At 40.9% G+C, this 144179-nt stretch overlaps 2 protein-coding genes and 1 long non-coding RNA gene across 4 annotated transcripts; 2 read left to right on the forward strand and 1 right to left on the reverse strand.

The window, feature by feature from the left end:
- Positions 1–13800: 13800 nt before the first annotated feature.
- On the reverse strand, positions 13801–85749 carry LOC122668050 (sucrose nonfermenting 4-like protein). 2 transcript variants are annotated; one of them, XM_043864587.1, is made up of 14 exons: positions 85735–85749; positions 75756–75927; positions 74838–74925; positions 66380–66565; positions 41844–41978; positions 41691–41750; positions 41115–41204; positions 39326–39457; positions 31552–31684; positions 31305–31478; positions 29339–29402; positions 28975–29044; positions 14355–14472; positions 13801–14261 (listed from the first exon to the last, which is right to left on the reverse strand). In XM_043864587.1, the coding sequence occupies exons 2-14, from the start codon at positions 75878–75880 to the stop codon at positions 14170–14172; spliced, it is 1467 nt and encodes a 488-aa protein (XP_043720522.1). In that variant the 5' UTR covers positions 75881–75927; positions 85735–85749; the 3' UTR covers positions 13801–14169. The 2 variants fall into 2 exon arrangements, with proteins under 2 accessions (XP_043720522.1, XP_043720523.1); XM_043864588.1 differs by lacking the exon at positions 85735–85749 and having other exon boundaries at positions 41844–41951; positions 75756–76035.
- Positions 85750–100317: 14568 nt separating this feature from the next.
- LOC122668475 lies at positions 100318–102200 on the forward strand. Its single transcript, XM_043865035.1, has 2 exons — positions 100318–101368; positions 101476–102200. The coding sequence occupies exons 1-2, from the start codon at positions 100318–100320 to the stop codon at positions 102198–102200; spliced, it is 1776 nt and encodes a 591-aa protein (XP_043720970.1).
- An 11871-nt stretch (positions 102201–114071) lies between these two features.
- On the forward strand, positions 114072–134626 carry LOC122667398. Its single transcript, XR_006333793.1, has 3 exons — positions 114072–114083; positions 126625–126633; positions 134545–134626. It is a non-coding gene; the product is annotated as an uncharacterized LOC122667398 (long non-coding RNA).
- Positions 134627–144179: the final 9553 nt, after the last annotated feature.

Genomic DNA, 144179 nt, shown 5'->3' on the forward strand with positions numbered 1-144179 from the left:
GAGATGATTTGAAGCTTCAATTCTGAGAATAAAAAGTAGACGTCGATGAACAAAAAATGAGAGATTAGCGGCATTCGATTCATGACTTTAACTCCTTGGATTAATTTTGCATTTTCAATTTCACTAATAATCGATGTCAAGACCTGAGAGCACAAAATAAAAATGAAAGGAGATAGGGGGTGGTCCCCTTGTCGAATTCCCCTGATTGGAGAAAACGAGCCCTTCTCAGAACTATTAATGAGCAAAGTATATCGAACAAATGAAATACATTCCATTACAAGGTAAACCAATCGGTTACAAAAACCTAATTCAACAATGATTCTCTAATGAAAGCCCACCCCAATCTATCATATGTTTTTTTCATATCAAGTTTAAGGATAAGATTTTTTTTTTAAATCTTTCTTTTGATGCTTGATATAATGGAACAGCTCATGAGCTCTAAATATGTTAGCGAAGATTACTCGGTCCGACACAAAAGTTGATTGTGTAGGAGAGATGATATCTTGAAGAAAGCTTTTGAGTCTATCTACGATGATTTTGGATATGATCTTGACTGCCATATCACACAAATTGATGGGGGGAAAATTGATCCTCAAACTCTGGGTTTGAACTTTTAGAATAAGGTTTTCTTTAGCTCTTTGGAGAGAACAACTATAAAAAAGAAATAAGATGTGAAATTGAACAAGTCCTCTTCTGTGATCCCTCATAATCTTTGGAAAAAAATTCGTGGTAAACTATCCGACCCAGGTATTTTGGAGGTTTCATGTCCGAAAGCGCTCTCAAAACTTCCTCCATAAAGCAAAGAATCCATGTCTACTCCTTGAGATGAAAAGGCTTCACTGAAGTGGTTCTAAATTTATGTAAAAACCTTCCTTTCAAATTGAGTCCATTCATCCGAAGGTAATTTCAGCTTAAGGATACAGTTTTTCTACTTGTGTTGGATTGTAGAAGCATGAAAAAGGACAGAATTTTGATCCATATTTTTAATCCAGTCGACCCTAGATTTTTGGTGAGACATTGTCTACAACAAGATTGGCACGCCGTGAGATAATCATTTCGGCTTCATTAATAGGAATATACCATATTAAGATATGGAATTCTGATAGATTATTATTTTACTTAATTTCTTTGTCCTTAAGGACAAGGACACTTTCAAGGGAGAAGGAATGTTACGTATTAGCTAATTTAAATTAAATATTTTATTTATAATATGTTATGTACGAAATAGTTATAGGGAGTTAGTATGATGGTAATTAGTTGATGGAGTTAGACAATAGTGGGAGAGATATGAGTTCAGTTATTAAGAAGGGGGAGCTATTACAACTCCTTATTGTAACCCTTGAATAAATATGAAACGATAATGGAAGAGGACTTTTGAATCTAATTAAACTCTTTGAGTTAAGGTAGACTTTCTTCATAAGTCAAGATCTCAAGCTTAGTCTGTTAAGCGATATCCTTATTTTCTCTCTTTTTCAATTTTGTCTCCTTCTTACCGTGCACATAACAACGCCGGTATGTACACTAATATTTTATATTTATCTATTTTATTTGTAGATGAGCTGGACAATGGAAATAGACAAGAATAACTTCTCAGAAAAATAATAGAATCAAGAGTTTGTGTTATAGAGGACGTTGAACTTCTCCCATATTACCCTGATATTCCAACATCGAAAACTACCATAACCTATTGAACTACCCCCACGTACAAAAAAAAAAACTAAATAATAAATATGAGATATATCCTCCACGTATGTATAGCCCCGTACACATGTTATGATATGCCAAACGTGAACGTAACAAATTCCTCCCTCCTATGAAATAACCTTGTCCTCAAGGCCGAAGTCCGAAAATTGATGCACCATAGCTATGACATCTTCTTCTTCATATTTTTCATCAATCAAAAATAATTTTCTACAACGGTGGCCTAACACAAATCGTTCATTGCAATTATAGCACAATCCTTTCGCACATCTCTCTAACATTTCTGTTGAAGTGAACCGATGAACTGGTAGGGTGGAACCTTGATTGATGGGTTCCATGTCAGGAAGAATGCTGTTTCTCTCAAGTGAGTGGTCGCAAACCTCGTGCAGTCAAGCTTCCCCGCGATTTGCTATTGTTCAAACTGAAATGAAGTCACAATGCCTTCCAATTTCTTGACCTTTTCTTTCATCCCTGGTTCTAATACCAATTTTTATGTGCACAGTAGGGAGGAGATAAAATTAAAAGATAAGAAAATAGAGAAAAGATAAAATAAGGATATCACTTGACAGATCAAGCTTGAGGTTTCGGCTTATGAAGGAAGCCTACCTTAACTCAAAGAGTTTAATTGGATTCAAAGTCCCCTTCCATTATTGTTTCTTATCTATTTAATGATTACAATAAGGAGCTATAACAATTCTCACTTCTTAATAACCGAATCCATACTTCTTGCACTATCATTTAACTACATCAACTAATTACCATCCTACTAACTCCCTATAACTAACATATACATCACATATTACAAATAAAATAATTAGTTAATGCGTAATGCACCAAGGTTCTAGGTCTCGGTATCATATCGGTTGTATTGGCCAATACATATTTGTATCACCGGAAGCTGATACGAGTATTGATACAGATTGGTTATATTGGCCAAAAAATGAATTTTTTTTTTTTAATCTTAAAGTGGCCTGATACAATCGATCTATAGTGATATCAATTTTGACAGAAACCAATACAGTATCCGTTAGTGTTTTATAACCTTGGCTAACATGAACAACTCACCTGATGCCCAATTATCACTGAGGTATAATATAAAATAGATCTTCTATAGCAGTTTGGATTGGCAGGATTTTCATGACTTTTTCAATCCCCATTTACTTGTTCAAATCTATATATTTCATGGAGGCAGTTTCCCTTTACCCATGATGAAGGAGATATTCCTTCACCATGGGCATTAATTGGGGTGGGATGAAGTGAAGGTAGGGGCATTTTCAAACTTTCATCCTATAGGAACATGAGTATTAGTTTGTTAGACCATGAGTTTTCCTTCACCAACTGGAGGAAAACTGTTTCCATATTTCATGGTAAACGACTATAGTTGGAAATCAGATTTAAAGTCAGTGACTCAAGCGAGTTATTGGCAAGTTAAGGTGAGTCATGGTTTTTTTTATTCTTTAACTTTTTTCGTCTTTGGTAAATCTACCAAGGTCCATAGTCATAGTGATCCTCCTATTCAACTACTTCAACCATTTCTGAACACCCCATAACTATAATATCTTTAGGACATATGAGAGTTCAATCATTTAGGTATGATTCCTCGTCTATTTAACTTTCCAATACAAGAGTTTTAAAGAGAAAATTCCTTACTTCGGCCCTAAGCTGACCTAGGTCTAAATTCATGAGTTTGACAAATTCCAAAATATCAAATGATATATGATTCAAGAGTAGAATATTCAGAGGACTCTTCCAACCAAACAAGAAATCTATAATTGTTACCAAAGTTGTTTTTATTTTTGTTATTATTAATTTTTTTTAATTGAAAAAACTATTCTGCTTACTTTATCTTTACACATAAACATAAGAAATAGATCGTCAATTCAGCATTGATTAAAAAAGTCCCTTCTACTGCTAATTCTTTTTATGAAGCACATACAGGAGAATTAGTTTACAATATATAGTAAAATAGTTAAGCTCCATTTTTTCACCGAATCAATAGGCAATAAATGAACATCCACCAATCCTCCTTATTGGTATATGCCGGCAACTCTTATCTGTTGCTTCCATTTGTAAAGGCATTGTTTGTTTGATGGAGAAAAGAGTGGCGGGAAAGTAAGACTACTTCTCCATGAATAGTATATTCCATGGTTGTTTGGATGAGGTGGGAAGTATACAAGAACCAAGGAAATTCTTTATTTTTTTATACTGTTTATGGAAAACTTTGCAACGGCTCTATGGGCTTCTCTTTCCCCTGCTGCTTTGGCCCCTCCCTTGCCCTTTATCTTCTTTGAACACTTCATTGTCTTCTTCTTCTTCTTCTTATTTACGGAATCACCACCTTCTCCCTCACCCCCCACCCCGGCCACAGCCCCCTCTGTGAACAGTCACCATAAACTCGTAATATTATCAGCGTCCCTTGGTGCAAATAGCCTTATGGCTTTCAATATGGGCCCAATACATGTCGTGATCAGCAGCCACCCTAACACTGCAAAGGAAATTATCTTCCAATCAAGGAATTCACACGACTACTGATGTTCGAGAGAACCATTAGATTGTCACCCTACGGGGAATACTTAGGGACATCAGAGACTACTTGCAACGAATCACAAGTTCTCTCCCTAGAGAAGGAACTGGGGGTAGGGGTGTAGCGATGGGGGTTGCAGCAGTGGTGGATGGGGCGGAAGTGTTAGAACAGAAGTTGGCTTGAATCTTCAAGGTGCGTTATAGAGTCGCTTTCTTTAAGACGAAATTCATCCATACTTCCGTATGCAAATAGGTTGCAGATGAATTGTCTCCCAGGATACAATGAAGCCCAAACTTGTTGATTATCTTAGCTGCGGATTGCACAAACAAAGCCAAGATCGATGCCTGAAAGCCTTTTGAGAAATACAGAAAAGCCAATAAAACAGATTCCCTGCAAGATCATCTTTGAGAATGAGGGAGGCCCACGACACGCGTGCGTGCTTGGACGAAAGTCCTCACACATACACCGTAGCATTCGTCGTATTTATTAATTTAAATAATAACTATTGCTTTATTAGATATACCAAAGGAAACACCTTTACATTTTCGATTTGGGACTATTCCCAATGCCATTATGTTGCAAAAACCTCCAACAGAAAGAGGGGTTGCAAAGGCGGAGATGATTCGTAAACCAAAAATAAGACCACAATGTGTACCCTGCGAGCCTCAAAATCAGATCCGGCCTTTCTAACTACAATGGTCTGGATGTAATATATCAATGAAATAGACAAGAAGAATCAATGATTGAAGTTCGCATCTATTCACTCATAAGTTATACTAAAAGAGGAAAGCACAATTCTCTCTCTTCTTGGTCTGACACCATGCAGCTCCTCCATCCATCACCTCCCTCACCATTTTCTTTCATCTCTTGGATTGTTCTCTCTTCCTCGCCACTCTCTGGTCTTCTGCACTAGTGTTCTGGAGTCCTGCGCGCAATGATGGCTCACTGATGTTCTCACTGCTCTAACCAGGTATCTAACTTTAGGGGGAGGGGAGGGCCCTCTTTTTTTTTCCTTCTCCATTACTTTTCCTTTCTCTCTCCATGTCCTATACCTACAACACCACCCATCTACTGTTTCTTGTCTTTTAGATAGGAAACTATTTGGTTTTTTATCTTTCCTTTCCTTACTGACATGACATGGCCTTTGCTTTTCTTGGACCACAATCCTACCCTGTTGTATTTCTCTACTTGTTTTTGTGGTATGGGCAGTTCCACATCCCCATACCCCCACCACATCTCCTCCCCCCCTCTCTATTCCCATTAAGTACCTTCCCTCTTTGTCAACACGGGTACATGGTTCTCCTTACTTACCTCTTTTTTCCACCTTATCTCCTGCATCCTCTACACTTGTTATCACCTTTGCCTTACCATGGGACCTACCCATTTACTTTCCCTCTTCATCTTTACGTTTTCAAAATGTACTATTTTTGTACTTCTTTTTTCTTGTCTCGGGTTGTCTCTTTCCATCCAATTCCATTTTCTCCCCCCCCATCCATCTTTCTCTTTTTGGTTTTCTTTTGTACTTGGACGAGCAATACTCTCCTTGCATGGGCACCTTCATTTCTCTTGCATGCTTCGTTTGTAACCTTCTTGGGCACATCATCCACCTCCTCGTCGAAGAATAGATTGTTTGGAGGCTCGGCCATGGTACCTTCTTCTAAACCAGTTGCTCGTAAGCCCATCTCTACGTGCACCCTGTATGGGTATATTGTGGGTAGCTCGAAACCACCCGAAAATCTTGGTGATCACCTACTTTCTCTTTGGGACCATTGTCGAATCCGCAGAGTCCTTATGCTGGATGATGGCACCTTCAAAGTCTCCTTTCTTCAACAAATGGACTGTGAAAAAATACTTTTGGAATCCCCCTGGTGGTACAAGACCTTCCTCCTCCATGTCTACCCCGCAAATTCTTCCTTTCCAACAATACGGAAAGCTCCAAACTCCTTTCCTGTGTGGATTCAACTTCTCTCCTTACCACTGGACTGTTTCTCTAAGGAGCTCATTTCCTTGGCCATTTCAATCATTGGTGACCCACTGGTTATTGACTTGCATTGGGAGCATTTTTCCTTCCTCCTAACACTGCCCGTGTTAAAGTGAACTACCCCAAGAGACGCCCGATTACTCATTCCATCACCTTCTCTAACCCCTCTGGAGGCCCCTGCACCACCACCCTTCGCTATGAGACTTTCATCTATTGCTTCCGCTGCGGGCGCCTCACTCACAGTTTGCCCAATTGTCCCGGCAATGAAGCCGCATTTCGTTTTCCTAAAACTGAGGATGACATTAAAATGATGGAACTGTACCCGGACTGGCCCGATGCTAAAATTTTGGGAATCACCTCCCCACCCCTGAGATCGATTCCAGTGTCTTCTATCAGTCTCACTAGTACTGCCCCCTCTGTACCCCGTTAGCTCCTCCACCTCCTCCTCCAACCCCCACCCCTACTGATACGCAACCCTCCCCTCCCCTCCCCTTGGAACACCTCCAATGATGAACCCACCACTTTCCACCTGCCTATTCGCGAAACCAACTGTGACTAATGCCAAGGATCACCCATCTGTGGTTCATGCAAACTCAACACCTTCCCAACCCATTGTCCCCCTACCCACTGCACCAATCCCTATGATTCCCCCACTTAAGGAAGGAGAAATACCAGACTCACCTGATCTCCTAAATCTGGACTCCCTTTGGAATGGTTCTCTTTGCGAGGATATATATTCCATCCTTGACCCCCAACCCCATCTCCCCCCTACCTTTGACCCACCCACACTCTCCGACACCTGCCCACCCTGGGAACAAATTCCTATACCAATCCCTTGGCCCCACACCTATTTGGAAAATCCAACCCTACCCATCTACACACCCGACCCTACTCTTCTCCCTACAACATCACACCCATCACTGTCTCCTACCCCACCACCCATCTTTGCACCACCTACACCTACTCTGACCAATCCAGAACTATTTACCCCCTATCCCCCATCCTATAAATACCCACCACCCATGAACACACCCTACTACTTCCCACATCCAATGCACTTCCCTCCCTTCCACCTCTTTCACCCACACCCCCCACCGTACTCTCCTAACTCCGCGCCTCTGCCCCCACTCCCCTTCGTCACCACCCCCATAGTGCCTAACCAAACTCACTCTCCCACGCCCCTCCCTTCTTTGCGGTGCCGTCGGCCTAGATGCTAGTTACTCTTCCTTCCCCTTGTTGGTAAACTGCGCCGTTCCAAGAAGCGCCCTGGGTGGTGGGTTCCCTCTCTCTACGTGAGCTGTGGAATATGGCCGGGAACCTCCTACACTATGATCTGGAGAATGTTGGATCCTCCCATTCGGTACCACATAATACTCCTAGCCCCTCTGCCTCTCTGCGAAAAAAGAAATGGAAGCGGGCTGTAGCGTCTACTCTGCCGATTGGCGACCTGGTGGCTGACCACCCTGCCGAATTGGAAATCCTGCATAAACTCTCATCCAACCTCATCGAGTTATCCAAAACCCTGGGTACTCTCCCCCCCCCCCCACATGAACCACCAGGTTAGTGAACTGAGAACTGAAGTTGAGCACCACAATACTTTGCGCAAAAAGAGAATTATTACTATTGGTGAAGCCAGTGGACCGTCAAGCGCGCGTAGGGAACCAGACACTGTAGAGACTTCGATACTCCACTCTTGTAACCCTTTTAACTCTAGTGATTTCCTGGCGATTTATTTTATCATTTGTCTATGTATCTGTATCTCTACTATGTCTCTATCCCATAAATTTATTTTGTGTGTGAACCCCCCACCCCTGTAATAATGATTGTTCTGAGTTGGAATGTTCGTGGTCTTAGAGGTAAGACTTCACTAAGATCTTTGGGGCCACATCTGTTTAAGTACAGCCCCGACTTTATTTTTTTATGTGAAACTAAGCTTCTTGCTCCTGCATTATCATCACTCCCTAGATTTTGTAAATCCTACTCCTCACTTGCTTTTATTTCTGGTACTGGTAACAAAGGACTCGGGGGGGGGGGGACTCTGGCTTCTGGGCAAACCAAAAATTCTTGTACACAATATTGAGTGTTTTGATCAGTTTATCTGTGTTACCATTAATGATGTGGCGTGTTCGTCTCTCTGGTGCCTTGTCTCCTGTATGCCCCTCCCAACCCTGCGGACAGGGGGTGTTTCTGGAAAATTCTGCTTACACACCTCTCGACTTTACCTCACCCATTTATTATTATTGGTGATTTCAATGAAACTCTGGAACCAAAAGATAAATTTGGAGGCAAGGACTTTTTTACACCACGGCCTTCTGCTGATATCCTCTCCCACCTCATTGGTGACAGGGACCTTGAGGAAATCCACCCTGCTGGATCATGGTGTACATGGTCCAATAAAAGAAAGCCCCCCAATACCATCTTAGCCCACCTGGACCGCTACCTAGGGTCTAAAGAGTGGCTTTCCTTATGGCCTAAAGCTGAATTGAGGACCCTACATTCCTTGGGCTTCGACCGCAAGCCCCTCATCCTAAATTCCAACCTGACCACCACCTCATACCATAAACTCTTTCATTATCAGGCAGCCTGGACAAAACACCTAGACTTTGACCCTTTCTTTGAAAATGTTTGGGATTCTAGTCTCTATCACAATCTGTCTGCAAAGCTGGGAACCCTCTCTGTCTCTCTGGCTCGCTGGAATATTTCCACGTTCCAAAATATTTCAAATTTAAATTCCTCTCTCATTGCTTCCATTCACTCCATTGAGTCCTTGCCCCCGACCTCTGATACTGTCTCTCTCTTAACTATGACCGAGGCAAGACTTTCCGCCCTCCTGGAGGCGGAGGAAATTTTTTGGATGCAGAAATCTAGAGTTTCCTACATCAGAGAGGACGACAGGAATACCAAGTTTTTCCACTCTGTTGCCCGTGGGAATATCCGATATCCAAACACTCTGTTACTTCGTAGCACTGATGGGGATAAAATCTCTGATCCACCCTTAATTGCTACCGAATTCACTGAATACTTCAAGCAGATCTACTCTACTATGCATCCTCTAGATCCAGATTTTGTTACTAGTCTTTTCTCCCCCTGTCGCTCCACCTCCCATGCAGCCCAATTGATATCTTTGTCACTGGAGGATGAAATCCAAACTGCCATTTTCAGCTTGGGAGCATTTAAATCCCCTGGTATTGATGGATTCCCTGCTTTCTTCCACCAACATCATTGGGAATTGGTAAAGAGGGATGTGTGTAAATTGGTTCAAGATTTCTTCACAACCAAATACCTCCCCCCTGGAGTCAATCACACGCTTATAACTCTGATCCCAAAAAAGATAAATGCTTGCTACGTCGAGGAGTTTAGACCTATCAGCCTATGCAATGTGTCGTATAAGATCATCACTAAACTCCTGGCCCTGCGCCTGAAACCATTTCTTGACAATTTCATCTCCCCCGTCCAATCTGCCTTTGCGCCAGGAAGACAAATTAGTGATAACATTATCATTACCTATGAAATTTTTCACTACCTGAAGCGGAAAAAGAAAGGCAAGATTGGTTTTATTGCTCTAAACCTGGATATGTCCAACGCTTGTGATCGAATTGAATGGCACTTTATCAAAGCAATCTTTGGGTTCTTAGGTTTTCCACCTGAATGGGGAGACATGGTTACAACACTGTTAGCGTGCACCTTCTCCATCAAAATCCGGGGCAGTTGTTTCAACCAGTTTGAACCAACCAGAGGGCTACGCCAGGGCTGCCCACTTAGTCCTTATCTGTTCATTACTGCCATGGAGTGCTTTGCTAGACTCATCCAAACCTATAGAGACCTCCGGATGTTTCGGGGCATCAAAATTGCACGGGGCGCTCCAGAAATTACTAATCTTTCTTTGCAGATGATACATTATTGTTTTGCAGAGCCAGTCATGAGGACATCTCCACGCTCCAATCCATTATCTTCCTATTTAAAGACCTTTCAGGACAGCAAATTAACATGGCCAAAAGCAGCATCTACTTTAGCACCAACACCCCTTCACATCTGCGGGCTTCTATCAAAAAGTCCCTTGGTATACCTGAAATGGACCATACAGCCAAATATTTGGGAACCCCCCTTCTCCCCCCTATCTCTAAGATTAGGAGCCTCTCTGATGTTATTTCCAAGGTCCAAGGCAAACTGAATGGTTGGCATAGCCACCTCCTCTCACAAGCTGGAAGAATAACCTTGATCAAATCTGTGCTTAACTTTGTCCCCACCTACCTGATGTCCTGCTTTCCCTTCCCCCAGACTATCTGCACCAAGTTGGACTCAATTAATGCCCGCTTCTGGAGGGGCAAAAAACATGATTAAAAAAGGAATTTCCCTTATCTCTTGGGGAAGGGTTTGTGCACCTGTAACCTCGGGGGGACTGGGAACCCGTACTGCTGGTGTTCACAATAAAGCCCTGTTAATGAAGCTAGGATGGAATATGCTTAGGGGGCCCCAATCCCTAAGGACAAAGGTTCTCAAATCAAGGTATTTCCCTCACTCTTCCCCCCTTGATCCGCATTGGTCAAGCCGCAAAAAGCACTGTTCTTGGGTCTGGAGGGGTATTCGCTCAATTCTTACGGATCTGAGGAAAACAATTTGTTGGAAAATTGGGGATGGTAAACTTGCTTCAATCTGGAACTCACCATGGATCCCCACCTTGCCTCACTACATCCCCCCCCCCCCCCCTACCCATTCTCACAACACCCTCCATACACGCAAGTCAACGATCTGATGGTAGATCAATCGTGGAACATCCCCCTCATTTCCTCCATTTTCCCCCACCCAGTAGCAAAGGCCATTCGGCAGATTTAGCTACCCATACACCCACACTCGGACTTCCCCATCTCACCCCTGCATAAAATCGGACAATTCAATACCAAGCTGGTTGCATCTCATCTAACTCCAACAGGACGAGATACACAGGTGAAATGGAAAACAATTTGGAATCTGAAGACCCACCCCAAGTTCAAAGTATTCGCCTAGAAAGCACTACACAATGCCTTGCCGACCAAGTTTAAACTTCGAGGCTTTATTCAGACGGATACATTCTGCCCTCTTTGCCATTAGAAGGACGAAACAACTTGGCATATCTTGTTGTCTTGTGATGTCTCAACGAGAATCTGGGCTGCAGCGTCACTTGGACTACGCACTAAGTCCTTACAATTCCAGGACCTAAAAACGCTATTCAATACCATTTGCACAACTGCGGGGATAACAAAAGTGCAGAAAACTACAATTCTACAGGTCGCTTGCATCACTGATTATTTTATATGGCAGGCTAGGAACCACTTAATTTTCCAAAAGACAAGATTGGATCCTATGGGCATCATAAAGAGCATCCGGAGATGGGAAAAGGATTTGATAATTTTTAATGACTCATACCCGGAGGACATCAGCACTGAAGTACAATACACACCACCCACACTTGCCTACTATCTACATCTACCAACCACTGACAAATATATTATCATCACTGACGGCAGTTTTGACCCAACCACTGAAATTGGTGGATGGGGAGTAACAGTTTTTCATAACCATACTCTTATAATTGCAATTATGGATTTTGGTTGCACAGGTACAGCATTAGAAGCAGAAACCAAGGGACTCCAACAAGGCATCAAAAGTGCATTATCACTGGGAAGCAGAAGCATAGAAATCTGTACTGACTGTCTCGAACTGGTGCGGTGGATAGCAAATCAACAGGACTACCCATGGCCATGAACACTTTTTTCTCTGCTCTTTGACATCAAGGCAGATCTACTGAATTTTCAAAATGATGTAATAATTAAAAAAGATCAACACGAGATCTATATTGCTCATCAGTTAGCTCAAGCAGCGTGTAGGTTCTGTTATAACGGAATTGTAACAGATGATATAAATCTTAACATTTAAATAAATTTTCCTTATTTACCATCAAAAAAAAAAAAAAAGAACCAATGATTGAAATCTCTAAAACTTCAGTTTCAGTATCCGGCAGAGCAAATTCAATTTCATATACTGTGAGATCCTGCTTAAGAGTTTCTCCTGCACAGTTTGGCATTTTCATGCTCTGCATTTTCATGCTCTGCATTTTCATCGTCCAAATCAGACCGAAGCTTCTCGATTCTCCTTTTGAGACCAGCTATTCTAATTTCTTTAACGCTTGAAGTATTAAATGGCTGTGGACAATTTTATAGGCTGAAAAAGAAGTTTAGAGAAGGAACAACTAACAAAAGAACATCTCCTTGAGTTTTTCAGAGTTGAAATCATGAATTAGAACTTGGAGTGGCTTGAGTTTGAGAATCTCCTCCCTGCTATTACTGCATTTGAGCCTCTTTTTTACCCTGTTTTGGGATGTTACAGTAACTCCCCTCACATTTTACCATTCCGGTTGTTCACCCCACCATGTGAACCCATGCATCAAACTATCTTACCCCATACTCCCCTCTAAGAGATCAAAGGTCCATACCCCTTTCCCTTCAACTCATAATCAGGATTTAAGCATATTTAAACTGTTTTTGAAATCCTGCTGCTCCAACGACTATCTTTGGTATTCTTCTACTATAAACGATCCTTGCTGCTCCCATTGAAATCCAATTTGAAACTTGAATTTTGTTACCACCGGTGCTCCCTGTATGCCGCCAAATCAATAATGGTTGTCATCTCTCCCTTGCAGGGCCTCCAATATGACCCTCTTCCTCTGATCACTCTTCTTGTGAAATTTTTTTCTGTATAACTAAATCATTGCGTGCTATATCCTCTTCTGCAGTTATCCTCTTCTGCAGTTTACAGGTTCCCTTTCTCCCTAATCTCCATTGTAACGAACTAAAACGAGGTATATGGTGATCAACAATCTCTTTCTATCCATCAACTGATCTATCTCCATTTGGATCAGGCGATTTCATTCCTGCACCGTCTCCAACAATCTATGCAACCTAGTGCTTTCTTTCCTTTCCCCTCCCTGTTTTCTTGATTCCTCTTTCTTCTATTTCATGGTTGTTCCAATTCTTGTGATCTTTCTTTGAACTGACCTCTATTACACTTCAGTGTGAACCAAAGAACAGAAAGACATAACTCAGTGAGTTTCACATGACTTGGACAAAACCAATGATTCAATGGAAAATTAGGGCAACTTAGACCGAGTCATGAAATTTTTAAGCCTGGCCAATTCTTCATGAATCTAGTCAAGTTTCAAGATTTTTTGACTTGCTCGAGTCAACCTAGTTTTCCAACCGTGGATTTCACAGCAGGGTTCAAGAAGATTTCATGGTTTTCATGTTTCAGCTTAATAATCAGAGTTTTCACCACTTAAAATATCAAACACCAAGCCTCATGGTTAAGGCAGAAGCAATCTTTGGTCAAAGCATGACAGGCTGAGAGCAACCTGCCCCAAAAAATTAAAGGGTAAACAATCCCCATATGAATTCACTTTAGAGAATAATAATACAACTAAGACTGCCACTAGCATAGAAAATGAAATTACACTCAACTGACCACAAAATAGCCCCACGCAATTCTCAACCGTGTCTTCAAGTAGCAACTTCCACTTGGTAGGAAAGACACCATTTTTCTTTTTATCATTTTTTATGGGGGGGGGGTGGGGAGGGTGGTGGTGGTGATAATTTCTAGCTCTTGACAAATATGGGAGCTTATATCAGCAGCACAGTTTAGTAGATAATAATTAGAGTAGGGCAATGGATAACGACGAATAAGGGGCTAAAAATTTTCAAATCCTCACTTTACAGACCTTTTAGCTTTGTAGCCTAAGCAGACCAAGCTCAGAAACATGAGGCCCATCCAATCAAAGACCCATAGAATAAATGAGGTCATTCACCTAAACGAACAACAGGGAGGCAAGGGCCATAGGGGACTAAAGCAGGTGGAAAGCTTCATCAGAATTAGTATGGGTTCTCCAAAGCGACCACGCAAATCCTTTCATAAGAAATTTGGGATTGGCTTCCACCTAACCAAGCAAAAACCTGAACACGTCGCTTAACGAAATAATACCTTCCACGCGTTTGCTGCCAGCCTCCACAATGACAAGTCGCCTCACCCCTGAAAACACAAATGGTTGAAGAATTTTGCTAAGACATCCATATGGAGGCTAGCTAAAATTTTTGCTTATGGCAAACATGAGAGAGATTTTACCTGGATTTGCTAACCGCTCCATCACTTTATGTAGAGGGTCAGATCGCAGGCACATCTGGCATCTCTGTCCATTGAAGAAGCTGTAAGGCGAGCTAGCATCTTGTCCCAGTTGCAATGCCTTCAAATTAACAAGCAGAAGGTTTGAGTTGTCAGATGTGGAAAAAAGAAACTTGTCAGACATCAATATTCATGCATTTGGTATCATTCTTCATCATCTCAACCATACTTCAGCTCAGCCATTCACCAGAGGAACAGTATCATATCAGACAAAATGCACACTCAGCTAATATTAGACTTACAATGTTGATGCAAGCTTCCACTAAATGTTTTGTCATACACTTAGAATTATATAACGAAACTAAAATTGCCAAACGCTAATTCAAACTCAACAGTCCTCTTCAATACTTTATACCAAGGCAGGGGCCTAGTTAAATTGCCAAAAACCCCAGAGTAACAAAAACACCACAAGCTTATCCTATCAAAGGCATGACTACAAAAGATGAACAAATCTTTATCTATCTATCTATCTATATATATATTAACAATCTTTAAGTGGATGCATGTTGCTTTCTTTTATCTGATTTTCGAAAGTATGATTACGTTTGGTAAAGTATACCAAGTGTTCATGGGTTTGAGTCTGGAAACAGCCTCTCTGCGAAATCAGGGGTAAGGCCGTGTACCTTATGACCCTTTCCAGACCCCGCAGTGGCAGGAGCCTCGTGCACTGGGTACATCCTTATAATGAAGTTTGGTTAAGCTTTGACATTATGCTAGATTTAAAAAAGAATCAACAATAATCATATTAGAGCAACAAAGAATCAACAATAAGCTTCAGCTAATGAATAACCAAGTATACTTTGAATATGTACTTTTGCCTGCTGCTGAACCTAAAATTCCAAACAAGAAGCAGTTAGGGATAGCTAGGAGTGGCATCAATAACGGTTTAGCCTAATCAAATAACAGCCCAACTAATCTACACTATAATTCAAACCAAACCCAACACTCAGCAGGCCAAAAAGGTCAATGATGCAGTGAGTGCGCTCCATGGTCAAGAACGGGAGGGGCTTTAGTTCCACATTGGTCGGGTAGTGTATGGCTACTGGGTTTATGACCTTGGAAAGGCCTCTCCACCTTAAAGCTCGGGTTTTTGGGTTGGACGCCATTAAATGGAATCAGAGCGGCCGGGCCTTGGTGTAACAGTACAGGTTGCGTACATTATGACCCTTCCCAGATCCTACAGTGGTGGGAACCTCGTGCATTGGGTACGACCTTTTTTCAGAGCGGGTTGTCTTTGCACGGCTATGTGGGGGTCCATGGCCCAAAGCTAGGGGAGTTTATCCAATGAACGCGCTCCATGGCAAGGAATGGGAGGGGTTTTATTCCCACATTGGTCGGGTAGTGTACACCTACTAGGTTTATGACCTTGGAAGGGTCTCTCCATCCTGAAGCTCAGGCTTTTGGATTGGATGCTATTAGGCAGGAAATATACCCGAGTAACTAAGCTCAACCCATCCAATTGCCACCTGTAGCTAGCACACTATTGTTTTTCCGTGGCATTTATATATAATACATATTAACATTAAACAAAAATGGTTACAAAAAATAGCAAAATTCGTGTTGTACAAGCCCTACGCTACTGGCGACATTATCTTTTACCACAAGAATTTGTGTTGTTTTCCAATCACCGAGCTCTAGGATACCTGAGCAGTCAAAAGAAGCTAAACCCCAGACATGCAAAGTGGGTTGAGTTTCTCCAAGAGTACATCTTTGTCCCCATAACATAGGTCTTTTATTGAGAATACAACAGTGGATATTAAGTTGGAAGAATATGTTCCTCCTTCCCATAAGTGCAAAAAGTCGGGTTAATGTGCTACTCCATACGATGAGTGTTGAGGTTGTGGGATTTGAGTGAGTTAAGGAATAGTACTTCACTTCGAGATTTCTTGATCTGGGAATTGCATGCTGCTGGAGTTGTCGGTCATTTTGGCCGACACAAGACCATTGCCCTTGTTGAGGACTGATTTTACTGGCCAAGCTTGAAAAGCGATGTAGCTAGAGTTGTTAGCTAGTGTAGGACATGTCAGACTGCTAAGCAACAGAAACAGAACACTAGCCTATATACCCCTCCTCCAGTACCTCACACGCCATGATTCTGTCTTTGTGGTTGTACACCACTTCTCGAAGATGACGCACTTCATTTCGTGCTTCAAAACTTTTGATGCGTCTGTCATCGCAAAGCTCTTATTTCAGAAGAATGTCGAGTATCATGGGTTACCAAAGACCATACTGTCAGATATGGATGTCAAGTTTACTAGTCATTTCTGGAGGACTTTGTAGCGAATCTTGGGAACTAAACTTCGTTTTTCTTCAGCTTTCCACCCTCAGACTGAGATCATTAATAGGAGTTTAGGTAACTTGTTGCGTTGCCTCATAGGTGAGCATCTTATTAGTTGGGATCGTGTTTTTAGCCAAGCTAAGTTTGCGTATATCCTTTCCAAGAACCGAACCACCGGACTTTCCCCTTTTGAGGTCTGTTTAGGTTACTAGATTAAGATCCCCATAGATCTTGTCCCTACCATGTCTAGCTATAGGACCTCCCAGTCAACCAAGTCTTTTGTGCAACATATCCATAATTTGCTTGCAAAGATTAGACGCAGGATCATATTGAGCAATGACCAATATAAATCTAGGGCAGATGTACATCAATGACTACAAGAATTTCGAGAGAGTGATATGGTGATGGTTAGGATTAGATTGCAGCGCTTTATCAAAGGAAAATCAGGCAAGCTACATGCTCGTAGTGCAGGTCCATTCAAGAGTCTTAAGGGTAGATGCTAATGCATATGTACTTGAGTTGCCAGCTGATATGGGAATCAACAATATTTTCAATGTAGAGGATCTTGTTCCCTACCAATGGCCTGTCTCTTTCTATCCAGATGATCTTGATGGTTTTCCTTTTACCAATGCTGACCTACTTCCCAGACTACCCCACTTCCTGCTACTTCTTTACCCCTATACCCCAGTTTGATCATAGAGTTGAAGAAGTTGAGGATATTATTGATGAGGAAGTTGTTTCTACACGCACTGGCGGTTCCAAAGAGTTCTTGGTCAAGTGGCGTAGACGACCCGAGATTGACAGTACATGGATTACTATTGAGGAGCTACATCAGCTCAACCCAGACATGCTTGAGCACTATGCGAGTAGATCTCAACCATCCACTACTGCTCTGTGGATTGATGACGAGTTCTGCGGCAACCGTATTGCTAGAGCGCAGCCTATGGATCCCATTTGCAGCAGCTTTTAACATTAGCTAGTGATTCTGATTTATGTTTTCTATTTATTTACTATTTCTATTTCTGTTTCAGTTTATGAGTGTATGTGAGGAGTGGTGTTCTTTTCTTTTTTTTTATGATGTAATTGTCCCATTTTCCCTCCCCCCACCCCCCGTCTTTTATTTATTTATTTATTTATTTGTCTTAACTACCTCCTGTAACCACCCACCCCAGACCCCACGGTTTGGCTTGTGTCCCCTTTTTAGTGCCTCTTTGGCAAGGCTGTAACAGAAGAGATGAAGAATTAATGAAGAATGGAATTGCTTCCCCCCATGCGTGAGTCTCTCCCTCCCTCTTCTTCTGCTTGTCTCGATCTTCTTCTAAGTCCTGCTTCCTACTCCTCCTATTTCTGTTCTCTCTATCTCTCTTTCCCCCCCCCCCCCCCAACGAGTTCTGTCCCCTCCCCTTATGTTGCTGCCTTCTTTTTCTCCAACACCCCCTGTTAGAGTTTACGTAATGGGGGTATTTCTGTAACTGGTTTATTGTATTGTGCCTTAAGTTGTATTTTGTCTCCTTTTTTTCTTTTTAACCTTTTACCTCCCTAGGGAGGTGTATGTAGTTCCAGCAGTTGATTAATGAAGAATATAGGGAAGAGAAATCGATTCTATCTCCCATACGGTTGTGCTCATTTCTCTTCTCAGCCCTTACCCTCTTAGTTCTTTTCTTGAATCAATCCTAGCTCATTTCTAATTTGGTATCAGAGCTTGGTTTGAGAGTTGACCAAATTTGCATCTCCTTTTTACCACTCTTTGGAACCCTAGAAAAGTAGAGGTTCCAATCTATACCATGTAAGATAATACTCTTAGAGGATCTATTGGAGTTCTACCATCAACTACAAGACATAATGGAGCAAGATTTGGGGCTGTGAAGCTCAATTGAAGAACAAGAAGCCCTAGACAGTGTTACCGCCAGCCCCTCTTTCATGTGTGTGTTTCTCTCTCATCAAGCCACCATATGAAGGGTGAATAGGCTTGATAAAATCGCCCTGATGTTATGTTTCTTACCCATCAAGTCTTGATTGCTGAAAATAAAGTGCTATGGGAGCACAACTCATTTCCTCAGAGACTCACAGGTACCACCAGCTTCAGTGTTTCTCCTATGTTTCGTCTAAAACGCCTTGTGGTTTGTTAAATGGTTGCTGTTGATTGGAGAGTTGGATTTTGTGAGGCTTACTTGTTGCTATGGAAAGATGCTACATTGTCAAAGGTGCATTTGATTTGATTATCTTCAAGGAACTGCTGTTTGTTTGCTTGCTGGAATTTTTTGGGTAGAGTGTACTCCCCATTTGATTAAGGTTTCACTTCGATTCCCTAAGTGTGTGTGTGTGTATCATGTCTGGGTCTGAGGTCAGTGGACTTGTAGAAGCTTTGGCTAGTAGTATGGGTGGTACCAACCCCAGTATGACCTTTTTTGAGAATCCAATACCCAGATTTCCCTTGTGAAGTTGGATACTACCAACTATTTGGACTGGGCTCACTCTGTGAAGTTGTCTCCATGAAGTAAAGGGAAACTGGGGTACATTACTGGTTCTATTAAGGCCCTTGCGTTGACTGATCTCACACATATGAAATGGGAGACCGAGAGAACTCAACCGTTATGACTTAGTTAATTTTCTCCATGAAACCTGAGATTGGTAGAAGATTTGAGGAAAGAGATTGCCAAGGAAATTTGGGATAGTGTTTCTAAGACTTTTGACCGAGTGAGAGACTCAGCAAAAATCTATCAACTCCTTCAAAAGGTCACAATGAAGCAAGGTGACCAGAGTATTTCTGAATACTACAGCACTATCATTGCTCTCTGGGAGGAGTATGATCATTATAGGGACCTCCAGTTGTCCAACCCACAGGATGAGGCAAAGGTGTATATAGAACACTTGAGCATAGTCGTCACAACGTCTAGGTGACCCAAGGCGTTGGAGAGGGCCCCAATTCAAGGCAACACGAACTAGGCGACCCAGGCGTCCAAGGCGCCTGGACGCCTAGGCGACGCCTTCACAACTATGCATTTGAGAAGGAACGTGTTCTGATTTTACTTGGTGGGCTTAATCCAGAATTTGAGCCAATTCGACTGCATATTTTGGGGCGGTCACCTCTTTCATCTTTAGATGAAGTGTGTAGCTATTTACAGAGTGAGGAGACCAGAAGAGTCTCCATGGACACTGCACTATCCTTGGAGATCTGCCCTTGCCTCTAGTTCTCACAGAGATTGGCGAGGTCGGGGGAGAGGCCTAGGGCCACCCCGTGGACATCACAGAGAAAGGTTAAATGCGATCATTGTGGGAAATTGGGGCACACTAGAGAGAGATGTTGGGGTGCTTCATGGTCATCCCCCTGGTATGCCAAGTGGTTCCACCAGTATGCGTGGTGGCAAGAGAGGGGGAGCTCGAGCCCACACTGTGACAACTGACATTGAGTCTGTGGGACACCCATGTGGAATACAGGCAGATCCTACCTCTCTTTCTAGAGAGGATATTACAACGCTCCGTAAAATGATATCTCAACTTGGCCATTCTTCTGCTGCTCCTATAGGGTTAGACTCCCCAGTCTCAGCCTTGCAGGTCTCTACATTTGCTCCTTCCACTGCTCCTTCATGGGTCATTGACTCTGGTACCACCGATCACATGACTGGTATGTCTCACAGTGTTACGATTCTTACTCTATTTGCTCTAGTAGGGATAAGGCTAGGGTTGTTGATGGTTTTCTTTCTTTTATTTCTGGTAAGGGTAGTATTTAGGTTACTTCCTTTATATTTCTCTTGACTCTGTCCTTCATGTTCCTAACTTTGCCAATAATCTTTTATCTGTCAGTCATCTAACCAAATTCTTGAATTGTTGTGTCACTTTCTTTCTTTCTTATTGTCTCTTTCAGGATTTGGTGACAAAAAGGATTATTGGCAATGGACATGAGGAGAAAGGACTTTACCTACTTGAGCCCTGCACACCTGTTTTGCCTACTGCTTAGTCCTATGTATGTGTGGCCGGAGTGACAACAGTACTATGGATTTTGTGATGCTTTGGCATCAACATTTAGGCCACCAATCTTTTGTTGTTATGAGAAAACAATTACCACACTTAGTTTACTTCTTTTTCTTCTTCTCATGTTTTCAATGCGAACCATGTATTTTTGCTAAACATTGTTGTTCATCGTATCCTTATCATTGTAATAGATCCATTGTTCCTTTCCATATTGTGCATTCTAATGTTTGGGGACCTGATCCCACTACCTCTTTGTCTGGTTATCGTTATTTTGTTTCCTTTGTTGATGAATTTTCCCAATCCACTTGGACCTTTAAGATGAAATAAAAGAGTGATGTCTATGATACTTTTAAGAATTTCTATCAACTGATTTGTACTCAATTTGGTACTCGTATTCAAATAGTTCGTTCTGATAAGGGGGGTGAGTATATGTATGGGGGTCTTGAACAGTTTTTTACTGACAATGGCATTGTCCATCAAGTTGCTTATGTTGACACCCCTCGACAAAATGGGGTGGCTGAGAGAAAAAATAGCCATCTGTTGGAGATCACTAGGAGTCTCCTGTTTGGCATGCATGTCCCAAAGATATTTTAGTCTGATGTACTTCTTGATGCTGCCTTCTTAATCAACCGCATGCACACTCAGCTTCTTGGCTCCAAACCTAACATGGAATCCTTATCACCTCAGGTCCCTGCTTTCTCCCTTCCTCAAATGCCTTTTCCTTGGCTATTCCTCCTCTACCAAGGGGTATAAGTGCTACCACCCTTCCTCCTGGAGGTGACTTCTCTCCAATGATGTCACCTTCTTTGAATACATCCCTTTCTTTACTCCTCCTCAGCATCCTCTTCAGGGGGAGACAAATGGGAGTGAACAGGCTGCTGATGTCACCCCCTCTCTTCCACCTTTATCTATCTCCCCATTCTTGCTTGATATTGGGAAACATAAGGAAGTGGATGTTGTTGACATTGATACTCATTCAGGTGTTGATGCAAGGAATGAAAAAGAGTTAGATGTGTATAAAAGAGGTGAAGGCTTGAAGGAAAAGAGGACCTACCAAGAGTCCTCTTTGGATCCACATCCTGATCTCCACCTTCCTCAGCCAGTTAATCCCCCTTCTCCTACATCTGAGTTAAATCTTTCCATTGCCTTTCGGAAGGGAAAGAGAGCTTGTACTAGCCCCATAGCCAAGTTTGCTTCCTATGATACTATTTCTCCTACAGGTATTACCTTTTCTATGGCCCTTTCCTCTTCTTCCATTCCCAAGAATGTTACTGAGGCCATGTCCAACCCAAAGTGGAAGGAAGCCGTGTCTGAGGAAATGATGCAAGTTCATCATAGAAATTGGCTTATTTCTTTAGAAATAGGCCAAGGGTTGGGTTATATACATATTGGGCCTTTGTTCCAAGGGTTTTCTATGTATTAGGCCACTTTAATGAGCCTAAACTAGGGGTATATAGGTTGCATACGGGATTAGCCCAATACTTAGTTTATTTTTATATTTTTTAATTGAACCGGTTCAAATTGGTTGCATCCAATTGGTTCAATTTAAGTGATCATGTGACTTGGTTAAGTGGTCATGTGACAACTTAAGTGGTCATGTGATGTAAGTTGGGCTGGATTAGGACTCTATAAGTCTAGCCATGTTTTGAGTCTATTTCCTTTAGTATTCTAGTTTCCTAGTCAGTTTAAATTACCTAATAGGTTAGGGATAGGGTTAGGCCATTCCTTTTTAGTGTCTAAGTCTATTTTTGAGTCTTCTATATAAGTTTGTAAGGGAGGTCAGCATTACATACGAATTTGATTAATAAAAACTCAGCTTTATGCTTGTTGCCTTTGTTGCTGCCTTTGCTCCATCGTGAGTGTGCCTTGTGAGTAATATCAAGGTGAAGGGATTGGTGGATCTCCAATCGACTCCTTGCATCGTGAAGATCGGGAGGGCTGCTACTTATCTCCTTGCATCTTTAGATCGGGAGACCCCATTGTTCATCTTCAAAGTTGCTGCCATTGAAGATCTCTTCAAATCCAGTAAGTTTGAATCTGAACTTTGTTTAAACCTTTTTCTTCTCACTCCTACCCTAACTAGGATTCCTCCATAAATTCAAATCTGTCCATTAGTTTCAAACCAAACTTTCAGCATACATTCCTTACATCATTATTGACATTCGATCCAAGTTTCATCAAACTCCCACCACCTTAAACCCTAGAATCCCCTACTCCTACCTCCATAAGGAATTGTCTCCAATAACCTTATCTTGCTGTCCAACTCATCTAACCTACTTCCATTCACTCAAACATCATAAAACCTATACCATTAGACTTCCCTACACCTGCCTATCATTACCATATAAGACAACCCTAACCTAAACCTAACTTAACCCTAATTTTGACCTAAAATTCAATTCTGCCCAAAATTGCAGAATTTCAAAACTCATCCAAACCCTAATTTTTTTATACCATAATAGCTCTCTAGACCTGCCCATTAATACCCTATAAACCCCTTTCCCAATATCCAACCCTAACCCTAGTTTTACCTTAAATAGCCCCAAATTTGCCTAATTAGCAAATAGCTCCAGAATTCTGATCTTACCTGGCTCCTATTAGGGCTTGCCTATATAGGACTACATCAGGAAATGATGGCCCTAGAGAAGAATGGTACTTGGACAATAGTTGATCTTCCCAGGGGGAGAGTTCTAGTTGGATGCAAGTGGGTCTAAACAATTAAGTACCGATCCGATGGTGTTGTGGAAAGATATAAAGCCCGGTTGGTGGCCAAAGGGTACAGTTCAGTGTATAGCATTGATTATCAGGAGACATTTGCTCTTGTGGCCAAACACAACTCGATAAGAGTACTCCTATCATGCCAATAGAGATTGGCCAATGTATCAATTAGATGTAAAGAATGCCTTTCTCCACGGTGACCTAGAAGAGGAATGGTATATGCAACCTCCACCTGGTTTGAAGTTTCCCTCAGTTGAAGGGAAAGTGTGCCTCTTGAAAAAGGCACTTTATGGCCTCAAACAGTCTCCTGAGGCTTGGTTTGAACGATTTAGACAAGCTATTCTAAGGAATGGGTAATCCCAGAGTCAGGCCGACCACACTTTATTTACCCGGCGAGATAATGGTACTATCACTGCTCTTATTGTCTATGTTGATGGCATTGTAATGACTGGTAATGACAAGTCTGAGATAAGCAGATTGAAATCATACTTGGCCCAACAATTTAAGATTAAAGATCTTGGACTCTTTAAGTACTTCTTAGGAATTGAAGTGTCAAGATCAAAGAAGGGAATCGATATTTACCAAAAAAAGTTTGTGCTCGACTTGTTGAAAGAAATAGGGATGTTGGGTTGTAAACCAACAAACTCTCCAATTGATCAAAACCACAATTTACTGAACATTGTAGAACCCCTCTTATAGATGCAGGAAAGTACCAGAGATTGGTTGGAAAACTAATCTACCTTTCTTTGACTCGGCCAGACATTACTTATACAGTTGGAATGGTGAGCCAATTTATGCATGCTCTCAAGAGTGGGCGTGCAGAAAACCTAGGACCGGTATCCAGTAACTTTAGAGAGGAAAAAAGAGAGGAGAAGATGGAGGAAGAGTGTGCAATAGATTATGTTAGCTCTCAGTAATGTGAGAGAAGTCTCTTCTCCCCTTGTCTTATTTATAATAAAATCAATAGAAAGTTACATTAGAAAAGGAAACTAATTCCTTGTCAGCCAAGGAGAGAAAATAGGAAATTAATCTAATAAGGAAACAAGAGAATCTAACTTAGAGTAGGAAACATAGCAAAGAAATAGCAACTAGCCTATGTAATCACGATAGGGACAAACCCCCTACTTGTGATACATATCTCAACACTCCCCCTCAAGTTGGAGTATACATATACATATATCAAAAGAAAGCACCAGCTTGGAACAATAAGAATAGAAAAAAATAAATGCTACACCAGTCTTGAACAGTAGTCGTAGACTCCAGTGAGCACAGAGAGAACTCTAATCACCATAAAGCACACACTCCAAACATTCCAACACTCCCTCTCAAGTTGGCGCATAGAAAGCACACATGGCCAACTTGAACGAAATAGAACGAAGCATCATTCCAAATTGTCACAGCAATGTCTGGCAATACTTCACTCTCCCCCTCACAGCAAATACAACCCAATTACTAAAGATACCCAACGGCAACGGTCGAAACAAATTGGTCTTCTATGTTTTGCATAAATGTTCTACAATGTCTGCAAGGTTCTGCAAGTTCTGCAATGTCTACAAGTTTTTACATGTTCTGCAATGGAATTGTACACAATCTCCCCCTCACGTGTAGTAGTACACGGGGACAATTAATGGAGATGATGTAAAGGATAATGGCAAAAATAGTAATTTTCCAGAATTTTCCAAAGGTGCTATGGGTAATTAAAAAGGAAGGAATGGTAAAATTATAATTTACCAGAAATTTCCAAAGGTGTTATGGGTAAATACCAAAGGTAAGGGATATGAAGGGAATTAGAATTATTGCAAGAAGAATGGCAGAATTGCAATTAAATTGAAATCCAAGAGGCATTTGGTAGATAATACCGTAACAATAGCTATCAAAGGTACAAGGGGGAGTGGCAATTTGGTAAATAATCAAAGCACACACCCCAATTAAGAAAAGATTGGCATGCTGGTAAATAACCAGAATTTTTCAAGGGCTTTTGGTAAACACAAAGCAATGGGATGCAATAGGAATTACTAGTTATTAAGTAGGGTCAATCTTGGAAGCAAATGTAAGTGATGGATAAAAGCTGAAGTAGGATTAAAGGCAAGGGCAAATTAGGAAAGTGATAAAATAGGGAATATAATAACTATGTGGATTGTATGGATGATATGATAGACATGGGGGACATGTGTGACATAGGGTACATAACTGACATGAGATAATAATGAGGTTTGAGAAACCAAATAAAGTAAAAGAAACCCATCCATCCTAAACGACACTGCATACCAATATACCAATAAGAGGAAATAAAAAGGGTGGGCACCACGAATAATGGTAATTTGGTAAAAGGCAAAGCAGAAACTACCAAGATAAAAAATAAAAAAAAAAGAGGGTTGCGTCTTCAACCTTGCAACCGAGAAATCTGGGAAAGAACAGCTTCAACCTTGCAACTGAGAAACCAGGGAAAGGAGGAGGCGTCAGAGACCAGATTCGAGACGGAACCCAATACCCTCATCGACTTAAACCTATCCGGCGCAGATCAGAAACCTCTAACAACCAGCGAACGAGAACAGTGAAGAAGATTTCTTCTTCCTCACAACATGCAAAGAGAACCGAGCAAAAATTGGGCAGGTCCTTCAACAAAAGCAGGTTCTTTAGAAGCAACTACAGCCCAGAACCAGATTCTTTATTAATCGATCAACAAATTAGTATGTAGTCTGCAACGCATCTCAGCGGAAGAGCAAAAATCAGATTTGAAATCTGATGTAGAGTTTTCAGAATCGAATAAATCTTCAACAGAGAGATTCGAACATCGACGATGGAACCAACAGTAGCAAAACCAGAGTAAAATCAAATAATTCAGCACCAGCAGTATACGAAAGTCATACGAACTCAATAAATGAAACCCTAGTTCTTCTTCTTCAAAACAGAAACCCAAACCGACTCTCAAAACGGCAATCACAAATAGGAACAAGTACTGGTTACAACAGCTCTGATACAATGTAGAAAACTTAGGACCTGTAACCAGTAACTTTAGAGAGAAGAAAAGAGAGAAGAGAAGATGGAAGAATACTGTGCAATAGATTATGTTAGCTCTCAATAACGTGAGAGTAGTCTCTTCTCCCCTTGTCTTATTTATAATAAAATCAATAGAAAGTTACATTAGAAAAGGAAACTAATTCCTTGTCAGCCAAGGAGAGAAAATAGGAAACTAATCTAATAAGGAAACAAGAGAATCTAACCTAGAGTAGGAAACATAGCAAAGAAATAGCAACTACCCTATGTAATCACGATAGGGACAAACCCCCTACTTGTGATACATATCTCAATAGGGTGCTTAGATGTTGTTTATCGCATCATCAGGTACTTGAAATCTTCTCCAGGAAAAGGACTTCTATATGCCAAGCACAACCATTTGAGGATAGAGGGCTACACTGATACTGATTGGGCTGGTTAAGTTCCTGATAGACCATCTACATCAGGTATACTGTACTTATATGGGTGGTAATCTGATTACATGGAGGAGTAAAAAACAACCAGTTCAAGCTAGGTCCAGTGCAGAGGCAGAGTTTAGAGCAATGGCTCATGGAGTTTACGAACTCATATGGTTGAGGCGGTTAGTCCAAGAGTTGGGATTTGATACTGAGGGACCTATGCAGCTCTATGCCACTATTGTGATAACAAGGCTGCTATAAGTATTGCTTATAATCCTGTTCAACATGACCAAACAAAGCATATTGAAGTAGACAGACACTTCATCAAAGAGAAGTTTGACTTTGGGTACAATACTCCCTTTGTGAAGATCAATGATCAATTGGCAGACATATTCACCAAATGACTCATTCCTCACCAATTTAGTACTCTTCTATGCAAGCTGGGTATGTACGACATTTATTCTCCAACTTGAGGGGGAGCATTAGAGCTTATGTATTGGGGGTATTTCTGTAACTGGTTTATTGTATTGTGCCTTAAGTTGTAATTTCTCTTTTTTCTTTTTTACCTTTTACCTCCCTAGGGAGGTGTAAGTAATTCCAGCAATTGATTAATGAAGAATATAGGGGAGAGAAATAGGTTCTTTCTCCCATACGGTTGTGCTCATTTCTCTTCTCCTTCTCTTCTCCTCCTCCTCTTCTCAGCCCTTACCCTCTTACTTCTTCTCTTGAATCAATCCTAGCTCAATTCTAACAACCCCATGATACAGCTATCTAGTTCATTTAATATTCTGCTGTACAGTGAAGTCAACGGACAGAACTACAACTTTATGGAAGCTGTTCACCAACTGCAGCCCCTAAACTCTGAGTGGTTTTCCTACCCTGTTCTTTAATTCTCCTTTCACCTATTGTATGTTATAGTTTCTTCATGTTGAATGTGTTGCTGTCTTAAAATGGATGTTGGCTGCTACTTTTACTTTTTCTTAGTCCTATAATTTTAGGATTCTTGAAAGCTCCTGCATTGCTAGTCTTTGACCAAGTGTTATTTTAATTCTGACCTCTTTAGCATCTAATTGAATATTGCTTAGTTGAATGCTTGTAGCCTATGATTTCTATTGTTCATTGCTCATTATTATTGCTGTTCCTCTCATGTATGTGTATCATGTATGTTGCTGCCCTCCTTAACTAGACAGTCCTTAGGAGTGTTTGGTACCTACCTTAGGATAGCATGTTATCTTTGTAGGAGAATCTAGTTTCTAGGTACTATCCTACATCATATTTACTTTTCTTTGTTTCTGTCCTAACCCACCTTGTGATCCATTTTAGCTAAATTCCAACTGGATTTCCTTGGTTTGAGTTTAGTCTTTGTAAATTGGTATCCGAGCTCAACCACCCAACTGCCACCTATAGCTAGGGGTTTGATGCAGATTCATCACCAAATAGGGCTTTTTTCATTGGGAATAAGTCTAGGGTTGGGTTACATAGAAACCCAAGGGATCAAAGGCCCAACATGTATGTAACCCAACCCTAGACTTATTCCCAATGAAACAAGCCCTATTTGGTGATGAATCTGCATCAGGGTTCAAATACAATATTGATTTTTTTGTAACATTTATATAAAATACATATTAACATAAAAAGAAATCAGGGTGAATTAGTAGACTGTCCAACCTTCCAGTTCTCTATTCGATGATCTGGTCAAACAGTTGCTAAAGGTCAACAGGTTTAAGGGAGAAACAAGTCACAAGGGTGACCAACCTTTTCCAGGACTACCGATCAACAGGCTCGAGTGGCCAGATCAGAAGGGTCTCAGGAAACTTGCCCAAAAATAATAACTATGCAACCGCAAGTGATTGCCAAAATGGATAATTGCAAGTCCCAGCCAGGGTATTCACTTCACTACAAATAAAAGGATGTGTTTAAAACAAAGCAGAGACCCACATGGCAGACAAGTATTGGTATACAGGAATACACCTTCATATCTATGTGCCGAAACTGAGTAATGGACTTGGTAAGATTCGTCTACACACCTATTGCTCTGCTTAATGATAGATAAGCCACAACAAAAACCACAACTAAAGAACTCTTTTTCTTTAAACACTTGACAAAATTATAAATCTTCAAAATCTATGACCATTTGATCCATTTGTTGGATAATTAATAGACTAAAAAATCCAGTTACCTGATGTATACTCATTTCATCGAGATGAATCTGTGCATAAGCTCTATCTTTTGCCAAAGCAGTGATGTCACTGCCAATAAACAAAGCATAGCCGTTCAATACAGAAGTGCTGAAAACTAATTTTTGAGCAAATCAAAGAAAATAACCACCAATCTATTTAATAAAAAAGGGCGTACCCAGTGCACAAGGCTCCCAGGTCTGGTTGGGTCATAATGTACGCAGCCTTACCCCTGCTTTTGCAAAGAGACTGTTTCCAAACTCAAACCCGTGACCACTTGGTCACAATGGAGCAACCTAACTGTTGCACCAAGGCCCGCCCTCTAACCACCAATCTATTTAATACTAGTAGGAAAAAAACAATTACCTTCGCGAGTATATATCCAGTAATGAGTCATTCTCATCGACTATTGGTATTGAACTAACTTGAGCTGCATAGACAAAAACCTTAATAGCATGAGGGACAAAATTCAGTTGAAAATATTTTACTGAAGTACTGAATAGTACTCACAGGTCGTCTGCCAAGAGAGTAGTTATTCTCACTCCCAAATCTCTTAAGCTTTCACCAATATGAAAAGTGTTTTCTTTGAAAAAGTTTGATAAAATATGAAAATGGAGAACATTTTACAACAATAAAAAAAAAAGGTCACTCGAACTCCTGGATTCTGTGGAATTGCTTGATCCCTTAGAAAGTTTACTACGATAATGAGTTGTGCTTGTTCATTAATCTTTGATGACAGACTGCTTTTGTGGTTTAAGGTATTAAGCACATCCTACATTAGTAAACAATGAAACAGTGAAAGATTACATTGCACATTCATTTGTCTATAAAATGACAAATTTATATATGTTTATGACTTAACCCTACGATATTTTTCTTATCTATAGTCTCTAACATATGAATGGGGCTGATGAAGTGGAGAGGTCAGAGGTGCTTCTGGAGTGTTGTATGATTGATACATTTCACCAAAACTTAAAAAGGAAATTTTTATAGGACAGTTATAAGACCAGAAATATGGTATGGAGCTGAATGGGTGGTAAAGAAACAACATATAAACAAAATTAAGGTAGCTGAGATGAGGATTTTGAGATGGATGAGTGGTAAAACTAGAGGAAAGATAAAATAAGGAATGAACACTTCAGAGGTAATTTCGGAGTAGCTCAGATACATGATAAGATGAGAGAAAGTTGTTAAAGATGACATGGACATGCGCAACAAAGACCCCTAAATGCACAGGAAAAGAGTGATATGATTCACAGATTGGAAGGAACCAAATGAGTAAGGGGTAGGCCTAAAATGAATTTGAGGGTAGTTAGAAAAGACAGCCATGGATTAGGGTTAGCAGTATGTTCTGAATAGAGTTGAATGGTGAAACACGGTCCATGTAGTTGACCCCATAAGTTGGGATAAGGCTTCACTGAGTTGAGTTGTGTAATCTCCAACATATATGCATGATTGTGTGCAACTTTTTAACTGTTTTGCCAACTTTTGAGGTGACCATTTTTCTATGTCTGATAGTATTAGCAAGTTTTGAACCTACAGTTTCCAAAAGTTAACCTGGTCTCCAGTTTTCTCAACATCTGCCAATGTTTGCACAATTTTCCCACATTATATACCATTCTTTGAGGGACATAACTATTGTTTGGTAGAAAAACTATAAGCTTGTTAACATTGATCTAGAACTCCCAACAACTTGAGGAAACATGCGTACAATATGTTAAGAGAGAAGTAGAAGTCCCAATGCTAGAGGACAATAACTATAGTCTGCCAGTGAGGTTTTGAACCTTGTTAATATGACTTGAACCTCCAAAATATTAGGTCAACATGAATATAATGTTTTGCAAAAGGAAGATAAAGCATTTATTTAAAGGGAAAAAGAGAGAGAGGAGGATAAAGTTTCATGGACTATATAAGATAGCCAAAATAATTCTGAAACAAAATCTGTTCCCACAATTCTCTGCAGGACTTACCTGTGTGATCCTAGTAGTGACATAGTCACATAACCCTGAAAGAACAAAACTTGCAACTACATTAACTAAAAGTTTCCTTTGCAAGATCCACAGTCATAACCCATCTCTGGACTGGTAGAAATGATGTATTCGTCAGTTAACAAACAGGATTGTTACCACTTCAATTAAGAGTAGTGATTACCTAAGAGAAGATCAGCTCCACTCATAATATATCTATGGTAAACTCACCCAACTAAGGACAATTGCAGCACTTAAAATGAGACACCCTAAAGCCAATTGACAGCTAAGCATGGATGAAAACAAAGGAAACATTCGAAAATTTTCAACTAGGGCCAGCAGTTAAGAGGAAACAAGAAAGCTACCTTGAACTAATAGTGAAAGGGCAGAATTAAGAGAAGCATTTGGTCTCAGCATTGCTAATGGTCTTCCATTTGATTCCCCAATTCTTGGAACCCACGTACCCAAAGGAATTGAACAGATTGGCTGTTGCAGGATAGGCAAGGAGCTAGAAGAATGTCTAAAATGCCTGCAAATGCCTGGAAAAGTTAATGGTTCATAGGTTAGTAATAGATCATTTTCCCTTGATTTGCAAACCAAGAAAAAACTTACATTTTAATATTCCTGACAGAGAAGCAAGATGCAGTAGCTCTGGAAATGAACCGTGTTGGATTATGGGAATAGAGGACACCTTGATTTGCAAAATTTTTAATGCAACATCTTTCAGAGAATCAAAGGGCCCAGCCTGCACAGACCATACTGAGGTCATGGAACAACCAAAAAAGGCATTTGAAATCTTACACATGCACTGAATATTAAGAGTGAAGATATTGCATTTTTTAAGAAAAGAAGACGGGAGAAAATCAGAGAAACCCAGCTCCATAGCAAAAAAGAAAAGTCAAAGATTTGATGATTAAATAACTTGGCCTGCAGTGAACATAATGATTTTCAAAAAGGCCTAGACTACTCAAACTGAAGCTGATAGATAAAACTTGGAATCTGGCACTGGGCAAAACATAGGAACAACAAAAACATTGCAATCATATACTGTTTTCTTCCACAGAATTGCATAAAATAAATAAAACCAACAGGAAACAATAACAATAAAAGCAGGGAATATAAGTAACCAGCAAAGATTAACAAAGAAATATGGACAATTTGGTGGAGAGCCGGTTAGGAGAAGGAAGATTCCTGAGAAGAAGCTTTGCAGGGGAAGGGGAAGCACACACACTCACGTAGGCAACCAACAACGTTAGGCATTCAAATCTGTGTTTAACATTGGTTACCATGCAAGTATATAAAGAGAAAAACAAAAGACTCCCAGTTAGATTCTAAAACTGAAATAACTTGCAACTTGTAATTTAAACTCTATCTAACTCTTACATATTCAACCCAAAACAAATAAATAAACTACTTCCAAGTTGGACCGGTTCTTGGTTTGGGACTTGGTTTGGGCCTCTAAATCAACTGTCTCAAAACCGAGGTGCTCTTCTAGAACAAAAGGCATAAAAGAATCCTTATCAATGTAAGCCACCAACAGTTGGGACAATAAGCACTTATATGTCTGTTTTCTTTGCACGTAAACGCTGAATGGCAATCATTGGCATCACAGGAGATCTATCAGAACCACGCCAACGCGGAGAATGTGGTCAGCTAGGTCGTGAATATGCCATGCTAGAATCACACCGAGGTGGAGAATATGGTCGGTTATGCCGTGAAAATGCCATAAATGAACCTATAGCATGTGGTTTGTTGAATGACTTTTGTTGGGGCAAAGACTGTTGTTGACTAGAATTGGGACCCTTAGGAAAAGTGTCTGTAAAAGTCCTCCGAGTGTATGGTCGCTTCAGACTTTCTTCTACTTCATATATTCCACCTATACAACATCCTCCATTGTAGGCAGTCGACTGGATGTGAGTGCAGCACTGAATTGAGGATGCAAGCCATGCGGAACTGTGCCACCAATACTTCTTCATACCACTCAAAATCAGATCGAGGGGCAAAATATTAGAATCTGACAACAAACATCTCAACTGTCATGTTATCCTGTTTCAACTATGCAAACCTGAGGTGCATCGCTGCTTGTAGTCGATAGGCAAGAATCTTTGGTTCATGGCTTCATTCATCTCGGCCCAAGTAGTGACTAACCCAATGCCTCGGGTCCGATTATGTTTTTGTGCTTGATCCACCATACTCGAGCCGTGCCTTTCAACTTGGCCTCTGCAAACAAGACTTTTTGGGCCTAATCCCGAACAAGAAAAACCAGGATTTGTTCCAGCAGCAGGTTCCCCTATTGCCACCTTGTTATGGCTTCGCTAACTCCAGTCAAGCAGTAGTACCTACCATACAAGTAAACAAGCAATGGAAAAGCCTAGTTACAAGGGACGGTCAGAGACCATTCGTACAATCTAAAAAATGTCTCCAAAGTATGAATCCAGTCAAGGTACTGCTCCGGATTGTTGCCCCCATAAAAATCAAGGATGTCCAGCTTTGCTGCTCTTTCATATCCATAATCATCATATCGACCAACTCCATAAGGTGGTGGTGGTGTACCATGAGATGGGTCCGGTGGGACTTAGTTGGAAGAATCCCCAAATTGCATGGGACTCTTTCCTTTATTAGAAGCCACCAGTCGGTCAATCGAAGCTTGCATGGATGTCATCATAGTATGGAAGGAACTGACACTTGCGGTGAGGGTACCGACAAATTCAGTGAGGGTGTAAATTTTTGTGTCAGTCTCACCTTTATAAGAATTGAGCTTGGAGAACCTCATCATTGGCTACCATGGCTAAAATAAACAAGAGAGCACTCAAAGGATAGGGGCAAAACAGTAAAAAAATGGAAATTTTTAAGAGGATGGCAGAATTGTAATTAAAAAAATCTTCAAGGGTTTGTGGAATATAATAGTAGGGAGAGGCAAAATAAGGTTAAGAATTAAAGGTGGGGGGTAAATTAGGATGGAAGGTTAAATTAAAGACAACTTTGAATAAAAGGATGTTCAGGAGGTATAATGGGAAAAGAGGGTTTGAAAAAGGAAACTTATCGTGGGAGAGGTAGGTGACTTCACCTTGGAGTCTTCTTCTGAAACCAGCCGTTGCAAGGTGAGTGCAACAGAGGAAGGCTTGCGACTTCGAAGGAGGCGTGGATGCGAGGGAGGGATGGACACATCTTCTACCAGAAGTGGGACTTCAACTTCGATTAGGACACAGAACCAGCAAAGGTGGGTTTTGGTTTCTTTGAGGAGTTGACTCGTTGCGAGAAAGCCGACCAAGTATGGGTGGAGCTTAACTTGACAACCGGTAGAGATGGTGTCTTCTGTGATCAGGTATGACGTTTTCTTTATTTATTTTTTTTGGAACCCTGGAATGGGGGTTGATCGAAGTCAGGGTAAAGAGGGGGTGATGAAGGTGAATCTGTGGAATCAAAGGGGTAAGTTAGAGTTGCTACGGGGAGATGGGAGAGGGTTGTTGCTAGAATTGAATGGAGGGATGGGTTGGGGTATGATATCACAGGGGGTTTGGAAAAAAAATATATTGACAGAAGGGTGGACGCGAGAGTTTAAAGTCTCCCTTTTTTTTTACCTTGACAGAACTTTGGAAGGAGTATGTTACAATGGGGGACGGAAAGGGAAGATGAGGTGTCGAAAGGTTAGGGAGATGGGTTTACTGTTGTCATTGTAGAATAGTAATGGGAAAAGAGGTTTTGGAAGAAGAAGAATGAGAAGAGAAAGATTGATAGGGAGGGATGCTTCGGCTTTGATACCAAATTTGGTGGAGGGCCGGTTAGGAGAGGGAAGATTCCTGAGAAGAAGCTTTGCAGGGGAAGGGGAAGCACACATAACCACAGACTCACGCAGGCAACCAACAATGTTCTTGTTGAAATAATAGAATGACTTGTGTCTTATGGGACACAGGCCAGCTTTATTTATAATAAGGAGGAGAACATTCTAGAATATGAGTACAAGACAAAAATACCCCTATGACATAACTATGACATAAATACCCTTGTACCCCATTTTACAACACTCCCCCTCAAGTTGGTGCATAAATGTCACATATGCCCAACTTGCCAATGATAGGATGAAAGACCTTAGCACTAAGACCTTTCGTAAAGACATCAGCCAGTTGCTCGTTGATAGGAACAAAAGACACACTGATGAGACCCGAATCCAGCTTTTCCTTGATGAAGTGGCGATCAATTTCCACATGTTTTGTTCGGTCATGCTGATTTGTGGGTTGTGAGCAATGCTGATAGCTGATTTGCCGTCACAATGAAGCCGCATAGGAAGAATGAAAGGTACAGCCAAATCAGTGAGGAGACGCTGAAGCCAAAGAAGCTCACAAATACCATGTGCCATTGCCCTGAATTCTGCTTCAGCACTAGATCTTGTAACCACCGATTGCTTCTTGCTCCGCCAGGTGACAAGGTCACCACCAACAAAGGTGCCATAACCAGAAGTAGACCTATGGTCATCGGGTGATCCTGCCCAATAAGCATCTGTATAAGCCTCAATGCGAAGATGATCATGAGGAGCAAAGAGAATGCCACGGCCTAGGGCAGATTTCAAGTAACAGAGAATATGCAGCACAACATCCATGGGTGAAGAATATGGGTCATGCATGTACTGGCTAACCAAACTAACTGCATAGGCGATGTCAGGACGGGTATGAGAGAGATAAATCAAACATCCGACTAATCGCTGATAACGGCCTTTGTCCACGGGATCACCTTCCTTGCTTACCAAATGGGAATTAACTTCAATGGGAGAGTCAGCTGGCTTGCACCTCAACATACCTGTCTCAAAGAGGAGATCAAACACATACTTCCTTTGAGACAAGTAAATACCACTAGAGGACCTTGCAACTTCAATACCTAGAAAGTAGGGCAACTAGCCAAGATCCTTGATTTCAAATTCCTTGCCCAAGAAGCTCATGAGCCTGGAAATCTCACCAATGTCGTCACCAGTGACGACTATATCATCCTCATTTACTATCAAAACAGCAATCTTTCCACCTGATTTTTTGATAAACAGCGTATGGTCAGCATTGCTTTGAGAATATCCTGCTGCAACCATAGCTTGATGAAATCTCCGAAACCAAGCATGGGGTGATTGCTTCAGCCCATACAGTGCACGCTTCAGCCTGCACACTTTTCCTTGAGTTCGAGAGCTCGAGAAACGAGGTGGAATATCCATATACACTTCTTCCTCCAACTCGCCATTGAGAAAGGCGTTCTTAACATCCAACTAATGAAGATCCCAGCCCAAGTTGCTTCAACAGGTTACAAATTTGTGGTTTTTTTATTTGTTACTTTGACCAAGGAAATTGTTCTCTCATTTGAGTTTCCATTGTTCTCTTGTTTCCCTTACTCTTACTTCCCATTGTTCTCTTGTTTTCCTTATTCTTATCTTCCATTGCTCTCTTTCTTGTTCTGGGAGATTTTCTTTTTGATCCTGCCTGGGATTAGACCTATTCTGGTCCAGTCTTACATTACTTTTAGGGCTAACATGGGGGCTATTTAGGGTTGTGGAAAATTCCTTGTAAGGGATAGAGGTGTGAGGCAAAGACCTCACTTTGTAACCTTGTTTCTCCTTTGCTAGTGAAGATACTCTCACCGACCCATGGCCAAAGGTATCTTGCCTAAGTGCCGAACCACGTAAATCTTTGTGTTGTGATTGCCTGTTGTTTTGTTTTCTTGTGTGTTTCTTTCTTTGTTGCTTCATGATCATGGTTAGGTTTCCAGTTTCAACAGCATCAGCAATCCATCACATACAAAAGATCCAGCCAGTACCATCCAGCATTGATACAGGGTCAGACAATATCACCAATCTGATACCCATCTATGAAAGTTTGGAAGGAGTCCAAGCAAAGCTGAATAACCCACAAACAATAGCAACACACATTTCAAGAATGAGTAAGGTGATTTTCATCTGCTTGAAAGCTGATGCAGCATCTATTAAGCAAGTCTAAACCTCTTTTTCTTCTGCTGTCAACAGCCAGAACGTCGAAAGATAGAATTGACACAGATCTCCATTCTATGTGGGGCCCCTTTATCCCAAATCTTCCATCTTCATTCGACCAAACACTTCGTGAGACACCAGATAAAAGGAATTAATGGGAAATAAAACTCTGGCCACATCCTCCAATTCCACAACTTTATCTCTGCAAAGCACAATCAAAGATGCATTGTGAAGACTTTAAAATTCCTTCACTTCATAATCATGCAGATTTCTCTTACAATGAACTGAAGTAGCCACTTCACCGCTTTAACATTTCGCCCGGTCTGCAGATTAATAGTCAGACAACCAAGTTTTTTATCACATCTGTCCAAAAACCACTCCAAATCTTTCAACCTCCTTAAATCTTTTCTAAAACTGGACTCCACATGAGACAGGCAGGCCTTTATCCCAGCCCAAAGTTAACCCCCTCCCTCCTCTCAAAACCCAAATGATCATCCCCTTCCCCTAGCATACCTTCCTCAATAATCGAAACACTTTATTTTCAAAGTTCACCATCAAGCCCAAGACATACAGAACTTTCTAAAATCATCCCAAATTTTAACCTCACCATCATTACGTCCCAAAATAAACTTAAGTATAATCTTAACTAGATCCATGATATCCACAGATTTCTGCTAAATAACTCTAACACACAGAAATAAAAGTGGAAAAATAAAGGCTCCTCTCATCAAATTCCATGCAAGGAATTAAACACCTTCCTCGGAACCCCATTGATTAAGATAGAAACAGAACCCATACAAAATCAAGCCCCATCCAACGCTTTCTCTTCTGTCCAAACCCCATAACTTCAAGCCTTCCATTAACTTGATATAAGAGTTTCCTTCCACATGATAACAATTGACAAGACTTCTACAACTTAGTTTTAGAAATCATACCCCCAAGCCGACTTCTTGGAATGAAACCTACTCTATTACAAGGACCTCAGTGTCTTGTTTAAACATCCTAGGACATATAACAGATCCAGTCACTTTCAACATCATACCAAGACTTCAGCCACCATTTTGTATATAGTTGTTACCACACAGAATCAGTCGTCAGTCTTTTTTTTTTTTTTGATGAAACAAGAACAGACTTTATATTAACAAGAAGAAGCTACAGTTTGGAAGTTAGGGGAGTTGGTCCTAATCATCATGGATAACCCAAAAATCAGGCATCAGTCTTTGATAGCACCATCCCTTGACATTTTGGGGAAGCAGGTACATGAAATTGTTCCCTTTTTTTTATATCCCAACTTGCCATTCATTGAACTCCTTAAATTAAATATCCCAAATAGGTCACCTTATAATCCCACCATTCCTTACAAGAAGAAATAACGAAACTATCACTTCAAAACCCTGATAACACTTCATATTTCTTATTCGGTTATTCCTCAAATCTTCTTTCAAGCCAAATTTTCAAATTTGTAGGCCAGTAGATGAAATGTCTAGACTCGACGATGCCATAGGAAGTCACTCCATCCTAATTGATAAGGCTTCCAACAAATTCAAATAAGCTCCTTACTGGTATCATTTTCTACAATACATTACCTACAAATTTCCTTTTCTCCCTCATATTTCCCATCTGACAAAATTAATTATTCATTTCACCAAACTACGTCCAAGTAACTTAAAGATCTAATACACCTTTTTCTTTTCCCTCCAAGTTCACCACAAATTCCTTTTAGTAGCTACTCTCTTCCACCAAAACCCATCTACTAACATGGATGGGGAGCTTCCAAAGATGCAAAACCACTTTAAGCATGACAATTGCACACTATTAGTGTTTAAAAAGACCATTAGACCAGGCAATCAGATTGATTCAGACCATTCAACCACCGACCAAAAATGCCCAATTGTCCCATTAAAGACTATTCCAGTTCAGACTCTGGCACTGGGAGATAACATCTTTATGTTTATTTTTATGACTATAGATGCTTTGCAATAAAAACCAAATCGATTGAGAGAGAGGAGGGAAAAGGATAGAACATTTTATGACCATGGATGCTTTTGCAATAAAACCCCAATCGATTGAGAGAGAGGAGGGAAAATGATAGAGAGAAAGACAGATGAGAAAAACGAGATTGACAGTATATTGACTGTCTTACTCAGTACTTGCTCTTATCACTATAACAAGCTGCAAATTACAAAAGCACACCTGTTAATGAAAAATAGTTCCAAATTTGCCCCTTTAATAGCTTCTACATATGACATACCTAAAGAGATGCGATTTGTAACCCTATAAAAAAATTCAACATAACCACCATCACCAGTAACTAATTGGTTCAAAAAACCCACTTTGCAATTAATGAACAGGACAACTGAACTAGGAAGGTGACAGCTCCAGAAACATGCAAGAGAAGGGTAGAAAAATAAAAAAGGAAACACTCACATGAGCTAGACGTCTTGGACCTCGGCCATGCCCATCAACATGCTGGTTAAGAAGTAGTTTTACCTCCTTCCAAGCAGAGATAGTGTGTGTTTCAAGCTCTTCCTCAGTAAGATTTGAACCATGTTTCCCAAGCTGCAATTTTAGCAGGTTAAGAGTTTTTGTAGTGTAAAATATCTTGTAAGAAAGAAAACATAATAAGGAACCTTAAGGAGCTCATCAAAAGGATAAAACTTCTTGAATCTTGATATAACAGAGTGGAACTTATTATGGTATTCACATATCCCATAAAGACTACTGTAATATGTCAAGGGAAACAAAAAAAAAGGGCTACACAGTGCACCAGGCTCCCTCCACTGCGAGGTCTGGGTAGGGTCATAATTGTAATATGTCAAGCAAACAAGCAAAAAAGTAATCTCTTAAGTTTCTCAATTTAAGCTATCTCAAAATTTGTGTTAAGTTAAATAGCCTATGTCCAAAATAGAGCAACACCCTCCAATATGTTGGAGCCAGTAGTGGAAAGAAGGAAATATATGACTAGTGTCAAGGGTGCCTGAAAAGCAGCTACATTGGAGTCAGATCTACAGCCGTGAAAAGAACCCTAGCAAGCCTTCTAATTTATTTCATGTCTATTTGAACAACACAAGCAAGGGGTATCAGAGATTAAAGAAATGTAACCCGGAGATACTATCATTAATAAGGTGGAAATGAGAAGAGAAAATTCCATCCTATTAACTTGAGATAGATTTGCAGGACAAAGAGATTCTCGAGCATTGGCTGTTGGATCAAAGGCCACTGGCCATGCATCACTTATATTAGAAAGTGTATACTCAGATTTAGTGAAAAACCAACTTGTTAACTTGAGATTTGCCAGACAAAAAGATTCTCGGGTATTGGTTGTTGGATCAAGGGGACATGCGTTACTCTTATTGGAAAGTGGGCAGAGAAATTCAATAAGAATGCATGGCTCATTGACGGGAGATAGTTGGCGACTTGGCTGATGGCTCTAAGTATGGAAATTGCAATCAAGGTAGTTAGAGGTTTGCAAGATACGGTAAAGTTTTAATCATAGTTGTCAAGGCAACTAGGAGACCCCCAAGGCATTGGAGGGGGCCTGGACGCCAAGGTGACCCAAGAAAAGCGTTCAGCAAGGGGTGCCTTGTTGGTGTTGCCTTAATGCCCAAACACCCTCCAACGCCTTGGGTCCCCTAGATGCCGTGACAAATATGCCACCTGGACGCCAAGGCAAAGCCTTGACAACTATGGTTCTAATATTGGCGAAGACTAAGACTTGCATATGTAAAATATCCCAAAAATCTCCATCAAAATCACCAAAATAATGACTTTGAATGCCCACCAAATGAAGATCATAGGACCCTTCATAAGTAAGTTCCACAAATTTCCTGGATTAGAACTATCTATAAAAAGAAGAATGCCTGGTAGTATATACAAGATTTTCCCACAATCCAGATCAATATGGTAGTATCCCAAATAGTTAAGGGGCGTACCCAGTGCACGAGGCTCCCACCACTGTGGGGTCTGGGGGAGGGTTATAATGTACGCAGCCTTACCACTCGAACCCGTGACCGTCACTTTGAAGCAACCTTACCATTGCACCAAGGTCCACCCTCATAGTATCTCAAATAGTTATTAAAGTAAAATACATTAATTTCCAAAAGTAACACCATGGAAGACCATGGTAAGCAAGAAATAAACTTCTACCATAAAAAAATGATAGTATTATTTTTATCTGAAGAAAGCAGTCGCAACAGGAAATTCCTTCTGCACATACCTCTCTCAAGATTAAGATGAAGTCCAATGGAGTAAGGACGCTGACAACTTGCCCCTTGCAGAAATCCCATAGAGGAGCCATGGGAATCCCCTGCACATAGCTCGACTCAGAACAGATGTGTTGTACTTGACAAAGTTAAATCTTATGCCCCAAAGAAAATGAAGTTGTAAAGAACATTATGGAAAAGCAAGAAAATGGAAACAGAGATTAGTAATATAGTTTCCAGGAAATGCGTAGGAAAGGGAATTGAAATATCCCATTTCGCATATATCATCACTGAAAGAAACACCAGTGCATACTATGTCATGATGGAAGCCCATATCCCCAAGCAACATAAAACACCACCCCTCTCTACAGAAATTTTCAAATTTTATATGGATGAGAACTTTATTTTGGAACAATTATTGCTTTTCTCCCAAAAATCCAAATGCTTCATAAAAAGCTAAGCATAAGATTTGTCAAGATAAAAGTATTAAGTCACCTCAACAGTGTATAAATCATGTAAGGGAAAAATGCAGATTCTGAAAATAAATTGAAGGCACCTCGATTCTAACCTTACAACAATCAAAAAGATACCTGCTCATATAAAATGTGGAATGCTTGCTTCACAGGTACATCGACATCCAAAGTAATGATCTGCAGTGAAGACACATTGAAGTCAGAACACTTGAATCCATAAGATTCAAATTGTCAAATCTAGGGTTCTAAAAAAGGGTGAAGCATCCAAACCTTGCCCGACTCAGGAAGTAACCCAAAAGCTTCATGTGTGGACAAGAATGCAGAAATACGATGGCGAGAGACCTCCAGATCAGTTTCTGAGAACCTTGGCACTGCCTCCTGTAGAGTACCATCTGATAGCGTGACCTGTTTTGTGTTACAAAAATAAAATAACGAAAATATTAAAATAAATCATCTGATATATTTTAGACTTTTTAAGTTCTCTTAACCACTTCTATATTTAGATCCCACCATTAAAAGGAAATTTTTTATGCACAGAGATGAACTCCTAGTTTGAAAAATCAATGTTATGCCACTAATCTACTTTATTCCCCACCCAACCCATAGTTAGCATGTTCGAGAATGGGTATTAAACGGACTAGATGGTAATAATACTAATGTAAGACTAGAACCAGAATAGGTCTAATCCCAGGCAGGATCAAATAGAAAACCCTCCAATAAACAAGAAATCATATAAGGGAACCAAGAGAACAATGGGAACTCAAATGAGGGAACAATTTCCTTGGTTGAAGTAACAAATAAAAACCCACAAATTTGTAACCTATTGAAGCAGCAATGATCATGATGTGGTAATCTTCAAGAAATCGATGTGACAATCTGTTGAAAGAAATCCCAGCAACTTGTAGCACTCTTGAGATCGATTTGAACAAAATTAGGGTTTGAATTCAAGAATCGATGGAAGGGGATGGGGGAATGGAATGTGCATCTCACCCTAGGCCTCTCACCTATCCTATCTCAGGATTTCAACATTGCATAAGCAAACTATTTCATTAATCAAATTCATGTACAATGCTGGCCTCCCTTACAAACTTATTTGTTGAGATTGGGAAAAATGACTTGTGCCTAATGTGACACAAGCCCTCTTTATTTACAATATGGAGAAGAACAATCTAGAATAGGGTATAGGAAAGTTTTAGCCCTAATAGACAATTCTACCCTTGTACCCATTTACAACACTCCCCTCAAGTTGGTGCATAGATATCACACATGCCCAACTTGGAAACAATAGAATGAAAAATCCTACCACTAAGTCCCTTAGTAAATACATCAGCCAACTGATCAAGAGAAGGGACAAAGGAAACACAAATGAGACCGGACTCCAGCTTCTCCTTGATGAAGTGACGATCAATCTCCACATGTTTAGTCCTATCATGTTGTACTGGATTGGGAAATGCTGATAGCGGATTTGCTATCACAATAAAGCATCATAGGAAGAGTAACAGGAACAACCAAATCAAGAAGATCATGGAGCCATAAGAGCTCGCAACTGCCATGTGCCATAGCACGAAATTCTGCTTCAGCACTAGAACGAGCCACAACAGCCTGCTTTTTGCTTCTCCAAGTAACCAGGTTACCACCTACAAAGGTGCCATAACCTGTGGTAGACCAACGATCATCAGGAGAGCAAGCCCAATCAGCATCAGTAAAAACCTCAACTCGAAGATGATGATGAGGAGAGAAAAGGATCCCATGGCCTGGAGCAGTTCAAGTAACAGAGAATACGATGACTTGCTTTCATATGTGTGAAATATGGGTCATGCATGTACTGACTGACTAAGCTGATGGCATAAGCAATGTCAGGATGAGTGTCAGCAAGATAAAGCAATCGACCAACCAAACGCTGATATCTTCCCTTAATCCACAGGCTCACCTTCTTTACTAAAGAGATGAGCATTTGCATCAATAGGAGTGTCAGCCAGTTTGCAACCCAAAAGTCCTGTCTCAAACAAAAGGTCAAGAGTATATTTCCTCTGAGACAAGAAGATCCCTCGAGCAGACCTAGCCACCTCAATGCCAAGGAAATAACGAAGCTGTCCCAAGCATGGTTCGTGATCTCGGATCGGATCAGCCGATATCGGCCCGATCAGATAGGTATCGGTCGAGGCCGATCCCGAGATTTAACCGATACGGAAAGGTTTGATTGGATCGTTCCTTGGATCGACCAACTTAGTTAGATCGGCCAATCCGATCCTTGACCGATTCGACTAAATATTTTTTTACTTTTTCAAAGTTTGTAAGTTTTTTTTTTTTTTTTTTTTTATATTATCTAGACCGATATTGACCGATCCGATCCTGAGATCAAAACATCCATTAACTTTGGCCAATACATGACCCGATCCATAAAAAAACTATTTGGCGGGTTTTTTTACCGATCCTAACCGATTTGTACCGATCCGGAAAGGTTTTGGCAATGACCGATACCGAGTCCGATACCTAGATTTTGAACCTTGGTCCCAAGTCTTTGATTTCAACTTCAATACCCAGGTAGCTGATGAGCACATTTATGTGTGAAATTATCCCATTTAATTCTGCATTTTTATCTGCTTAGAATGGAGCTATTTGGGTACTTTTCTGTATTTTCAGGGGACAGGGTATTTTCGGCATATTGGAAGAACTGGAGAATAAGTGCATTTTCGGAGCCTAAATTGAGAAAAACCAATTTGGAGGAGTTCAATGCTACACAAGCCCGGCCCAATGAAGACCTCTTGTATTTTCGAGTTCAGGGGGTGGCCCCCACCTATCTCCACCGAATTTGGTCTTAGGGGGTAATGCGCATAAAAGATGTTGAATGGAAGGATTTGGTGCAATCTAGGCACCAATTTACCCATGGATCGACTCACATGTGATCAAGGGTGAGATGGGAAGAAGTTTCAATAAAGACCTAAGGGCATAATCATAATTTTAGAAAATTGGGAAATTTTCAGAAGATATCCGATATTGGGCTCATATCGTCCGGAACATTAATTGGAGCATCTTTAATTCTCGAATTGGGTTCATCTGGGGTCAGGATGGAGTTATTTTCACAAAGAGGATTTTGATTAAATTTAGAATTTAGGTTAAATTCTCGCTCCTCCATAATATCTCTCTCTCTCTCATCCCACTACGGTTCCTAACTTTCCTACTTCTCCCAATTCTCTTCTCTCTCCTATTTCTTCTCTTCCCTCACATGCTGCCTACATCTCTCTCCCATCTCTCCTAAATCTCTCCCATCTTCCTACGGCTCTATCTCCTAATCTCTCCTAAAATCCTCCACGATCTCATCTCCCTCACCATTCCCAATCCCTCTCTCCCATCTCTTGTAATATCTCTTCACTTCCTCAAGGTTCCCCATCTTTGCTTTATTACTCTCATCTCTCCCATCTCGGACTAGCTCTCCAACATTCACAACCGAGCACATTATCACTCATCATCATTCCATCTTTCGTTTCATCGTCTCCTCTTCTCTTTTCTTCTTCTTCTTCTAAGGATTTTCCTGGACAGCATTCCGCAAGAAAACCAGCCTCACCTTTGAAGCCGCTCCAGCTCTCTACTTGGGTATCACGTTCATGGAAGATCACCATTGCTGCCCCCTATCTCTTAGCGCCATGAGCGGCTAAGTATTCTCTATCTTTAGGTGTAGATGAACCAATGGTAGTTGTTATGTAAAATTCTGGTTTGCATTCTTTATTGCTTGATGTTGAGGCCCCATCCCTATTTGGATGATTTTAATTGATGTATTTAGTTGAGGAATTTTGTTTCTGTGATTCAATATTTTTTTCATTCAAGCAATAGTATTTTGTTCTTATGTGGTTGTACCAATGATGGATTATAGCTGAACGAACTAAGCGTATCAAGCCCTGTAGCAAGGGACGATAGTACTCGTCAAGATAGTCCATACCTAGGAAGAATCCTACATTCTGTGGTGTTATTAGGCCTGTGGTTATAATAAACCGAAGCATGCAACCGAATTGAATAACAACCCATTGGGGATTCGAACCCTAAAGATAGTCTTCTCCTGTATTTGCATATCGTTGTTAGCTTAGATTCTTTTCTTTCGTTCGTAGTTTAAAATCAGATTTATTGCACTTTAATTTTCATCACTTTCATCTAATCATCTCAGTAATTTAGCCTTCCAGTTCCCCGTAGATCGACCCCTTACTTGCTACTTGCTAGATTAATTTAGGGTTTATTTTTTATCACTTAACGACATGATCTAATTTTGGCGCCGTTGCTAGGGAACCGAAGCACAGTTGCTAAGATTGATTTGTGTTAGTATGTTTTAGTTCTAATTTTATAATTCCAGAATTTTATTTTTAATTTTTTTTTCTTATTATTAGGTTAGTTTTAGTACCGTATAACTAGCATTCTCTTTGTTTTTTAAGGAAACCGAGTAGATAGAGCAAGGACGGACTTTGCGTTTGGACTGCTCTTTTTAGTTTCGGTGTTTTTAGGATTTTATGTAATTAGGGTTTATTTTATTTTATGTAATTTTTATTTCCAGCATTAGATTGGGTGTTTTGGTTTATTTTAATTTCCCCAACCCCTTAAGATCATATGTGTAACCGTTCATCGGGGGGCAGCACGTGGAATTGCGCAACCGCCAACACCAGGTAAGTATTTTCGTCAGTTTTTAATTTTTTTTAGTTCTGATTTTTATTTTTATTAATTGTTTTTTTTTTATTAGTTATCACGTTTTAATTTACTAGTTTCAATTTTTGTTTAATTAGCATGTTCAACCTGTGTTGTGTTTTATGCATGGTTGGCATTCTTTGCACCCCAACCTGACTACCCTTGACCTAGAAATAGAGCAATCTTTGGCTAGACTTAAGGATAGTAATAAAATGGGTGACGAGGATCAGCCAAGAAGGCCGCTGAGTGAGCACTTCACTCCAACTGCCTATACCCCTGCATCTTGTATTCAGTCGCCTGCCATTCAGGCTGCTCAATATGAGATCAAGTCCAGCATCATTCAAATGTTACCATCCTATTATGGACTTATTAATGAGGAGCCTTACAAACATCTTGATGAATTCTTAGAGGTATGGTCTACAGTCAAAATCCAAAACCTCTCTGAAGATGCCCTAAAGTTGTTTCTGTTCCCATTCTCTTTAAAGGACAAAGCCAAACACGAGCTCATTCCTTAGATTCGGTTAGGATTTCTACAGGGGCGGGAATGCAGCAGGAATTTCTGAAAAAATTCTTCCCCATTGGCCGGACTAATAGCCTTAAGCGAGCCATTACTAGTTTCTCCCAATTAGAGGGTGAACAATTTCATGAAGCGTGGGAAAGACTTAAGGTATTACTTCGGAAGTGCCCCCACCACACTGTCCCGAAATGGCAGTTAGTCCAGTGTTTTTATGATGGTCTTCGTGACCGATATAGGCAGATGGTGGACTCCTTTTGTGGAGGAACATTTATGCACAAGAATGAGACCGAAGCGTGGGATCTTTTTGAAACTCTTAGTGAGAATTCCCAACATCACGCTTCAGCCTCTCGAACTGAGATTCCACACACAAGCAGCCAAAGAAGGGTGGTCTCTATGAGATCAATCCAACTGTAGAAATGACCGCAAACATTGACATTCTGTCCAAGAAATTGGATTATTTGATGTCTGTAGGACAAAATTCTATGTCCCCTTTCCCAATGAGTTTCCCTCCACCCAATTAGACTGAAGCCTGTGCCCTATGTGCTAGCCCTAGTCACTATGTGACAAACTGTCCTTCGGCTGCACAATACCCTGAGTTTGTTCAGGAACAGGTACAAGTGGCTCAAAGTTTCCCTACACCGAGTAATGATCCTTTTTCCAACACTTATAACCCGGGATGGCGAAACCACCCAAACTTTTCATGGTGGAACTCAGTGCCTAATAATCCTCCAAACCCACCATATAGGCCACCATTTAATCTTCAATCCAATGCCTATAGGGGTGGACAGCAACCATATCCTCAACCCCAACAGAATCAATCCTTTGAGGAGAAGGTGCTAAAAGCATTAAGTGGACTCGAGCAGAACACACAATTGCTACACTCACATACTCAGTCCATTAATAAGCTAGAGAACCAACTTGGTCAACTAGCTGATGCTATAAGTAGGAGGGAGGCTGGCCAATTGCCAAGTTAACCAATAGGTAACCCAAATAGTCAAACGGTATAGGGAAAGAGCAAGTCCAATCGGTCACAATCTTGAGGAGTGGTAATAGGGTGGAAAAACCTAATGCACCCTTGACTACTAATGGGACGTTGCCCATTAATTCTCAAAACCAAGCAGAGGTTGAGTCAACCCTTGAGAATTCAGGTGGTGATGTGGAAATACATGAGCCCAGTACAGAAACACCACCTATGGTAGTCACTCATCAGTTCCCAAGGAAGGGGTTGCACATTCCTATTGTGGAGGGACCATCACCTGATTCTTACATTCCAAAGGTTCCTTTTCCCCAAGCCCTTCAGACACCATCCCCAGCCTTTCCAGATCTAAAGGGCGCAAAGATGCAAGAGATGATTGACTTATCCCAACAAGTTCGCATTAATCTCCCCCTTTTGGATGCTATCAAGCAAGTTCCTGCTTACGCTAAATTTTTGAAAGACCTCTGCACCCAAAAGCGTAAGTTGAGAACTCAAATCCCTAAGACCATCCATTTGACTGAACAGGTTAGCTCTGTAATTTCCAGCCACCTACCCCCTAAACTTAGGGATCCAGGTGCGCCTCTTATTTCTTGCATCATTGGAAATCTTTCCATTAGTAGGACACTACTTGATTTAGGGGCTAGTGTGAATATTTTGCCTAGTTCGGTATATGATAGATTTGGCCTTAGGAGATTTGAAACTCACTAAGGTCATCCTTCAGTTGGCTAATTGTTCAGTCAAGACACCTCGTGGATTGCTAGAGGATCTTAGTGAAGGTGGATGAGTTGTACTTTCCTGTGGACTTCCTTGACCTTGATATGGATACAGTCACCACAGCCAAGCTTCCCCCTATCATTTTAGGGCGCCCCTTCTTAACTACTGCAAATGCTTGCATAAATTGTAGATCGGGTGCCATGGACATCTCTTTTGGGAATAAGAAGCTTAGGCTCAACATCTTCAATGCATCCTTAGGTTCAATTCGAGAGGAAGAGTGTTTTGCATTGGATTTATTAGATGAAGTTGTGGCTGATTACACTTCTCACCTGCTTATTGATGACCCTTTGCAACACTATGTAATGTTTGGAGATGAGTCTGAGGCATATACTGAAGAGGTGAACACCTTGCTAGATGCCCCACCCTCTTTAGTATGACCACCTTGGACAGTTAGGATTGAGCCTCTCCCCCCTTTGGCTGCATCTCCCCAATCTTCTTCTCTAATATCCTCTCCAAAGTTGGAGCTTAAACATCTCCCTTCCACCCTTAAGTATGCATTTTTAGGGAAAGGAGAGACCTTACCTATTATTATCTCATCCGATCTTTCATCTAGGGAAGAGGCTCAACTGTTGGAAGTTCTTTCTGAGTACAAGGCCGCCATTGGTTGGTCCTTGGCTGATCTTAAGGGTATTGACCCTTCAGTTTGTATGCACAGGATTTATTGTGAGGATGGAGCAAAACCCTTTAGGAATCCACTGCGTCGTCTGAATCATAATATAAGGGAAGTAGAGAAGAACGAAGTAGTAAAGTGGCTTGCTGCTGGCATCATATACCCTATCTCAGATAGTCAATGGCTCAGCCCCACTCAGGTTGTCCTTAAGAAGTCCGGCATCATGGTTGTTCCCAACGACCAAGGTGATCTTGTCCCCACTCGTACCACTACAAGCTGGCGTGTTTGTATTGATTATCGAAAACTAAACAAGGTCACCCGCAAAGACCATTTTCCTCTGCCCTTCATTGATCAGATTTTAAAGAAATTGGCTGGGCAGAGCTACTGCTGTTTTCTTGATGGTTATTCGGGATACAATCAAGTCCCTATGTGTCCCAGTGACCAAGAGAAAACAACCTTCACTTGCCCCTTTGGTACATTTGCATTCAGGCGCATGCCCTTCAGGTTGTGCAATGCTCCAGCCACCTTTCAAAGGTACATGATGGCCATCTTTTCTGACATGGTTGGCCAATCTTTAGAGGTTTTCATGGATGATTTCTCTGTCTTTGGGTCATCTTTCAATGAGCGTCTCCACCGGTTATCTCAGGTTCTTAAACGGTGTGTGGGGACCAACCCCATTCTTAGTTGGGAGAAGAGCCATTTCATGGTTCAGAAGAGATTGTCCTTGGCCACATTGTTTCTGCACAAGGCATTGAGGTTGACCCGGCCAAGGTTGATTTGATTGCTAAGTTACCCCCTCCTACTTCTGTTCGGCAAGTCCGTTCTTTCTTGGGCCATGCCGGCTTCTATAGGCATTTCATCAAAGACTTTAGCTTGGTTTCTAGGCCCTTGTGCAGTCTGCTTGCAAAGGATGCCCCTTTTATCTTTGATGCTAAATGCCTTATGCTTTCCACACCCTTCGTGATTCATTTGCTAAAGCACCCATTATGAGGTCACCTGATTGGTCTCTCCCCTTTGAGATCATGTGCGACGCGTCCAACTATGCTGTTGGTACTGTTTTAGGCCAAAGGGTTGATGGGAAGCCTATTGTGATTTACTATGCTAGTAAGACCCTCTCTGATGCTCAGATGAATTACACCACTACTGAGAAGGAGTTACTAGCAGTAGTTTTTGCCCTTGATAAGTTTAGATCATATCTTTTGGGCTCGAAGGTGATTGCCTATTCCGATCACGCAACTCTTTGGCATCTCCTATCCAAACGTGATGCTAAGCCGAGGCTCATCTGATGGATTCTCCTCCTTCAAGAGTTTAACCTGGAAATTCGAGATAAGAAAGGGTCAAAAAATGTTGTAGCAAACCATTTATCTCGTATTCCCCTTAATCCTTCCACTTCTGAGTTGGTTCGGGAAACCTTTCCCGATGAGCAGTTATTTGTTGTATCTTCTAAACTGGCTCCTTGGTATGCTCACATTGTGAACTACTTTGCTAGTGGGAAGATTCCTTATGATTGGGATAAATCAGTTAAGGATCGCTTCTTCTCATTGCAAAAGTACAACTATTGGGAGGATCCTGAGTTGTTTTGATACTGTTTGGATCAGGTCATTAGACATTGTGTCCCTAAGAGTGAGTTCCAGAGTATATTGTCTTTTTGTCATACTCTCGCCTGTAGGGGACACTTTAGTGGTAACAAGACTGCAGCCAAGGTGCTGCAGAGCGGCTTCTATTGGCTTACTTTGTTTTGGGATGCGCATGTTTTTTGTAAAACGAGTGTTAGATGCCAACAGGTTAGTAATCTTTCCCGACGAGACATGATGCCCCTCAATCCTATTCTGGTCGTTGAGATTTTTTATGTTTGGGGGATCGATTTCATGGGCCCATTTCCTACTTCGTTTGGTCATGAGTACATCCTAGTGGCAGTTGACTATGTTTTAAATGGGTCGAGGCTAAAGAAACCAAAACCAATGACCATATGGTTGTTATGTCTTTTGTTTAGAGTCACATTTTTAGCCGCTTTGGTTTCCCTAGAGCTATCGTCAGTAATGGTGGCTATCGTTTCAAATACTGGATAGTTGGAGCCTTGTTGAAAAAGTACTCCATCACTCACAAGGTTGCTACTCCGTACCATCCATAGACATTTGGTCAAGTGGAGGTTTCTAACCGAGAGACAAAGCGAATCTTGGAGAAGATGGTTAGACTTGACCGTAAGGATTGGTCTACTCACCTAGATGACGCTTTATGGGCTTACCGGACAGCTTATAAAACTCCTATTGGTATGTTTCCATATCGATTAGTTTTCGGTAGAGCCTGTCATCTCCCAGTTGAGTTGGAGCATCGGGCATTTTGGGCTATCAAGACATTTAATTTGATATGTCCGAAGCTGGCTCCAATCGTCGTCTCCAGTTATCTGAATTGGATGAATTGCGCAACGATGCTTATGACAACTCGCGCCTCTATAAGGACCGGACTAAAGCTTTTCATGATAAACATATAGTTCGAAAGTCCTTTGAGCCCAACCAGCGAGTGTGGTTGTTCAATTCCAAGTTGCGCTTATTCCTTGGAAAGCTTAGATCTCGATGGGATTGCCCTTTTGCGGTAGTTGATGTTCCCCCTCATGGTGCTATGGAGGTTCGTAACCCTCAGGCTGGGCATACCTTTAAGGTCAATGGCCAAAGATTGAAGCCGTATGTGGATGGCCTTGCTGATGGCCAACTTATTGAGTCGTTGGAGTTGCATGATGTGATCCTTGACTCTCCATGAGTCATCCTGAGTCTGGTTGAAGACTCTAAACATAGCGCTTTGTGGGAGCAACCCACCATTTTTCTTTAGACCTTTGTTTTCTTGTGGTTGTTTGTGTTTTGTTTTTTTAGGTAGCTGTTCCAGTTTGTTGGATGTGCTGCGCTGCCATATCTTGATGATTCCCGCTAGCTGGTATATTCCCTCCTTATCCTTGTTCTTTATTTTCTGCATACATTGAGGCCACTACATAATTTAAGTATGTGTGTGTGGGGGGGGGGGGAGCTTGATTGGCAGATTTTTATTTTGGCTCTTGGTAATATTTACATGTCTTTCTATTACTTTGATGCGAAGCGCAGGAGAGAGAAACTTAGGAACCCTAATCTGAAGTACTGAAAACCCTGTTGAGAGGACAGTAGCTAGTATATATCTTGAGGTGGGATTTGACTCAAACAATAAGAGCCCCATCTTGTCTGAATGGACGGAACGCTTGTCTGTCTTGTGATTCCTTGAGCTTTTGGTTAGGAGCTGAGACCAAGTTTTGGCATGACATAAAAAAAATAATAATAAAATAAACGAAGGAGATAATAAAAGTAAGAGTTGAATTCCTTAGAGCTAGACAGGGCACTCCGCCTCAGGAAGCAAGGTGACTTGATCGATACTCCTTCGGATAAAACTTCTGAAAAAGAACTCTAGCATCACTATCCTTGTGGATATATATAAGAAGCAAAGCTACCAAGTAACTCGGGTGTCTTGTGTAGTGACCCTGCATGGCATTTGAGGAACAGTAGTGGAGTAACAAATGTAGTTCAGTAGAAAAAAAATAAAAATAAAAATAAAAAGAGAAAGAAAGAAATGTCATTGCCTTGGTACAATTGTATGGTAAAAAATGCTCTGAAGCCTAAGTCCTTGGCTCCCTTGACGTCATGAGTGGTCTTACCTTAAGTGAGGTGGTGTTTGGAAGATATGAGGAGATTCCCTAATTAAGATGTCTACCTGTTGCTAGAATCAATACTGGGTAATAAGAGCTCAAGTGTGGGGGTACCTTTGTCTTTTTTATCTTAAGTAGAGTATCTTGGTTTCGGATTTGGTGTGTGCTTCTTACCCTTTGTTAAAGTTTAAATTTGCGATATTTTTTTTGGAATCATAAATTTTGTGTGTATATTCCCCACAAACACTCACAAGACAAAACTCGTCCATTAGGGGTAACCTAGAGGTTTAAAGGCTTGTTGCACATGCTAAGTGCAAGCGTGATTCCTACGAAAGTGAGTTAGGGTTTTTGTTTTCTTTATTTTCTTTTTGCTCGAGGACTAGTAAAATTTAAGTGTGGGGGTATTTGATGAGCACATTTATGTATGAAATTATCCCATTTAATTCTGCATTTCTATCTACTTACAATGGAGCTATTCGGGTACTTTTCTGTATTTTTAGGGTACAGGGGTATTTTCGGCATATTGGAAGAATTGGAGAAAAAGTGTATTTTCAGAGCCTAAATTGAGAAAACCAATTTGGAGGAGTTCAATGCTACACAAGCCCAGCCCAATGAAGACCTTTTGTGTTTTCGAGTTCAGGGGGTGGCCCCCACCTATCTCCACCAAATTTGGTCTTAGGAGGTCATGCACATAAAAGATGCTGAATGGAAGGATTTGATGCAATCTAGGCACCAGTTTACCCATGGATCGACTCACATGTGATCAAGGGCAAGATGGGAAGAAGTTTCACTAAAGACCCAAGGGCATAATCGTTATTTTAGAAAATTAGGAAATTTTCAGAAGATATCCGATATTGGGCTCATATCATTCGAAACATTAATTGAAGCAACTTTAATTCTCGAATTGGGTTCATCCGGGGCCAGAATGGAGAGTTATTTTCACGAAGGATTTTGATTAAATTTAGAATTTAGGTTAAATTCTCTCTCCTCCCTAATATCTCTCCCTCTCATCCCACTACGGTTCCTAACTTTCCTACTTCTCTCAATTCTCTTTTCTCTCTCCTATTTCTTCTCTTCCCTAAAATCTCTCTTCTCTCACATGCTGCCCACATCTCTCTCCCATCTCCTCACGGCTCTATCTCCTTATCTCTCCTAAAATCCTCCCCAATCTCATCTCCCTCACGATTCCCAATCCCTCTCTCCCATCTCTTGTTATATCTCTTCACTTCCTCGAGGTTCCCCATCTTTGCTTTATCACTCTCATCTCTCCCATCTCGGACTAGCTAACATTCACAACCAAGCACATTATCACTCACCATCATTCCATCTTTCATCTCATCGTCTCCTCTGCTCTTTTCTTCTTCTTCTTCTAAGGATTTTCCTGGACAGCATTCCGCAAGAAGACCAGCCTCAACATTGAAGCCGCTCCAACTCTCTACCTGCGTATCATGTTCATGGAAGATCACCATTGCTGCCCCCCATCTCTTAGCGCCATGAGTGGCTAAGTATTCTCTATCTTTAGGTGTAGATGAACCAATGGTAGTTGTTATTTAAAATTCTGGTTTGCATTCTTAATTGCTTGATGTTGAGACCCCATCCCTATTTGGACGATTTTAATTGATGTATTTAGTTGAGGAATTTTGTTTCTGTGATTCAGTATTTTTTTCATTAAAGCAATAATATTTTGTTCTTATGTGGTTGTACCGATGATGGATTATAGTTGAACGAACTAAGCGACCAAGCCCTGTAGCAAAGGACAATAGTACTCGTCAAGATAGTCCATACCTAGGAAGAACCCTACATTCTGTGGTGTTATTAGGCCTGTGGTTATAATAAACCGAAGCATGTAACCGAATTGAATAACAATCCATTGGGGATTCGAACCCTAAAGATAGTCTTCTCCTGTATTTGCATATCGTTGTTAGCTTAGATTCTTTTCTTTCGTTCGGAGTTTAAAATCAGATTTATTGCACTTTAATTTTCATCACTTTCATCTAATCATCTTAGTAATTTAGCCTTCCAATTTCCCGTAGATCGACCCCTTACTTGCTACTTGCTAGATTAATTTAGGGTTTATTTTTTATCACTTAACGACACGATCAATAGCCTTTGAGGCGAGAGATCTCATCAACATCATCACTGGTGACAACAATATCATCAACATAGACAATCAAAATAGCAATCTTACAAGCAGATCGCTTGATGAACAATGTGCGGTCAGCATTGCTTTGAGTGTAACCAACCGACGCCATAGCCCTATGAAACCTCCCAAACTAGGCACGAGGTGACTGCTTCAATTCATATTAGGCACGTTTCAGCATGCACACCTTTCCCTGAGTCTTAGGAGAATCAAAACCCAGTGGAACATCCATATATACCTCTTCTTCAATATCCCCATGAAGAAAGGCATTCTTGACATCCAATTGTTGTAGGTCCCATCCCGAATTGACAGCCACGGATAAAAGAATACAGATAGTGTTTAACTTCACAACTGATGTAAAGGTCTCATGATAATCTATCCCATATGTCTGTGTAAAGCCCTTGGCAACAAGTATTACCTTATACCGGTTAACTGTACCATAAAACTTCTGCTACACAATGAAGACCCATACAACCAACAGTCTTCTTTTGAGGAGGAAGACTGACAAGATCCCACACATCATTTTTCCTCAGAGCCTGCATCTCTTCAACCATAGCTGCGTTCCAGTATGACTCCTTAAAAGCATCCAGCCAGTTCTTAGGACTAGAAACAGACGAAAGAGAAGACACAAAAGTGAAATAGAAAGGAGAAAGAGAATCATAAGAGACGACCTGAGCAATGGGGTGAATAGTGTAAGACCGAGTACTTTTGCGGACAGCAATAGGTAAATTAAGTGTGGGATCAACCAAGGAGTCAACGACAGGAGAGGGTGAAGAATCACCTTTGTTGAAGGGAACTAGAGCAAGACCTGGATCAGTATCAAGAGGCGGTGATTGACTAGGTAGAGTAGGTGTGATGGTCACAATGGGCTGCTTCTGCTGCTTTCTAACATAAACACGCATCTCTGGTCTAGGCCGAGTAGTGTCACGTGGAACAATCTCCCCCTGAATGTGAGTATCTGGAACTAACGGTGGCAGCACATCAAGAGGTAACTCATCTTCAAAAGAAATAGAAGAAGGCTCCCCTTGAAGAGGAGTCGCAGAGTAGTAAGCCACGGACTCATGAAAAATCACATCCACTGTCACAAACCAATGTTGAGTAGGAGGATGGTAACACTTGTATCCCTTTTGAGTGGCAGAATAACCCAACAAGATGACCCATCTTCAAGAGAAATAGAAGATGGCTCCCCCTGAGGAGGAGTCGCAGAGTAGTAAGCCACAGACTCATGAAAAATCACATCCATTGTCACAAACCAACGCTGAGTAGGAGGATGGTAACACTTGTATCCCTTTTGAGTGGCAGAATAACCCAAAAAGATGCAGAAGAGGCCACAGGGATCAAATTTACCATGGGAATGATGATCATGAGCATAGCAGACGAGATGGCATGCGATTGATGAGGAAGGCTGCTATCATCACTGCATCACTCCAATAGTGTGGAGGGACATGCATTTTACACAAAAGAGAGCGAGCCACCTTTAAAAGATGTCGATTATTCCCTTCCGCAACCCCATTCTGAGCAAGAGTATCAACACAATTGGTTTGATGTAGGATGCCATGGGTAGAAAGGTAAGACTGAAAAGAGCCCCCCATGTATTCACGGCCATTATCACTGCGGAGCAGCTGAACCGTGGTTGTGAACTGGGTCTGAAGTCTGAACCATAGGATGGAAGTGCTGAAAGCAAGAAAAACCTCCCCCTTGGTCCACATCAAATAAATCCAAGTAGTTCTAGCATGACAATCGATAAAAGTAACAAACCAATGGAAGCCAGTAATAGAAGTACAACAGGAAGGCCCCCAAATATCAGAGTGAATTAATGAAAAAGGAGTGGCATTTTTATTATTTGAACTAAAATAAACTGATCGAGTTTGTTTGGCCCAAAATACAAGCCTCACAAAAAAAAAATCACTCGATTTACAATGCTTAAAATAAGAAAAAAGACGAGCTAATGCTCCTAAGGAAGGATGACCCAAACGCCTATGTCACTGAAATAAGTCAGAATCGGTACGAGACACTGTCTGACGAGCCTAACCAGAGACCAAAGGAGCATCTTCATCAAGCAGACACAAACCACCATGCACTCCACCAGAGCCAATCGTTGCCCCTGCAACCAGATCCTGAAACAAACAATGAGAAGGGAAACCCTCATGTGTGTGTTCCTTTGGAAAGGGGCTGAATCTTCTAGGTTTCTCCACCCAATCAACGGGGCCTCCAATTGCCTTCCAAAAGATGAGGGCGGTCTTGGTTTGAGAAGGATTAAAGATGCAAATACAATAGGTATCCTAAAGTTAATATGGAAAATTGTCTCCAAGGCAAATAGCATATGGGTCAGCTGGATCTATGTGGGGCCCCTCCGTAATGACTCTCTTTGGACTGTTCCCCTTCCCTCAGATGCCTTCTGGGTTTGGCGTAAGATCCTCCTACATAGACCATCGCCCTTAGAGCTATCTCCTCCAAGATTGGTGACGGTAACTCCACCTCTCGGCTAGACAACTGGCACCCCATGGAAGTTTTTTTCGGTCCTGAGAGCTAGAGCTATCTGCTCCTCTGGCATTGACAAGCACTCTTTTGTAGCCTCTATCATCTCTCACAAGTCTTGGGATGTTCCAATGCACTCCTCCCCTGCTTTAGCTGCCATTGGGGCTGCCTTGCCCCCTCCCTCTCGGCCACCCTTCCCCCCCCCCACTGGTCGACATCATCACTTGGCTCCCTTCCCCCAATGGTCTTTTCAGTTCTTCCTCTACCTAGGACTTTATTAGAGCTCACTCCCCTACGGTTCTTTGGCGCAAGCTTGTTTGGTTCAAGGGTCAAATCCCTCGTCAGAGCTTCATAGTTTGAAGGGCTTTATCCTATTGCCTCCCCACCCAAGCCTTCCTTATCAACAGGCAGATGCAGGTTCCCTCCCATTGTGCCCTTTGCTGGAATGGTACGGAAGATGTTGATCACCCCTTCTTCTCCTGCCCCTTTGCCTCCTCAATCTGAAGTAGAGTCTTGCATTGTTGCTGGCCCCGTCTGAGAAGGATCCTCCCTTTCGCAAGTGAATGGCAGTCGGTAGATATGACCTTCCATGGGTCCTCCAAGCTCCATCTGTGATGTTGTTGGGAAGCTTGCTTTTAGTGATTACTACATCCCCACATCAAGGTTCTAAAACTCGGGTCTCGATGGCATCTCGGCCCAGCCAGAAATCGAGACGAGTCGAGATCTCGGCGTGATCCGAGATCTCGCTGAGTTGCTGCATTTTTTATTTTTTTTTGACTCAGACCCCCAACTCGGTGGGTTTTACACATATTTTGGGTCTGAAAAATTCAGCCTATTTCAAGCCATTTAAACACAATGACCTGCCCAGATTTCCCAAAAAACAAGTCCAAATATGAGTTTCACTTTGGACCATAGGTTGGTAGGCGACGAATCGTACTAAAACAACCTACTCTATCAAGGATTACACAAATTTTGTTGAAAAAAATAGATTTGGGGAAAACTAGAAAATACCTTTGAAAATTCTTGAAATAGGTGATGATTCTTGGACTGTTGGAGTTGAATCTTCAATTTAGCACTTGAATCTCACTTGAAACCATGCAATCCACCCAAGATTTGAAGGACAGAGGAAGAAAATGGAGCAAAATGGGCTGTTTTTGTTAGAAGTCATGTAATAGGGGTAGTTTAGGAACTACTTCTATCACTAGTTGCCTTATTATGTAATTCTTCTTTATTTTTTTATTTCCCTTTTACCTCCCTACGGAGGTGGATGTAATTCCATATTAGTTGTGATTAATGAATATATGGTGAATGGAGAAGTCTCTTCATTCACAATCGATTACATCCCAAACACTCTCTTCTCTCTTCTCTCTTCTCTCTTCTCTTGCTATCTTCTTCCTCCTCCAATCTCTTCCTTCTCCCTTCTTATTTCCTAAACCTAGAATCTAACTTGGTATCAGAGCATTAGGTTTGAGAGTCCTATCATCTTCCTTTCCTTTTTGTTCCCTCTCTTTGAGATCCTAGAACTCAAAGGATCTCAAGGAAGAGGTTCCTATGTAAACCTCTTGCTAAAGAGATATGAAATAGGTCTTCTACAATCTATTTAGGTGATTGAAGATGGTCTTCGAACCACTGTGAAGCTCCATTGAAGCTGTATTGAAGGTTTCCGCCAGCTGCTGCTTGCAGGCCATGTCCTTCTCTTTCTCGGCAGTTTTTTGGAGCTTGGAATAGTTCAATAGGATCGTACAAGGGTCCTTTCTATGCTCCATGTGTGCTTCCTTGATGTTTTAATGCACTTGAAGTGTTTGATTTAATTCCTCTTAGACATTTGCTGCTAGGACTACTTCGGCAGTGTGCTATCCTAGGCTGTTTGTAGGACTTCTTACTTGTTTGGGTTGAGTGTGTACTCCCCACTTGCCTTTGGTGATATTGTTTATTGTTGGTATCCATCATGGCTGGTTCGGATACATCTATGCATGGTACTGCTGATTCTCAACCTCCCACTATTGTCCCTCAGTTGGCTTATGAGAGTACTCATCAACAGATTTCTTTTGTGAAGCTTGATGGTACTAATTACCTGGATTGGTCACACTCTGTGAGACTTTCTCTCAGGAGTAAGGGAAAGCTTGGATATATAACAGGTGCTATCAAGGCTCCCACAGCTGGTTCACCGGCCTTTGATAAATGGGAGACCGAAAATTCTACTGTTATGACCTAGTTGATCTTCTCCATGAAGCCCGAGATTGGGAGAAGATTTATAAAGAAGGAAACCGCCAAAGCTATTTGGGACAGTGTCTCTATGGCCTTTGACAGAGTGGGTGACACTGCCAAGGTCTATCAGCTCCATCAACGAATCCACTCATTGAAACAGGGTGACAGCACTATTTCTGAGTACTACAGTGCGTTCCTTAGTCTTGTGGAAGAGTATGATCATTACAGAGACCTTCATTTGACCAACCCAGAGGATGAAGCCAAGGTGTATCTGACTCTTGAAAAAGAGCGTGTCTTCTCTTTGCTTAGTGGTTTGAACTCTGACTATGAGCCAGTTAGACTCCAGCTGTTGGGCCGGTCTCCCCTTCCCTCTCTTAGTGAAGTCTATAGTTACTTACAGAGTGAAGAGACCAGGCAACTTACTATGGCACCACCACCAGCACCATCTGAGAGGTCAGCCCTCAATTCTAGTTCTGTTCGAGACACCCGTGGAGGTGGTAGAGGCCCAGGGCCTAACCGTGAGGAAGCTAGTACTATGGAAACAGTTGGTGCCAATGGAGTTGGGCGAGACAGATTTAAATGTGATCATTATGGTCGCACTGGACACACCAAGGATAGGTGTTGGTCTCTCCATGGTCGTCCTGCTGATATGCGTGGTCGTGGTGGCCGTAGAAGGGGAGCTCGGGCTCATTCCGCAGTGGCGATTGATGCTGATGCCCCACAGGATGACTCCACCTTTATGGATGCAGTGGTTCGCAGGGTTGTGTCACAGTTGAGCACATCTTCTACATCTAGTATGGCTGGATCCTCATCATCCTCAACTTTGCAGGTCTCCACCTCAGCTTCCACTGCCGCCCAGTCTTGGGTCATTAACTCGGGTGCCACGGACCACATGACTGGTACGTCTCATTATTATGATTCCTATACCATTTGTTCTGGTAAGGACAAGGTTAGGGTAACTGATGGCTCCCTTTCCTCCATATCTGGTAAGGGTAATATCCCTATGACATCATCTATTTCACTTTCTTCTGTTCTTCATGTCCCTAACCTTACTCTGAATCTTCTATCTGTGAGTCATCTAACTAAATCTCTCAACTGCTGTATCACATTTTTTCCTTCTCACTGTCTTTTTCAGGATTGGTGACGAAGAGGATTATTGGTAGTGGACATGAGGAGAAAGGCCTCTACTTTTTTTATCCCTTTTTGCCCACAGCTCATTCCTATATGTGTGGCCGACACGATAGTAGTTCTGTGGATTCTATTATGTTATGGCATCGCCGTCTTGGCCATCCATCTTTTGTTGTAATGAGGAAACAATTGCCTCACTTATTTTTATCTATTGCCTCTTCTCATGTTTTTCAATGTAAAACCTGTATGTTTGCCAAACATTGTAGGTCTTCATATCCTTATCATGGTAATAGAACTGTTGCTCCTTTTCATATTGTGCATACTGATGTGTGGGGTCCTTCCCCTACTACTTCTTTATTTCGCTATCGTTACTTTGTGTCATTTATTGATGATTTTTCCCGTGCCACATGGACTGTACTTTTGAAGCATAAGAATGATGTTTGTGATGCCTTTCAGAATTTTTACCAAATGATTCTTAACCAATTTGAGACCCGCATCAAAATTGTGCGTTCTGATAAAGGGGGAGAGTACATGTTTGGTGGCCTTCAAGCCTTCTTTACTACTCATAGCATTATCCATCAGTTAGCGTGTGTTGACACGCCCCAACAAAATGGGGTTGCTGAGAGGAAAAATCGCCATCTCCTAGAGGTCACCCGTAGTCTCTTGCTGGGCATGCATGTCCCCAAGACCTTCTGGTCTGCGGCTCTTCTAACCGCCTCCTTTCTCATCAATCGTATGCCTACCAAGCTTCTTAACTACAAATCTCCCTTGGACATCTTATCTCCCAAGGCCTCTGTCTTTTCTCTTCCTCCTAGAGTCTTTGGTTATGTTTGTTATGTGCATGTTAACAAATCTACTCGCACTAAACTTGATCCCAAAGCTCTTAAGTGCCTCTTTCTTGGGTACTCTTCTACTACCAAGGGGTACAGCTGTTATCATCCTTCTTCCCGCCGAAGTTTCATTTACAAGGATGTTACCTTCCTTGAATCTGTCCCTTTCTTTGTTCCTTCTCAACATCCTCTTCAGGGGGAGAATTGTGGGAGTGAACAGGCTACTGATGATTTCTTCCTTTCTCCTCTACCTACATCTCCTTTTCTACTTGACATTGGAAAACACAGGACTGTAGATGTGGTTGAGATTAATGATCAACCAGGAGGGAACACAGATTTGGTAGTTGAAAGTGGTTCTGGTAAGGAGAAGGATTACCACATTACATACAAAAAAGGTGAAGGCTTACATAATACAAGAAAGAAGACCAACCAAGAGTCCTCTTCAGATCCAGATCCACATCCTGAGATTCATCCTTCTCAATCAGGTGACATTTCTTCTCCGCCATCTGATTTGGACCTTCCTATTGCTATTAGGAAAGGGAAAAGAACTTGTACTAATCCTATATCCCAGTTTGTTTCCTATGATGCAATTTCTCCTACAGGCCTTGCCTTTATTACTGCTCTCTCTACTGCTTCCATTCCCAAGAATATCATTGATGCTATGTCTGACCCAAAGTGGAGCCAAGCCATGTCTGAGGAGATGATGGCACTTGAGAAGCATGGTACTTGGCAACTTGTTGACCTTCCAAAGGGACGTGTCCCAGTTGGATGCAGATGGGTCTATACAATCAAGTATAAATCCGATGGCAGTATTGAGAGATACAAAGCAACGTTGGTGGCCAAGGGGTACAGCCAAGTCTATGGAATTGATTACCAGGAGACATTTGCCCCTGTGGCCAAGCATAACTCCATAAGAGTTCTTTTATCCTTAGCTGCCAACAAAGATTGGCCTTTATATCAGTTGGATGTGAAGAATGCCTTCCTTCATGGTGATTTGGAAGAGGAAGTGTACATGCAAACTCCACCAGGCTTCAAGATGCCCTCAGCTGGAGGGAAAGTGTGTCTCCTTAAAAAGGCTCTATATGGTCTCAAACAGTTACCAAAGGCATGGTTTGAGCGCTTCCGACAGGCCATTCTAAAGAATGGATATTCCCAGAGCCAAGCTGATCATACTCTCTTTACCAAGTGGAGTAATGGTACTATCACAGCTCTCATTGTCTATGTTGATGATATCGTGGTCACCGGAGATGATACAGCTGAGATAGGTAAATTAAAGAGCTACCTGGCACAGCAATTTGAGATCAAAGATCTGGTTCCCTTGAAGTACTTCTTAGGAATAGAAGTATCAAGGACCAAGAAAGGGAGATCAAAGATCTGGGTCCCTTGAAGTACTTCTTAGGAATAGAAGTATCAAGGACCAAGAAAGGGATCAACATATGTCAGAGGAGTTTTATTCTTGACCTGTTGACAGAGACAGGGATGTTAGGCTGCAAACCAGCTAGCTCTCCTAATGAGCAGAATCACAAACTAAGAGAGGATTGTGGTCCCTTTCTTGTTGATGCAGGGAAGTATCAAAGGCTAGTGGGGAAACTTGTCTATCTCTTTATAACTCGGCCAGATATCTCTTATGCAGTGGGAGTTGTCAGTCAATTCATGCATGCTCCCAAGAGTGGCCATTTGGATGCTGTGTATCGCATTCTAAGGTATTTGAAGTCCTCTCCAGGGAAAGGACTGTTGTATACAAGGCACAACCACTTGACAGTGGAAGGTTTCGTAGATGCCGATTGGGCTGGTTCCATTACAGACAGGAGATCTACCTCCGGCTATTGTACCTTTGTGGGAGGTAACTTAGTCACATGGAGGAGCAAGAAACAGCATGTTGTGGCCAGATCTAGTGCCGAGGCAGAATTTAGAGCTATGGCACATTGAGTGTGTGAGCTCATCGGCTGAAAAGACTTGTTCAAGCGGGGTTTGACCTGAAGGGCCCATGAGGCATCTTTGTGACAACAAGGCTGCCATCAGTATTGCCCACAACCCTGTGCAACATGACTGGACTAAGCACATTGAGGTTGATAGGCATTTCATCAAGGAGAAGATAGACTCTGGCTGTATTTGTACTCCTTTTGTGAAGAATGGTGATCAGTTGGCAGATATCTTCACCAAAGCTCTTGGCTCTCCTCAATTTAGTTCCTTCCTAAGCAAGCTAGGAATGCATGATATATATTCTCCAGCTTGAGGGGGAGTGTTAGAAGTCATGTAATAGGGGTAGTTTAGGAACTAGTTCTATCACTAGTTGCCTTATTATGTAATTCTTCTTTATTTCTTTATTTCCCTTTTACCTCCCTAGGGAGGTGAATGTAATTCCATATTAGTTGTGATTAATGAATATATGGTGAATGGAGAAGTCTCTCCATTCACAATCGATTACATCCCAAACACTCTCTTCTCTCTTCTCTCTTCTCTTGCTATCTTCTTCCTCCTCCAATCTCTTCCTTCTCCCTTCTTATTTCCTAAACCTAGAATCTAATTGGTCTCATTTGGCTGGGTCGAGACGATACCGAGATCTCGGCGAGATCTCGAGATCTAGCCAAGAAAGTGTATTTTTATAATGCGTATGGCATCTCGACTCGAGTTTTTGAAAAACCGAGAAACTCGGCGAGATCTCGCGAGTTCTCGAACCATGCCCCACACTTCGATGGAGCGGAATCTTCGAAGATGGACCTCCAACACTCTTTCCTTTGATAAGATTTGGAAAGCCATCTATTTTGATGTCAGCTCCAAGCTTCATTAACTTCGTCATTGTAATGTTTTACACACCCCAAGGAACAGGCTCATTGTTGTCTCATGTGGTTTTTGCCTATTTCTCTTTTGCAGCCCTCTTCCTCTTGAAGCTGGAATTTTTTGTTTTTCGCTTGTATATTTGTATATTCTTCCTCCTCCCCCCCCCCCTCTATTTTTTTGGGTTTTTTTGGTAGTGACTCTTATTCACCCAGGAAAAATAAATTCTGGACTTAGTTGATAATGAGTTTTTTGTCTGTTTCTGTCAAGTAAAAACCTCTCGACTAGCACTGCACCTCATAAGGAAGAGCCAAAGTGAGAGAGGTGAGGAGAAGGGAAGGTAAGGAGCAGGTTTTGGTCCGCCATTAGTTCATAGCTGCTTATTCTTAACTTGAAGGCTGAAATGGAACAGAATTTCTCTCTTTCTCTCTCTCTCTCTCTCTCTCTCTCTCTCTCTCTCTCTCTCTCTCAGATCTGCATCATGTCGAATGAAAGAGAGATACTTACAGAGAGGAAGGAGCCGCTGCAATCCACTGGAGAGTCGGAGAGAGATTTCGGCAATCCATTGAAAAGGGAGAAGAGACACTGCAATCCACAGAGAATGGTGATGGAGAAGAGGAAGGACACTCAATAACCTTAGATGGAGAGTGGAGACTCGCCGGAGTCGCCACTGCAAGCCTGCAACAGTTGCCGGAAGGGATAAAATCCACAGTTTTCTTTGGTTGCAAGCATTGACGGAAGAGATTTAGGATTCGAACTTGGAAGGGTTTCTGGTTTGGAAGAACACGAATCGAGATTTGGGGGTTTTGAATGTTATTTATTTATTTTTAAAGCAACATTTTATAAGGCATATTATACGTTTTAAACGTATAATACGTGTTTAATACTCAGCCTGATAGAAACCGCGTTTTTTACAGTATGATTGCATTTATATATAAAGATACGTTTTATTGACTGATACGTTCAGATACACGTTTAATACGTGTATAACACGCGAACTTACTAACTTCTAACTATGCTCCCATCCCCACTCCACCCCACCCCCTTCTGATCAGTGAACAACAAATCAACTTAAGGATACTTTTATGTCTGAGCTCTCCCTGAGCAATGACCCTGACAGACAGAATTTAGCCCCAAAAGAAGAAAGGGGAAATTACTCTAATCTTCCTTCTTAAAAAAGTAATTAATAGAATCTCACCATTTAAAAAATAATCAGTTAAGGATCTTAAGAAAGAAATAATCACTAGGCAAAAAATGGAAAAGTAAATAAATAAATGGTAACAGCTATGCGTGGAATCTTAAAAGAGGAAGCATAGGTGATTATTTAATTCAAAAAGAAAGATTCCAACCTATTATTGAAATTTGGAGGGAATATCAAACTTATAAAAACTTTTCCCAAAAAACACATAGTATCATATCACACTCCCATTCTATCCTTATTCTTCATCAACTTGTTAGCGTTCAAACTCACAGATATTTAAAAAACAAGAAAAAAAAACAAGCTGAGCTTAAATAGAAGTGAAGTGGTATCTCATTATCAAAGTTAAATCATTTTGAAAACATCAACTAATGTAAGCTTGTGACATAAATCACACATGACAATGTGAACTAAAGAAAACAAAACATATAAAACCATTACAACTCTCAAAGAACAAATATTTGTTAAGAAGTATCTGTCTACACTGATTCATAGTACCCTGGTGGGTTTATGGTCCACCACCTTTCTTGGCCATTAAAAGGTACACCATTGTGTTGTGGAGCTTCTAAATGAATGTCTTCTAACAAATTAAAGAGCACAAACAACTACAATGCAATCTAAAATACAATTATCAAAATGATCAGTTTACATGCAGATTCTGTGAAACCTGATGACCATCCCCCAGCAGGGATACCTTTATTGCAGGTTCATTGGGTTACCTTCCATAGCGTCGTTGTCTTGAGGGACCCACTCCCCTTTTTTCCTATTTCTTTCATGCATTCAATAAAAAATATATACTTTTTTCCTTTGACTAAAATAAAAGCAGCAAAGACTTACCACACGGTAAAAGTTTTCATTATCCACATCCATGTTGGACCTGGAGCCAGGTGTCTCTAGACACAATATTGCCGGATTTGGTTCAGGTTCACTAGTTAACAGAACAGTGTTAACTGTTCCATAGTTCCCAATCACAAAAGGTTGGTTCTCATCATACCGCCATTCACCGTCAACAAAAAATTTGTACTGCATGTGACAGGAAACAACATAAAAAGAATTCTGCCTTTAGATCCAGAGGTATATATGTATGTGTACAAGTTTATATCTAAACATGTTTTACAATTTATTTATCCCAAAAAAAATGTTCTGAGATCACATTCTTGGAAATATTCTGGAAGTGTAAATAGTTGACAATTCCTCATGTGTAACTAAATTCAAAAATTTATAGTAGTTCCAGGCATAGTTGTCACAGGGTCTAGGCAACCAAAGGAATTGGAGGGGGCATGGACGCTAGGCGACACGCCGACACCAACTAGGCAACACTAGTTGTCAAGGCGCCTGGAAGCCAAGGCGACCTGGGCGCAAGGTTCGAGAACTCGCAAGATCTCGAGTTTCTCGGTTTTGGGCCATACCGAGTCGAGTTAGCAGTCAGTTCCTAGAAGTGCAATTTCTCAACCGAGATCTCGGCGAGATCTCAGTGATATCTCGAGCCTCAAAAACTCATTATTTTCAATGCAAAAAAAGCAATATCTCGCCGAGATCTCGGTTGGGCCCAAAAGTGCTATGTACTTGTATTCATCCCATTTTTCACCCAAAAACCCATTTCCAAAGTAAGAGAGAGCAAGGACAGAACTCGATAGGCTCTAAACCAAGGGGAAAAACACCTCTCCTTCAAATTTCTTCTTCTTTCTTTCGATTCTTGGCTGGAATGCACTGTTTGGAGTTAGATTGAAGTGCCAAAGTGAAGATTCAAGTGCCAATTTGGAGCATCATCACCCATTTGCAAGATTTCAAAGGTATTTTCTATTTCTTCCCCAAATCTATTTTTTCTAAAAAAAAATTTTGTAATCCTTGTTAAATTCATGTGGTTTTAATATATGTTGAACATCTTTGCCCGATCTATCACTTATTGGAGTCAGATTTTTTTTCAGTTAATAAATTATTTATTATAATTTCTGAAAAAATAAATGATTTATTTGAAAAAATATGATGAATAGTGATTGTTTGAAAATGATTTTGATATATGTTAAACTACTTGGGATGCTCTACAGCCCCATGGATTAATTTTTTATTTTCACCCATTAAAAAATTTATTTTATTTTTCAGATTTAATAAATATATTATAAAAATTAAAAATATATATATAATATTAAGGAAAAATACTTATTGCTTATGAAAAATTATGTACAACATATGTACATAATATTCAACTTCAAATGGTGTCAAATTCATTATTACATTATATTTTTCTTATACTTTAAGGTATAAATAGTTTTATAAAAAATTCAAAGTATTATTTTTACTTAACAAATAAATACTAGGGTTAGGGGATAATTAAGAGATAGTTATTTCATAGTTCTAGTAGTTTGACATTACATTTAAGAGTTATGAATAGTATACTTTAAGTCTTGAATACCTTACTTTAAGTGATCCATGGTTATTAATACATGCTTTTTTATGTAACAGTGTAAAACATAAGACATTTTGTATACAATGTCTGATATAGTATGGCAACATGGAGTCCCCATGTCCGCAGACAAAAAGAAGTCCAAATGCAATTATTGTGGGAAGTTGCTATCTAGAGGAGCCACCAGGTTAAAGCAACACTTGTCTGGTACAGGCAAGGATGTTTCTTCATGCCCAAATGTTCCTATCCAAGTGAAAGTGGCAATGGCACAACATTTGAAAGGAAGAAGATTAAAAAAATCTGAGAGGGAAAGAATGCAACAAGAGTTTAATGAGGCAATACTAGAGAGGGCTGGTGTAGAGGTTCGTGGCGGAGATGATACTGACATTGGGCCTCCACCTGGTGAGTTTCAATCAGAGGCTAAATGGAGAATTTACCAGCAGACTTTGGCTGAGAGTAGACAAAGTTTTCATTTTGATAATATAAGAGCATATGAGCAAGCAAGAGGAGCTGGTGGATCTGGCTCAGCTATACCAGTGCAAGAAGATGAGAGGAGGAGAAGCACTGGGACAAGAAATATACCACGACCCCAAACCCGACCACGAGTACAAGGTCCAAATCCCATTTTTTAGCAGGATCCCACAACTTTTAGGCAACAAGATGCCTACCAGCCAACCATCCCACAAATATTTGGTAGTAAACAAGAGGAAGCACGAAAAGCCTTCACAAGTTCATGCTTTACCATGGCATTCCAGCCAATGTAGCACAAGGAACATACTATAATGCATTCCTTGATTTGCGAGGGAGGGCTGGTGCAGGATGGAAGGGACCTTCACCATTTGAATTATACAATGTATATTTGCCTCAGGAGGTAGAGGAGCTAAAAGAATACATTGATGGTTTGAAGCCAATGTGGGAGACATATGGGGTTACTCTTATGGCTGATGGTTGGACTGGACCTACTAGGCTGTCTATCATAAATTTCATGATGAGTTGCAATGGAAATGCCATATTCTTGAAGTCTATCGATGCATCAAAGCATATAAAGGATGCATCATACTTGTATAAGGAGTTGAAGCAAGTGGTGGAGGAGGTAGGACCAAGGAACGTTATCCAAATTGTGATGGATAACAGTTCCAACTATAAAAATGCTGGAGAGAAGTTGATGAATAAGAAGAGTAAGAGGATCCGGCTCTTTTGGACCCATGTGCAACCCATTCTATTGATTTAATGCTGAACGACACGGGGGAAAAGACTTTGGTGGCGGGTGTGGTAAATAGGGCAAGACAAGTGACAACTTTTGTGTACAACCATTCTTATGCTTTAGCCTTGATGAGGGAGAAATGCAATGGAGCTTTAGTGAGGCCTAGTGTCACTCGATTTGCCACCAATTACATTGCATTGAAGAGCTTTCAGAGTAAGGCGATAGGTCTAAGGTGTATGTTTGCAAGTCATGAATGGTTTGGTTGGCAAGGTTCTAAGTCAAAAGAAGCAAAGGTAGCACAACAGACCATTGCAAATGATGGATTTTTGAAGGACTTGGGGAAAGTGGTTGGCATATTAGAGCCAGTGGTGGCAGTACTGAGGATGGTTGATACAGAGAAGAAGCCTACTTTGGGCCACAGTTATGCTGCCATCCAAAAAATGAAGGAAATGGTTAGAGCTGCTATACCTCAAAGTGCAAAGTCCTACACTAACATCATTGATGAGCGGTGGGAGAAGCACTTGAGTCATCCATTGCATAAAGCTGGTGAGTTCAACATACTTTATACTTTAAATGTTATAACTTTTTACATTTACATATTCAAAACCCTAAAGGTATTAAAGCTATTAAGTCACTAACAAATCATATTTGTGGTGTTTACTTTACCAGCATACTATTTGAATCCAAAGTATCACTACTCCCATGATCTTAGGCTAGACATAGAATTGTTAGAGGCAGTTCAAGCTGTTACTCAGAAGTTGGAGCCCCATCCAAAGACACAAGGTGCTTGCAATGATGAGGTGAGAGTATGGGACTTTGGTACTTTGGTAGTTAGTTTATGAATGTAATTACTAAATAGGAAATACTAATGCCTCAAATTGAAAATAGATCAAATACTTCAAAGAGGCCTCAGCAAGTTTCGGTCGACTAACTGCAGTGAAGGGTAGACAAAAGTCAGACCCTGGTAGGTGGCATGATATTACATTTATGAATTATAATTTTATCTCTTTAGAATGTACATATTCTTACTATTCTATATTTGTAATGCAGCCGACTGGTGGGTGCTTTATGGTACAAGTTCACCCAACCTGAGGAAGGTAGCAGTGAGAGTGCTCTCACAAACTTGTTCATCCTCCGGATGTGAGCGCAACTAGAGTACATTCTCATTGATACATTCAAAGAGGCGGAACAGGTTGGGTAGCGAACGACTGGAGCAGCTTGTGTATGTGCACTACAATATGAGATTAAGGATGAGGCACATACGTGAAGGAATTGAGGCTAATGATAAAGAACCCATTGAACTGTCCAACATTGTTCAAGAGGACTCTGATGACGATGAGGATCCCCTATTCCAGTGGGTGAGAGGGATCGTGGTACACCTGATATGGATCAGCCTGGGGTAGGCCCGACCCCACCATTGCGTCTGTAACAGCAGCGATGTTGATGAATATATGTCGACGCAAGAGGGGCGTGCACATGCAGAGTCACCGAAACCTTTTGAGCCTGCTGTAGGAAGTCCTGCTGATGATGATGATGGTGGTGGGGATGACACTGGTGATGCTAGTGATGGTGATGGTGATGGTGATGGTGATGCTGGTGGTGGTGGTGGTGGTGAGGCTGCTGTTGCTAGTGGCATGCGGAGTGGCGATTATTATGATGATCGTCATGAGGGGATGCACGAGCAGTACGAGAAAGAAGTTGGAACGCAGGGAGACCCTGTGCGTTTCATCGGTGAGTCTCAGTTTACGCATGCCACTCAAGATCAAGACCATGGTGGCCACCTTAAAACATACAACAGAAAGAAGGGTCGCAAACACTCACATCAGTCATATGCTCAGGAGGAGGACAGCAACAGTATGAACACCATGCTTACAAGTTTCGGAAGTATGAGTATAGATACTACTAGTGAGCATCAGTCATGGCAATCATCTCAGCATCATCATGGCTATGACTATGGCCAGCAGAGCACCGGTTCTGATTATAGTGCCTATGGTCAATATGGGCAGTCAGCAACTGAGTATGACAGTCAAAGCTCTGGGTCAGGTGTTGGGTACACATCCCTAGTCCCAAACCAGCCATACATGCCTCAAACTCAATGTGACAGTAGCAATGGATCTTACACCTCATACCAACAGCCTCCCATGTAACCTAAGATAGGGAGATTGGTATATGTTGATCAGAAGACTTTTATGGAAGCTGTGTCACACTATCTGCAACACTATAGCAATTCTATGACATGGAAATTCTATGTGGATCGATATAGGGATGAATTTCTTGTTCAATCTCATTTTATGTAACAAATTAAGTGAACATTGATGTAATGTACATTTTATTTGAATGTTTTGATTGATGTGTATTAATTAGAATGTTTTGATTGCTAATTTGCTATGTTTTACTAAATTATATGTAGATTAGGTTGTTTTAGTACGACTCGTCGCCTACCAACCTATGGTCCAAAGTGAAACTCATATTTGAACTTGTTTTTTGGCAAATCTGGGCATGCCATTGTGTTTAAATGGCCTGAAATAGGCTGGATACCAAGTTTTAGACCCAAAATATGTGTACAACCCACCAAGTTGGGGGTCTGAGTCAAAAAAAAAAAAATGCAACAACTCGCCGAGATCTCACCGAGACCCGAGTTTTCGAACCTTGCCTGGGCAACGCCTTGACATCTATGGTTCTTGGGTATATTTCAGTAGAAACAAACACGTATGACTTTATTTTATTTAGAGAAAATTACTTGGACACCCCCTATACTATGGCCATTTTGCTTACGATTACCAATGTTTGAAACACTTACTTGACACCCCCCGAAACCTGACGGTGTTAGTCTGCTGTTAGTGTTTAAATGAAAATATCTATTTTACCCTTATCACCTATTCAATAGAAAACAGTAAAATTAAAATTACCAAATTACCCTTCTTCTTCTTCTTCTTCTTCTTCTTCTGCCTGCAACCAAAAAAAAAAAAGAAAAAACCGGCAGCCATGGCTGTGCGTGAAGATACTACGAGAGATTGAGACCCGAACTCTGCGGTTCCCTGATTTTCGATTCAATCTGAACCCAGAATAAATTGCACCAAACCCTACGGTCCCTTCCCACTTATATGGGAAACCACAAACACCACTCGGTATTAGCTTCCTAAACTTTTCAATCTCTCTCTCCCTCTATTGTTTTGTTTTCCATGTTCTACATTATATAATACCTGTAGATTAAATGTTTGCACTGAACTCGTGCAATTGGTTGCATTTGTTTATTCTGCCTTTCTCTCTCTCTTATTTTAGGTGTAATTTTTGGTGTAAGATGTTCAGTCGAATATCTGATGGAATCTGCCTTTCCAAGTTGTTATTGCCGGAGTCCTGGAGTCTTGAATTGGGGTAAAACCAGGGTTTAAAACATGAATCGGCATCTGAATAGGGTTCAGCTTATTCCAATTTGATGCTGGAATTTGTTGAAATTGGCCAGATTCTTTCTGCCTGAACCCTAGAAAACCTGTATGGATCGTTTGCTCCAGAACAACAAGAATCAGGATTACGTTCGGCCGATTTTGATTTGCCTTCTCGATTCTGATTTTATATCTGTGGGTCAAACAGGAAAAAAACAGAATGAAGCTCCAACCCCTGGACATGGGTGTGGTACTGTGGGGCTTTGGTTTCATCCATGGCTTGATCCGTTAGTCTCCAAGTAGTTTAGATGGAATAGTAGAAAATAGATTCAGAGACGTACAAGATCTTCAAATTGTTTATCGGTAGAACGATCTAAGCATGAATGCGAGGAAAGAGACAAGGAAAGCAGCGGCGACCGATGCGGAGACGGCGCCGAGTCCAGCACCAGAAGTAGGACTTGGAGCCGGAGCACCAGCAGCGATAGCATCTCCAATGAAGGAGAAGACGGCAAGGACGACCGCCATAAGAGCCACGAACGAAGCTTTTCTCTTTGATTTCGATTTGATCTTTCAGGCTAAATCTTCGAAGATGCCCTAATGGTTTTTGAAACAGCAGCCATGGCTGCTGGGTTTTTTTTTTTTGGTTGCAGGAGGAAGAAGGAAAGAAGAAGACGAAAAAAGAGAAGGGGAGAAGGGTCATTACACCTTAATGGTAGTTTAGGCATTTACAAAATATTTCACCCATGGTAACGTTGACTGACTAACGGACAGGGCTACTTGAAAGAAATGGTAAACTGCAGGGGGTATTCAAGTAATTGTTTCAAACGTTAGGGAGACTAAGTAATTAGGCCATAGTACAGGGGGTGTCCAAGTAATTTTCTCTTTTATTTATCTATCGTCTTATGTCGTGTAATCTTCATGATAAATTTGGAGAGAAATAATCCTTTAAAAGGTGAAAAGTATTTGAGAGAATAATCAAACAAATGATCGATCCAGTGATGGAGAAAACAAAATCCGGTTTCTTCATACAACTGTTGCTATGATTGGCCACAATAAATAATAGAGCATTTTAAGGAAAAGCAAAACCACCTTTTGTAAAAGGTCGAAGGATAAAGGAGAAGTGATCCATTGTGCTTCAATCAGGCAAAAGCCTGGAACAGAAAGAGTTTTTTTTTTTTTTTTTTTTTTTTTTGGGGGGGGGTGGTTTGGTGTTTCATACTTCATATACCTTCTGTATAACTTCTATTCAGGTGTTGTAAAATTTATTGACTTTTTATTTTAATGTAAAATCTTGGCCACATCTCCCAAAATTGGAAAAAAAAAATTTATAGGCCTCAATCAATTGTGTTAGGAGCAATCAACATTGATCAATCAAGCCACTTAAGTTAACAGCATAGTAACTTAAACACGGAGAATTGGCTGATCATCAAACCTTAGTTAATTTATTCATGTACTAATCGCATTTCACATACAAACTTGCTTATTTTCTGCAAAACATTACTATGCACAATTCAAAAGTTTCACAAAAACATGCTTTTGAATGTCGATTATACATGTATTTTCTCCATATTTTACATGTATATTTCCTAATTTTTACATTTCTTATGTCAACATCTATTTTTTATCTATTATTACTAGTATCTATACCAGCTTAAGCTCGTTTACTTGTCCAAAATTTTGAACATATTCGTACTTTGCAAATAAATTACAGACAAATGACTGTGGTGCCAAAGTTTCACCACATGCCGAATTACAAAAGACGCTCATACTAATGGAGAACTAATGACAAAATCCAGTATTATGTTACACTTCCATTCTTATTTTCTGCATACCGCCAACCGGTGACCTTATTCTGTAGTCTCACTCAACAGGAAAGGAAAATCATTGATAGCAGAAATCAGAAATATCCATTCAGTAATAAAAAGTTCTGCTTTCTTTCTTTTTGTTTCGACTGTTTTGCTCGACAGGAAAGGAAAAGCATTGATAGCAGAAATCAGAAATATGCATTCGGTAATTAAAAGTTCTGCTTTCTTTCTCTTTGTTTTGACTGTTACTTATGATAAAAGAAGAAATAATTTATCAATCAGAACCACAAAGAATCATCTGAGGATTAAAACAATGAAGATGTCTAGGATTTACTTAAGTATGGTTGACAAGGAAGATGCTATCAAAATTAAGAACAGACGACATCCTATTGTAACTGTATGAACTCTGAAGCGATTTGCATTGGCAATTATTAGACAGCAGGTATCATGCATTAAATAAAACCAATAGTAACTAACAGAACAAGTCATGTATATTGACCTGGTGATACCCTGGTGTTAAGCTGCAGATAGCCTGAAATACGGTGGGACAACCCTCCATAGGAGACATTGGCACATGTTCTGACCACCTAAAGAGAGAAACTCCAATTAGTAAAACAACTCAACTCAAACTACTTTACCACAACCAAGAAATATAATAAAAAAAATAAGTGATGCCACTACAAGTTTACTACAAAAATACAGCTACCCATTTCCAGTTTAATTAAACCATATCTGCCGTCAACTCATAAGAATTCAAGAACTTTCAATAAAATTACCATCCTGCCTATAAAGATCCTACGGAAACATGCCATTTTTTCCTCTATGAACCATTTCAATGGAGAAAAATTTTCAGGAGAATCAACTTTTATTTGAAATTTATTTTATTTACAATTCTTCTATTGCCTTTTTCTAATCATACATGAAAGGAAGCATATTTGAGCATTGTTGAGCTAGGAAAGAAATCAGCTATATGATGGAGATAGTGTCCTATGAGTAAGAGTTGTATCATTGACCAATATACCACCTCCACCTTCTTTCTCGAAATCAACATCCAGAAAAATAAATTAGCAGTTGTTTTTTAAGATTTTTGTATTGCATTTCATTAAAACAATTTCTATTTTTTTCCCCAAGCCATTCCATTTCAATTTTTTGCTTTTAAGACAAATTCCTTAAAATATCTTCTTTTGAATCAACTGGAGTGGGCATTAAAGGATATAATTCCCCATTTAAGGGGGAAAATAAAAAAACCAACAACGAAAATGGATCAACCATAAAGTTCCCAGTATGCAATTATGAGGTTAGAAGTTCTTTTATTTTTGTACTCAGAAATGTAGAAGTTAGAAAATGGTGTTCAACTCCCCTTTTCCAAACCAAGAATAAATATAAGAGCAATGAAATACAATATTAAAAGACTCACCTTGTGAAAGAGCCGCTAAGGAAGACTCTTCTTCCCCCATAAGGCCACACAAAACGGGTAGGAATTGCCACTGTACCTGCGACTCCACTAGTTTCTGGTACGGAATCTGTACCCGAAGCGTACATTGGCTTCAATCTTTCGAAGAAGAACAATAAAGACAGAGAGGAAGAGAGACTGTGTGTGTTCCTTCAATGTAGAAAAACGTGACTACAACTGAATTGATGCAACCTTCCACTTTTCACCTCACTGAACTGCAGAAACCAAAACCACCTCCCATGCCATCGTCGAAGTGAAAAATATTTTTTTTTTTTTTTTTTTAAAAGGGTCTTTTTTTGTCGCAACAGGGATCCTCTACAACACCGCAGAGGATCCCTCAATAGTTATACATTCCCTTCAAACAGATCAAAATCAAGCTCCAACACCAACAGCCCTTGAAACACTGCAGAAAGAAAGGAACTTTCCCACAATTCTAACTGGAACAAACACGAGCAGTAGTCAAATCCAACAACCCTTGTAACCCTAATTACTTCTCCTCTTGATAGTTGATACAAGAATTCGATCAAACAAAAACACCAATTTATTTAGAACATAGAATCCCAAATCCACCAATAACGATGTATATCTGTGTGATCTAAGCAGGCCGTAACAACAAACCAAGTACGTCCTTGCGCTACAAAATCAAAGGAAGTTGACTCTCTAAGTATACAAAAACTGAAAAATCAATAAATAGGTTACCATGTCTGAAATCAAGAGATGCTCTTCTCTCTCACAAACACTTAAACGTGATTTAACTAAAAAAATATACAGATAAATGAAGGACGAGAAGAGGAAGAAATCCCTAACCTCCGTGTAGCTTATGCTGTTTCCCTAGAAAATTTTTACAAAAAAAAAAAAAAAAAGAAAAGGAAAAGAAATTTCGAGTTTTTTTTTTTTAATTAATAATAATTGGAGAAAGAGAAGAGAGGGCTTATCGACGGTCGAAACGTGGAGAAATTGTAACGGTTGAGATCTGGAAGATACAAATGGGAGTGTGGGACCGTGTGTCGGTAGGGGCGGGCATCATCACAACAAAGCGTTAAACGTCGAGCGCGTGTTGTACATGAATTTACAATTATGGGACTTTGAAAGAGATGTGCATTCCCAGGTGAAACGTGTGGTGGGGCCCATGGTAATCACGATCCCGAAGTCTTTCATCATGATTCCCGGGCAGCTCCTCTGCTGCGGGAAGAGATGGAAGGGGGGGAGTTTTTTCTGTTGACGTATATTTGTATGCGCGCGTTTGTGCGTGTGCAAGATGCGCTTTGTATGCGTGCGTTTGTGTAGCGTTTTTCAAGCCAAAAAAGACAAAACCGGTCTGGTGTCAAGTTCGATGTAACCACCGTTGTGTACGGGATTATTATCCTCTCCAAATCAATTTCAATTCCCAATAGCTCTGCAGTGCGAAACTGCTAGTATGGATGTTCGACACATGGCAGTGTGGACATCCAACGGTCTAAGTTCATTGACTATGATTAACTCAGAACATTAGATGTCTGAACTGCCACATGCTAGACATCCACATTAGCACTGTCGCCCTGCGGAGCTATAGGGAATTGAAGAGGATAATTTTCTATTGTGTACGTCAAATTAACTTTTTTTTTTCGTATTTAAAGAGAGTTCTCCTCTTTGTAATGGTGCAGGTTTGACCTGCCAGAGCTTGATAGGTTATGAACTGTATGCATTTCAGCCTATGGGTTGTGCCAGGGTTGAGATTAAGCCCAACCCAGCTTGACCTTGACGATATATATGGGGCTATTTCCAAGATTCACTAGATAAGAAAATAGTTGAGAGAAAAGAAAAAGAGAGGATAATTTGATTTGTCAAATATGACAAAGGTCGTTCTTATTTATTGTGAGGATAATGGTTATAAATAAGGCATGCTAGCTATGACTGATTCATAGGACTTATATAACATGTAGATAGAACGAATCTGGACATTACATAGAGAATCAAATCAACAAGAGAACCGGACCAAACCTTCAACAAAAATTAAGTAGGTTTGAATTTGTTTTACATTCATTGATTTTAATTTGAATCGATTTACTTAATCCCCAAAGTTAGTTATTGGTCATGCCATCTACTGCAACACAACTCCAAAAGTCAGGAGTTTTCTTTTGGAGAGCATGCTCAGGGGTCTGGCGACTACTGTGGGACTTAGTAAAAGGAAAATTCCAATTGATGTTTGTTGTCCATGATGCGGGAATGCTGAGGAATCCGCAAACCACCTACTTTTGGACTGCAACTTTGCTCGTGCGGTGTGGTTTGGATCAAAGCTCACTTTCATGCCACCTCAGAATGATTCGTAGCTATTCTACCCCAAAAAAAAAATTGATCAGCAGCTATCTAGGGTGATTATGGAATGGAACTCGCAAGGGGATAAACTGTTGGAATTTTTCAAAATATTGATGTGGACTTTTAGTCCCACATCGCCTATGAAAGAAAAGCTCATTGGGTTTATATGTGTTAGTAGTTAGTAGTTATTATTATCACATGTAATGATAGAACAGATTGTACGGTGCACTTGCGAGCGAGGACGGTAACCGTCAAAGCGTGTATGCGTACGCGTGTGCATGTACGCACGCGTGCGTGAGGCGCAATGGGGCGCTTTGATGGCGCACTTTGCATTTCGCACGTGCGCATCGTCGCAGTATGTCGTTTTAATCTTTTTAGGATTGACGGTGTCTGATCAAAGGGTGCTTAGGATTGATCCGACCGTTGGATCAGTGGCTGATCAAAGAGGGAGTGCAACCCTTTGTTTAACATTGACCCCAAGAGTTGCAGCCCACACGAACAGCCAAGGGAGCCCAGCCCAATATTCATGACCTGTCAGGTCAAGCCATATGAGCCAATGGGTGTGACCCATCCGAACAGGCCTTGTGGGCCTATAAATGGGCCACGAATTCTCTCAGTCAAAACTGTTAAAAAAATCTCTGATAGCTTCACAGTGTTACTATCTCTGCAACCAGTAACAGTTCGCCTGATTTATCTTGGGAAGCAGGTTTGCTGCAACCCTTTGCAGGATTAGGAGGGTGCAAATACTGTCTTAAGGACAGAACGATTTCATTCGACTCAGGCCATCTTTCTGTCCTCTCCTTTTTGTTACAGATTTCTAACATAAACACTAGAAGAGAGAAATTGCAAGGTTATCATCTTTTATATGCTGGAATTTATGGAAGGCTAGGAACGATTTGATTTTCGAGAATAAAACCTGGTCACCAATGGAGGTTTACCAACGAGCAAAGAAGGATTTTCAGGAGTTTCTCTCACACTCGAATCATTTTCCAGATGGCTCTCTAAGTCCTACTGTGATGACTTCTGCCTCTTCGAAATCTTGGAAGCCACCAAAGCTTCAGTTCTTCAAGCTCAACTTGGACGCAACACAGAAAGGCAGCGAAGGAGGGTTAGGATTTGTGATTAGAAACTGTAATGGTTAGGTTATTTCAGCTACATCAGAACCAGCATCCTTTTCTTCTATTATTCAAGGTGAGGCCCTATCTCTTCTATCAGGCCTCCTTCAATGCGTCACTGAAGGGATCCTTAATGCTAAAGTTAAAGTCGATAACCTGGAGCTGATTAAATATCTCAACAACCCTCACCTTCCCCCCCCCCCCCGATAGAAATCTCAAATATCCTCCAAGATGTAAGATATCTAACTTCTGCTTTTGAATCTTGTATCTTTGTTTACATTCCTAGGGAGATTAACAGCTTCGCTAACTCCTGGGCCCGGAAGGCCTTGTCCTGTGCGAGAAGGACTGAATGGCCGCTTTCCTTTTCTTGGTTGTATGATCTATTTCAGATCAACTCCTTGAGCTATCCTCACTCCAATGAATGATCTCTTTTCTACCAAAAAACAGGTCATGCCATCTAAGAAGAAAATAAAAGTGAACTTTCAAAACTACCCTAACCTCACTTATCGTTAATGACTTATGCATCCTGTCAGAACACAAATCCAAGAACTGCTTGAAGTTTTTTAAAGCAATTTCTCAGCCCACTCAACACATGGTTATTCATCCTCAAATGATTGTCTGCATAGTCCAAAGTTCAAGCTTAGTCCCTCAATACGGGGTGTTACTACATTGCCATGTATTTTGGAACAAAAGCATTGACTTTACATGAGTCATGTTATCTTGACGACCAAAGACGGTGTGCATGTCACTAGGGTCGGAGAAGAAAGCAGTTATAACTACAGTTCAATTGATTCATATTCAATACCACATGTCCACAAATTTGGTGCAACTATCATCTTCATCTTTATGCAAAACACGTGTCACATACCCAATGCACTCACTTTGAGAAACCTACCTTCCAACCCTAACATTCCCTCGATACTTCAACCTTTAACTTCTTCCTCTTTTCTTTCAACCCTTACTGAAGTCCAATCTCATGCAAATGGATTACCAACACCTATCACTAGTATGCCCCATCTTTTGTTATCATTACTTCCGCATTTATCCATTGAATCCCTTCGACCTCCTACCATGGAATGAGGTATCAGTATCAGATTAATCGGATCATATCAATCGAGGCTGATACTGATACTTGGCCGATCTTGAATCGAGTATCAGTATTAGATCAAGGGTAAAATTGTAAAAAAAAATCCAATTTTTAATGAAAAGTAGGGGTAAAATTGTTCGATCCAAACCAATATCGGCCAATCTGGATTAGTATCTGCAGAGACCGATATCGATCCGGATATCTCAATCATTTCCTCCTACACATCCGACTATTTGAGTCAATAACTAATTTTGGGGATCAAGCAATTCTTGAATTTGTGTTCCAACTTTCAATAGGCCGCAAAATTCATAACGAGAAATGAGGTTGGGGTATAATTTTGGAAGCTCATATTTATGTTCTTCTTATGTGGCATGATCAATATCTAACTTTGAAGATTAAGTAGATCTTTTTAAAATTAAAGCTAATTAATGTAAAACAAATTTGAAACCTACTTATCTTGTAATTAATTTTCTTATCTAGTGGATCTAAGAACCTATATATAAACAGGGCAAGAGTCAAGAGATCATTGCTTGAGCGTGTGGCTCCTTAACTAGTGCGGGGGCCAGTGTGAGCATGCACAGCGACATCAACATGGATGGGATTTTTTATTTCACGACACGGTGGTAATTTCACACACTCTTATGTATGGGCGTAGGGGCCACGCGACTAGGCAACATTCTTTTTCCCATATAAATATAATAATATGGGCCAGAGATCATTGTCTGGTCGTGTAGCCCCTACACCAGCGCAAGGGCCAATGAGAGTGTGCTTAGGGGCATCAACATGGATGGGGTTTTTACTTCATGGGGGTATGATGGTAATTCTGCATGCTCTTGTGTTAGGTGTAGGATCCATGTGACCAAGCAGTTCTTTTTCCTTAATAATATATAATGAGAGGTGAATGACACCTTATAGGTTCATTTAGAAGTTAACACCTTCTTTTAATTTCCCCTGTCTTATTCCCCAAAGTTCTTTAAGATAGGGGTCTAAAAAGGTTTTCAAAAATAATTTGAAAGGGACACATTATATATTATGTCATTATCAAATTAAAATGTGTCATTGTCATGCATATATTTTGAGTATAAATGTGAAATCACACAATTACCCTCATTGGAAAACAATTGTATGCCATATGAAAAGGGCAAAAAAGTAAGATTACAAATTATTTGACACCTTGAGGGCTGCCAAGGTCAATTAAAGCTAGACCAGCCCAATCAAGGTGAATCAAGGCCATGTTGGGTTGGGTTGAGCATGGTAGGGCTTGTCTAGGTTGTGATATCTCAGCCCTACCTCAAGCTGTGTTGGGTCTGGGTTGAGGGAACCTAGGGTTGGGTTGGGGTTTTAAAGACCCTAGCTCAGCTCATTCTAGTTGCTCAACTATTGTGTGTGCACACACATTCGTGTAGCCAAGATTACAAGGGTGGTAGGATTAATAAGTCACTGGAGCCAAGGTTACTCCGGGTGGTAGGGTTCATCTTCCCGTATGATGGATGTGTCGGTTTTGGGCCAAAATGAAGTATGTCGCAGCCAAGATTACAAGGCTGGTAGGATTAATAAGTCAATTAAGCCAAGGTTGCATTTGGTGGTAGGGTTCATCTTCTCCTACTAATGTGTCAATTTTGGGCCAAAATGAACCTACCACATATGAAACCCAAATTGACAAAGGTCATTAAATATGTATCAAAAGCCATTTTGACCTTGTACCATAACCTAAATCATAGATTTACAAGTTTGGTTTGCCAAGAAAAGAGAATGCAAACCATGTCTTCAATCAAATATACAAAGTGTGTACCACCAATTATTTGTCCACAAGTGGGTGAATTTTTTTTTCATAGTTTATTAGTATAAATTTGTCTATGGGATTCTAAATATTAACCTTGCGGTGAAAATTAGTTGGTCTTCAAATATTCTTACCCGTTTTTTACGTTACCATCAATCCATCTAGTAAGGGTTTTTTTTTTTTTTTTTTCCTATTTTATAATACAAAGTCTTTTTTTTAAAGATCTTAAATACAAAGCTTCAAAGCTTATCAAAACATTAATTTTGATTACTTTAGCATAACAAACATTTAGATAATTTTCATTACAAATATAAAAAGAAAAAGATCTCTGTCAGGCTGCATGATGTCTACGCCCAAACACCAAGGGGGAAAATGACAGCCTCATCCCCGTGAAATGCGAAAATCTCATGCCTATTGATGCTCTTGCACATGCTCTCATTGGCCCCCCACATTGGTACAGGAGCCACACAACCTGGTAATGATCCCCAACCCAAATTAAAATACAAGGGTAAGAGTTCAATACATGTTAAGCCATGTGGATGAGAAATGATGCCATACACATGGCTACTCCATAGTCCATAGGTGCCCTACCCAATGGTGATATATAAAGAACCAGTTCGGGTCATAAAGAGACATTTATGTGACCACAAGAGATATTATCTCAATCTAAATTTGTTTTGGCTATTACCCCCTCCCTACCCCCCTTAAAAAAGTCCTATGGACGATAAGTTAATATGTTATAACTCCTACCTTTGTAATTGCTAATGATTTCAATGTGCTATGGGATTGGCCACTGGTGAAGGTTTATTTACTAGAAAGGTGCCAATAGATCACTTTTGTCAATGATGGGGTGTTGAGAAAGAAAGTGTGAACCTTATTCTATTGGGATGCAACTTTGCAAAATTGGTATGGTTTGGAAGCAGCTAGGGATGTAAATGGATATTCGTAAATCCGTATTTGATCCACATTCGGATCCGTTTAGGAGAATCTGATTCCATCCGAAACTAATCGGATACGAATATGATAATCCCCCTATCCGACCGATTATTATCCTATTCGTTTAGCAGTCCTACGGTAATAAAATATCTGAAATATAACTCTATGTTTGTCTGTCCTTTTGAGTTACCTTATTGGATTTTGTTATCTTATTTTTTTAAATTTATAAGTTAAGATAATGTGATTCTTTTTCTAGATTTGTTATTGGTTTATATATATTGTTTTATGCAATGTGATACATGGAATTACATATCTATTAAAAAATCAAAAAAAAAAAAATGTAAGAGAATAAAGACCAAGAAGAGTAGAAGAAAGGGTAATTACTAAACTCTTTAGTTTCAACCCTAACCCTCATCATAAAAATGGTAAATATGTGAACGGATAGTCGAAAAATCGTATTCGATCTATATTCATATCCATTTAAGAGAACCCGTATTCAAAAAATCATTATCCAAAAATTATCCGAATCCGTCCGAATATAAACGGATACAAATATGATAATGCCACTATCCGACCGAATTCGATCCATTTACATCCCTAGAAGCAGCCTCTCTTATTCGCCTCCTACGGGAAGGGAACCTTTAATTGTCGACTGACTAAAGGGATGGGATGCTCTATTCTGTTTTGATAAGGAGGTTACCCGCCAATCTCTTTCAAGAGCTTCCTTTACCTATGGCGCACAAGGAATGACTTGGTATTTAACGTCAAAGAGTGGTCGCCGTTAGAAGTTATCCCTATAGAAAAAAAAAAGGCCTTCAATGAGTTCTCTATATGTGGTTCTACAGCTGTGAAACATGTTCCAACTTCAGCACCTACACCTAGTGTTTCGCGTGATAATTGGAAGACACCTCCTTTCGGTGTTATGAAAGCTAATTGTGATGCTACTATTCCACGGGGCCAGGCGAAGGGAGGATTGTATGAGGGACGCCTTGTGCAAGCTATCCCAATGCCACACCATTTTGCTTCTCCAATCCTAGGGGAATGTCTTGCAATTAGAAGTGCAATCTATTAGGCATTGGAATCCAGCTTCACTCACCTAGAAGTCGAAGCGGATAACAAGGAGATCATTGAACTGATCAATGATCCCTCAAAACTCCCAGCATTGGAGGTTATAACTATACTATAGGTTATTAGATTTCTTCTTTCATCCTTTCAATCCATTTCTTTTTTGTGTATTCCAAGGGCTGCGAATTATGTAGCAGATGCCCTGGCTAGGAAGGCGTTGTCCATCATGTGTAGGACAGAATGGCCACATTCCATTCCTTGGCTCTCAAGACTTTGTACGTCTGAAGTTTTAGGTTGTACACATGATTATCCTATTCAATAAATTCCCTCTTAACCCAAAAAAAAAAAAAAGTTCCACTATTATAGAAAACAATCACTTTTGTACTAAACAACTCCTAAACCACCAAACCCATAACTAGCTGAATAAGTGTATGAGTTACATATACATTAAATTTTTGCACTAGCTTGCAATCCAAATATACCAAACCCACAATCACTTATTCATAATTTTTTGCACTAGCTTGTAAGTATATGTAGGTATTCATTTCTTATGAATAATATTATACTATAACATGTAAGAAGAAAATAAATATCATTGTAGAGGTAATTATATCGCAAATGGATTTTGTAATATTTTTTTTTAAATCTATCCTATCTAATTGCGCAATGAGATTTTAACTACAGCTACAAGAGAGAAGGGGAAAGTGGAGGGAGGGGTGGGGAGGGGAAGGGAAGGGAGTGTCTTATGGCATAAGGTGAAGGTAGGAGAGTTGAATCCATGGCCTCTTAGAAACTTGCACTGTACTAAAAGACACCAACCAATTGAACAAGCAGTTGTCTTCAATTTTATTATACTAAGTAACAGAAAAAGTCACAACTATTTTAATAGATTAATCATAAAAACTGACTACCTCAGTGTAAGTTTAGCTTTCTGTTTGCATACTTACTACTTAGAATTTATTTCTCATGTACAAAGGAAACTTTATACTCTATTGAACCCCACAACTGAGTGCACTTAATTACCCTATATATTCGCCATTCCACGGTCCTAAAAGTCGGTTAACTTTGGGATTGGTGTGTGGTTTGTGTGATTACACTTTCATCAAAAAAAAAAATTACCCTATATATATATATATTTTGTAATGTGGGTTTCATTTTTAAACAAATATAATTATTAGCCCAATGAGTCCATGCCCACTTGAAATCCATCCAAGATTTCCAGGGTCTAGGTTGAATTTTTTAACCTGTAAGCTTGCTAAGGTTGGGTTTGTCAGGTCCAGTGAGCCAGGGCTAGATTGAGATATGTGTTGAACCAGTAATATATGCAAGACAAGGAAACATAAATTAAGTACCATAATTTAAATTTATTATACACCATTGATTTGATGTATTAACTATACACATATTTAAGTTAAAAATTATTTTTTTTATCTTGGTATAAAAAATAACGTGAAAATGATAAAAACAAGGCCATGTCCAACTACTTGAGCCTGGTAAGGCCGGGTTGGGTCTGGGTAAGCCCTGTGAACCTTCGACTAAGCTTGAATTTTCAAATTTTTGATTTTATTGCACTCCTAAGTACCATACTATTTTATCAAATATAGATTTAGTGCATCCAATAAATCATTGTTTAATTAAGAACATTTATACATTATATTACAATATAAAGTATATGTTTGACTAATACAAGTAGATCAACAACTATATGCGATACCTATATAATAAATAGGGTAAATTACACGTCACCCCTGGTTTTCAAACGAAACTCAGATCACCCCTTGGTTTTTGAAAAAACCCCAAATCACCCCATGGTTTAGACCCCAATATAATAAATTAGTCCCTACTATTAGTTTTATGCTGTTAAGTGATGATGTCAGCCAGTTAAATAAATTTAAATCCCTAAACTACCCTTGACCAATGTTGAAGATAAAAGAAGGGTAACATTGTAAATTCAATTCTAATGATTTAGTACAAGGGTAAAATAGTCCTTTCACACCAATAACTAACAGTAAACTAACACCGTTACTATAGAGGGGGTGATTTGAGTTTTTTCAAAAGCAGGGGGTGATATGAGTTTCGTTTGAAAATCAAGGGGTGACGTTGTATCCTTTTCATGTATATGTGTATGTATCTAGACTTCAAGGTTGTGTTTGGTATGCATTCTTGGAATGCATTCTAGGTTGATATCGCATTCTCGGATGATAAAATCAACTGTTTTTTATTATATGATAATGCGAAATCGACCTAGAATGAATTCCACGAATGTATACCAAACATAGCCCAAATGTGGCAACTTTTAACTTATTGGTCATGTTGGATTTATGTATTCATCAAACCCGATTCGGTCCGGTTCAATCCGGTTTTACTTTGTATCGAACCTTTATACATTTTGGTTTAATATTATCACATGCGATATAAACTTTTTAAGCATTATGTGTCCATAAGTATTACTTAAAATGGTAGTTACGAGTTACGACTAGGGTTTGGGTTGGGCACCCTTATCATATGGTCGTCGCATTGGGTATGCCTAGACATATGATGTCAGGGTACGAATGTAAGTACTCACATGTTCGATGTGTGTATGACGAAGAATCCACTTTGTCTAATCCCTCATGTGTTATTGCCATATGTAGGATGGGATAGACATGAGTCACCATGACCCTGTACCTGAGAGGACCTTGTACCTGCAAAGTGTGACCGCATTCTTTGGTTCATCAATGACTGAGACTCAAGTGAGTCAAAGCCAGTGTTCTGAGAATGTGCGAACACTTTGTGAGTGAAGGAGTTACTCAACATAGTCACCACTGCCCGATTGGGGAACACCGAGATTGAGGTTGTTTATGTATGGTCGGATCGGAATCTGGATCCAATGCCATTTTGGAAATGATTTTTGCAAAACCTATTTTACATAAAATAATATATTATATATAGTTATTGAATTAAAATGTTTTATCGAGTTTTGCGGGACCCGACCAGATATTCAGACACTCTTGTATGGACATGTACTATGGAATGGGGTTTGGCAGTACTAGTGTACATGCCCTAGAGTCCATAATGATGGTGTTGATTAGTGGGGGGTTGTACATGATAATTTATTATCATGTATGGAGTTATTTGGAATTTACTAAAAAAAATTTTTGTTATTTATTTAATTAATGGATATGGTGCTAATTGTAATTATTCATAAATTAAAATAATTAATTAATTATACTATTCCCTATTAGATTCTGTTTCTTCACCAATTAGAAGCACTTTGAGATAAAACAGAAAAGCCAGCAAAGAGAGAGAGTCAGACTCTCACTGGGATTTTTTCCATCCAGGGTTTTAGAAACCCTGGCTTTATAAAAAGCTTAAAAAAAATGCAGAAGGGGCTAGTGCTCCACATTTTTGGGTGCTCCCCCCCCCTTTGGACGAATTTGGCTCTCCCTCTCTCTCTCTCTTATGATCTCTTCTCTTCCCTTCTTCTAGCTCTCTAGACTTTTGAGAGTTAGGGTTTGAGAAACCCAGATCTGTGACTGAGGAACTGAAGAGGATCTAGGATTGGTTTGAAGAACCTTGACTGTACCATTGGAGGTTTAGATCTGTTTACTTGAAGTGCTCATTGGAGGAAGAACCATTGTCTATTGGAGGAGTGACACTTGAGGCTCATCAGGTTAGCAAATTTATGTTGATTCCTGTTGTTTTAATTTTATGATCATTCATAGGATGTGAAATTAACCTGAATCGATTCCTTTTCGTTGCGCATTCGGGTATGGGATGGATCTCTCTTTCCATGGGATGGAATAGAGATGTGTTTTCTCTATGACATGGATCCCATTATTTTATGGGACATCAAAGAGATGGATTGGATACTGGTTTGTCATATCAAACCCTAATAGGGTCCTAGTAGGGCACCATGGGCGACCATGGAAAATCCTAAAAATTGAAAATAAGATGCCCAAGCCAGTTTGGGGTGCCCTAGGGCAACCCTGGGGTTCCCTAGGGACAACCTTGGAGATCCCAAGAATTGGGAACTCGAAAAATATGATTTATTAGTTTACCAAGGTGAACCACCATGATCCCATGGACCGTAGCATTGCCTACAGTGTGGTATCAGAGCCACCTTTCTCACCCATGGATGTCATATAATTAATTGTATGCAATTTTGTGTAAGGGATGCAATCTTTTTAATGGAATATTCATGGTAGAATATGGTTATGGATGATTGCATATGGGCTGTTATTATGGTTGTAACAACCTTCCCATATGTACATGGGTGGTTACAAGATAGTTATTCATATAACAACCTTGACCATGTATGATGATGGAAATTTTGATTTTATAATTATTTTATTTTATTCCATCATAGGGTTAAATCTTATTATTCTAGATTAAATAAATTTTTTTTTTGGATGTACCCTAGTTTCACTGCGCATGACTTGCTGCCTCTGCACACCTGCGGCCTGCGCCTGGCACGGGTGTTGTGCAGCTACAGCAGGGCCGCAGCCTGGACCTCACGCACGCATGCAATGCAGGCTACAGCCTGCGTGCGGCCAGCACCTGTGAGTACGCAGTCTGCCCTTGTGCAAGCTGCGTGCTCCCAGTGTTGCTGCCTAGTTGTGCATTTTCGTGCAATTGCTATCCGGGGTGTTTGGCAGTGTTTTTCCCTCTAGAAAAATTTTAAAAAAAAATTGCAAAATAGAATATTTATTTATTTTAATGCTTTTGCGGATTGGAGGAAGATGATGGGTGAAGAGATCCTTTCCTTCACCCACTCGTGAACAAATTGGTTTTTGGTACATGTTTTCACATAAGATGTGATGCTATTTTTTCTGAAATGATCCATGTGATTGTGGACCCTATACATAATATTGTTTGCCTATGTGATTATGGGATTGGTTTTCTAATAAAATGGATGGTAAATTGATGTATGTGATGCATTAGGATTATGGGTGGATGTGATGCTTCTCTCTCTCTCTTCCCATTTCTTTTTTATAAACAAATGTACTCCGCCCCATGGGCAACCCAAAATGGTGGGTTGGTTTCTACATATGAGGTTTCTTTATTATGGAAAGGAAAGTGTATAGAATTTTTCCTAGGTTTCCATTGTAATTTTAGAGGAGTTAGGACTCCTAGGACATGTTGATGATGATCTACATCTGACACTCAAAGCTTATGGAGATGCAAATCACCAACTTTGAAGACATGATCGGGAGGAGGAGATGATCGAGGCGTAGCATTTGGTACATCCATAGCATGATTGATGCACCCATAATTCAAAGAAAGTTATTAGTTTTATTTTTATTGAGAGAGTTCTTTAATTGCTTCTAATAAAAATGCAGTTATCCCATAATCACTTTTAATTAATGTTGATTAATTATATTATTTGATTTCATCCATGATCTGTATGAAAGAGTTGCTTTATCTCTTTTTTTACTATAATACATGTATGATATAGACTAGTCTAAGTTAGTAGATATGTCCATGGCCTCCCATTGAAGGTAAATGTAGAGATTGTGTGATATGACCCTGCATACGCCGATAGGATGTTGCCAGGCTCGTTATCACATGGTTATCTATATTTACCTCTATCTAGATACGTTAGGATATAGATAGTGAGAGGGCATTGCGACAGTGGGCCATCTTTCATGATTCCGTGATTCTAACTAATACAATAGGTAAATGCATGACTTGGGTGTATGTCAGTCGACAAGATCTGGACATGACACCTAGGTGACCTAAAATATTGAAAGCCCATAAGGTGGATAGATTAGTCCACACTACCACAGTGTGTATAATGGCTCCCGACAGGGTAAGTTATGCATGCAAGGGTTATAGGTATCTAATTTATTTTTTGGGTCATGAGGGAGACCTAAATCATGAAAGACCATTGATGTGTATGCTCAATTTTTATCAATGATTATTAATATGCGTGCTTTTTTACTTGTACATGTGTAGATTATTATTCAATGACTGCTGTTAATTCCAACCTGTTAACAGTCATTAGTGAATACAAATTAAATGGTACAAACTATGTTAATTGGTACCAGAGCATTAAATTGCTCCTGATTGCAGAAGGACTTTACACAGTTCTTGATGAATAAGTTCCTCCTCAACCCGACCTAAATGATTTTGAGGCATATGAGAAAATGCAGGATTTCCTTAAGAAGGACTCCAAGACATCCCTTTATATCCTAGGATCATTAGAGAAGTCAGTACTAGATTCAGTCAAGGATATACGTACCTTAGGCAGTAAAATGGACAAGCTTGCTGAATTATTCAATAGGTAGCTGACACATGCACACTCTAATGTAGAGAGTTAGATCCATAACTACAAAATGTCCCAAGGGACTCCAATGATGGACCATGTCATGAAAATGATTAATCTGTTCGAGAAACTGGAATCCATGGGGCCTAGGTTTGAGTTGCGGTACAAGACTAATTTGATCTTAGCACTACTCACCTCCGCTTATGCATTCTTTAAGATATCCTATAAGATGTCAGATAAGGAACTGGAGCTCACCGAGCTTGCTAATGCACTGTAGAAGTAGATGCCACCTTGAAAAACGATAAGGTTGAGGTTCATGCTACTGATTTGAAGCCTTCTTCAAATGGGAAGAAAAAGAAAAAGAAAACTAAGGATAAGGCCCTGAAACCCAAGGGTGGGAAGTCTGGCAATAAGAAAGCTAAAGGTAAGTGCTTCTACTACAAGAAGGAGGGTTACTGGAAAAGGAACTGTCGTGCATTCCTGGCTACTGTGAAAGGAAATAAGCCAGATGATACAGAGGCTGCAAAAGAAGGTACATGTGATGTTCACATTCTTTATGAGTCTAATTTGTCCTTTGAACTGACCAATTCTTGGTTGGTGGATAGTGGTTCCACTGCTCACATTTGTAATAATTTGCAAGGGTTCAAGGAGACAAGGAATCTAGAAAGAAATGAGGTACGTCTTCAGATGGGCACTAGAGCTGAAACCATGACGATGGCTGTGGGAACTTTTATTTTAAATTTTAGTTCTGTTAATTTGGTTTTAAAGGATTGTTACTATGTACCCTCTTTTAAGAGGAAGATTATTTCAGTTTCAAAACTCGTTTTGGATGAGTATAGTTTTTCCTTTAATTCTATATTAATTATTCATTTTAATAAATCTTTTATGGCATCTGGATATATACTAAGTGGATTGTATTTCCTAGATTGCCCTATTAGAATAAATGTTGCTTCGAATGTTGATTTGAAACGAAAAACAGCTCCAGTGAACTCAACATATCTATGACATCTAAGATTATGTCACATTAATTTGGACCGAATCAGTAGATTGAAAAAGGGTGGGCCCTTAGAGTGTTTGAGGGTGGAACCATTCCTCTGAGTCATGTCTTCAGAGCAAAATGACCAAGAAACCCTTTAGCAATAAAGGTATTAGAGCCATAGATCTGTTAGAGTTGATACATACTGATGTGTGTGGACCCATTAATATACAAGCAAGGTATGAATTTGAGTATTTCATAACTTTCACCGATGACTACTCTAGATGTGGTTACATCTACTTAATGCATAAAAAATTGAAATCTGTTGATAAATTCAAAGAATTCTAAGTCGAGGTCGAAAGACAGCTCGATAAACGCGTCAAGTCCTTGCAATCAGATTGTGGAGGAGAGTACCTATCGGATGAATTTAAGGAATATCTTATCTCACAAGGGATAGTTAGTTAATTAACTAATCCAGGAACATCACAACAAAATGATGTATCCGAACGACGCAATTGGACTTTATTTGATATGGTCCGAACGATGCTCACTTATAGTGAGCTACCTCTCTCTTTCTAGGGGTTCGCTTTAGAAACGACCATTTATATCTTGAATTGGGTTCCATCTACGTCTGTAGCTAAGACACCCTTTGAGTTGTGGAAATGGTGTAAGCTTAGCATTCAACACCTTAGGGTATGGGGTTGCATAGCACATGTGCGAAGGCAACAGACAGACAAGTTGGAATCCAGAACTTTGAGATGCTTTTTCTTAGGCTATCCTAAAGGCACGATAGGTTACTACTTCTATGACCCGATTGACCAGAAGGTTATTATAAGCAAACATGTCACATTTCCGGAGGAAGAAATGTTGACCAAGAGGTCTTAACCTGTAGTCATTAAGGAGTTACTGGATAACTAAAAAATGACATACTCTGAGGCTCTTAAGGATGTTGATGCCACTTAGATGGTTGGAGGCAATGCGCTCTGATAAGGTCTGGACTCTGGTTGATCCACCACTTGGCATTAAGCCGATTGAATGTAAATAGATCTTCAAGAGGATATAGACTATAAGAAAACCTTTTCAACAGTGGCGATGATGAAGTCCATCAAGATTTTATTGGCAATTGTCGTATACTTTGATTATGAGATCTAGCAGATGCATGTGCAAATTGCATTTCTGAATGGATTTCTTCAAGAAGAAATTTACATGTAATAGCTAGAGGGGTTCTCTTCCTTGGAGGAAGAAAGAAAAGTATGCAAATTGCAGAGGTCCATCTATGGACTGAAACAGGCTTCCAGAAGCTGGAACATCAGGTTTGATCAATTAATCAAATCTTTTGGTTTTGATTAAAACATAGATGATCGACTCGTTTGCAAGAAGATCAGTGGGAGTGAAGTATGTTTTCTTAATTTATACGTAGATGACATATTGCTTATGGGTAACGATGTAGGGTTTCTTTCATTGGTGAAACAGTGGTTGTCCACAACTTTCACATGAATGACCTTGGTGAAGCTAGCTATATCCTTGGGATCAAACTCATAAGAGATCGTCAGAAAGGGATGCTAGGCTTGTCACAGGCTACCTATATAGACAAAGTTCTGGCCAGATTTAGCATGGAGAACTCCAAACAGGGAAGTGTCCCTTTCCGACATGGAGTCAGTCTTTCCAGATCTCAATGTCCTCAGTCTCAGACGGACATTGAAGAGATGAAGAGGATTCCCTATGATTCTGCAGTAGGGAGTCTTATGTACGCTATGTTGTGTACGAGGCCGAACATTTGCTATATAGTAGGTACTGTAAGTCATTACCAGTCTAACCCTAGACGAGAGCATTGGACTGATGTCAAGAATATCCTCAAGTACCTTAGAAGAACTAAGGATTATTTTTTGGTTTTTGGATTTGATCAGTTGTCAGTTCTAGGTTACACAGACTCAGATTTTCAAACTGACAAGGATGACAGAAAATCCACACGTGGGATGGTGTATCTAATGGGTAGAGGTGTCATTGTATGGCGGAGTGCAAAATAAAAATTTCTAGCTGATTCCACTACCAAAGCAGAATACCTTGCAGCTTGCGATGAAGTAAAAGAAGGTGTTTGGCTAAGAAAATTCCTATCAGATTTGGAGGTTGTCCCTGACCTTGTCAATGGCTCCATTCCCCTGTTATGTGACAACAGAGGGGCCATTGCACAATCTAAGGAGCCTAGGGCTCATCAGAGGAACAAGTACGTGCAATGGAAGTATTACCTAATCAGAGAGATTATCCAGTAGGGCGACGTGAGTGTCTCCAAAGTGGACACTACTGAAAATGTGTCTGATGACATGACAAAGGGTTTGTCTCCTGGAGTGTTTGAAAAACACATGGAGGGCATGGGTTTGAAATGTACGGGAAATTGGCTTTGATGTATAAGTGGGAGATTGTTGGATTTATGTGTCCATCAAACTCGGTTTGGTCTGGTTCAATCCAGTTTTACTTTATATTGAACCTTTATACATTTTGGTTTAATATTATCATATGCGATATAAACTTTTTGAGCATTATGTGTCCATAAGTATTACTTAAAATGGTAGTCACGACTAGGGTTTGGGCTGGGCACCCTTATCATATGGTCGTCGCATTGGGTATGCCTAGACATGTGATGTCAGGGTACGAATGCAAGTACTCACATGTTCGATGTGTGTATTGGCAAAGAATCAACTTTGTTGTATCCCTCATGTGTCACTGCCAGATGTAGGATGGGATAAACATGAGTCACCAAAATCCTATACCTGAAAGGACCCTGTCATTGCAAAGTGTGACCGCATTCTTTGGTTGATCAATGACTGAGACTCAAGTGAGTCAAAGCCCGTGAAACCCACCTCTAATTTGAACTTTTTTGAACTCGTGTGATTATAGATTCTGGGTCTATGTCTATGCTTGCTTCTATGTTGTGGGCTGCATCAGTGGTGGATTCAGAGTAATCCATTGACACACCTATGGAGGATTCTAAGGAGCCAGTACAGCTAGTTATCCTTGAGTCTGAGAATCCTGTTGGGTCCCAGCATATCAACTTCATATGCTAGACATGTTGGATCGACCATATGCAGAACCTCACCATCTACTAGGCCAGTTTCTAGGTGAGGATCCCATTCTATAAGTATATATATTGTATTTTTGCTTAATTAAAGTACTAGGGGCAAAATAATAATTTTTATGTAGTAGGACCCACACCCTTTGTAGATTTGGGCTGCTTGTGTGCCAACATACCCGAACCCACCTTTATGGCCTATAAAGGCTTAAGTTATAACTTAAAAAAAACTTGAACTAAATAACTAATTAATTTTATAAATAGATTTGAAAATTTCATTTTTTTGAAATTAATTCTAATTAAAACATAACAAACACACCTTAGTATAGTCTTACTATATAAGAAACACTTAGATTAGGATTCATTTTACACCAAAACAAGAAATCGTTTTCAGCCTTGGGAGCTCTAGAGAAGAAGAAGAGATCAAAGAAGACTAGACCTTGAAGGTACTTAAGCTTGGAGCATAAATTGGGGCTGCCAACATCAAATGTACTCTCAATTTAGGTAGGGCACCTAACCCTCAAATCTATTTTCCCAAAATTCCTCTCCTCTCCTAAAATTCTGGGTGAACTCTTGATCCATACCAGCCCTAGCATAGTAAACCCTAAGTTGGGTTGTTAATGACCCTAAACCCTAACCTAATTAGACCAATCTACTGTTCTAGGGCATCACCCAATCTCAACCCTAATTTCTCAATTTCTTCTCTAATTTTCTTGCTGAATTCTTTAGGGATTGTATTTCAATTTAGCCTAGACTTAGGGGATTAGAAAATTGGTGATAGAATCCCAAAATTTAGCACATAAATAGCTTGGTAGATCGCCAAAGCGATGCTGAAATACCAAGCTCTTCTTTTCTTCTTTGGTTTTAGCCATGTTCCCAAAATCACAAGGATTTCTCTTTTATTTAATTTTAATTGGGAAACTTAGTTTGATCTTGTATGCAAATGGGTCAAAAGTTTTCCTTTGTTGTACCCTAGTATAGCCCTAAACCAATTTGGGAAAATAAGCCTCATACATGTATGAATCCATGAGTTTTGGATCTCAAACAGCCACTGTTTGGCCAACTGAACCCTATGGTCAATCGGATTCAGCCAGTTCTGAATCCGGTTCTACCCACAGACCTAGTTTTGGTTCTTGTGTACTTTGAGCTTTTACCCAGGGCTATGTTAGACCTAATAATTGTTGTATATTGGTTATATAGGCAATAATAACATCAAGTGGTGGGGTAGTTTGTGTGTATTGGAGCTTCAATTGGCTAGGATAATTCCCCAATATAAGTAAGGGAATTTTGACTTTAATTTGGAAGTGTTTTCTTCTTTAATTACTATTTATGTTGGCTACCATTGACATTCATCATCATAGTAGTATTTAATCATGTAGTTTTGTAGCTTTTATTTTGCATTAGATGAATGCATGTTATAAGTGTCATTTCATATAGCATTTGCTTACTTTTACTATGATCTATTTTGATGTGCTGAGAAATGATGTTGAGATTGCTTAATTACTATCTACTGCTGCCTCATATGCCATCATGACTAGAAATGCTTATGGTTAGGCTATCATAAACCCAATGCTATGACCCTTGCCAACAGGGGTGAGGTGTTGGGTAACCCGTGGCAGGTTTGATGGGTTAATACAGGAATGCCATTCACTGTCCCATCTCTTATGGGTTAATACCAGAATGGGAACAACAATAGGGTTATCACTGAGGGATCGTCGGGGTCTGATGGGTTCATTCCAAAACTGACGGGTCCCCACCATAGTAGAGTGGTATTCTTGGGTAGACCGATGAGTTCATTCCGTGACTGAGAATATCATACCTATTACAGTAGTATTATACCTCATGAAACCTAGAATTGATGCTAGTAGCATTCTTAGTTTTAGCTCATGCGTCATGGACTATATGCACATGTTTGCATGTTTCCCTTGTTGGGCTTAGTGGAGCTCACCCCTGTGGATCCCTCTTCTTTTTTAGATAGTGCTGCTAGTTCTGAGAAACCAGATGATGTGGATATTACTACTTCAAACTTCCACACTGATGAGGACAGTGCGGTGCAGAAGTTTGAAGTTCATGAAGCTTACTACGGATGCGATGCATGCGTGTTCACTTGATCTGGCCTGATGGAGTAGGCTACTCCTTTTGTGTTTATAAACTATTTTTGTGAAATATAATATATAAATACTGTTGCACTTTTGTCTTGTGGTGCCTTGTGAGAACTATTCTATATAACACAAAGTTCACTTAATATAAATATTTAGTTATCACATGATCTCTTTATTATTGTTGTTATTATTACTATTTATTCTCTTCTGCTGTGATGATTTACAGTGTTTTATGAACTGTGAATAGGAGTACTGCACTTATTGATCGTGGAGGATTGATTGGATGCCAGTTGGCATCCGATCACACCTTGCCCTTACTAACCGGGCAGGGCTATGACATTTTAGTGGTATCAAAGCGAACTGTCCTCTACTCCTGTTTACAGCCTAAATCATAACACAGCAGCATTTTAGATTCATTAACTCGAAGGTGAGTCTACCTAAGGTTGAATTAAAAGCATTAATTAAAAGCTATAAATTAAAAGAAACTTGATTGTAAAACACAAATGCAAGAAATTAAAAACTTCACATATATATATAATCAAATTGTTTGATACAAAACCTCAGCAAGGTATGCTGGTTGGGTTACATTAGGTTAGCTAAACACAGAAAGGAGGACATGGTCCTTGTAAAGAAAGAAAGTAACAAGTTAAACTAGACTAAAGGTGAGAATAACATTAGATCATGGTTGTGGTGGTGGTAGTGGTACTTGCCCTGGGAAGTGTGATCTCCACTCTGGCAACTGAGCCTCCACTGCACCCACTCATCCCTCAACTGAGAGAAACCCCGGTGTACGGCCCTCTCCAAGCTATCGATGAGTAAAATGCTACCCCCATGCAATACCATCACCAAGAATGTGCAGGGCAGCAGTAGAAGAAGCAGTCGGATGTCCGAATGGTGCTGGAGCCTGAGTCTCAGTGGGAAGGTCACCGGGCATCTCCATGGGTACATGCTCCTCCTCCTCATATATAGGTATGTCCTCTACTGCTCCTTGCTATCCAAGTTCAGTACAATCAGGTGGCCTAACTCAGGAGAGAAGGGTGGCATCTAAATGTGCATCTTGACCAGAGTGGCCCTATTGACGTTCAATACCCTCTTAGTTGAGGCCTCTTCATTAAGAAGTGGGACTCTAAACCTTCGGAAGATCTTAGTAAGCAGTCTTCCATAAAGCAAGTTCCCAACTCTAGGATGGTCATGGAGGTAAGCCATGGTACGCATGATGAGATAGGGCAGGGAAATCTCATACCCAGTGTACAAGTTATAGGCAGTGATAATCTGCATCGAAGAAAGCTCGGTGCGATGGCCTGATTTTGGTGCAACATTATGGCCACAAATCTGGGAGAGCACCCAAGTAGATGGGATGAAGTCAAGCTCCGACATCACCCTATCATATGATGTCCCATCGGTGAGTACGGAGAAGAGCCATCTTATCTCTACGCGGGAGAGGAACTCGGTGGTCTCTGTCCTTGGAGGGCAATACCTCCATTCCTCTTTGTTCAAGATCTTCAATAGTTGGGCCAGTTGCTTGATATTGAAGGAGATCTCCCTGCCTTTCACATAACTTGTCATAAAGAAATCACCCCCTCGTGTCTGTAGGCGAGGTTACTGTAGAAGAGTCGGACAAGGCAGGGATAGCAGTCGCGTTCCAGTTGAATCATAGGCAGCCATCCTTGATTCTCAAACCTTTCTTGAACTTTAAAGGCTTTTAGGTCTTTGAGAATCACTCCACATTCCTCCTCCACATTTTTGGCCATGAAATGCTCCCCATATCTAATCTCTTCCTGCGCATTTCGGAAGAACATGCGCTCAAAATCATCATTAAGGTTAGCAGCCCCTCTTCCTCTTCCTCTTCCACCCCTTCCACGACCACGGGCTGCACCCATTTCAAGCAAATGCTGCACATATATAAAGTAAATTAATCATAAATAATGTATTTAGTTACATAAAAGAACACGTATAGGACAACAACTATATAGATATATACACTTATATGTTTATATAGAGGACAACAGCCCTATATGTAAACATGGTCAATATAGGACAACAGGACAACAACTAAGATAAAAACTTGAATGCGAAACCATGCTAAGTAGTTAGTTGTTACGGCTAGCTAATAGGTATATATATATAAAAATTTATAATGTATATAGTCATAAATACCATAGAATGTAGTTGGCTTAAAAACAAACAACTTATAGATAAAAAAAAACCCCATAAAAGCATTTTAACAAACACATGGCATGCATAAGTAAAAACAGTTTTATAAGAAGAGATATTAAGTACAAAAAGGATAATAAAAATAGAGGAATTAGGAGGAAAAACTAATTTAACAACATTACATACACTAGGGTTGAAACAAATTTCAAAATAAACAAGGAAGAAAGTAGGGAAGCCTATTGTGGCATTTATGCAAACAATTGATGTGCATTGTTTGTACATTGCAAGTATAAGAACAAAGGAATGATAAAAAATCTTTGAAGAAGAAAAAGAGAAAGAGAGGAGGGCACTATATACACAAACATGCAAGAATCTAAGAAGAAATACAAAGAAAAGTAAAGTATGGTACATTATTCAAGAACTTAGGAAAAAGAATGAAAAACCTAAGCTAGGTTCTTGAAAAGAGACATGAGATTGGGAAAGTTTAAGTTTAGAGTACTTACATTTAGTGTAGAGGAGGGAATCTTGAACTTAGAAGCCTTACAAGGTGTTTAGGAGAACCCTAAGCAGCCACTTGGAGAGTTAGAGGAGTTGGAGAAGAAAAGACTGAAAAATGAAATGAATAGCACAACTCACGTTTTTATAAACTTAGTTACTGTTTCGTGAACCGGTCGACCAGTTCACCCAAACCCTAAAACCGATTGAGTTTTAATGTGAATCCGGTTGGATTAAAAAATTAGCAAGCTCACTACGAAGCCCTACAGTCGACCGTAGGACTTCAACCCTGAATCCGATTGACTTTTTGGTCTAAATCCGGTTGGTTTAATAAATTACATAAAAATTTAAATAAAATATAATAAAATATTACAAAATAAAGTATAATAATATAGTCATATAAACAATACATACACTAATAAATTTACATAGAATAGACTTAAAATATTAAGGGATATAAGTATTGTTTTATGTGATTATATTTTTGAGAAATATCATGTATCAATGTTAAATTTTTGTATTCATATAATTATAAATGTATATTAGAATGATAAATTATTGTAACACTATGCTTTTATATAGGAATTGCAATCTCACTGTGATACGTTGTTGCAACTCCAATGAGTTACACATTGAGGCCTATTGGTGAATATGTTTACAATGATGAAAACATTGATGATCTAAATTATAAACTAAAAATGTTTATCAAAGACCAGAGGTACCTCCAGCTGTGTTATGGAATGACCGAACACTGATGACTAGAGATTTCAATGTCATCAAGCGAAGGGTGGAATACCTTCAATTACATACTACCCGCATCGAAAGCATATTTAATCAGTGGGCGGACCAAGTCCAATGCCTTAGATAAGGCACTGTAAATGTATGTCCTTGTTTAACCCCAGCATTTGCTTTTGCATCTATATCATGATGTTATTGATGCATATCAAACTATTGTTGTAAATGCTAATAGTTTGATTCTTTCCCCTGCTGATCAACTATGGTTGGACAACATCCGAACACCTATCAGCGGATGAATGCTCGAGGACGTACGAATACGGCCTCCACTTCTAATCGCCCTAATGTTGATCAGTCTCAAAGGGAGGATACTCATGAAAATCCTCTGAATCTCACGGCCCAGGATGTTACTACTATTGTAGACCATATGATGGACCGGAAACAACAACAAATGCAATAGTTCATGACCACTATGGCCACACAGTTGCAAACTCCTATGAGAACCATGTTGGCCCCTCCTACTGCTCCTACTACTCTTGCTACTTCGGCTGTCCCGAATGCACAAGCTACCCCTGCAGCTCGTGTTCCACCAATGGGTCATCTTATCCCTGATGCCCCTACAAATGATGCCACTGGCCGCTTAATGGAAAGATTCTTAAAGATCCAACCCCTTACTTTTGCTGGAATCTCTAAGGATTCCCTTCTACCAGTTAAGTGGGTTAAAGAAATGGAGAAAGCCTTTGACTTCTTAGGCTGCAATGAAGAACAGAAGATTTCTTGTGTAAGATATAAGCTTCAGCAAAAAGCAGAAGCCTGGTGGCAGATCACCAAGCCCATTTTGGCTACTGCCCACCCTGTTCTAACCTGGGAAATCTTCAAGGAAGCCTTCTTTGGCAACTATTTCCCTACTAGTACGAGAAAGAAGAAAGAAGTTCAACTCATGGAGTTAATTCAGGGACTCAAATCAGTGTTAGAATATCAACAGAAGTTCAAAGAACTCTTTTTCTTCGCCCCTCCCCACTTGAATACTGATGAGGCTAAAGCACTGAAATTTGAAGATGGATTGAGGCCATCCCTTGCCACAGTAATGATCACACATAAGGCTCAGGGTTACTCAGAAGTTGTACAACTAGCAAAGAGGATTGAAGACAAACAGAGAGACACCTATTTGACCAATTTGGGGTCTGGCAAGAGATCAGTACCCTTTGCAGACAGGGAATACTGTAAAATTCTTAAGCTAGTCTACCACAGCTCGGCCTCTTCTCAGCCTCAAAGGGGGGCTACAGAATCATTAACTCCCAAGCCAATGTATGCAAATCCCAACATCAAGGCTATAGAAGCTCCGACAAATGTGGCCAGCCAAGAAGCTAAGTGCTATAACTGTGGTCAAGCAGGCCACTATTCAAGAACCTGTACCAATTGGAGACCCTCACTACCTCGTCGACAACAAGGCAATGAGCCTCAAGGTCGAGGTTATTCTGTCTCCGCTGGGGAAGCTGAGGCAAGTCAGACTGTAGTTATAGGTATAAATTCTACCTATACTTTTCCTTATGTTCATTTTTTGGTGACATACACATGCATTCATCAAGTCTGTGTCGAATAGGTACCATTCTTGTCTGTGCATTGCCAGCATATACACTATTTGACACCGGAGCCACGCACTCCTTTGTGTCTTCGTCTTTTATGAAGAGAATGGGGATTACACCTAAGAGTCTAGCAAGTGGCTTAGCGCTTAGCACACCCATAGGATTGACAATAGAACTAGACATAGTGTATGAACCATGTCCTATAAGAATTGCTGCCCGAGAAATGATAACACATCTAATCCAACTTGATATGACTGACTTTGATGTCATATTGGGTATGGATTGGTTGGCAGCATACAAACCCAATGTGCTTTGTGCAAAAAAGAAGATTGTATTCCAACCCAGAGGAGAACAAGGATTTATATTTGTGGGAGACAAGAAGAAACAGTCAACAAAGACAGTCATCTCGGCACTTCAAATGAAGAAATTGCTTAGCAAAGGTTGTCAGGGATACTTTATCTCGGTGATGGATACAGAGACCAAGGTTAGGCCTATGTCAAAAATTCCTATTGTAAGGGAGTTTCCTGATGTATTCCCTGACGATTTGACAAGTCCACCTTCGGCAAGGGAGACAGAGTTTATAGTTGATTTGCTTCCTGGAGCAGCACCAGTGTCCAAGGCATCATACAGAATGGCGCCAAGAGAATTGAAGGAATTGCAAGCTCAACTACAGGACTTGCTAAAAAAGGGGTTTGTAAAACCAAGTGTCTCACCTTGGGGTGCAACGGTATTATTTGTGAAGAAGAAAGGCGGGAGCATGTGTATGTGAGTAGACTACCGGGAACTGAACAAGTTGACAATTAAGAATAGGTATCCTTTGTCAAGGATTGATGACTTCTTCAATCAGCTACAAGGTGCAAGGGTGTTTTCAAAGATTGATCTTAGATCTGGATACCATCAACTTCGAGTCAGGGAAGGTGATATCAATAAGACGGATTTTTGAACTCGATATGGGCATTATGGGTTCTTAGTGATGCCCTTTGGCCTTACTAATGCACCGGCAGTGTTACACCCACACCCGAAATATATCCTAATACCCCGGGTCAAATTAGACTTTTACCAACGGGTAATGCCACGGGTGGCAATGGTCAACACCAGTGACCTTGAACTTTAAATTACCATTATAAGTGTCCCCTCGAAGTCTTGGAAGTACAGGTCAAAGCCCTGCAACTTTCCTTGAGGTTTGGGCCTTGACAGCAATAACGGAGTCACGAACGGACCCACTCGACTGGTTCCGTTCGTGGATCCGCCCTTGCTGTTTCTTGCCCTTTTGATGTATTTTCTTGTGGGACCCACATCCTTGTGTCTCGGACACCATAACTAGATCCCCGGACCAGATGGACTCCCACCCTTACCTTGAATTGGCTAGTTGAGCCATAAAAGTAGGCCCCCACAGTTCTTCTATTTTAGCATTAACCAAACAAACCCTAAAGACTAATATGCCCTTATAGGACTTAACGCAAACCCAAACATGTCCTAACTAAATAGACTAATTAGGTGGTGACCTTGGCCAAACATGTTTTAAAGCCCATTTAAACCTAAAAGACTATCTTAAGTTTTAGGGACACCTAGACAAACAAGCCCTAAGGCCCCTTTTAGTCTTTAAAAGATAAGACATAACCTCATATTCTCTTATATCTTCCCCTCCAAGCCAAACCATGGAGAAGAGACAAGGAAGAAGAAGAAGAAGAAGTAGGAAGAGGAATGAGAGGGGAAGGGAAGAAGATGGAAGGCATGCCAAAGAGGATGGCTGCCCTACCTTCCCTCCTATTGCTCGATCAAGGCTTGAAGAAAAGAAGAAAAAGGGAGGAAAGAGAAGAAGAGAAAGAAGGAAAGGAAGAGAGAAAGGAAGGGGAGGTGGATCTTCAAGGCTGGCTAGGGCTAGGATTGGAGCTCCACTCACCAAGGTATGACCTAACTCTTGGTACATCCCTTTTTTCCATTCCCATTCTTGATCGAAGTAGATTCCTTGAGCTTGAGCTAACCTAGGGTTCCACTTGGGACTTAAGGTGAGGCTTAGTCCTTGATTGGAGCTCAAAAGGTAGTGACCACCCTAATTAAGGCTTCTATTAGTTGCCTTGCAGCCATTGTTGCTGATTTCTTGGTTTTAAACCACCAAACCCTACCCTTGAACCAAATGGTGCTAAACCGTTATGTGATATTGGATCCATGAGGTAAGCCTAGGTTCTAGTGACCCTAGGGAGACCTAAGATACCCCCTCCATGACCCTGAGTGCCATATGAACTCAAAGTTCCAAGATAGAGGGGAAAACCCTAATCTCGAAAAAGAATTCCAATGGACGTACGAACGAAGTCACTATCGTGGTTCCATCCAAAAGTCCGTCCAGTGTAATCCCAGTGACTGGATTCGAACGGATGAAGGAACGGAATTACTCTGCTGCCTCTTCCCACGGGTTTGTTCCCTCTTGGGAATGTCTCAGGGATTGAATGGATGCAGGGACGGATTCAGATGGCGCATCCGTCCGTGGTTCTGCTCGTTCTCGGGTGTATCTCAAAATTTGAACAGATGCAAGAATAGATCCAAGTAGAAGTTCCGTCCGTGGATCTGTCCCTTGTATTTTGACCTTTTGGCCTAAACGGAGTCAGGGACGGACTCACCCTGTTCCTTCCGTCCATAAGTCTGTCCGTGTTGCCTTGGTTGAAACTTAAGTTTAACTTTGGGGGCAAAACATGGGACCCCTTTATACATCTTTTAATGTTTGCTTTTGTATTCTTAGGCTACCCAACTCGATGGATAGTTGGTACACCGGTGAGATTCATGTCAACCACGCCGGGTGATACCCGAGTTCGGTGAGTGGGTTTCGGGTGATTTGTTTGGGCTTTAATATATATATATATTAAAGCAATCATTATCATGCTATTATATGAAATATAAGCATTTTGCGCATTACATTATGTATCTTAAATATGAACTACTATGAATGTGATGTGATATTGTTCTCACTATTGTATCGGGTAACGGTGCCAGGTGTATCGATACCGGAACCCCAGATTTAATTATGAAACTTGTTAATTGCCATCTTGATCTGTATGCATCGTGCCGTGCTGGTACCCGGGTACTAGATGGAATGAGACGTTGATGCACCCAGAATACCTCTCGGGATTATAGGACTTGTATGTAGTATATCTGCGGCTAGGATTCTAGCTCCCTTACGCTACGACCCTTACCAACAGGAGTTTATGTGTTGGATAGTCCTGAGCACCTGTTTCCTATGGGGGGAGAGGCCGGGTCAGGGGTAGTGATGGCTATTGGGGTTTGCCACTGAGTGGTCTGATGGCTTCTACCGACGTAGGCTCCCTCGTGATAACTGAGGTTTCATTGGGGCGATAAGTTAAGTGACCCTTAGTGTCTCCCGAGTTATCACAGTAGCATACACTTAACTTAAAATTTGTGTGCTAGGTGGAAAATGAATCTAACATTAGCAGGCATCATGAATTGCTTGAAATTGCATGTTTGCGAGTATGTGCATTCTCCTTTGCTCTCTCACTAGCTTGTGGAGCTAAGCCCATTGCACAACCCCATTTTTAGTTGATATGTAGGTAATCTCTTGATGTGCACCTATGGATGCGAATCAAGTAGAATCAGTGGATGAGACTTAGATGTCGATGTACATCCAAGAATGGTGCCCTAGTGGCGTGAATTATTTATTTATTTCTGTATTTATTTTCATACATGTATAAACTTTATGTTTAAATATATGGAGAGAAATGGATGGTTACAAGATATTGCAATTATATTATGTGTTATCATTAGAGAACCGACGCTCTATATTCACATGATTTAAATGAAATTTCACTTTCGCTAATTCTGTAATTGGAATAATTTATTCCATTGGATACGTTCCTTGCTATTATCATGACTTGATAATAGGGTGGAGTGTGGCTCGGGCTACTGTATCTGCGATCCTGGTAGGTATTGGGATGACACCAGTCGTCCCAGCTACCCCTTTTATCATAAAATATCTTTTATCGGGATGGGGGCGTGATAGAGTGGTATTAGAGCAATGATGCTCTGCACCAACCACAGTCTGGCGTAACCCCTTGATTTACTCTCCACAATTAGGTTCTAAATTAAGAATCTCAAGAGCATAAATAAATGTATGCAGACATAGGAGAAGACTGATTACGGTGAAATTTGGAAGACCCAAAAGATTCTTCCAATGTATCATTTCTAGGTCCAATGAAATTCATAGGTATAGGAAGAAGCCCCATCAAATAGAGATTTTTTCTTTCGACCATATTTCGATTGTTAATACGATATAGAAGGACCTCTATTACAAGCAGTACTACACCTTTGATCGTGAAATATCGATTGCTTGTTGAACCCTATGAATCGCGTGAAAGTAGGATACTCCAAATCGGGGGTCAAAGAGTTTCATAAAACGTTCTTGGTGGGAAAAAATGTGAGTGAAAGATCCCACTGAATCCTAGAAGATAATAGGCAAACATGGAATTTAGGACTTGAAACATAGGCTGTTAAGTGATAACAGTGTTAATGTTTTGTTGGGTCCTGAGTAAGTAATAGATGGGCAATCAGATATGATAATTCACAACAATCAATGGTAAATCAAATATAATAACCCACAATTATCAAAAATGACCCAAATGAGGGAAATAAGCAAATATATAAACATATATATATATATATATATATATATGTATATTTATAAACTAAATTCAACTTCCAGATTGTTCCAAATTCCTCCTCGGGAGTGATTGTGACCCTCCCAACTCAAAATACATAATTCCATCCATCCTAACTCAAAGTACATACATCCACCATTTCCAAAGTTCCCAAACCAACTGATCAGAGAGAAACAAGAAAATAAAGGAAAGTTAAAAAGAAAAATAATTCTGTAAGTACCGCGGTCCTCCGGGACGAAGGTTTCCTCAACCCTTCTTTCTGGTGTCTTGGTGACATAGGGTTTTGGGAGATATATGTGTGTGTGTATGGATGTGGATAACATTATCAATATATGATAAATAGGGGATTGGGATCATGCATTAAAATATGTTAACCTAATGAAAAGTCGCCACCTAGGGTTAGGGCCTAGGACCCATTAAGTGTAGCCCTACCCGTGGTGAGCGGAATCGGGCTACGTGACTCCATATGGTCCAACCAAAGGTCCGGGTAAGGGGTCAGGTTATGAGTGTGGGAAGGTGTTAGGCACCCACCTCGCCCGGCCGAAGCCGGTCTCTCTGTGTTAGATGCTACATAAGGACGAATGTTGTTTCTCTCTTATTACGGGGATGGGGGATATTATGAACTACATTCAGGTGCTATGAATTAAACTAAAGTACAATAAACTACATTATATATGTAAAAAGTGCAGATTAAAGCGTTAAAACATGAAAGGACTACATTGGATCGACAAAATGCAATAATTATACCTGTATGGTTGTATGCCCCTGGCTCGGGGAGATGGACGAATGGTCGACGCGCTTCTTTCTCGGTGAGTGGCTCTTTCGAGTGATTTGGAAAAGAGTAAAGAGAGAATAACGCCTCAGAATAAGGGAGTTTTGATGGTTATCCGTGCACAGACGGGATACCAAAGCTAAGGAGCCAAAGCGCTCTATACTCAGAGGGACAATTGAAGGATCTGTCCACCCCAGGGAAACCTCACATACTCACACACTCATGAGAGAAGGAGGAGAAATGAGGGTGAAAAGGGGGAAAAGATGCAAGGAATCACTTGGGGAGGGTCTCTCTACCCAAAATTCCTTGGGAAATATGGGAGGGGACCCTCCTATTTATAGGGAGGGACCTTTTCTCTCTCCTGGCCGAAAAGTCCTCCACGGCGCCGTGGGTGATGTCAGCAGGCTGATGTCACACCCCCTCATAGCGCCGTGGAAATCCGGTACACCTCCCCACAGTGCCGTAGGAAGGTACCCACGGTGTCGTGGGAAGGCGTCCATGGCGCCGTGGGAATAGTCCACGGCGCCGTGGGCACGCAGTGCCATTTTTCCTTTTTTTTTGGGCCTAAAATGGGCCATTTTGTGCTCAGCATGGTTCTTGGTCCTATGGGCCAGGTATCTTTGGGTCTGAAAAGAGGGGGGGTGCGTCGTCCATCGTCCATGTCCCGTTGTCATCATCGCCAATTAGGGGGTGACAAAAATCAGTGTCTACAGTTTGCCCCTCTTTGGCCGAGGCCTGTGCCAACAGCCGAAGGGTAAAGACAAAAGACCAACTAATTTTGTCACCAAGAGCATGTACTGCTGACGCTTTGCTCAAAGGCGGCAGAGTTGCTAAAAACAGGCGGTTAATCGCGATGAAATCTTTCGATAATCCTCAAAAGAAAAACTCGGAAGAACCAAATCTTTATTGCTCAAACAATTTTTGAGGGTGATAAGGCACCGCTCGACCAAAGACCTAGGTAAGGCACCACTCGGCCTACCGGATCGAATATGAGGGACTCCACTGGGATAGAATTTTGAGGGTGATAAGGCACCACTCAACCGACGATCTAAATAAGGCACCACTCGACCCGAAGATCCAATTTGAGGGTGATAAGGCACCACTTGACCGAAGATCTAGATAAGGCACCACTCGGCCCGAAGATCCAATTTGAGGGTGATAAGGCACCACTCGACCAAAAATCAAACTTGGATAGTTATAAGGTTCCACTCGACCGAAACCATCAAGTCTGGAGGGTGATAAGGCACCACTCGACCGAAAATCTAGATAAGGCACCACTCGGCCCGAAGATCCAATTTGAGGGTGATAAGGCACCACTCGACCAAAAGTCAAACTTGGATGGTTATAAGGTTCCACTCGACCGAAACCATCAAGTCTGGAGGGTGATAAGGCACCACTCGACCGAAAATCTAGATAAGGCACCACTCGGCCCGAAGATTCAATTTGAGGGTGATAAGGCACCACTCGACCAAAAGTCAAACTTGGATGGTTATAAGGTTCCACTCGACCGAAACCATCAAGTCTGGAGGGTGATAAGGCACCACTCGACCGAAAGTTAGTATTGAGGGATTTCACTGGGGATATTTTATATATATATATATATATATATATTTTTTTTTTCTTTTTTTTATTATTTTATTTTATATATATATATATATATTTTATTTTATTTTATTTTATTTTGGGTCCACGGCGCCGTGCCAGACTTCACGGCTCCGTGGGCAATCCTCCACGGCGCCGTGGGCCGCTGTTCCACGGGACCGTGGAGAATTCCACGGCGTCGTGGGCGCGATAGAGAATTTATAAATAGAGGGTTCCCTCCCTCATTCCTTCACTCCCATTTCTGCTGCGAAGCTTTGCTGTTTTTTATTTTCGACTTCAAACCCTATTTATTTGCTCACACCATGTCTTTCCGCCGATGAGGACGCCAGTCTCACCGGGAGCCACTACTCGGTACCACTGATCGCGATGCACGGGCTGCATGGTATCTTTCAGGGGTCACCTTGGCCGACACGGCCCGCCATGGTTGTCGCTCCATATGGGGCCAGGTCAGTATTCTTACTCTTTCCCTTTCAATTTATGCATTTATTTATATTAGCTTCATACTTCATCGCATAGATTAGAGGTAATGCCCCTAGATTCTGCCCCAATGCTCCTAATGGCACGCAAATGTAGGTAATGCCCCCAGATATCATCTTAGGCACCTAGCAGCACACAAACTTAAGCGAGGCCATCAGACAAATATTCTAAGTGTCTTTTGGCACGCAAATCTAGGTAATGCCTCTAGATACCCTCCTAGGCACCTAGTGGCACACAAATCCAAGCGAGGCCATCAGACACCACCTTAAGTGTTATTTGGCACGCAAATCAAGGTAACGCCTCTAGATACCCTCCTGGGCACCTAGTGGCTCACAAATTAAAGCGAGGCCATCAGACACTACCCTAAGTGTCCTTTGGTACGCAAATCTAGGTAACGCCCCCTTTTATAGCCTCTCCCTCTTTCTCTCTTTTTTCTCTTTTTTTTTATTTAATTGTTTAATTGTTGTCCTCACTATCTCGGCTAACCATTTGCCTTATTTTTCTTTGCAGGGCAGCTCCCTTCCTTCGCCCAAGAAATATTGCGGGCTGGAGGCTGTTTCAGAGTGGTACCGCACACTTTGCCCAGTGGTACAGTCACGGGTTGTTCGGATCGGGCTGGGGCACATCGCCTCGTCCCTGGCTCGCGAGTTGGACAGTCCGACTGTGAGAGCTCTGATAGAGAGGTGGTGGCCGAGCACCCATACATTTCACCTTCCCTTTGGTGAGGCGACGGTCACCCCCTTAGATTTCTACATGATCACGGGACTCCCCTTTGGTGGATTACCCGTGACACTGACTCCGGAGGAGAGGATTATAGCCTCGGTAGAGCCATCAGAGCTCCTGGAGTACTACAGGCAGCAGTTGGGGATTGCCGTTACAGGGAGAGAGATCCCCGCGTCGGTCACGTCCCGAGGGGTAGCCGGGATGAGAGGGTTGTTACGGCACCGTCGCCGTCCGTCCTTCAGATCGCAGGCTCGATGCTTCCTCCTATTCTTGCTGGCGGAGGTGATCTTCAGTGATATGACGGGTACGGTGATAGCCGACGCCGCATATGTTCGCTTCTTTGAGCATTTTGACGTGGCCACGGGCTACGATTGGGGGGGCTCGGCGTACGCCTACTTCCTGGATATGTTAGATTATCTGGTTGTGGGGTCACCGAACCTGATCGGATGCTGCTATGTCTTATGGGTGAGTTCTCTCAACTTTGCCTTTTCTTCTCCTTTTTTGTTTTCATTTTATTCTTACTTTTTTGAGCTCATTTATGATTGCCTATTGCGACGTGGAGCTATGAGATCCTTCGGTTTTGGGTCCCTACTTTCGGCACTGGGGATGACCCTAGAACCACCTTTCCTCGGACTACGCGATGGCGTAAGTCCCACTTGCTCAGGAGCGGTCGCCATAAGGACCTTGGGTCCATTCGCGGCCTCCTGAACGAGCTACAGCCGACCGAGGTAAATTTAAAGTGATTGTTTATCTTATTTTCTCTTTTCTCCTCTTCCTTTTTATTTTTGCATTGATCTGATGTCTCTCTTGACAGGCTTCTCTCCTTCCTTATTTGGGGGAGGTGATTTTAGAGCCGGACATGTTTGACAGGGCCTCAGCTCTCTCCACTCGTAGGGTCCTTTTTGAGGGCCCATGGGGGTTTGCTTTTTACTTGGGAGAGCGAGTGTCCCTGCAGTGGTCTGAGGCTCGCTTGGTGCCCTGCCCTCCTCCTGCTCGGGTCCATCAGCCAGCTTTGATGGATCGAGATGAGATCAGGCACTGGAGGGTTGGTGAGCCCGCGATTGGGTTGGTGCTAGCCGAGACCCTCACCCGCGAGGGTCCTCAGGTAAGATCTTCTCCATTTTCCCCTCTTCTTCTCAGATTGTTAATCTATCTTTTATTCTGATGTGTTTTCTCCTCTTGATAGTTTCCAGGTCACCCCATGATTCCAGGGGTCTATGGTGGTGGGAGTTCTTCTCGCGCCTCCCGAGTAGGGGAGGTGGAGTCAGGTGTTGGGCCTTCTGGAGAGGTTCCAGCCCTGCGGATTGCTAGTCCAGACGACCAAATTCCAGGGTATCGTTCGAGGTTCATTCGCCACCACGAGCCTAGGATGGTTGAGGTCATCTTACCACCCCCTCGGGCTGCGGATACGGACCTAGGCCTCCCTCTTCCTTATGACGGGGTAAGCACATCTGACTTTCCTAACTTCATCCATTATTTTTCAAACTCTTGACATCTTGGGTGGTTATCATTTTTAGGTGGATGCGAGCCAATACGCCGATATGAGGCGCATGATGGCGAGCATGGATGAGATGATCATCTCGCGTGTGGACGCAGGCCATAGTATGGTAATACTTTGTCTCTCCCCCCCCCCTTTCTTCTTTTCTTTTTTTTTTTTTCTTTCAATTTTTATTATTGTTATTTCTTGCTTATCTTTTGATTTTCCTCTCTCTCTCTTTCTCTCTCCTTTTTTAGAGGGTTGAGCTCGACCATTGTCGGAGAGAGATTGAGAGACTCAGGCTTGCAAATGATCAGCTGCAGTTCAACCTTACGAGGGCTGAGGTCGAGAGGGATGCCTTGATAGCATCCCAAAGCGGAGAGGGGGGAGGCTTGGACGTTGACGATTATTCCCCTGAGTCATGACTGCTCTTCTCTTTTTTTTTTTTTTCTTTTATATTTTTTTTATTTGGAGATATTGTTACACTTATGTACATTTATTTTCCTTCCCTTCTCTTTTTTGTTTATACACTTTGGTATGGATACTGGTGTAATTTTTATGTATACTTTTCTTCTCTTTTTTTTTTGCACACAAACGAATTGTCTATGAATTCATTGGATATTTCTTTCTTTGAAATGCACATGAGACTCCATCCCTTTCCTTAGAAGCACAAATTCCATTGGTAAATGGTTCCATTACATGAGCAAGGACAGAGAAATTGAGAAAAGAAAGACAGACAAGTAAAAATAGGAACATCCAATTGATATCACTTATTTGTAACATTTTTCGGATAATAGCATCACCACTTCTTGTGTCACATCTCTGAGGTTCTGAAATTTTCCATCTTAGGTTGTTCCTGCCTTGGAGATACTAAGGGAGTGATATAAAAACTGATGTGAGTTAAACCCATGAATCTCACATAATTGTTCCCTGATGTTTCTGATTTTTCTCTCTCGGCCTTCATCCAAGGGCAGTTCCACTGAATTTCTTGGACATCCCTCTCCTCCAGATATTTCTTCCAGTCTTGGACCTTATGGAATTCTGACTTTTCCCTTTGTATTTGATAATGCATAGGCCAGAGATGAGGACACGGAATTGGTGCGACCAATTTTAGTTTTTCCATCAACCACATTTGGAATACCGCCGGAGATCCATGAAGGAAATTTGTACCGTATTTCTGAGACTGACTCATGGTATCAAACCCTTTGAATGTTTCTGCTAAAACGGTAGGAGCGATGTCGCATCCTTCTTCAATTTGCCTCACCACTTCTGCAATTATTGATGGCATGCCTTTTCCTGGAGATGCTAACAAGTACCTCCCAATCATACAGAATAAGTATGCCCACTTTCTGCGTCGGATCTATCTTTCTTCTTCAAACCCATTGTTGTTGAAGATCTTCACAACTTTCAACGCATCCACCTTGTCATAATTGAGAACTTGCTTTAACTCCTTCTTATTCATGGCAAAGAAATCTCCCAAATTTTTGAAGAGCTGCTCTTTCTTCATAGTTGGGAGGAACGACTTTTCTCAAGGGGGTGACATCATGCAAGCCTGAAATTCTTCAATGGTCGGAGCCAGCCAGACTTTTCCGAAGTGAAACGCGTGCAATTGGGGGTTCCAGCACTTCGACACTTCCCTTAGTAAATCATGATGGAGCTTGAAACAACCGATCCTTCCCAATACTATCAGATGGTGATCCTCTAGGAGTGTAGGCTCGTCCACATTCATCCGGAGAGTCCACTGACGCAACCGTTCGTCGAGTCCTTCTTTCTTTGATCCTCTCATGCTACCTGTATCAAGGATGGGGTTAGCATTTTGCGACACAGAATGAATAAATTCTTTGTTAATAACCAGCTCTAGATGACTTTTACTTCTAAGCTAGGTCAAGGAATGGAAGGCCAAATGGCAAGATTTACCCATATGTGCAAGGGACGCCGGCTGGCGGAATTTATGGGAGGAAACCAATACAATGCCTTCTTTTTTTTTCTTTTTTTTTTTATTTTTTGAGACCGTACCCGAATACATCGAGTTGCCTACGTATCCCTTCGGAGGAATCAGGTCTAACGTAGTTCAAATTGCTTCACATATCTCAGACAAAATACTTCTTTAGTTGGTCCATATTGACCAGACCCCGAAGATCTTCTCCGTCAAGATCAGAGAGTTGGACCGCCTGTCCTGGCAATATGGTCTTGACTTTGTAGGGTCCACTCCAATTGGGTCGGAATTTTCCTCTTGGGACGTGGATCGGAGCTGGCTGCTCTCTAAGGACCAAATCTCCTTCCTCAATGCTCCGAGTGCGGACACCTTTATTGAATGCCCTAGCCATTCTTTGCTGATATTTCTTGAGATTATCCATGGCCTTCATCCTTTTCTCATCCAGGAGATTGAGCTCTTCGTACCTGGCCCTTACCCATTCTCCTTCGGCAATTGACTATCGAGTAAGACTCAAGAGAAGGGACCTGAATTTCCACCGATAATCTGGCTTCCATCCCATATACCGGAGAATACGGGGTAGCTCCGATAGAGGTTTGGATAGATGTCCGATATGCCCATAAAGCTAGTGGAAGTTTCTCGCCTAGTCATTGTGTGTATCTGCTATCTTTTGCAATATGACCTTCATATTCTTGTTGGCTGCGTCTACTGCTCCATTAGTCTGTGGTCGGTAAGTAGTAGACTTATGCCTCTTAATGCCAAATTGGTTGCAGAGTTCTTCCACTTTTCCCCTGAAATGCAGGCCTTGATCTGAAATCAACTGTTGCGGCACCCCGTATCTGCAGATGAGATTCTCTTTTATGAACTTTGCCACCTTGGCAGAAGTTAGGACTGCATAAGATTGAGCCTCTATCCATTTTGTGAAATAGTCGATGGCGACTAACACGAATTGATGTCCATTTGAAGCCTTTGGAGTTATTTTTCCAACCACATCAATTCCCCAAGTAGAAAATGGCCAAGGGGCATTTAATGAGTGCAACTCTGTCGGAGGAATATGAATGATGTTGGCAAATATCTGGCATTTATGACATCGCCTTACGAAGGTAGCACATTCAGCTTCCATAGTGGCCCAATAGTATCCCATCCTGAGAATTTTCTTGGCCAGCATCCTTGCATTCATGTGTGGTCCACATATTCCTTGATGGATTTCTTCCATGATGATTTGTGCCTGATCCTCATCCACACATAATAGTTGGATACCATCATAAGACCTTTTATACAACAAGTTTCCTTAGAGGATGAACTAAGTGGCATATTTTCGTAAATGCCTCTTCTCTCTTTCTGAAAACTCTTCAGGATATCTCCTTTCCTTGATGTAGTCGACCACTGGAGCATACCAAGGTCTTCCATCCTCGGTGAGCGTGTTGACTGGTTCTCCATATGCTGGGCAAGTCCTTCTTTCTATTAGGAAGGGTTGGACCTTGTCTTGAGTATCACATTCTACCATAGACGTTAAAGTGGCTAGAGCATCGGCGAACCGATTGCTATCCCTGGGCAGATACTCAAAAGAAACTTCCTTGAAGCATTGCGTCAGTTGTTCCAGATAGACTTGGTAGGGCTTCAACTTCTCATCCTTAGTCTTCCACTTTCCTTGTGTTTGACAGATCACTACAGAGGAATCCCCGTAAACTTTAATTTTGTCAACTCCTACAGACAGAGCCATTTCTAACCCAATAGCATAAGCTTCATACTCTGCTATGTTATTGGTACAACTAAATTCCAATCTGAAGGCCATCGGCAAGTAAAAGTCTTCTGGGGTTATCAATAACACCCCTGCGCCAAATCCTTTTTGATTGGCGGCTCCATCAAAGTACAGTTGCCACCCCTTAGTTGGTCCGGCTTCCATGGAGTACAAATCTTCATCTGGGAAGAGGTCCTCTGTTGCTCGGGAATCATGCTCTGAGGGAAATGCTGCTAGATGGTCAGAGATTGCTCGCCCTTTCACAGACTTTTGACTGACATAGGTTATGTCGAATTCTGATAATAGCAACAACCACCTAGCCATCCTTCCTGTCAATGCTGGTTTCTCGAAGAGGTACTTAATGGGATCCATACGAGAGATCAACCTAACGGGATGTGACACCATATAGTGCCTCAGGCGCTTAGTTACCCAAACCAGAGATGTACATGTCTTTTCTACTGGGGCATATCGAGTTTCATACTCGATGAATTTCTTGGTCACATAGTAGATTGCATGCTCTTCTCCATCCGCCTTGCCAACTTGGGTCATCATTGATCCAACCGCTGTTTCTCCTACTGACAAATATAGGAGCAAAGGTTCACCAAACACTGGAGGGACAAGTATAGGAGGAGAAAGTAGATACTCTTTGATTTTCATAAAGGCATCTTGACAATTCTCGTTCCATTCTTTTGGCTCTTTCTTCCTTAGGAGTTTGAAGATAGGTTCACAAGTGGATATGAATCTGCTGATGTACTGGATGCGGCCCAAAAACCCTCGTACCTCTTTTTCTGTCCGGGGTGGTCGCATTTCCGTGATGGCTTTTATCTTGTCAGGGTCCACTTCTATCCCTCTTTCGCTGACAAGAAATCCCAGTAATTTTCCTGCTTTGGCCCCAAACACACACTTCGAGGGTTCAGCTCGCTTGTATTCTTTGATTCTTTTAAAGAACTTTCCGAGAGCTGCAACATGGCCTTGTCGGTCAATAGATTTGACTATCATATTATTGACATATACCTCTACTTCTTTGTGTATCATGTCGTGTAGGATAGCCGTGGCGCTCTTTGATATGTTGCCCCAACATTTTTCAACCCAAAAGGCATTACTTTGTAACAAAACATGCCCCAGGGTGTGGTGAAGGCGTTTTTCCCTATCCTCTAGGCACATACTAATTTGGTTATATCCTGAGAAACCATCCATGAAGGACAGTAGAGCATGGCCTGCAGTGTTGTCTACCAAAATGTCAATGTGGGGTAACGGAAAATCATCCTTCGGGCTGACCCTGTTTAGGTCAAAAAAATCCACACACATTCTGACCTTCCCATCTTTCTTAGGGACTGGGACAATATTGGACAACCATTGAGGGTACTGAGTTACTTGAAGAAATCCTGCATTCCATTGTTTGATTACTTCTTCCCTGATCTTCTCACTCCATTCCGGCCGCATCCTTCTTAACTTCTGCTTGACTGGGCGAGCCTCCGGATATGTTGGTAATTCGTGTTGCATAATCTTTGGATCGATGCCAGGCATATCCTTGTAGGACCAGGCAAAGACTTCCTCAAATTCCTTGAGGAGAGAGATCATTTGGGATGTTTTGTTATTATTGAGAGAAGCACCAATTTTGATTATTCGAGGGCATTAATCGGTCCCTATATTTACGGGGTGGGTATCCTCTCGGACGGGTTGAGCTCTTCTTTGCTCCAATTGTTCTAACAGATTACGATGTTCTAAGACATTATCATCATCAGAAGAATAGGAAGAAGAAGAAGAAACATACTCAGAATCAGTAATATCATTCATGATAAAGGGAAGAGTACAGACAGGCCCAATGGATTGGACATTTCCACCGGACTCAGATACAGACTTAGATAGGACTATACTAGAGCTGGTTACAACTTCAGATTCATTAATATGGAAATCTTCCATCATTCTGGCCCAATTCGCTATGGATCCTTGGAGAGGTTGTATGAGAAGATGCGGTGCCGGTCCTTCTTCTTCTTCTTCAATGATCACTGCTACTTCGAACAGTTTGCCGATCCCTTGATCCCCTGTGACTTCCTTCTTGCTGGCTTGATCCAATTCCATGGCTATCCAGTCTACTTCGTTCTTAAAGAATATTTCAAGTCCTGGTAGACGTTCGCCCTGTTCTTGATTGAACCATGGTTTTGGATTTCCACAGTAAGGGAAGTCTTCTCCCTCTTTCACGAAGTACCCGTTCAGAGTCTTGAAATATGGCTCACCATTTGCCATACTATTCTTCTGTCCTGTGGTTTTCTTCCTTGGGTTCTTCGAGTTAAACCCTAATCCACAATGGTTGGCATTGGCTGGTATCTCCGAGAACGCCGGTACCCCTTGTTGGTTTTTACCCAATCCCAATCCAGGGAAATATTTCATCTTTCTCGTAATCTTTACAGAGGCCTCGCTCCACATTGTCAGGATTTTCCCTAGACTCTGGTCTTCTTCTCTTGCAGAGGTAGTACAAATGTGGCCGATTTCAAACCCCTCAGCTGCACTTCTTGCGAGGATGAACCACCTACTTCAATGTTGGCCAAAGTGTGTACCATTTCTGGGTCTCTAAAAATGGTAATCACTTTCTGATCATATATGAACTTCAGCTTTTGATGAAGACTTGATGCTAGGGCTCCAGTTGAATGTAACCATGGTCTTCCAAGCAACATATTGAAGGATGCTTGAATGTCGATGACTTGGAAGTCTATGGTAAAGCAGGCTGGTCCAATCTTGACACCGGTGGTAAGAATCCCAATCACCTCCCTTACGGAATTGTCGTATACCCTGATGGTTTGACGGACGACTTCATTTTGTCTAGAGATAAACCCATGCATCGGCTGCTTTGAGGGGCATCACATTGAGGGCGGACCCATTGTCTATCGGAACCGGGGACTGATTCTTATTACATTCCACCGTAATGTAAAGTGCCCGGTTGTGATTCTTTCCTCCTGGGGGTAAATCTTCTTCTGAGAAAAAGAGTGACTGAATGGCATAAGTGGCTCCCACTATGTGAGATAACTCTTCAGGCCCCATTTCTATGGGCACTTGAACCTTGGTAAGAGCTTTTAGAACAGCTTCTCGGTGGGTTGGTGACGCCATTAATAAACCCCAGATTGAGATGTTGGCTTGGGCTTTCTTTAATTGGTCTAGTACTCGGTTTTCTGGCTCAACAATTGCCGTGGACTGGCTAGACCGATATTTTTCCACTGTCAACTCTTTATTCTTGAAGTTTCGGCCACTCCTGGTTTCCGCCACCTCTGACTCTCTTTCTTTAGTGACCAACCGGACTGGGCAAAAGTCCCCATCTTCTTCGTCACTATCAGTGATGATAAGAGGACCCTTGGGACAAATTTGGGTTTTACCTCCTTGGTCGGACAAGGCCACGATAGACTTCCGGGCTTGATTTAGGATTCTGACAGGTTTCTCGCAAGCAACTTTTGGACTGTATGGGGTTCTTCGGTATCAATTGGCCAATGGCATGAAAGGCTTCCGAAGCCGCTTGGTACATCTTCCTTGCTTCCGCCAATGACTTATAGAAGCTGTGATCCTTCTTTTCTCCTTGAGAAACTAAAATTTCGGACCTCTTTGTTGAAATAACTGGGTGGATATTCCCTGTTGGGTCATTTATCGCTTCTCCCTCATTGACATGACACATATAGAAATCATCATGTGCTCTTGCCCATACGCGGTATTCTCTGTTACCCTGATACGGAGACGAGGGAGGAGTCCCACACAGGTCTTGTGTCAAGGCCAAAGTTAACTTTACAGAGTTTTCCAAATGGCGAATTGCTTGAGGGAGCGCCCACTGTTCTCTAACAGATTCCAGCTGTTGAAGCTCCTCCTGGTACTTATCATCCAAGACCACCATCCTCATGAGTGTTTCCTGGATTTTATCTACATCCCGGTGGATCTTGTTCACCCGGAATGATAATTCCCATGGTGCGGGTCCACAAGTGTTCTCATACTTCTCCAGACGTGTCCTTGGTTGCCAAGGTTCCTCATCCTCCGTTTCTTCTTCCCCTTCGGACACTTCATCATTAGATTCCTCTGATGCGGATTCTTGCTCACTTTCATCTTCTTCAGATGATTGTTCTTCTTCCAACGGTTCTTCCCCTTCATCATCGATGTCCATAGGAAAGATACCTTTGGTGAGGTCATTCTGAAATTCCCCGAGGCTGATATCATTGATCCATGCGTCCCAGGTTTCACTTCTTCGGGGTGGATCGGGATAGGAAAATGAATTTGAATACAAGACCAGGTCTTCTGGAGGAGTTCCGAATAGATCACAGACCAAAGCATTGACTAACCAAGTCATATTTTTCAGCTCATGGAGGGTGCGAGCGAGTTCATCGCTCTCATTTGGCATCACCAAGCTCTCACAACGTGCTGCGAAGTTACTACACACCAGATCTGGAAATAGAGAAGTAGCCTTATACAGGATCTCTTGAGTATGGGTGGAAACGTCGAGTATATCTGCGACCTGATAGAAGGCGCTCATGTTCCAACGCTCGAAATCTTCTCTGGACACCGTCCAATCGCCTCTGGGAACCTCTGGAGATGATATCTCCTCATCATCTCTGCTTTCATACTCATCTGATGATACAGGTTGAATAAGGCCGGTAGGGTCATTATTATCATCATTTTCGATGTTATTTACCCAATCCATCTCTTCTACTCCTTCGTCCTCCATCGTCGGACTTTGCTCGGCATACTCTATCCATCCCTCGTGGATATCTTGGTCGTCTTCCTCATCTGAGCTGTTGTTAATATCTCCCCTTATATGGGCAAGAGAGACTTCTTTGGTCGAGCTTGTCCAATAGCTAATCGAGACCGCTTTAAGGAGCCGAGATGTGACTCTGGTGATTTTAGTCCCTTCTTCTTCTTCGGGAACCAGGTGAGATATTTTGGATGAGGAGAAACCATACTTGCACAATGGTGTCATCATCTCGAGACCCTCTAATCCATACTCCAAGAAATCCAACTTTCGAAGCCGGTTGATGGATGCTATACCTCTACCTTGGTCACATGGTTGCCCGCCTGTTCGGATATTCCCGTCACAGTTGGTTCGGGCGCAATAAACGTAAATCTGCATCCTTTCTGCCCGTGCTTGCCGTGACCGCTTGTCTCTTCCTGAATACCACGGGATGGGCTAGATCGATGTGGTAGGATCTTGGAATGGTGTCTCTTCCTGCAGCATGTTCACTGATCCCGTAGACGACTCTGGGGAATAGGTCCCTTTCACCAATGGTTGTGAGATTTTCCATGCAGGTATCTGGTATCCTACCCATGTGGCACCTTCTGACTTTGGATGATAGAAAGGGGAATCGGGCCGATCCACTTCCTGAGACACCTCTTGTCGAATCTGTGGTTCTTTTTCCTCCTTGAGTTTCTTGGTCAACATTGCTATATAGACGTGTGTTTTCATTAGCTTCCTCTTCCCGACTGGATGAATCAAGGTAGTAGGATCTGCTTGCTCGGCACCCTCTTGAAGCATATTTACTCCATGGTTAGGTAGAGGATTTGTGGTGACATTTGGTGGCTGCTTCTTCTGAAGTTCAATTTTACCCTCGGCAATCAAGTCCTGGATCACATGCTTAAGAGCTAGGCATCTATCCGTATGATGGCCTTGTTGGTCGTGGTAATGACAGTACAGATTGGGCTTATACCAGGTAGGTGGATTGTTCAAATCCACAGGCTTAGGAGGGACGGATTGATCATTCCCTGTTTCTTGAGCTTGGTGAATAACAACAAGGGCATCATTCCTTCAAAGTAGAAATTCCTCCTGGGTGCTTCATATTCAGTTTGGATCACGAGAGGGGTGGATCCTGTGGCTACCACCTGGACTTCTGCCGCCTGGCTGCTTGTCCCTACAGCATTTCCTCCTTTGGCTCTTGGGCTTTTCCTTGCCGAATAGCTTCCTGATGCTTCACGGGTCATACCCTGATTCTGTCTTTCTTTAAAGATCTTATCTTCAATCTTCTTCCCGATTGTCATAAGAGCATCAAATGTTTTGATGTGCTGGTAGTATATCTTCTCACGGTACTCCCCATACAGATTTTCTAACAATATCTCGACCTGCTCCTCCTCAGTAGGGCGGTTCCACATTTTCGCGGCCTTCTCCCTGAACCGCATGATGTAGTTTGAGAACTCTTCACTTGGTTCTTGCCTCAAGGTTTCCAATTCTCTTCGAGTAATGTCCATCTCGGTGTTGTATGAATATTGCTTAGTGAAGGCTTTAACCACGAGAGGCCCATGACTGGTTTGGGTGTGATCAAGTCTGGGTTAACCATCTCAAAGCGATTCGGCCAAAGAATATAAGAACGCCTGTCCCATTTGGTTTTAGAAAGTCCCCATGATCTGGAAATGGTGGCAAAAATCTTGAGATGAGCCCTAGGATCTCCCGATCCGTCGAACTTATCCAATTTCCATTTGAAATCTTCGGGGATTTTCCCTTCAGGAAAGAACACCAGGTCTTCTTCATCTTTTTCTTTGACTTTGCCCTTGACAACCACTTCCAACTCAGCTACTTTTTCTCTCATTTTCTTCTCCCTTTCAGTCTCAGGAGGGTCCATAGGGTGGCTATCTTCCCCTTCTTCCACTGGTATGATGATTGGAGTCTTGAGGGTTGCGGGGTTAGTTTTCCGAACTTCTTGCTCTGCAGGTCCAGCTATGGATCCGCCCCTAGATAGTTCATTGATCGACTGAACTAGTCGTGCCATGAGTTGCCGCATTTCGGCCATGTCTACTTGCAGCCTATCCACTCGATCTTCGACGTGACTTTCAGACAAATGATCCTCCGGAGGATTCATGTTACTCACAAGTGATATCTCAGAAGATGAACTAGAAGAATGAGAAGGAATCAGGGATCTTGAGGAGAATGGTGGGTTGGCTCGAGTCAACCTTTCGTCGCGTCGAACCCAGATGGATAAGGACGGAATCGTGCTTCTACGAAAGAGAGAAGAATACCTAGTTTAGACCCTAAGAAGGCTAAAGAAGAATTTTATTTTATTTATCTTTTTTTTTTGTTTGTGATTTTTTTTGTATTTTATAACATTTGTTTCATTTTATTATTTTATTCGACTCAAGTAATCGGAGTGGTCATCAGAGTTTCAGCAGACTCCTTTTGAGACCAGACTTCGAATGCCGTCATTGCCCAAGCATTTTTGAACACAACAAAAAACAAACAAAAGAAAGATCCTAGTTACCGGGTCATTGATGATTATGTCTGGAGTCAAGATGAGATGCCTTCTTTTTTTTTTTTCTCGAGGGACATGTAAGGTTCCATTATATGGAAGTGGATTTCCATTTTTCTTTGAGGGACCATCGTGGGACTATGGAATTCCTTATCTTTCGCGGTATCTCATATCAAAACCAGGTTAATCGTCAAATGACCCTAAACTCGGTCTTTCTTACAGCTAACAAAGGTTAGTTTGTGTCGTACCCTAATCATATGTGGTCTATTTTCCTACATAATGCATGTAATGGGTAGGCTTTCATAGGACGAACAAGGCCACCCTTGCGAACCGATATACCTATCGCTCGTGGTCGCGAATTGTAGGCACGTGGTTCTTTTGATATACGGAGAATAGGTCACACAAACTCAGAGTAATCGAGCTAGTACCTTTTTTGAGTGGCAGAGCACTCCACAGCACACTAGTGAATACCCTCGCTGGTGATTCTAAACTCGTACAGTAAATATCAAGGGCTGTAGCTTCGCCACGAATTACCCATGACTACTCATGGGGTCCAACGACTAACTACGAGGGTAAGAGGAGTTCCCATGCAGTGTATGTGTGCAAGAGAGTGGTACAGGAAGCGGCTATCATCCGATCTCAGAGTACTTAATATGACGTGCCTCACCTCCCCGGGGGTAAAGGCACGACAGGGAGTACCCTCGCCGTTTGATTTCACTTCGAGCACTATGCATGATGCGGTTAGTACACACAAAGGTTAGCCAGACAAATATATTATGGTATTTATTTATTCATTTATTTATTTTTTTGTATTTTGTTTTGCATATTTTTTTATTTTTCTTTTTTATCATATTTTTTTTTCTTTTTATAAAAGTTTAGAGAGAACATTCTGTCATTTATTGATAGCACCTATTTAGAGAGTTTGACCTCGGGTGGACATTTGCCCACCATTCCCCAGTGAAGTCGCCACTGTAAGTACCGCGGTCCTTCGGGACGAAGGTTTCCTCAGCCCTTCTTTCTGGTGTCTTGGTGACATAGGGTTTTGGGAGATACATGTGTGTGTGTATGGATGTGGATAACATTATCAATATATGATAAATAGGGGATTGGGATCATGCATTAAAATATGTTAACCTAATGAGAAGTCGCCACCTAGGGTTAGGGCCTAGGACCCATTAAGTGTAGCCCTACCCGTGGTGAGCGGAATCGGGCTACGTGACTCCATATGGTCCAACCAAAGGTCCGGGTAAGGGGTCAGGTTACGAGTGTGGGAAGGTGTTAGGCAACCACCTCGCCCGGCCGAAGCCGGTCTCTCTGTGTTAGATGCTACGTAAGGACGAATGTTGTTTCTCTCTTATTACGGGGATGGGGGATATTATGAACTACATTCAGGTGCTATGAATTAAACTAAAGTACAATAAACTACATTATATATGTAAAAAGTGCAGATTAAAGCGGTAAAACATGAAAGGACTACATTGGATCGACAAAATGCAATAATTATACCTGTATGGTTGTATGCCCCTGGCTCAGGGGAGATGGATGAATGGACTGACGCTGCTTCTTTCTTGGCGGAGTAACGGCTCTTTCGAGTGATTTCGAAAAGAGTAAACAGACAGAATAACGTCTGTAACAAGGGAGTTTTGATGGTTATCCTTGCACAGACGGGTTACCAAAGCTAAGGAGCCAAAGCGCTCTATACTCAGAGGGACAATCGAAGGATCTGTCCACCCCAGGGAAACCTCACATACTCACACACTCATGAGAGAAGGAGGAGAAATGAGGGTGAAAAGGGGGAAAAGATGCAAGGAATCACTTGGGGAGGGTCTCTCTACCCAAAATTCCTTGGGAAATGTGGGAGGGGACCCTCCTATTTATAGGGAGGGACCTTTTCTCTCTCCTGGCCAAAAAGTCCTCCACGGCGCCGTGGAGATGTCCATGGCGCCGTGGGGGGCTTTTCCACGGCGCCGTGGGTGACGTCAGCAGGCTGATGTAACACCCCCTCATGGCGCCGTGAAAATCCGGTACACCTCCCCACAGTGCCATGGGAAGGCGTCCACGGCGCCGTGGGGCGCGCAGTGCCATTTTTCCTTTTTTTTTGGGCCTAAAATGGGCCATTTTGTGCTCAGCATGGTTCTTGGTCCTATGGGCCAGGTATCTTTGGGTCTGAAAAGAGGGGGGGTGCATCATCCATCGTCCATGTCCCGTTGTCATCATCGCCAATTAGGGGGTGACAAAAATCAGTGTCTACAAATTCCAACAACAGCTGATTCAAAGACAAGAAAAGAAAGGCCTGAACAAAAACAACTTCAAATTTTCTGGGAGAGAAGTGGGCTAATCCTCCATGCCATCGCCACCACCACGGCCGAGAAAGGTGTTAATGTCGTTCAAATACTTCTCCATTCTCTCGAGACGTCGACTTTGGGAGGAGAACTGCTTTTTAACATCTTCAAAACTTTCCATGATCCTCAGGTTCATCCGCCTAATGGCCAACAAAACATCACTCCTACCTCCCTCTCGAGCACCAGAAGTCCCTGCAGCAAATGGTCCGGATCCCATGAACTCAATGTCATCATCCTCCTCATCGATCTCTCTGGATCCTCCATCGTCCCCATATCTGACCTGCTCCCCGGAACTGTCGTAGTTGTAGTACAACCCCATCCTCTATATGGCATTAAACCCAAAAGGCCCCTCAGAGCTTATTTCCTTGGGTTCATGATTGAGGTCTATCCCAAAATACAGAAAGATCCGAGTGAGCAATCTACCATATGGCAAAGTGTGCTTGCGGCGAGGATTTGCCACCGCATGGACCATGTGCTGAATAATCATATATGGGAGACATATATGTTGGCCGGTATAAAGGGAGTATGCCAGTGTTGCTGCCATCAAGGAAGGTTGATTGTTGTGTCCTTTGGAGGGAGCCAAGTTGGTCTTGGCTATGAATGTGAGAACCTGCTGAGAAGGAGGAAACCTTGAAAGATCTTCATTTTCATCGGACTTGTTGTTGGTGAGTGCTCTGAACAATTTCTAACTGTCTGCTGGGGATAAACACCTGTTGGAATCACTTCCTGGGGCATGAAAGACCCTGTCTCCCTCTGTAGAAATATCTAAAAGAATTCCCAGCTCCACCTCATTGAATGCAATTGTGATCCTCTTCACAAAAGAGGTCAACTTAATGCCCCCCTCATGCTCCTTGATCAACACCAAATTCGAATAGAACTCCCTAACTAAGGTGGGATAATAGAAATCGGGGTGAGTCAGCATGCTTCTCCATTTCAGCCTGCTGAACCTGATGCCCACCTTGAAGGCAAGCAATTCCTCCACCACCATGTCCCTCTCCACTAAGATTTTTCTATCATGAAGGTGCTCTCAGAAGATTCCCTCGATCTCCATCGATATGAACCTCCACACATTGTAGGTGGTAGGAGGAGCTGACACTGTGGCTAATTCCCTTTGCCTTTTTGGAGCCATGGGTATTTTCCTACACACAAGACACCACCCAAAAGACAACAATAGTGAGCCTAATTAAAATGAATAAAATATGATTGGCGAGTATAATTATGAATGCAAATGCCTATGTGGTATAGAAATTGTTGGATGGGAAGGTTATACAATGAGAAAATAAGACATGATTACCATTGGAAATATGATTAACTTTGGGGAAAGGAAACAAGATATACAACATCCATATGAAATCCCTAGGGCATAAGCATAAAGGGATGAGATTAATATGAACAACCTATGCTCTTGGCTACCTTATATCCCCTATCAATATTAAACAATCAAGCGATTGAATAAAAACCCCAACAAGAGACAAGAAATTGATTATCATAAAGAGAAAGGGAAGCGGATGAATTTCAAAGGTTGTACTAACAACCACATGAACAAGGAAATGTGCTTGAGGATGTGTTTATGGAAATATTTTCTATGAAAATGTGGGGCATATAATGAATTAGTCATGCCTTTGAGAGTTTTCCCAAAGTATTGATGATTTGAGAATTTTGTCCCAACCAATACCTAGAAATAATTGAAATAATTCAACAAAATGGCAAATTTGACAAATAATCTCTAGATTTCCTTGAGAAGAATTAAAATTCAATAAAAGACACAATATGCATATAAAAAAAAATTCACTAGCATAGTGTCATTGATCTATTAAGGCAAGAATCAACCAAAAACCCTAGTCTCAGTCGATTTTGGCATGGTTTTGATGTTTACATAGTTAAGAGGATGAAATCTAAGGCATCATATGCACCAAGATTTGAAGTGTTTATCCCTAATCGATGGGAAGGGGGAGAATATGAAAAGACACAATCAAAAACCCTAGAAATGGGAAGGAAAATAGAGAGGAAGGGAGGAATAGGGAGAGAACCTTACCTTGAGAGGGGAAGAGATCGATCCTAGGGCTTTGGCTTCCCAAAAACCACCAAGGAGGGGCAAAGATGCTTGAACGGAAGTTCCTTGGAGAGCCTTTTTCCCTACGGTTGTGTCCTCCTTTAGAGCCAAAATGAGTTTGAAAAACTCGTGGCTCTATTTTTATAAAATTCTGTGAACGGACACATGAATGGATCCACCTATCGTGATTCCGTCCGTGAATCCGCCCAGCACAAAATTGTAAATTTTGTTCTTAGAGCTGCACGGAACATCAAATGGATCCACCCTCGTGAGTCCGTCTGAAGATCCGTTCGCCTCGGTATTTTTGTTAAACCAAGCCTTCTGAGAACGGACGAATGAACAAACTCACGTTATATAATCCGTTCACTAGTCTGTCCTGCCTATCTTGCGATGGAGCCACGAATGGACTCACAACAGTGATTCCATCCGTGAGTCTGTCTGTTTTCTTTTAGGATTTTGAGCCCAGATTTTTAAAACCTTTAGGCCACACCTATATGTGATAATTTTATGCCTATACCCTGGCTTTACATTCATGTAGTTTGGCCCATACGTGGTTATTGTTTGATCTAATTGTAAGCTATGGTGTCTAACTATTAGGGCCTATGTCAGTCGGGCCAGCCAATAAGAAATGGTAGGCATTAGTACATGCTGTGGCTCCCCTCTTATGTGAGAGAAGGAGAGTTACCCTTGAGGATGAAAATCCTTAAGCCCCGTGAACGATTGGACCCCAAAGTAATTAGTAGGACGAAATCAATATGAAGTGGAAACCTTAATAGGAGTACCAAATGTAAAATTTGTGTCCAGACAGAGCAAGAAGGGTCACGACCTAATGTCAAGCTTATTACCCTAGACGACTTAGTCTGAACGACTAATGGAGACCTTGTATAAGAGAAGGTCATTCATGACATCTCACAGGCTAGTGACAACTTTATTTGGAATTTTGCTTGGTCCATCCAAACTTTTAGTCAGACCCATAAGTGGAGTTCCAAGTCGTGTTTAGACTTTCCAAATGACCTAGCATACCGTACCTAAGACTTGCCTACCCCTTTGAATTAATCTTGATGGCGGATACATTCCTAGGGATATGAATGTAATTATTGAACTTATACTTGTGTATATGTGTGAATTTAAAATAAAATAAATATATCCCTTAAATCTTAGACTTGTGTGGCTAGACTAATTTCTCCTACACTGTGAATGTGGTCGTATAATGTTAGCTAGTTGAGCCCCGACCTTGGTCAAGTTGATTGTGGGTTAGTAGGCAATGAATTTGACAATGATCGGGTAGGTTAATTATATAGACCTGCTTAAAAGAACTGGTTTAGACCAAAACTAGTAAGATTGTTTGGTTCTTAAAAGAGGACCATTGTAGACTTTCCCTGATTGGTTAACCAGGTTGTAAATTATAAGGTTGTGAAGGCTGAAACTAAAGGATGTAACAAGACCTTCTCCAACAATAGACATGAATGGGATAATGGGTCACCAAATGCGTTCCCTCCGTGCTGGGAGTGAACAATAGGAGATTCCATCAATATTCTAAATCATTCTAAAGTTGGGTTAGGTAGTGAAATAACCCAAAGTGAAAGCGTTCAGAATATAAACCCTGTGTTAAGGACTATATAAGGTCAAATCCTGTAACTCAAGGATGATAGAGTGTAATACCGACCTGATTTGGAAGATCTAAGGAACCTTCTGTTCCTTATGGCTTAACTTACTATTTGAGGCCCTGTTTCCCTAAAATATTGTAATCATCGGCTCTTAACTCAATGGATCCCAAGGTTACTGTGAACCACACCCCCTGTGGTAATGTGACCTATAAGGAAGAGGAATTGTAAAACTTGACTTGTCGTGCCATGTAGGCACTGCCCCATCTTGACCAGACCCCTGACTTAGCTCGTGTTGTGGGTAACTAGAGGTGTTGTTATTTAACAGTCCTCACCCGTTGAAATCTTTAGACGCGCCAAATTTCGGGGATGAAACTTTTAATAAGGTTGGGGGAATGTTACACCCGCACCCAAAATATATCCTAATACCCTGGGTCAAATTAGACTTTTACCAACGGGTAATGCCACGGTGGCAATGGTCAACACCAGTGACCTTGAACTTTAAATTACCATTATAAGTGTCCCCTCGAAGTCCTGGAAGTACGGATCAAAGCCCCATAACTTTCCTTGAGGTTTAGGCCTTGACAGCAGCAATGGAGTCATGAATGGACTCATTCGACTGGTTCCGTTCGTGGATCCGTCCATGCTGTTTCTTGTCCTTTTGATGTATTTTCCTGTGGGACCTACATCCCCATGTCCCGGACACCATAACTAGATCCCCGGACCGGATGGACTCCCACCCTTACCTTTAATTGGCTAGTTGAGTCATAAAAGTAGGCCCACAAGACTTAAATAAATAATGAGTTCTTCTATTTTAGCATGAACCAAACAAATCCTAAAGACTAATATGCCCTTATAGGACTTAGACAGACCCAAACATGTCCTAACTAAATAGACTAATTAGGTGGTGACCTTGGCCAAACAGGCCTTAAAGCCCATTTAAACCTAAAAGACTACCTTAAGTTTAGGGACACCTAAACAAACAAGCCCTAAGGCCCCTTTTAGTCATTAAAAGATAAGACATAACCTCATATTCTCTTATCTCTTCTCCTCCAAGCCAAACCGTGGAGGAGAAGAGACAAGGAAGAAGAAGAAGAAGAAGTAGGAAGAGGAATGAGAGGGGGAAGGAAGAAGATGGAAGGCATGCTAAAGAGGTTGGCTACCCTACCTTCCCTCCTATTGCTTGATCAAGGCTTGAAAAAAAAGAAGAAAAAGGGAGGAAGGAGAAGAAGAGAAAGAAGGAAAGGAAGAGAGAAAGGAAGAGGAGGTGGATCTTCAAGGCTGGCTAGGGCTGGGATTGGAGCTCCACTCACCAAGGTATGATCTAACTCTTGGTACATCCCTCTTTTCCATTCCCATTCTTGATCAAAGTAGATTCCTTGAGCTTGAGCTAACCTAGGGTTCCACTTGGGACTCAAGGTGAGGCTTAGTCCTTGATTGGAGCTCAAAAGGTAGTAACCAAACCCTAATTAAGGTTTTTATTAGTTACCTTGCAGCCATTGTTGCTGATTTCTTGGTTTTAAACCACCAAACCCTACCCTTGGAGCAAATGGAGCTAAACCCTTATGTGATCTTGGATCCATGAGGTAAGCCTAGTTTCTAGTGACCCTAGGGAGACCTAAGACACCCCCTCCATGACCCTGAGTGCCATGTGAACTCCAAGTTCCAAGCTGGAGGGGAAAACCCTACAAAATTTCAGAAAAGAATTCTGACGGACGCACGAACGGAGTCACCGTTGTGGTTCCGTCCGTAAGTCCGTCAAGTGTAATCCCAGTGACTGGATTTGAACGGATGAAGGAATAAAATTACTCTGTTGCCTCCGTCCGCGGGTTTGTTCCCTCTCGAGAATGTCTCAGGGATCGAACGGATGCAGGGACGGATTCAGATGGCGCATCCATCCGTGGTTCCGCTCGCTCTCGGGTGTGTCTCAGAATTCGAACAGATGCAGGAACAGATCCAAGTAGAAGTTCTGTCCGTGGATCTGTCCCTCCTGTTTTAACCTTTTGGCTTGAACGGAGTCAGGGATGGACTCACCCTGTTCCTTCCGTCCATGAGTCCGTCCGTGCTGTCTTGGTTGAAACTTAAGTTTAACTTTGGGGGCATAACATGGGACCCCTCTATATATCTTTTAATGTTTGCTTTTGTATTTTTAGGCTACCCAACTCAATGGATAGCTGGTGCACCGGTGAGATTCATGACAACCACGCCGGGTGACACCCGCGTTTGGTGAGTGGGTTTTAGGTGATTTATTTGGGCTTGAATATATATATATATACTAGTAAACTCACATGTGCAAATGCACGTGCGGCCATATGTTGGAGAGGGAGAGGGGAGAGAGAGAGAGAGAGCATGCTGTCTAGGCTCATATTATTAGCATTTTATCCTTGCATTATTTTTTTTTTTATATCTTCTCTACATGAAAGGGAAAAAGCCAATAGATGTTGCAATTTTATCATTACTCTTGTATTCATATTGTAGGAGCTGAAAATGATAAGAAGATAATTTGTTCCACAATTGTGTGCTATCAATAGGGGTTCATTCCCTCTCTCTCTCTCTCTCTCTCTCTCTCTCTCTCATGCAAATGCAAATAATATCATATTACTCATTATAATTCAAAATCCCTACATTTTCTTAGCATGGTGTGAAGAAAGTTCTTGCTACTTTCTCAATGTGAAGTTGCTCTTGGAGTGAGGAGGTGAATGACTATGTACAAACATTAAAGGTGAATCAAGGTGAATCCAGATTGAAATAACAACTTAAACCCTTTGGAATACCCAGTGATATCATTGCAAATTAAGCTGTCTTGTAATCCTATATAATGAAACATTGCATTTGAATTTGCTCTATAGGGAGGATTGTTAAGTGTTATGTACTATTCTAAGAGTGTATAAGTAGAGAATTATAGGTAAAGTTGTAATACATTAAGCAATGTATGAGGTCTTAGTTAAGCTTTTGAATTTGTTCCATAGGGAGGATTGTTGAGCGTTATGTACTATTCTAAGAGTATATTCTTTCTCTTCTCTTTTTGATTCCTCTTCTTCTCTTCTCTTCAATTCCTTTTCTTCTCTTCTCTTTACTGCTGATCCTCAAAATTTGATATTACGAGGACGAAGTAGCAGATTTATTAGCCAACTTAATGTCTACAGGTCAAGGAAACCTTTTGTTTCATACCCACAGGGCAAATGGTATGGCAAGGAATGGTATTTGCTCTAGATATTAAAGATGCTAAACAAACAAGGATAGAAGACATTTTAAGTTGCCATTATTTGTAACTTTTCACATTCTTTAAATAATACAGTTCATTTTACATATAAGAGAACATCTATGAAAAACATATCTTATTGTAAGTATTTGATTATCTATTTTTGACTGTATAATCAATAAAGCCTAAAGAAAACCATGCTTTTGTTCACGATTTTTTGACCCAGGCCTGCAATACTCGTTGTTGTTCTTCATCAACTGTTTTCTTTTTCTTTTGTTTTACCCCCATGGTTTGTCTAGGGTAGTGATATCAAGGATCTGAAGTCATTCTATCAATCGCTTATTGAGAATTTGACATGGCACGAGAAGGAGAACCTTGTCTACAGTTGCATAGCATTTTGATCAAATTTTAGGAGGAAAAAGGTGCCAAACTCATATTCGAACCCATAATGGTTACCTCTTCATCCATGAATTGCTTAGGCTTGAACTCATTAGGCTTTGACCGGATAGCTTCACCATGGGTTATAACACAAATAAAGTTCAGCCAAGAAACCATGTTGACTGGCTTATGTTGTTAAGAACACTAATCTTGCAAAGAAGACATACCAACACTTCTGATCTAGTATTCACTCATTGGCTCCCCCTGTTCAACCAGTTGGACTGGTGGCAGGTCAAGATGGCTTTGACCCTTAAAGCTAAAAAAATTAAATGTACAAATATTGAGAGATATGTCTAATAATAAAGGTAAATGTGTAACACAAATAAAAGTGTTGCTGCTTTTTTATCTGTATTTAGGTTGTAATGGGTTAGATATGTTCAAAACTTGCTAACAGCAAGTTACAATGTACAAAGTACACATATTCCAGATGCCCATTGTTTTAACAATCCAGATTTATAGGCCATCGGTTCGACCATCCTTGATGGAAGGTCCGTTAAACAAGTTAATAGGCTTGAGTGAAAGTGTGGCATTAAGGTTGATCATTCCTTCTTGTGGACGATAGTAAGTTGAACAGTTTAAAAGTTTGGATCCCACACTAATTCATCAGCCTTTATTTCATCTCTTAGTAATTTGTTTCATTGGTTCTAACAGTAAGGATCATTATTTATATAAAAAAAAATGTATAACTATTTTTGATCTTGAAGTAAAAGGCAATTCACCTGATCCTTATATCTCGAATATAGATCCCAAATGCTCCGCCATTATTTTGATCAGTTCTCTGTCCCTCAGCCTCTCTTCTTCTCAACACAACCTTCACTTTCTGAACTAGGGTTTCTTTTTCTATACTTGATGAAATCCCCAGTGGATGAAACCAAGAGTGAAAAGATTAGTGTAATAAAAAAAACAAAATATTCAAAATATCCTTTGCAATGTATTGCTAATAGAGGCAGGGTGAAACATGGTTCCATATCTCATGTGTCAAAAAATAAAGTTGCACACTATTATTGAATACACTTCACTTTTAAAAGACTAAAAAAAAATTCAATTTACTTTCATAAAGAAGATCATTCTTACTGAGAATTTTTTTTTGGTAGAATCTTACTGAGAATGGAACGAAGCAGAGTCAAGGAAAAGAGCACCCAGTTTTCGATCTCATGCTCTTGAACAGCTTTTGCTCATATCTTTATCGCTCAAAGATGGCGGTAGTAGAGGACCCAAATTGCACTTCAAGATGCCTCACTAAATCAAAGATTGCACCAGTATTCACCACTTCTGCAGAAAATTCAAAATCGTTCTGCACTGGAACAGTTGATGGATGCATTGGTTTGTGAGAGAGAGATACGGATACAAGGTGTGTGGATTTATACGATCGAGGGTTAAGATTTGGAAAATCATGTCGAAGTGGGGCATTTAAAGGGTTGTATTGGTTGACGACCTGAAGATGTGTAATATTTCAAAGAGACAAGCCCTTGCAAAAAAAAACATTATTTTTATTATTTATCCACAGAAAAAATTAAAGAGACTACAAGAACTTATCTTTGCTGACTCCAAGTTCATAATCCAATAAGAAAAGAAAAGTTGCGGAGCAGATATAAGTTGTTCTGTTGTAATCCAAATTAACGGAAAGTAGGAAACAAAAAAGGTTTGTAAACAAGAGCTATAAACACAACAGAGATGAATTTGCAACCCATAGAGTTCATATGCAATCAGAGAATCTCATATGCTTACCATTCAGTAAACCCAGTCACTTTCTGCACCCAATTTCCTTGTATCTGTTTAACCCCATAGAAGTTTACCAGCTTCTGAGCTAAACCCACCGGAGGAAGGGGAAAAAAAATATCCAATGCAATTTAGAGAAGGCCACAAATACAAATCTCTATTTGAAATCCATTAAAGCTAGTCATGCCAAAAGCAAAGACAACTAAGTTTTCAAAACATGGAGCAAAATCAGTACAAATGTAATGATTAAGAAAACAATAAGTTTGGACATAAGCCAATCCCTTTCTCATATCTTACTTCAAATTAGAAGAAATGAAGTAAACACTCCAAAAGAACTGAATTTTTGGCTTAGAACCTCTGAAAATAAGAAAGAAAAAGATCAAAAGAAGTCCCAAAAATAGAGAAAGCCAATATGCATAACCCATGGCTGCAGCAGAAATAATAAACAATTGAAAATTCATACCTAAAATCTTTGAAAGAGGGGAAAAAAGGGCAAAAATTCCACAACTCTGCAAGTCTGAGTTTTGTTTGCACTCAATGATAGAAAATAGAGATGAACCCGTCTCAAGTTCGATTAGCATTTTCCTTGAAATTTCAATTCTTAAAGCAATAGGGTTCAAAAAATGAAATTAAAAAAAGGGAGAAAAGCTTTTTGTAGGCCTAAAAAAAAGCACCCACTATAGCCCAATCAATCGAGTTCGATTCCTTTGCTCGTACCAACAGGTGAATGTACATGGAGAGCCAACCACCTGTCCTATTTTTGCCATTTACAAGGAGAGGAGGGGTTTTTATGGAAACAACAATAAAATGTGATTGTCTCTATGATGTACGTTCACATGTTGGTACGTGCAGATGATCCATTCGATCTGCAATCAATCAACTTCTCATTTTCAACCAAAACTGATTATGGGTGTGGAGGGAAGGAGAGAGAAACCAAAATAGAGAAAAGAGGGGTGGGACAAGAAAGAACACAGAGATGAAATACCCGTTTGAGATTTTGTGACCCTGCTTCGTCTACCTGTGCTCAACGATCCCTTAGAAGGGATAATAGAAAAGGAAACAAAGCAAAGTTCTGTTTTTTTGAACCGAAACCGATAGAGGGTGAGAAGGGAGGAAGTGAGAGAAAACAAAACAGAGTAAAAAGGGTTGGGGGAAGAAAGAACGTAGCGATTGAAAACAGATTTTGGATGCTCCAAAGGTGAAAGAAAGAAGCCATGAAAGACACTTCCTTCAAGGTAATATGTATGGGAACATGGTGGGCATGGCAAGAAAAACACTGTGGAGGTGGCAGTGGTTTCTGAGATTGTGGAAAGCCTCTTCAAAGGTATATTTCACCATTAATTCTTTGAATACTTTCCTTTGAACTGTTTTTTTTTTTGGTCTTTTTTACCTAATGATTAGAAAAGCTCATTCTTTTATATCGACATACTATGTGAATGCACATGTACATGACCCATTTTTCACTGTTACAGCATCGGTTGCTTGAAGGAAGAAGCTTAGTGTTGGTGTAATATCCACATACATGGCTCAAGTTTTTGCGATTAAAGAAAAACTTAGGGGCATATATGATACTCAGAAGGACTTCTCTGTGAGTGTTCGGACTGTTGATGGGTTTCAAGGTGGCGAGGAGGATGTAATAATAATCTCTACTATCAGATCTAATGGGAAAGGATTAATGGGTTTGCTTTCCAATTTCAACGTACTAATGTAGCTCTACATGTGCATAGGATATATCTTAGTTAATAAGCGATGTTAGAGAGAGAGAGAGAGAGAGAAAGAGAGAGTGGGGGCTTCTTATTCTTGCCTTTTTACATGGGAGAGGGAGACATCCATGAGGGTAGTATTGAGGCCACGTTTGAGTTGGAGTTGTGTGCACAGCACCAAGGAGGTCCATGTGTCGTGAAGGGAGGGTGGGTATTGTTTTAATGGAGAAGAAGTAGGGGGTGGCAAGAGGGAAAAAAGGGAGGGGTGAGAGATGGTCTCGGTTGGTAGGAATAGGGAGAGCTTCCAAGCTCTTGACGTAAGAGAGAAAAATGGGATAGTACACAGGACGTGTCTGAGAATGGTAAGAGAGAGCGGTTCGTGATTTATTTGCGGGAGGAGGGGAGGTACTTTGCGTTAGCGGAAAGATGTGTCTGTTCGCATGGGAAAAAAAAGCGCTCTTGGAAGGGATCTCAGGGGCATTTCAGGAAAGCGGTCTCAGGGTCATTATAGGAATTGGAAAGAGGACTCAGGGGTATTTTGGGAGTTGGAAAAAATTTTACAAAAAAAGTTGAGTATGTACTTTTATAGGATATATATATATATATATATATATATTAAAGCAATCATTATCATGCTATTATATGAAATATAAGCACTTTGCGCATTGCATTATTTATCTCAAATGTGAACTGCTATGAATGTTATGTGATATTATTTTCACTATTGTATCGGGTTACGGTACTGGGTGTACCGGTACCGGAACCCCAGATTTAATTATGAAACTTGTTAATTGTCATCTTGATCTGTATGCGTCGTGCCATGCTGGTACCCGAGTACTAGATGGAATGGGACATTGATGCACCTGAAATACCTCTCGGGACGATAGTACTTGCATATAGTATATTTGCGGCTAGGATTCTTGCTCCCTTATGCTATGATTCTTACCAATAGGAGTTTATGTGTTGGATAGTCCTGAGCACCTGTTGCCTGTGGGGGAGAGAGGCCATGTCAGGGGTAGTGATGGCTCTCGGGGTCTGCTACTGGGTGGTTTGATGGCTTCTACCGACGTAGGCTCCCTCATGATAACTGAGGTTTCATTGGGGCGATAAATTAAGTGACCCTCGGTGTCTCCCGAGTTATTACAGTAGCATACACTTGACTTAGAATTTGTGTGCTAGGTGGAAAATGAATCTAACATTAGCATGCATCATAAATTGCTTGAAATTGCGTGTTTGTGTGTATGTGCATTCCCCTTTGCTCTCTCACTAGTTTGTGGAGCTAACCCCGTTACGTAACCCCTTTTTTAGTTGATATGCAGGTAATCTCTTGATGCGTACCTATGGATGCGAATCAGGTGGAGCCGGTGGATGGGACTTGGATGTCGATGTACACCCAAGAATGGTGCCCTAGTGGCGTGAATTATTTCTTTATTTCTATATTCATTTTTATACATGTATAAACTTTATGTTTAAATATACGGAGAGAAATGAATGGTTACGAGATATTGCAATTATATTATGTGTTATCATTAGAGAACCAATGCTCTATATTCACATGATTTAAATAAAATTTCGCTTCCGCTAGCTCTATAATTGGAATGATTTATTCCATTGGATACGTTCTTTGCTATTATCATGACTTGATAATAGGTGGATTGTGGCTCGGGACACTGTATTTGCAATCCTGGTAGGTATTGGGAAGATACCTGTCGTCTCAGTCATCTCTTTTGTCATAAAATATCTTTCATCGGGATGGGGGCGTGACAAGCAGCTTTTATGGAGCTAATGAATTGAGTTTTCCAGGATGTCTTGGATAAATTTATGATTGTATTCATAGATGACATCTTGATTTACTCCAAGAATGAAGAAGAACATGCAGAACACTTGAGTTTTGTAATGTAAAGACTAAGGGAGAAACAATTGTATGCCAAATTCAACAAATGTGAATTTTGGCTACCACAAGTTGGGTTCTGGGCTATATTGTTTCAGCAAAGGGAATTGCAGTGGATCCTACTAAGATTGAAGCAATTATGAACTGGGAGACTCCCAAGTTAGTGACAGAAATAAGGAGTTTCCTAGGACTAGCTGGCTATTACAGAAAGTTCATAGAAAACTTTTCTAAGATACCAATGCCTATGAATCAGTTGGCAAAGAAAAGTGTCAAATATGAGTGGTCTGAGGCTTGTGAGAAAAGCTTTCAAGAGCTGAAACAGAAGCTAGTAACAGCCCCTGTTCTGATTGTTCCAAATGGCACTGAAGGAATGGTTGTGTACATCGATGCTTCCAAAGTAGGACTTGGTTGTGTACTGATGCAACATGGCAAGGTTGTCGCATATACTTCTCGACAATTGAAGGAGTACGAAAAGAATTACCCCACACATGATCTGGAATTGGCTGCAGTGGTCTTTGCCTTGAAGATTTGGAGGCATTACCTTTATGGGGAGAAGATAGAAATTTACACAGATCATAAGAGCCTTAAATATTTCTTCACTCAGAAGAAATTGAACATGAGACAGAGAAGATAGCTAGAACTTGTAAAGGACTATAAATGTGAAATCCTCTACCATCCAGGCAAAGCCAATGTGGTGGCTGATGCTCTGAGCAGAAAGTCACCAGATTGGTTAACAGAAATGATAAGCTTAAACAAGCATCTAGTGAAAGAGTTCAAGGATCTGGATATGACCTTTGTGATGGGAAATACCACTAGAGCTCTAGCTATGCTATCTGTTGAGCCTTCACTCAGAGAACGGATCATTTCAGCTCAATCTTCTAATGAAGAATTTCAAAGGATAATGGAAGAGATCAAGGAAGGAAGACAGAGGACTTGGACTTTACTTTAACTCCAAGTGGTGTCCTTATGTTCAGGGGCAGATTGTGTGTGTCTGTAGTTGATGACCTGAAAGATTTGGTGTTAAAAGAAGCACACCAATCATTGGTGTCTATACATCCAGGTAGTACTAGAATGTACAAGGACCTGAAGCAGTACTTGTGGTGGTATGGAATGAAGAATGATGTAGCAACATTTGTTTCCAATTGTTTAGCCTGCCAATAAGTCAAGGCCATTAGACATCAACTTGGTGGATTGCTACAGCCATTGTCTATACCAGAATGGAAGTGGGAACAGATTACAATGGACTTTTTCACAGGCCTCCCTAGCACTAGGAAGGGTATGGATACTATCTGGGTGGTTGTAGACAGGCTAACAAAAAGAGCCCATTTTATTCCCATGAAGATCACTTATTCCATGGATAAGCTAGCTAAATTGTATGTTGATAACATTGTCCGGTTACATGGAGTGCCATTGAATATTGTGTCATACAGGGATTCTAGATTTACGTCAAGATTTTGGAAGAGTCTGTAGAGTGCAATGGCTACCAAGTTGAACCATAGCTCAGCATATCACCCTGAAATAGATGGCCAATCAGAAAGAACAAGTCAGACCTTGGAGGACATGCTTAGGGCATGTGCATCACCCTGAAACAGATGGCCAATCAGAAAGAACAAGTCAGACCTTGGAGGACATTCTTAGGGCATGTGCATTAGAGATGAGTGCCAGTTGGGATGAGCATCTATCCCTGGTTAAGTTTGCCTATAATAATAGCTACCAAGCATCTATTGAAATGACTCCTTTCAAGGCATTGTATGGAAGAATTTGTCGCACCCCATTGTATTGGGATGAAATTGGTGAGCGACACATTTTGGGTCCAAAACTGATTCAATCTACTTGTGAGAAAGCTGATCTTATTAAAGAAAAAATTAGGGCTGCCCAGTCTTGATAGAAAAGCTATGCTAATAAGAGAAGACAGCACATACAATTCAATGTTGGGGAGAAGGCTTTCCTAAAAATATCTCCAACTAAAGGAGTTGTGCGCTTTGGTAAAAGAAGGAAGCTCAATCCAAGGTACATTAGTCCCTTTGAGATCCTAGCTAGAGTTGGAGCAGTGGCCTACAAGCTAGCACTACCTCCTTCACTTGCAGGTGTGCATGATGTCTTCCATGTCTCTAGGTTGAGGCAGTATATACCGGATTCTACGCATCTCTTGCCTCAGTAAGCTGCTGAACTTGTTACTGATTTGACATATGAGAAGGTACCAAAAGAAATCCTTGATAGGAAAGAGCATAATCTGTGAAGCCGTACCATCTCTTTTGTTAAAGTCAAATGGAGTAATCACTCCCCTAGTGAGGCATCTTGGGAGTAGGAAGACGTGATGTGAGAAAGATATCCTTATCTTTTTGACTTACCAGGTATGTCAATTTTTGAGGATGAAATTTAATATAAGGTTGGGAGAGTGCGAAACCCACCTCTAATTTGAACTTTTTCGAACTTGTGTGATTACAGGTTCTGGGTCTGTGTCTATGCTTGCCTCTATGTTGTGGGCTGCATCAGTAGTAGATTCAGAGCAATCCATTGACACACCTATGGAGGATTCTAAGGAGCCAGTATAGCTAGCTATCCTTGAGTCTTAGAATGCTGTCAGGTCCCTGCATATCAACTTCATATGCCAGACATGTTGGATTGAGCATATGCAGAACCTCACCATCTCCTAGGCAAGTTTCTAGGTAAGGATCTCATTCTATAAGTAAATATATTGTATTTTTAATTAATTAATGTACTAGGGGTAGAATAGTAATTTTAAACCAGTAGGACCCACACCCTTTATAGATCTGGGCTGCTTGTGTGCCAACATACCCGGACCCACCTTCATGGCCTATAAAGGCTTAAGTTATAACTTAAAAAACTTGAACTAAATAACTAATTAACTTTATAAGCAGATTTGAAATTTTCATTTTTTGAAACTAATTCTAATTAAAACATAACAAACACACCTTAGTAGAGTTTTACTATATACGAAACACTTAGTTTATAATTCATTTTACACCAATACAAGAAATCGTTTTCAGCCTTGGGAGCTCTAGAGAAGAAGAAGAATATAGGAAGAAGAGATCAAAGAAGACTAGACCTTGAAGGTACTTGAGCTTGGATCATAAATTGGGGCTGCCAACATCAACTGTACTCTCAATTCAGGTAGGGCACCTAACCCTCAAATCTATTTTCCCAAAATTCCTTTCCTCTCCTAAAATTCTGGGTGAACTCTTGATCCATACCAGCCCTAGCATAGTAAACCCTAAGTTGGGTTGTTAATGACCCTAAACCCTAACCTAATTAAACCAATCTACTGTTCTAGGGCATCACCCAACCTCAACCCTAATTTCTCAACTTCTTCTCTAATTTTCTTGCTGAATTCTTTTGGGATTGTATTTCAATTTAGCCTAGACTTAGGGGATTAAAAAATTGGTGATAGAATCCCAAATTTTAGCATATAAATAGCTTGGTAGATCACCAAAGCCATGCTAAAATATCAACCTCTTCTTTTCTTCTTTGGTTTCAGCCATGTTCCTAAAATCACAAGGATTTCTCTTTTATTTAATTTTTATTGGAAAACTTAGTTTGATCTTGCATGCAAATGGGTCAAAAGTTTCCCTTTGCTGTACCCTAGTATAGCCCTAAACCAATTTGGGGGAAATAACCCCCGTACATGTATGAATCCATGAGTTTTGGATCTCAAACAACCACTATTTAGCCAATCGGATTCAGCTAGCTCTGAATCCGGTTCTACCCACAGACCTAGTTTTGGTTCTTGTGTACTTTGGGCTTTTACCCATGGCTATGTTAGAACTAATAATTGTTGTATATTGGTTATATAGGCAATAATAACATCAAGTGGTGGGGTAGTTTGTGTGTATTGGAGCTTCAATTGGCTAGGATAATTCCCCAATACAGGTAAGGGAATTTTGACTTTAATTTGGGAGTGTTTTCTTCTTTAATTACTGTTTATGCTGGCTGTTATTGACATTCATCATCATAGTAGTATTTAGTCATGTAGTTTTGTAGCTTTTATTTTGCATTAGATGAATGCATGTTATAGGTGTCATTTCTTATGGCATTTGCATACTTTTACTATGATCTATTTTCATGTGCTGAGAAATGATGTTGAGATTTCTTAATTGCTATCTACTGCTGCCTCATATGACATCATGACTAGAAACGCATACGGTTAGGTTATCATAAACCCAATGCTATGATTCTTGCCAACAGGGGTGAGGTGTTGGACAACCCGTGGCAGGTCTGATGGATTAATACCGGAATGCCATTCACTATCTCAGGTCTGATGACGTAATACTGGAATGGGAATAACAGTAAACAACAGTAGGGTTATCACTGGGGGTTTGTCGAGGTCTGATGGGTTCATTCCGGAACTAACGGGTCCCCACTGTAGTAGAGTGGTATTCTTGGAAAGACCGATGCGTTCATTCCATGACTGAGAATACCATACCTATTACAGTAGCATTATACCTCATAAGACCTAGAATTGATGCTAGTAGCATTCTTAGTTTTAGGTCATGCATCATAGACTATATGCATATGTTTGCATGTTTCCCTTTCTGGGCTCAGTGGAGCTCACCCCTGTGGATCCCTCTTCTTTTTTAGATAGTGCTACTGGTTCTGAGAAACCAGATGATGTGGATATTACTGCTTTGGACTTTCACAACGATGAGGACCGTACGGTGCAGAAGTTTGAAGTTCATAAAGCTTACTACGGATGCGATGCATGCACGTTCACTTGATCTGGCCTGATGGAGCAGGCTATTTCTTTTGTGTATATAAACTACTTTTGTGAAATATAATATATAGATATTGTTGCACTTTTGTCTTGTGGTGCCTTGTGAGAACTATACTATGTAACACAAAGTTCACTTAATATAAATATTTAGTTATCACATTATCTCTTTATTATTGTTGTTATTATTACTATTTATTCTCTTCTGCTGCGATGATTTACTGTGTTTTATAAACTGTGAATAAGAGTACTACACTTATTGATCCTGAAGGATTGATTGGATGCCAGTTGGCATCCGGCCACACCTTGCCCTTACTAATCGGGCCGGGGTGTGACAAAGCCGGTGTTCTAAGAATGCGCGAACACTTTGTGAGTGAAGGAGTTACTCAATATGGTCACCACTGCCTGATTGGGGAGCACCAAGATTGAGGTTGTCTGTGTATGGTCGGATCGAAATCTGGATCCAGTGCCGTTTTGAAAATGATTTTTGTAAATCTATTTTACATAAAATAATAGATTATATAGAGTTATTTAATTAAAATATTTTATCGAGTTTTACGGCACGCAATCAGATACACAGACAATCTTGTATGGACATGTACTATGGAATGGGGTTTTGCAGTACTAGTATACATGCCCTAGATTCCATAATGATGGTGTTGATTAGTGGGGGGTTGAACATGATAAATTGGAACTTATTTAGAATTTTCTAAATAATTGGTTTTTTTATTTTAATTAATGGATATGGTGCTAATTATAATTATCCATAAGTTAAAATAATTAATTAATTATACTATTCCTTATTAGATTCTACTTCTTCACCAATTAGAAGTATTTTGAGATTAAACAGGAAAGCCAATAAAGAGAGAGAGAGTCATACTCTCATTGGGATTTATCCCATCCAGGGTTTTAGAAACCTTGGTTTTATAAAAAGCTAAAAAAAAAATGCAGAAGGGGCCAATGCTCTATGTTTTTGGTTGCTCCCCCCTTTGGACGAATTTGACTCTGCCCCTCTTTCTCTCTTGTGATCTCTTCTCTCCCCTTCTTCTAGCTCTCTAGACTTTTGAGAGTTAGGGATTTGGAAACCTAGATCTGTGACTAAGGAACTGAAGAGGATCTAGGATTGGCTTGAAGAACCTTGGCTGCACCATTGGAGGTTCAGATCTATTTACTTGGAGTGCTTATTGGAGGAAGAACCACTATCTATTGGAGGAGCAACACTTGGGGCTCATCAGGTTAGCGAATTTATGTTGATTCCTGTTGTTTTAATTTTATGATCATTCATGCACTACAAGAAAAAGGGTCTTTCGTGGCATTTTTAGACGGGCCCTAGCGGCGTTTATTGGTAAACGCAGTCATATATGAATATTCGACGGCATTTAACAACAAACGTCGGTATATAAAGTATAATACGTAGAAATCATGGCGTTTATATGTAATTGCCGCTACACATACACCTTTGGGGGTGTTTTTTTTTAATTGCCGGGGTATGTAACAATACAATGGTGTTTATTTGTAAATGTTGTAGTATCATACTATATTTATCCCCTCATATATGTATTTTCGGGCGTTTGGCAAAAAATGCCGTTATATGGGGAACAATATCACCACGTTTATTGATAATCGCTGCTTAATATAATACCTTTTTTCACGAAAAAACTCCAAGCTCTATTCATTTTCCACCTCTTGCCGCGCACTAACTGATCGATACCCTCTCTAAATTCTCAAATCCCAATCCCTCACGCTTCTCTCTCAATCTATCATGATCGTCCGCCCTCAAATCCCAATCTCTCACGTTTCTCTCTTAATCTCTCGCATTCTCCCTCAAATCTCTCTCAATCTCTCTCAGTCTCTTTCACTCTCGCTTCCGTTACAAGCTCAGGACTATTTGTGGCTTCAACAGACAACCCAAACTATTCACTTCCTACCAACTGATCACTGTCCCTCCGTCCCTCTCTAATCTTCACATTCTCTCTCAAATCTATCTCAATCTCCCACATTCTCTCTCAGATTTCTCTCAAATCTCTTTCAACCTCGCTCCCACTGCAACTATTGTGGACCATTTGGGGCTAAAACAACCGATTGATGATCAAGGGGAAGATTCTAGGGTTGGTGTTGCTCCGACTACCACTGCCAGGAGCTCCAGCCTGCTATAGCTGACGGTGGTATTGCTCTTGGCCTCCCTGCTCAGGGAACATCTCCTACTCTGAGGTACGTAGTGAGCTCTTACTCTTCTTATTCCTCTTTGATCTCTCTCTGTCTCTCTCTCTCTACTGTGCTTTCTATTGTGAATTACTCTCCAGTTTCTCGTAGAATAGGAAAGATGAATTTTCTTTTCATTGTTCCTCTTGTTTCTAGAGTTCACTCAAATATATAGAAAATGTAAAGTATCTTTTGTGGGCTTTGATCAATTTGTGTACTATGATACAGAACCAAAAGAAGCAATTCAACCAGAAGAAGTATTGGAGAAAATGAATAA

Source organism: Telopea speciosissima, chromosome 7 (genome assembly GCF_018873765.1).
Source record: "Telopea speciosissima isolate NSW1024214 ecotype Mountain lineage chromosome 7, Tspe_v1, whole genome shotgun sequence".
Classification (NCBI taxonomy): Eukaryota; Viridiplantae; Streptophyta; class Magnoliopsida; order Proteales; family Proteaceae; genus Telopea; species Telopea speciosissima.

Excerpts from the sequence above, each read along its gene's own strand:
- LOC122668050 (XM_043864587.1), bottom strand. The coding sequence starts at position 75,880 with ATGTACGCTTCGGGTACAGATTCCGTACCAGAAACTAGTGGAGTCGCA. Across the intron at positions 41,979-66,379 it reads ATGAAAACTTTTACCGTGTG|GTCACGCTATCAGATGGTAC; the intron begins GTAAGTCTTTGC and ends AACACAAAACAG. Across the intron at positions 31,685-39,325 it reads GTCCAAGACGTCTAGCTCAT|GCTGGGCCCTTTGATTCTCT; the intron begins GTGAGTGTTTCC and ends TGGTCTGTGCAG.
- LOC122668475 (XM_043865035.1), top strand. The coding sequence starts at position 100,318 with ATGGCCACACAGTTGCAAACTCCTATGAGAACCATGTTGGCCCCTCCT. Across the intron at positions 101,369-101,475 it reads AAGTCAGACTGTAGTTATAG|CATATACACTATTTGACACC; the intron begins GTATAAATTCTA and ends GTGCATTGCCAG.